Here is a 144,179-nt window from a genome sequence, read left to right on the forward strand (position 1 = left end):
AGTAGGGAGAATTTATAGTAAATATATATATATATATATATATATATATATATATATATATATATATATATTTTATATTGATCTGTTTCTCAACCACACCTATCATATTGTGTCTGAAGATATGGGTTTAACCAGTGGAGTCATATGGATTACTTTTATGAAGAGTGATTTAACCACCTGATTAGACTGGAGTACATTTATGTTGCCCTTATGTGGATTTTGGAGCTTCAAAATTTTGCCACACATTCACTTACATTGTTTGGACCAACAGAGCTGAGAAATTATTCTAAAAATCTTTAAGCTTAACTTGTATTGAACCCAGAATATTTATTCAATAAATGTAAATTGTAAATATGGCACTTTTGAAATTATTTGACATTTGAATTTGTAAGGCAACAAGAGAAAACAGAGAGATGTCATGAGTAGATTTGAATAGACAAAATAGCAATTTATTAATAACTTATCATTTCTTTACATTCGTAATTTTGGGGGAGTGGTTATGTAAAAATTCCCTCCCCTAAACAGGCCTTACCCTTTGATTGACAACAAAACCAGCTAAAAACCATTTCAGTCACTTCTCTCACAAAAAATTGTCACAGAACTTTCCTGAAGAGGAGAGACAAAAAATCTCTCACAGACCTCATTTCCTTGCACAAAAATCAGCATTACTTGCTTTTACCTTTAGATGTCCCCAGATAAAAACAAAACAAGTAGTATAAAGTTGAACGGGTCCTACATGAGAATGCATCTTGAAACCCCGCCAAGTAGCATTTGAAGAATGCCTTATACACATACACACACAAGTTTGGGCTACCCCTCTGAGCGTGCAAATTTGTATAGTCCAGTCTGGGGAATTGCTCTTGAAAGTTAATGCACAATAACAATTCATGTACAGAACTAAGGCAAGAAACAGCGATGACTTTGATTTGTGTTGGTGGTTAAATAGCTGAGAAAGGCTGAATGTATCCATAAAGCAAAATAAAGAAATATAATATACATATACACATTAATAATCTTGCAAAACCTGTTAACATATTTGGCATGTAAATCATCGATAAAGATAATATTGATCAATATTCAGTTCAGCTACATAAGGAGAACAAAAGAAGAAGAAAATCTACAGCCTTTCCTTTGCAACAGATTTTATATATATATATATATATATATATATATATATATATATATATATATATATATATATATATTTCTTACTATGGCAAGGCTTACAAACATCTTTAATATTCACATGTATCAATGTTTAAAAAATTTCTCCACGCAAATAAGTTGGAGTACAGTATACTCTGCCATCATTACCGAGGGAATATCGTCCCAAAACAGGCAAGTCTTCATTGAAGACAAGTTAGAGCACACCTTAAAAAATTTGAAGGTGCAAGTGCTAATCAAAACAAGGAGTATTTGTAATTGTTCAGTTCCAGTAAAGTCTCTTTGGCACACCAGCCCCAGTTGTAGTAAATTGAATGTCCAAATAAGTTCTTTCCATAGTTGCCAGTCTTTCCATGCTTCAATATATATATATATATATCTCAAGAACTAATTGATAGAGTCCTAGAGAAACAGAGTCCCAGATAATGTCTGTTCTCTCTCCATTAAACAGCAGCTTATAAGCTCTGGGCACACCACATGACCCATCAGTGGCTACTCTGGTCCGCAGTCATCTCAAGCCAACTCTATCAATAACACGAGGAACCCCTTGACAGGCATCAAAAAAAGAAACCCATGTTTCAAACACTTTTAGAGAGCCAAAAGGGGGTCGCCGTGGCAAAACCTCACGTGGACTCAAGTGGGTCCAACTGAAAGACATTGTGGTTGGTCGGTGTGGTGAAGTACAATGGGGATGGAGCTGCCATGCGGTTGTCACAAGGACTCTTGAGGCCCAAAGTACGCTCAAAGTCCAAGAGCTGGCCCATGAAGTTAAAGTTAGGGGAGATGTTGGATTTCTTCATCTTGACGATGTCGTAAGCATCGTTCATGGACAAGTTGAGCTTTTGCATGAGGTAGGCTACCGTCACAGTGACGGAGCGGCTGATACCTGCCAGGCAGTGAACAAGCACGCCACATTTTTGTCCACGGGCTTCATCTGGAAACAAAACACAAAAAGTTATTAGTTTTGTTGTCTTTCCCAACTCAAAATCACAGTCAACTAATATCATTTGCTAAAATGCTCAACTCAGAGGTCAGTGTATTATTCAAGTGTAACCAACTATTGTGCGTCCTCACGAATATGTAATTAAACATTAGCGCTGTTGTTGAGGACAGCATGTCAGAATTCATTACAGTCCCAGCACTGACAAAACAGAGTCTCATTCAATGGGCTTTCTAGAGCATGACTGCAGACAGAGCGAAAACAACTCGTCCATTTTCTCAGGGAATGTGACATGGAAATGGGCTATTACGCTCTAATATAAAAGTCATAGCAGCACCCTGTCAAGGCCAACAGGATGTCAAAGCTGGCCTGTAAATGGTCCTCATTGTGTGGTGAAACACTGCTCTGTCCTAGATTACTTTCAATGCGGCTTCCTTCCTGTTGAGCTCAAATTACCACCTCCCCTCATTTGTCTCCTGTTTCATCATAAGCTTTTGTGTCACAATTGCACAACCTGAAGATATGTTACTATGCAAACAATAAAATGGTGCCATCCACATCATGCTGACTCTAATTGTTTTTTAGGTTAATCACATTTTTTGTTGCACTAGTTTCAAAACAGTGTAGCCTAAATACACCTAAACCCTTAAAAATGATAATTGCACTTTTCGTTTTAGTTGCATGAAAAACCCTGAGACACAACTGCTTGATCAAAACGAGGACTGAATGAAAAACAAAATAAGGAAGCAATAAAGGCACATTTTGTGGTTCTAGTTGTGTTATTGTAATTGATTCTCACCAATGAAGCTGATGGCTTCGGGGAAAAACTGGGAGAGATTTTGGCTCCAGTGATCCGAGATGGGAATCTGCTTGTACTTAAACTCTCCTGCGTTCTCGAACATGTTGGGCAGATTAGGAGTCACGTTCAAGATGTACTTGATGCCAAACTCTTCCAGAATATCCAGGTTCGTGGAGTCCTTCGCGCAACCCAAATACAGATGCGGCAGGATTTCCACTGGGAAGCAAGGCTGAGGATTGGAAAGGGGGCTGCCGTCCGAGTCGGTGGCGCTGCTCGGGTCTCGGTCGATATCCGACTCGATGTCCGAAGAGTCAGAGCTGATCCGAAGCCCTCCGAGTCCGAGGACTTGGGAGGTCGGTGAACTGCTGCTGGATGAACCGTCGAGGTTCGTCTCGCACAGCGTGGGATATTCAGCTTGAAATGTGCTGAAACCACCTGTGAGGTTGAAGAATTCGTTTTATTAATATATATAGAGAGACAGCAAACTGCTAAAATACATTACACACTGAGGTGCTCGAACAACTTTAAATGGTTTAGAAAATCAACATACCCTCAAGATAGAAAGCTGTGTAGCCCTCGTCCTTCATTCTCCTCAGCAGTAAACCCAACACGGAGCCGCCGTCGATATTTTCATTCCACTCTCGGCTGTACTCGTCGTACAACACGATAGTATCCGTCTTGCACCTCCGCGCGAATCTCTCACGGTCTTCCCCATTAGAAAGCAGAGACTTTATGGGCAGGTTGCCCTTTTTCAGTCGCCGGAGCATGAGGCTCGGGATGGCCACATTAATGGCCGTTTCGACGTGCGACGACTCGTATAGCTCTTGCGCTCGGCAGTCCATAACCAGCAAACAGTCCTTGCGCGTCACCAGATGCTCCTTCAGAAACTCTACTGTCTTGCTTATAGCCATGACCGGATACAAATGCACGGGTTTGAACTTATCGAGCATTAGTAAAATAGCGGTTACCGTACCGTAAAGAGCTGAAACTGCGGAGTAGACGCGCTGCAAGAGGCCGTAGATATCTCAGGCCTGAAGCATTGAGATTCTCTCTTGAGAAACGCTATGAAAGTATCTTGTTATAGCGATAAACGCCAGGAATAGTTCCTATGACGCTCGAAATGGTTGAAATTATTGGGTTTCGGTTCGAGAGTCAAGCGCAGACTCGCTCAACTTCCAGTCCATTCATGCAACAGTGTTAAGGATGTCTGTGCATTTATCAATGACTCACACTAGTCAGTGAGAAAGCTACAGCCACTGACGTTTTCTTCCTGTTATATAACCTCTCTTTTTCTCTCGACTTTGATTATTTTTTATATCTTTATATATATATATATATATATATATATATATATATATATATATATATGTATGTGTGTGTGTGTGTGTGTGCGCAAATCGTTTGAGAGATCCTGGCGAATATCGATTGCAGATCGGCTTGTAGATTTATTTCCTTTCGATATTTTTCCCTTGCTCGAAGAAGGCTGCAGTGCGTCCTCCGCTCTCGTAGCCAGCTAGTGAATGGATAAAAGCGCGAGGCGTTTCAATCGATACATTAAGTCGGCCAACCAATCAGAGGGCGCCGAGCAATCGTCGCCGTGGAAACGGGGCAGGATGGAACAGACTGTTGATGAATTGGTAATAAGTTTGTCATTCACAAAAACGGAAAGGAATTTCCGAGTGCAAATAAACAGTAGAGAGGCACTGCACGGGAAGGAAGGAGTGAATGTATTTGACCTTATGCTCAGGTTACACACTTTAACGCCATATCGCGGTAAAGTTAGTTTTACGTTCGACATTCGTTGGATATTCGGGTTCTCTGACCTGCGCTCTCTTCAGTCAACAATCTTACAAAGATGTCATTAGCACACTTGGTATAAAGGGAGTATAACTATACGATATGAGCATAAAAATAGGACTCAGAACAGTCAACGCTTCGTATGGCTGCAAATATATGCCTGAAATGCTCCGATGCGCTTTGATTGCCTAGCAGATGTAAGGGACCGTCTGAAAACTCACCCACTACGTAAAACATAGGAGATGTCCACTCATTCATCAATTGACGTGCAAGTTATACAATGGAAAACAACACACACACACACACACACACACACACACACACACACAGTAAAATACATTTTCACATTTCAGAATGTTGTAGTAACTTCCTAGAGGATAGACAGACATACTACATGTTTATTATTACAGTATCATCAATTATATGTGTACATTTATTTTTATAAAAACATTCACTTAAATTTACCAAAGTGATATTTTCTCATTCTAAAGGCTGTAGTAACTTCCCAGAGGATAGACATACATAGGCTACTTCAGCGAGTCCTATTTTTATGCCCATAAACATCGTATAGTTATACTCCCTTTATACCAAGTGTGCTAATGACATCTTTGTAAGATTGTTGACTGAAGAGAGCGCGAGTCAGAGAACGGTGTCGGTGTGTGGAACCTACGGCTCAGTCACCATTCAGTGTCTTGCCAGCGAGTACTAAAAAACACATTTTCAAAAATATTTTCCTGGGTTTTAACAACGTATTTTTTTTTATTTTATTTCTGTAGGAGAAATTGCAATTGTTGAGGCAATCACAAAATCAGCTGTTTAAAATTACGCCTAACTCTGTTTTTTATTTTATTTTTTTTTAATTTATGGGAATCATATTATTGTGAATGATTTCATGCAATTTAATAAAAATAAAAATAGGTGAAAAAAACAAAGTTACCAAACCACTCCCCCAATAAAATTCGTTTTTCCGTCCGTTAAGTTTTAATCTTGTGTAAAATATGCTAGACAGTTTCTTAGTTTTTTTTTTAGACACGTGTCAAGTAAAAAAAAAAATACACGGTTAAACGTGCCTCCAGACTCTCCAAGAGTTTATTTTTTATTTTTTTTATTATTATTCAGAACAAGTAAATAATATTACAAAAAAAAAACAGGCATAAATAATACAAGCTCCAAAGATGATTAAATGAAAATAAAAAATAAAATAAAATAAAATAAAATAAAATAAAATAAAGAGACATTCATAAGACGTCAAATACAGATTCATAATATTTTACAATAGACATAGCTTTTGACTCTCCAAGAGGTCCATCCAGCTGCAGCCTGTAGCACGATGACGTAGCTGGATGGTCCGATACGTACTGGACGCTGTTACGCTTTGTTAAATTAAAACTGTTTCTATATGCGAGTCCTTCAATATATTTACATGATGTTTAGCCTTCCCCCCTGGCTGTTTTGTTTTTCTCTTTATATATGTATTATTGTAGTTTTGACTGTACCTTGACTTTGTTTGTTTGAATCTTAATAAAAATAATATGGAATTAATTCCATGCCACATATATTTGCAAAAATATTAAGTATTGCAAAAGAAATAAAATAATAAAAAACCGCTGTTACACTTTGTTGTGGGGACTTATTTAAAGACTTCCCGCCAGGCTATGTTGGAGATGGAAGGAAAGGACTCCTTCGTGCCTTTTACTCTGCCAAAGACTTTGAAGGTTACTGCTCAGCAGACTGCTTCATCAGTGACGGCAATCACTATAGCCCAAAGGACAACTATTTATAAATATAAATGGTCACTTTAGTGACAAGCGCTTGATCTGACTGCTGTGATCAGTTTGTATATTAAACTTAAAATCAGGTGTTGTTTTTTTTGTTTTGTTTTTAATGTACGTACATGTCCTGCAGACACTGAAATAAAAAATATACTTCTGGTTTAAAGTTAGGTTTAAAATCATGTGATTTAAAATGTTGTAAAATTAACTATCCAGTACGTATTGGACCATCCAGCTACGTCATCGTGCTACATGCTGCAGAGAGGGACTCCAGCGTTATTCTTGGCTCCGCGTGTGCACGGACGCATTAGGTGTGAACGGCCCCTTAAAATATATTGGCATTGCATTTTCAACGTACATGTTTCGATTAATTTACTTCCCGATCGCTCCATTGTAAAAACTATTGTTATATCTACCCATGAGATCACAGGCATGGGATGAGCTCACTGAATGATCACCTCAAAAAACACAAATAGAGCCATCAAAATAGTTTAACACCAGATGCGGATTGAGGCCCCTCCGTGTGACCTCGACAGTTTCTCCTCACTTCCTACAGTCATTGCCAACACTGTAGGCCTACGTCATGACATCTTATGTGGCAAGATACCATGTGTGCAAGCTCCTAAAAAAAACAGACTCACAAATCCTTTAAGAGCTGCAGTGAATTACTACACCTACATTTACCCAGATGTCTTTGATAATAATTTTACATATAATTACCCGTATATGTGTAATCGCTATCAGTTTTAATAAAACAAACTGAATTATAAATTGCACCGTGATGAACCAAGGGGTTATAATTCTTTTAAAAGGTTAGGTCAAGTCTCTGGTACTGAGAAATGCAGAAGTCTTTGCTCGAAAAACTAAATTGCCAAATGTTGTTCCATTTGACATGAGTAGGCGAGCTTAGAAACATATTTTTATACACATAAGAACAACATCATGATATCTTTTTGCTCAGTCATGTTCACAGATAATACTGGAACCTAATATATTAAAGTAACAATACTAATAAAATGTTTCGCCTTGGGCAAATTGAATGCTATAGCCCAAAATGGGGTAACCTAATTAACATGTGGTCAGACATCCTGTCTCCTGTGTCATTTGTCAGTGAATTGTCTTTAATTGTCCATCAAGGCTCCCTCACATCATTCACAGCAGTCACACGGGCCAAAGGTGTGTTCAGTTTCACCCCGCTTAACATATGAAACATGACACAGGGCCTTCATAATGGCCATTATGCTGTATCTTCTGAAGAGGCTGAATTGTATTCTCACTAAAATCCACTTTGGCCCCTTCTTTACTGCTTAAAGAGAGTGCATCTGGATGAGCTTTCAAGCTTTTGAAATGATGGCAATGTATTAATGACTGAAGAGATAGTCTGTCATCAGAATCTTTTTTTTTATTTATTGTACGTGTATTCCATATTGTGTGTATGGTTTACTGTACATTGTATACTATTATTGTGTTGTGTAATTATGTGTACATTAGATATGTAAATCTGTGTTGTGTAAATATATTGTTTATTGTAATAGGTAAATATCTTGTCACTGTCATGACTGCTATATTGCTCGGAATTGCACACAAGAATTTCACACACCGTTGCACTTGTGCATATGGTCGCGTGACAATAAAGTGATTTTATTTGATTTGATATAACTCTTATTGCTTTCAAGCTACATCCACCAAACTCGACACAGACCTTCAGGCTGTTCAGGAATAGTGTGCTATGTCTTTTCTAACTGATCGTACTAATTGTTTTCACACAGTGGATGATGAAAAATCGAGTAGAAAAACTCCAGTAGACTTACATTGACGGAATGTTCAAAGGGGCCAAATGTATGCTCGTTAACTCCAACTGTCAAAAATTTAAATGTAAACAAAACCAAATGTAAACAAACCCACACTATCTATCTATCTATCTATCTATCTATCTATCTATCTATCTATCTATCTATCTATCTATCTATCTATCTATCTATCTATCTATCTATCTATCTATCTGTCTGTCTCTCTGTCTGTCTGTCTCTCTGTCTGTCGGTCTATCAACGTTTTAAACAAGTTTCAACATTCAGACAAGGCTCTGTCAAGCCAACGTTTGTATCGACAAACTTTACCCATCTAGTTTATGCACTGCTATACTGATATGCTGTCAGTCAATTTTAAGCATGGCAGTTTTATTTTGAGAATTTTAGGGTTCCCACACTTTTTAGGCAATGAATTTCCATGACCTTTGCAGTTCTTTGTGATAACTGGATAAGGATAATCAGATAATAATTTATTCGAATTGGATGACAGTTCCTCATAGTGTCGCTGGCCTCGTCACTCATATTTTACAAACAAGAGATTGACACTACAGTTAAAGTTTGACTTTCCTCCAAACAAACGCATCATGTGGGTCATCCGGCTCCAGCTAGCAAACTGATAACAGCTCAGCTCTTCCTGCTATTATCACAACCCAGATGAGATCTTCTGAGTAAAACACTAACAGAGCAAAAAATAGCCATGTGGAACTAAGATACAAAAGTCTTGAACTTTGTAGGAATTTAAATTTACCCAAATTGGCTATAGCACATAACTGGTAATCAGAAGGTTGCTGGTTTGATCCCCACAGCCACCACCATTGTGTCCTTGAGCAAGGCACTTAACGCCAGGTTGCTCCGGGGGGATTGTACCTGTAATAAGTGCACTGTAAGTCGCTTTGGATAAAAGCGTCTGCCAAATGCATAAATCTAAATGTAAATGTAAATGCATATTACAGACTATTTGAAGTAATGTGTGAATTTAATAAGTTAGAACAAGGCTGTGTGTTGTATACATTCAAATGCCTGCATTGTGCTACTTTCAGGATAGCGTGTGTGTAGGCTTGCAGTTTAGTCAAAAAGTGACTTGATATCACAGTACTTTGCTTGGGAACACCCTTCTTTGGAGAAAAGACCCCCCCCCTATTTCCTGGGTGGGACTGGATGTTTTGTAAGTTTCTGTTGCTCACCAGGCACTCTAGTCAGTAAGTTTGGACAATGCTGGCTCTGCTTTTATCTGTCGGCTCCATCATGCAGAGTCTCTGTTTGCATCAGGATCTCTGTTGACCCCCTGCCTTCACCTCCCTCTATTTGGATCTCGGGATGGACAGCTTGTGGTGCTCATTTGATGAAAGGTCAATCTGGCTATGTTGTGTACCACCAGGGTTTCTCTTTTCCTAACTAACTGCTACTCTCACCTCCTCCCCTTCCCTAAACAGGGAACTTCCTTTTCACTGGATATTTACTTCCTTTCTTGCTGTTAACTTTCTATTGCATCTTTTGTGTTCTGGGATTTCAGTGTGTGCCAAAATTAAATAATGTCTGTAAACAATGATCTTATGAAGCAGTTAATACAAATAATGTTTGTGACAGTTATTCAAAGTGATCGCTCAAACATTCAATGCAAAAATGCTAAATCTGCCTGATGAATTCAAACAGCGGCTCTCATACACTATAAATACATTAGTATGTATTCAACACAGTCTAATTTATCTCTAATGGATTAGACTTCAGCTATTATATCACTGTTCCTTATAATACATTTTAGGACTGGCCAATATGCTGAAAAGCTCAAAATAATAATAACTTGATATTTATGTATTTGCTCTGAAATTTAGAAATTCAGCCATTCAAATATAGAGTCCAATAATAGGCTTGATGTAAGAGGTAAAATAAAGTTTTTCCACACTATTTTTTGATAAAGTAACACAAGTGAAATATTCAATAGTTTTCATAAATTGAAAGGGGCTTGTGGCAAAAAAACAAAAAAAGATTTAATAAATGTTGCCGTAATTAATGCCTTTGTTTTAATTGTAACAGCTGATATGCAGGAATTCTTAAGTTTCTATCTCTCTTCCTTATTGTTGCATAACATGTAAGATCCAATTACTCAGATTAAGAACGGATGTTAATAAATTGATTCAGTTTAAGAATTTGACATAAAAGAATCCTGATGTGATATAAATAAATGAAAGCCCTCTTAAAGGTAAACATGGCCCTGAAATTGAATCTAGAGGGCAAATATTGCCCCTTAAAGGATAAAGTATTTCTGACACTCATATGCACCGATACAGCAATACATAATTATATGGATAGACAACATTCACATACTCATAGCTTTTTCCAAAATAGTTAAATGCATGTAAAAGGTCAAGCAGGGTCTATGTCAACTTTTTAAAGTGCTAACGCAAATAAATCCTTTTGAGTCGATTCATTAATAAAACAAGCAGTGTAAATACATTTTAGATCAATAATACTTACCAACTCTGACACCATTTTTGCCATTGAAGTTGAAATCAAAACAATAAAAGCCATTAGAAAAAACTCTGATACCAAGTTGCAATGCAAGTAAGTGTGGCAAATTTAGTTTAATGACAGTCTTTAAGAAACAAATAAAAAGCACATTAAAATCATTGCAATAGTCATAGAATTGCTCATTTTTATATTAGCAGCAAATCACTGAGAATATATCATGAAAATATATCACCCAGCGCTACACTACATATAAGGTTTTTACCCCTTAATGCAGTTTTGTCAAATAATTTGAATGTCTATATGGAAAACACTTGTTTGCAATCTTGGCAACATGGCATTGCCTTAGGCTAAAGGGAAGAGACACATTAAAGGACACTCCTGGGAATCTATTAGAGGTTTCAAGGCTGAGCTGGTTTTAGTGGTGCACAATAATGTACTCTCTGAACAAAAACAGGAAGCAGAGCCATGAGGGTCTCGCCAGAGAACTGCAGTAAAAAAACAGCACAAGTGGCCCCTCAAACACAGGCCCTGGAAAAAGGAAGTGCTATGAGAAACTGATCAGATGAAACCAAGGCCCTACTTTTGTAATCATCAATAAACCATTAAAGCTGTCGTTCAACCAAAAATGTAAATCTGGTCATCATTTACTCACCCTCATGTTGTTCCAAGCCTATATTCTAATGTAAACACAAAAGGTCACCACTCACCTAATATCTCCTTTTGTGTTCCATGGAAGAAAGTCGAATGAGTTTGGCCTTTTTTAAGTCACAAGATAGCATATTAGTGATTGATTAGTGATTGAATTGACTTCCACTACATTATTAATGTGATCAACAAGTCAGGCTCCCATCTCCAGGCTGTAAAAATGTCCAGGACACATTATTGATCAGGATAAACATGACTATAAAACCATTATTACCCCATAGGGTGTCAATTGTCAAACCACTATGAAACACAAAGGCCCATTGTGATGACATAGTGAGGATAATTTTCAGCAGTGTTACCAATGCCGGCCTAACTCCACTTCTCAATTTCATTCTACTTTAAACCATTGAAATGGCAATGCCTGTACAGACATTCAGCATGCCATCCTCCTAAAGGGATAATTTACCCCAAAACTTACATTTCTGTAATTATTAACCCACTCTAATGTAGATGCAAACCCATAGGACTTTCTGTTTTCAGTGGAGCACAAAGTTATATATTTTTAAGAATCTTGATATGGGTACCTTCCATAAAACATCAGTTCTTATTGACCATGTCTGTTAAAAAGAAACCCCATAAAAGAAGTCCATTATATTTCAAGTTTTCTGAAGCCAGACATTAGCTTTGTGTTAGGAAAAGACAAATGTAAGTCTTTATTCACTGATAATCTTCCCTTCTAGTAACATTTTCACACAATAAATAGGCATGTTAGATTAATTAAATTGACTTGCAGTATATCACAAAAGCTGAATGGACTGCAGTTATGGTGTTTTTGTCATTTGTAGCTTAAGAGCCATGGTTAATATGAATTTGAAGGTACTAAGAAGGTACTTTTAAAATACCTTTGTGAAGATTCTTCAAAATAACAAATGTTTTTACTTATTTATTTATTCCACAAAAGACGGAAAATCATTCAGGTTTATACAAATATTGGGATGAGTAAATAATGACAGAATGGGCATTGTTGGGTGAACTTTTCTTTTAAGAAGACCCTCCTCCCATAAGCCCTTTCCTGCACTGAGATACATTTTTCTTATTTCAACACATTCTTGATTATTGAATCTGAGAGCTGTTGAGAAAGACCCTTCTGCAAGGCATCATTTCAGAACCAGCTGTTTTCCTCTGCCCCTTTAAAAGAGGTCCTGCAGATCCTGAGATATGACAGGAATTTGTAAACAGAGGCAGACAGGGGGCCCCGGGGTATCCTGGGTAATAGCGGTGAGAGGGGAGTATACTTGAAGGAGAGCAGGATGAACATTATTATATGTTTGTATGGCGACTGAGGAGCTGATGGCATGTAATTATAGTGCTGCTGAGAGGGGAACACTTTATACCCTCTTGCAAGTCCCAGCAGCCATCTATTGTTCTTTGCTGAGACATAATGGTAAGGCAGATTGCAGAGCAATAGAGCAATGTATTTATTCAGTCATATAACTTCCAGTACATCTCAACTCTTCTTTGGCACCCATGTTCAACACTTTAATAACTGTGAAGTTATTACAAATGGACACAGTGTACCCACATGTTTAAAACATTGATGATGGCATTGTTGAAATATATTAATGCCAATTTACAGTGGCCCCAAAAAGCATTTGGAATCTTAAGCCACACATTAAAATGCCTGAATGTCATTGCATTATGACCCAAGTGGCATCTGCAAACAAAATGATGCTAGACATTTTCTCAGAACAAAATGCACAAACCCACTTTAAATTAGGTGGCCTTCACTACTATGTACTTAACCATTTGATAAAATGTTCTTATTATGAGCATACATGTTGTGCATTGTTTTTACATTTAAAGTACTTGCATTTAATTGCATTTGTAGTTACACTGTTAACTTTACTGCTAACTCAACCCATACCCCAATACCTAACTCTAACCCCTAATCCTAAACCTAACCCTACCCTAACAATGTGGGAATTTTGCAGAACAGCATGTAGTTACACAGTAAATACATAGTCTTGTATGTATTTAATGTTAGTACATTGTAGTTAAGGCCACCAAATATAAAGTGTGACCATAAGCACTTTTCCCAACCATTTTTACAATGACTTTTAACTAACTGGTCCCAATGTCATTTTTAGTGGATGTTTGAAGTTCACATGTGTCCTAGTAGAGTAACCACAGGTGTAGTTAATCAAATTAACTATATGGATATGTTCTTCATGTGTCTTCATTTTGAACAGCATATGTTGTTTTAGTATGTCAGTCGTAACAAAGTTTTTGTGGAATGTTTTGTTTGAAAAGTGTGATTCTTTCTTTAAAAAAGATGCCAATTGGTTTGATATTTTGTTATCTAATGCAATGACGTTCACCACCTTTTAAGTGTGATTTAAGTGTCCAAAAACTTTTTGGGGCCACTGGATGTATTGTGTTATTATAAAGGTATTTTATGCATCCGCAGGTACGCATTCCTCAAAACAGATGTTTATCTTAAATCCAAACTCTTGCTATTCCTTCAAAGGATCCTCCATTTGTTGAAACACAGTGCTTAAATGAATCTTGGCTCTTGGCAAGCCTTCTCTCCTGTCCCCACATCTGTAATGAGAATTACACAAAAGTGGCAGGGCACATATTCAGCATTGCTACACAAAGACATAAAAGCTCTTCCGAGAGCAGCTCACAAGGCCGGACCACCCACCAAGGCTGAGTGTTCATCCAATACATGCCCATTTTTAGCCAGGTAAGACTCAAAGCGTTGCGTCACCTCGCGAAGTTTCAACAGGTACTATGACTATGGTAATAAAATTATAAAAAAGACCTATGATAGGGTTGAAACTTTAACAAACATCTAACCTACATTGTTATATATTAAATATCACATTTGGAGAATAAAGTGTGTGAGCCTCTTTTGTTATAAACTATGACATTATTTAGAAATGGCAATTTGAAAATTGAATTTTCTCGACAAATTGACAAACTCTCTGTCTCAGCTTCCTGTTGCACATATATGGGCTGTCTTGTGAATTTGCAGAATGATTGACTGATAGAAAGCCCCTTAAAGTGTTCTTAATGGCTAAACAAAGAATCTCTCCATGGTTCACCTCCATTGTTTCCCCGTTGTCAGCAGAGCCTAAAGGACAAGTATATTTTGGTTTTCCGTGGATCGGATCGCACACAGTATACGTAACACAAATTTCGCCATCGTAGTCGTAGTGCACAAAGAATCTCGGCTCTTAGCGAGCATTCTCTCCTACCCCCACATTTGCTCTTTGTCAAAAGTGCGAGGATCCGACATGCGTAAAAACAAAGTATTCCTGAGCCTTACATGGTTTTCACACTGAACTGCACTTGCACTACAAAAGCAAGATGCAGTTACGTGAATATGACAGAATGTAGGTATCTTGAGAACAGTTAAGTTCTTTTTAACTTGACACAACGTCTAAAAACTTGTGCAAGACACAAAAAAAACTGCAAGGAATGGAGCAATTGTCAATGATGTCTTTGACTAGCGCACATTTAAATAGTAAAACAATGGGGAAAAAAGAGTGCATACGGACACAAAAACATGATCGGATTGAACGGCCCTTAAAGGGATTATGACATGGGCAATCAAATTTTCCTTTATCTTTTATCATATAGCATAAGAGGTCATTGTACTATAAAACATTCTGTAAGTTTCAGAATTTAAAACTTCCTCCTCTCTGCAAAAAGAGCACTTATTGAAACCAAGCTGCCAAAGCAACTCTCTAATTCCTCCACATTGTGATGCCACACTGTGGTAGACATTTGTATCTGACCGCCTCCACAAACCATAAAAAAACACATTTAACGCCTAAATTACCTTATCATTTCTGTAGCCCCGCCCAGTAGCGCTGAGCAGGGAGATGGCAATGAGAGAGCAGGTCAGACAAGAGCAGAGAGTCAATCATAACAGTGGGCATTTACTGTCAAGTCTTAAAGGAGAAGCAGCACCAAAACAGAGGGTTTCTGACAGAGGGTCAGAATGAGGGTGGAAATGAGCATGTTTTACATATATGACTGTATTTGTTTATTAAAACACTTCACTAGTCTTATAAGTGAACATGAATGAACATATTAAAATAATAAAAATGTATGTTATGACCCCTTTAAAATGCTTAAGGTTGTATGTATTTCAGTGACGTCTGATAATAGGGATATTCTGTTTTTCAATTTATTGAAAAATAATTGCTCACAGCAACTTTAAGTGCAAGTGCAAAAGGAAAGCGTGGCACCACTTGCATTCTCAGACTGGCTTAAGCTGAGTACACACTGCCAGCGACATTGTGTGAGACAGCAACACCGTCCCATTCATTTTCAATGAGAGGTGGCAACTTCCAGCGGCACGAGCTGTCGTGACCTTGGGCGACCAGATGTGGGCGTGTCCAGCAATGCAACAAAGTTGAGACAAGTTTAACTTTATTGAAATGAAGAGCGACTTACGGGAGCAACAGCCAATACGAGAGAAGACGGTAGAGCTCACGTGATCCTTCTCTCTCTCTCAGCTCCTGCAGTAATGGAAAGATCAGGGGACCCACCCTCTGCAGCAGCCCATCAAACTGGGTCCTGTCAAGCCTGAAGTACTGCTGGAACCGGACTTCATCCAGCCACAGCTCCTGCACCAGCCGGTGGTACTCACCGTGCTGACTCCGAGATTTAATGGTTTTGTGGACCCAGACAGACCAGTGTTTGCGTTTTCGCCACAGATAAACAGCCGCTATGGAATAGAGCATGCCTTGTTTCTCGTTCATCTTTGATATGAAGCATTTTATGTACTGATTCCATTTATATTTAGTCTTTTCCCTCCAAAATGTTTGTTTTTAGCGGCAAGAAAAGTGATTCGCTGTTAACAGCCTTGGAATGGCTTCCGTGAATGTCATTTATAAACGTTACTAGGCAACTAGTAGTGGGAAAGCCCACTAGCGACCTAACCGCCAGCCACTGGCGACCTGCAGCGACAAAGTATAGTATAGTGTTCAGCTCATATTCAATATCTAGACTAAACAAATCCTCAACTCAAATACAAGAGTTCTGAGTCTTCTCAGTTGACTTTACATTTGGTTGTTTCAACCTGTGGTGCATGATTGACTTCTTGGTTAAAAATGTGTTAATTTAGCTTGAGTCACCATTAACTTTCTTTCCATAATTTTTCCATAAATAAGCAAATTGTGACTGAGGCTAATATTCTGCCTAATGTCTCTTTCTGAGTTCCACATAAAAAAGAAGTCAAACACATGTTTGAAACAGTAAATGTTGACAAAATATAATTTTTTGTAACCTATCTCTAAGTCTAGCTATACAGCATTCAATTAAGAGCTTCTGAATGCTATTAGCCAATCAGCACACTTGAGGGATAACAGAAGCTGTGATAATTACAGAGGCTGATATCAGACGAGCCCCCACCACCTGCAGATGTCCGTCCCGCTCGTCAAAATCACTGTCAGCATGTGTGTTAAAGCTGTCATGGTCTAGCGGATGTAGGTGTAACAAGAGGAGAAGACCAGATGCAACCGCATCATTTTTACAGTCTCATTTTCACAAAGAATGTGAAAGGAAAGAGGGTGAGATGTTGCAGGTTGTCTCCAAAATGTCACTTCGACCAGTCTTGCAGGAAATGTGACATTGTCCATGCACAATCTATTATAAAACCAGGGGTGTCCTGCACCAATTGTTTTTCCTGGTTCACTTGGAGTCTTTGGTGAGACAAGATTTGGCAAAAGGAAAAAAACATGTTTAAACAACTTATTAGTTGGATCAGTTAAAAAGGATCAGATGGAAAATTGATCAATGCACATAAAACCTTTGCATAAAAACATCCTTAGTGTTATTCAAGATTCATTGTTGAATCTGTAATCAAAGTGAGGGTTAACACTCATGATTCACCTTATTTATTATGTCAAAACCCGCCACAATGGTAATTTTTAACTAAATAAACAACGTGCGCAACAGCATCTTATGAGATTAGGAAATGATTCTTAACCTGCTTAACACAAAACTACCGTGGCACCAATTCTGGCTCACCTGACCAAATGTGACAGCCACTTCCAATACAGATAATGGAAGGCGAAGGGTCTCTACAATATTTCACTGAAAGCTTTAAACTGCATTTAAAGGAATATTCCAGGTTCAACACAAGCTCAACTGACAGCATCTGATGCATCATTTTGATTACCACAAAAGAAGAACATCGTAGCTCCTTTTCTAAAAACAAAGAAGCAAAATTGAGGTTACAGTGAGGCACTTATAATATAAGTGAATGGGGATCATTTCTGGAGGGTTTAAAGGCAGAAATTTGAAGCTTCTAAGTTTTTTTTTAAAGCACTTACATTACATTCATTCTACTGTTAAAACTTGTGTATTACTTGAGCAGTAAAGTTGGTAAAATTGTCGTTTACCTGCATTACAGGGTTTGTGACTTTAAATCATCATAGCAAACAAAGTTGTAAAACTGGATTTGCATAGAAAAGGTTAGAAAGCGATTTTATTACACTAAAATCATGCCATTGTTTATGTCTTGCGGCTATACTAAATAAAAACTTTTTTAACGTATAGATTGGCCCCATTCACTTCCACTGTAAGTGCCTCACTGTAATCCAATCAAATGACATTTTTGTAGTAATCGACATTATGCCACAAATGATGATCATTACAAAAAATGACCACTATGTAAACACCCGTTTGGTTTTGTGTTATCAACACAGAGATACAGTAGGACGTAGTTGCATCGAAACCAGATGCAACTACTTTAACTAGCATCTTTCACTAGTCTCATCCTCTTTTCTGCCCTCTCATCCTGTCTCCCTCTGTTCTGGGAGAGGCGAAGTGACAGATGGGTATGGGACATCCGGCCGAGGGAGTAAGACTTAGGGAAGCGGCTTATCTTCAACAAAAACAGCAGTTGGCAGGTAGAACTCCCCACAATTGAAAGAGAAGTTGAGTGATTAGAAGAGTTGAGAATGGCCGAGAGCACCTGGAGAGGATTATAGACAAGGACGGACGGACGGACGGCCGCACACACACCACTCTGTTCTCTAGGGCACTGCTTTGTTGGCACTTTTTAGGATTAGCAGGGCCTTCCCACAACACACCTGCACATCAATTTGGGATGGTGACCATTCAGTTACATAAAAGCTTACAGGCAGGATGACATGACATTAGTTGACTAAACGTGTATTAGCCCCCTTATGTTTCTTATCAAATATGAGGTAACGGGTGTGTCTGATAATACATTTAGGGAGCTTGTGTGAGAAATAATGTGGACAATTGGGAGCACAAAAACAACTAAGATAGATCTGAGCTCAGTAGGCTACATCTATCTGTGATGTATCTAGCAATTTTGGATTAAAAGTACATCCAGGTGTTGTAAAAAAGTTGTTAAAGTTTACTCAAGTGTGACTCATGTGTTGGATATATCGGTGTCTTATATTTAAAAAAAGGTAGGGATTCCGCATTGCTTTGACATGTTTTTATTTTTATTGTAGTCACTAATTCTTATATAACTGTCACCAAGCATGTATGCACTTTAATAGGACCTTATTGGACTCAACTTTGTGCACATACATGCTCTGTAAGATATTTGGACAGACAGATGAAGACTAGCTTGATTGTAACTACACATGTAATCGAGTGTAACAGCGTGTGTCTGCAACAACCTGCTAGCCGAAAGGAACTCAGATCAGCGGCACAGAAGGAAAATCAGTGACTTAAATTTCACAGCAAGCCCTAGTGAAAGATTCTGTCAAGCAGCCAATCCAATCAAGCCAGATGGAAGGCTGAGACACACAGGACAATGACACTCGCCATCACATACACTCCTTAACGATGAATTGACAAACAACACTGCCTCATTCAGACCCACTCTATCCAGCTAGAGATCCAAAACAACAAGAGAGGGCATAGGTGAGTAATATTACAGAAATGTCTCCACCTGCCAGCTCTCAGTGAGGAGGCATCAGGGGAATAGGCTGAAAGTCTTGCTTAAGGAAAAGCCATCAGTATTGAGATGTGGAGATGAAGTCTGAAGACATAAGGACAATGAAACAGACAAGAAGGCTGTGACGCAGTGACACACACAGGAACATATGTGCACATACATAATGCTGCATATGGGTGGCATATATCTGTATCCATACTTACAACAATCACATGATTAGATTGAGAACTTTTTGATAAAATGAAATATGTTGACAAAAAGAGTGTAAAATGGCACTTGATAGACTTAAATATGATAGACTTGCCATCAAAACAATTCGATTACATGATTTAATCTAAAAGATTACATTACTGGTTACAATTTTACTTGTGCAATTTGTAATAAGCACCAGATTACATTTCAGAAGCAATCTACTCAACACTACTCCACCACATACATGGAAAGTGCATCAGTCTGTCAGTTGCTGTCTAGCCCATCATCACCCCTTAAACTTTCACAAGACAGACATGTATCTGTTGAAAGAAATCCGCAAATGTGCAATTTACACCAAGGAGTAATAAAACAGTATTGGTAAATATGTTTAATATATTACTTTACTCAGATTAACAGTTTTATGATTTGTATGGCTCCAAAGGGAGTTGTGTTCCTCTTTCTACAGTACAAAGTTAACAACTTTTCACAAGGTCAGATTTCTCAAACAGGATGGATGTTCTACCTTTTCCAATGACCCCTGGCAATACCTCTTTCCAGTTAAAGCAGCAATCCCATATGGGGAAGGTGGGAATTTCCGTACCTCCTTATCAGCAGCAGGGACAGCCTGTTCCCACATTTCCTTTTGCAGAGTTAGAAAAAAGTAGACATCTATGAAAACCAAAAGCTCACAAACAAGACGTTATGGGAAAAGGCCTATTTTTTAGACTTTATCGTAGACTGAGATATGAGAGGAGATTGTAGTGAAAGAATCAATGTGTGGATGGTTTTTTAAAAACCAGTTATGTGTTTCGAAACAGATTTGTGATTTATATAAAATGACAAAAGACAAAATCTCAAATCAATAGCTGTTTAGACATTAGAACATTTTGCTCTACCCCAATACAAACCTATCTCCCTTGGATTGTTGTTTGTGATGCATGATCAGAAGTGTCGGTTAATAATTTGTGTTTATATAAAACACAAGAGAAACGTTTAATTTGTCCATTTGATGCATTGGTAATACGACATTTTTAGCTTACACAACACAGATTTCTATAATGCTTAAGGCCATGCAAATAATCAGTAACTACAGTCCAACCATAGCATGAAATTCATCATTGTTATATAAAGTGAAGTACTTGTTCTGAATGTTTGCTTTGTGGCATCATTTATAAATTAGCTTGCACATAGGGAATTCATGATACATTTTTAGCTGAGCAGTCTTATCTGTTGGCATGCTAATGTTTAATTTGAATTTTGTTTGCTTTGGTGGATGGGATTTGTTTTATATGGCTTAAAAAACAGTAATGTATGTATTTTTATTCTTTAGCGATTAAAGGTTTGCAATCAGGCACAAAATAAAATGCCCAAAACTAAATCTTTGAGACAATGAAATCACTTCAGTGTCCAAAGGGGACAGGGTTTTAACGAGGGGACTGAATATTGCAAGACGCCCAATTTTCTGACTAAACTGAACAGCAATTTTGAACGGCTCAATTCTTACCAAGACTAGTGTGATTTCTTGCACAAATGGCATTCCTAGGTGAATAAAACTTTATTATCTAGTATCACTGTTAAAAAAAATAATAAATACAGACATAACAGAATGTAAAGCAACACCACTGACTACTTAAAGCACAACTATTTGCAGAATCCACAACAAAAATAGCCCTTTTGCTGTAAAATGAAAACATGTTCCTCTAAGATAGTATTAAATGCAGCTGTTGTAATCAACACACCTCTGTGTCCTTTGAGCTTGATATTTCTCTTCAGGAAACACATCAGGTTCCTTGTATTAAACTTCAACATACTCGGGTCAAAGGATGTGCTATAGGCCATGCAAGGCGTTTAACTTCAAAAGGCGAAGAGCTTACCAAAACACAGCTAGAGATAAGGGCACAGGGGGCATTCAGTAGACAGGAATGACTTATTTTAAGTACATGCGGACATAGTGTTGGGGAAAAGTAATTAACCAGAGTGCAATATGTTGTTTTTCATCCATCATTTTGACCTAATTTCCAAACTCACAGCCTTTCAGACACAAGCAGCAACAAGAATTCCTCAGTTAAGATAAAATGTTTTATAAATCCTCAAGCGACCAGTCATTCATAACAGCATCTGTGCGGAAAGACCTGAAAAGCATTACCAAGTGTAAGACCCCCCCAACAAATAACTGATGAACTAAATGCATTTTACTGCAGGTTTGAATAGCCCAGTCTGACACCCCTCCCTTGCTCTGATTTTCACTTCACACACACACACACACACACACACACACACACACACACACACACACACACACACACACACACACACCTACCTACCTCCTGGAACCCCCCCATCCTGCTACTCTACCTGCACTTATTGTCTGTGAGGAGGATGTGTGCCGGGTCTTCCGGAAACAAAAGCCTAGGAAAGCTTCAGGCCCTGATGGTGTCTGAAAGTCTGCACTGACCAACTGGCCCTCATCTTCACACAGATCTTCAATAGATCACTGGAGAAGAGTGAAGTTCCGTGCTGCTTCAAACATCATTCTAGTCCCCCAAAACACAACATCAGAGGACCTAATAACTACAGACCTGTTGCCCTCATGTCTGTGGTCATGAAGTAATTTGAGAGACTGGTTTTGGCCTATCTGAAGGACATCACTGGACCTCTGCTAGACCCCCTTCAGTTTGCTTACAGAGCAAACCGGTCTGAGGATGATGCTGTCAACATGGGACTGCATTTCATCCTGAAACACCTCGACAGACCCGGTACTTATTCAAGGATCCTATTTGTGGACTTCTGTTCAGCCTTCAATCCCATCATGCCTAATCTTCTCTCAACCAAACTGATCTAGCTCTCCGTACAAATCACAATCAGTCGGTTGATCAACAGCTTTCTGACAGATAGGCAGCAGCTAGTGAGATTGTGGAAAATCACCATCCTGAAAAGTACTGTGGCAGCAGTGGAGTCATTCAGGTTCCTGGGCTCTAACATCTCTCAAGACCTGAAGTGGGACACCCACATAGACTCCATTGTGAAGAAGGCTCAGCAGAGGTTGTACTTCCTTTGCCAGCTGAGGAAGTTCAACCAGCCACTGGAGCTGCTGACTCAGTTCTACTCAGCCATCATTGAGTCTGTCCTGTGTACATCTATATATGTCTGGTTTGGTTCAGCCACCAAATCAGAGAGAAGGAAACTACAATGGATAGTCAAGACTGCTGAGAGGATTATTGGTACCCCCCTGCCCACCCTCCAAGACCTATATGTCTCCAGAGTGAGAAAATGTGCCGGTAGAGTCACTCTGGACCCAACACACCCAGTCCACTCCCTTTTTTATCTGTGGCTCTCTGGCTGGCGCTACAGAGCACTTGGCACCATGACAACCAGGCACAAGAACTGCTTTTATTCTCAGGCTATTTACCACATGAACAATTAAACTGCCCTCAGGACTCCTACTTTACAATAATGTATAAATTTCACATACATATGTAAATTCACTCATATTTAATTCAATAACTGTACGTACACAACCCTTACCTTGCACATGTACATACGCTATACTATGTAATATGTTCTATTTTTTGTGTCTATTTATATACTTTCCTTGTGTGCACTTGTTTGTTTCTCCTCACCAAAACAAATAAATAAAATCCTTGTGTACGTGAGCACACTTGGCATTAAAGCACATTCTGATTCTAAAGTAATTGTAACTGTCAGGTTGGTATAACATTTCAAGCAATGATAGAGTTTACTTTTGTTTGTATTTAATGTTGTTATATCTAATCCTTGAATAATTATTATTAGGCATGCAGTCTTTATGACCACATACGAAATGGTAATTAGTCAGAGCACCTATACATTCACATGCATATTTGTCAACTACCCTTTGTTTTTTTATGTCTCAACAGAAACATTGCTGAATTGGATGTCCTGTTACAGTCAAAAGATGCTTGTGACATTTGTGTTGATTTGCTTTTATGTTTGTCGTTGCTTTTAGACATTGATGAGTGTTTCAAAACTTGCTTCCCATGCAAGATTGGAACAATTTTATGCACAAGCCAAAAATAATCAACCTTATTGGGTTAAAGCACCCACTTCAGGAAGCACCCCCTCAACGAACCATCTGTGAGAATACCTGAAAACACAGATGTGAATGGGAATGAATAGTTTTAAGGTCTTGGTGCATTCCATATTCACAGATCACCAAAACTAGTATGCACAAGCACCCAATCCTGCTAAAGATAATGTTTACCTTCCTTTCAAGAACCTGTATGTCCACAAATCCATAAACAAGCACATGCTCGTGCACCCACACACAACCGCTCTTACAAAGGACACATGCGCACGTTTCTATTATTTTTTAATTGTTCATGAATTGTAAACCTGATGTCAAAGGAACAGTGGTTGCTCCAGAAAGACCCTTTCATTGGTCCTCCGGAGATAAGGGGCTTGTGTTGTGCACAGAAAGGTTACAAGCAGACCTGCTGTCTGCAGGAGCTTGCACGAGAGTGTTCGCAGCACAGGAAGTGGTTGAGAGATGTTTGGTTGTAAATTGTAAAAACAACTAGTCACATGCTGAATGTTTGCATTTATGAAAGCCTGCCGAGAGGAATACCAAATGCTTTCTTAAAAATTTATATCATTTAACTAATTATATAAACCCTTTTGATGCATGGGTTATAAAATCACAAATCAATACGTTTCAGGTTTCAACTAGTTTCAAGGATAAGCCTTTAAGATCATGAAAAGCATATTCAGTCCAGTGTGTCCAAACTTTTGATTAGTAGTGCATTACATTATTAATAAAGCACAGTTTCCTAATATTTATCTTTTTGAAAATGAACAACTGTAAATTAGTTTTTTCCACTCTGTTGGGTCAAGTGTTTTATGTAAGGCTGTTGGGAAGTGTGCAGCAGAGCTGTAGCATACAGAAGGATGCGGAACCCAAAGCAAACAAGCTCCGCTGGGCCTTTCTGTCGATCGGCTCCCTGCTTCCATCTGACCTCCACCCAGAGGAAAGCAACAAGTCTGTGGCTGATTGAGAGAGAGTAAACAAGGCTGCAAGTGTCTCTGTGGACTCTTACACAGTCTCTTTCTTTCTTTCTTTCTTTCTTTCTTTCTTTCTTTCTTACGTACACACACAAACACAAACCATTCATGCTGCCAGAGACACAGATAGACCAGAGACACAAGATGTGCTGTAATTCATTCATAATTGTCTTCACATACATTACATAATACATGTCACAGGGCAGACACAAATTAATTTGGACAGAGAAAAATATGTTCATGAACGTATATGTATGAACACTGAAAAAAAAATTAAATCAGTAATTTTGTCTTGTTTTTCAATAAAAAATATAGAAATATCCCTAAAACAAGATAAATTGAATTAGAAGCAAAATTGGTTAAGATTTTAAGACTAGTGATAGACCAATACATTTGCTAATACGACTGATCAGATGATATTTGGACATTTTGCAATTATCAACATAGACCGATTACCATGTAATCTTGGCCAAATAACTGAAGTGTTATATATCGGTGTTATATCGCACATTCTGCTGTCTAGATATCTGTATCTGTCATTGAAAAACCTCTATTGCTCTTATAATAAAACAAATATTTTCACAGAATGCATCAGAAAACATCTACAATTTACCCCATTCTTGATTTATGCTTAAAACAATGAAAAATATTTTGCCAGATATATTCTCTGAAAACAAGTCATATTATCTTACACAAGGTTGCTTCCCATGTAAATGTATGTTGTTCAGGATATTTTTACTGGAAAACAAGACAATACTGATTATTGGATGAAGTACTTACTGATTTTTTTTAAATGTATTTATTTATTTTGCAGTGAAAGAAAGGGACAAAGGAAAATCTTCTGTTAGTCTCTTTCCTGATATGTCTTCAGAGTGGCTATCCTGAGGGATGACAGTCCTTACTGCTGTCAAAACATGACTAAGATTTTGTCTTAGCTGCAGCTGTCCTAATCCAGGACTTGAATTTTTGGGTGACTGCTTGAAGATCCCTCAAATCCCCGTTGCTCTTCTCTCATCCTCTTTACTCTTTTAATCTTTTTTCCTCTTTATTTGCATTGTTAAAAGTCCAGTGTCCTCGATTGGAATGACCCAGCTGGATGTCTTAAAGCTTAAGTAAAGGGAAAGACAGAGTATAAGAGGCAAAGGCATTTGATGTGTCCCCCTTTGGCAGACAAGAGGAAGTCACCATTGAAGTGAGAACCACTGGTGCTGGTGAGCTAGGTTGAGAAAGGGGGTATACCTCATACAGAAGGTCCCCCAGCTCCCCTCTTCTCATTGAATTGGTCCTGGTCCACATGGTGCGCTTGCTGCAGAAAAAGGGCCTGGTTGTCGAGGCAGGTCCTTAGTTTGTCTTCTGTCAGCGTGAGGCGCTCTTCAAGGATGGCAACAGTCTGAGAAACAAAAAGAAATCAACAACATGTCTGTGCTGCACTAGATCTGACTCATTCAGTGGTCTTCTTAGAACTGGCACCAAGATATAAGAATAATAGGAAGGAGCTTAACAGACTAAGATGACCTAAATGCAATTTACCTGGGTCAGGATGTCCAACTGCTGAACAATGTTCTCTAGAGTGCTTGTAAGGCTTGATGGCAGGCCAGAGCGCCCCTCTAATGAGGTTGTCACATTGCAAGCAAACCCTGCTTCTTGTTCTTCAATTTCCTCTTCCCCATGTCTCATTTGAGTTCGAGCTGGACCTGAGCCAGTACTTGAGCTGGACTGATCTCTGTAACTTGCTGTGACACGGTCATGGCCGCTTAAATCCTGAGCAATGAAAAAACCATAGTAAGGGACATAATATCATCATTTATTCATCCTCATGTCGTTCCAGTCCCAAACTTACTTTCTTTAGTGCAACACAAAATAGGTTTCTCAGGTGATCTTTTCCATATAATGAAAGCAAATAGGGACAGCCAGACAAGCTCCAAAAATGAGCTAAATAGCACTAATAAAGTACCCTAAAGCTGAAAATATATTTCAATTTTGACGCGAACGCTCAGTGTCTGCATACAATCGATTGCGAGTCTGTACTCCATCTGACTGTGCGCACAAACACAGGCGTTTGGACTGTGACTGCTATGAGACACTGGACTATTTCTCTACCCATAAAGATGTTTATATTCTTTCAGAATCAAGTTATACAAATGCAGGTATCTCCTGACGTCCTAACACACGTGCTCTTGATGTGCACATCCACTGTTGATGTTTTTAACTTCATCTCCTGTTGTTTACTTTGTGACAACAATGGCTCAAATGTGAGTGTTGCCACCTTGTGGCCACACTAATTAGCGCAAATAACTCCAGGCACATGCACATTCTGCATGTTCAAAGAAGCGGGGTTAAAAAAAAATGGGTTGCAGGTGTTCAATGCTCAAGCACTCTGCTGATGATGAGATTTGTATCATGCATCCTTGTCTGACCAAAGTATACTTTGGGCTTTAAAGTAATTGAGACTAAAGAGCTATATTCCAAGTCTTCTGAAGACATACAATAGCTTACTGCAAAGAAGACTGAAATTTGTGGTTAATCAGCAAATCTCTTGCCCCAAGCAGTAGCTTTTAATTTTGGTCAGTTCCTCACACATTATATGATTTCTTGTAAGTCATATGGACACATATTTTTTGTGCTTTACTTATGCTTTTTTGTCATTTTTTGCAGCTTGACAGTGTCTGTCCCCATTCACTTTCAATGTATGGAAAAGAGTAGTTGAGACACCATATAAATGCTAAAAGTCTACCTGTATTATAGGTTAATATCATTAGCACTGCTATATGGTTGATGGTGAAAAGGTTCATTGTGGTACACAAATTCAAGTTCGTCATAACATCAACAGAGGTCAGAAAAAAAAGTAAAAACTAAGTAAACTTTTTGCTAATAAAAAGAGATGGAAGCAGTACATCCCTTTCGTACAGACTACCCAAATCCACAACACAGACACAAAGCAAGGAGGAGGGGAGGGTCATACATTCCTGCCCTAATGGAGGAAGAAAATCGATTGCAGCCCCTTGCTTCCTGTGCAACGTCCTGACTTCAAAGCTCAGGCCTGAGAAGCAGCATCACGGCCTGGGAAGGGAGGGGGTGAACAAAGTTTTCAGTGTGTGGAAGGGCCAGTTCAGGGGTCCTACAGCACCCACCGGCCACATCTGGGCAACATCTGCTAGCCTCATTTACACGCTTCATTCTCAGAACTTGCTCATGCTACACACTCCAAACCTTGTATCATCTACTATTTGTGTTTTTTTCTTCCTGTTTGTGTTCCCTTGATGCTTCCTGCAGCATCGTAAATTTAAGTGAAATCAGGCAATCAAATGGTCATCATCAGGGCCTTCTGACGGGCCTCGTTTGGGAGGTGTAGCTCATCAGCACAGCCTATGGAAAATATTGCATATGCGAGCTGTACTGTGTCAATGGTGGGAAATGGCTGGATAGGTGAGGGTCTCTATGTATTAAGTCATGGTGCAAACTAGGAAACCTTGCAAATTTTGGGATTAACTGAGCTCTCCATTTGAAAGAACATTTCAGTTTTATTGTGCCTATTAGATCATATTTTTCCACTTAAACCTCTCTAAACTTAAGTAGCAAAGTACCTCAGACAGAGATATTGGTTTTTAGATACATGTTGAAAGTAACTTGCAAGGACATATCCACCATAGCAATTGAGGTTGACAACCCTACAATAGTCAGATTGGTGGGCTGATATGTTTTTTCAATGGTTGATTATTAAATTATTACATTTGGTCCCCCCTGAATATGTGGTTAAATTCTTGTAACATGGTCACAAGGGAAATCGACATGTTGTACCCTAAAATCAACCTCATTCTGCCAAATTACTTATAAGCACCATCGCCCATCAGACATGTTTGCATCAATTTAAATGTGAGCACAATTCTGAGGTTCCATTTTTACTCTAAATTAAATTTTTACTCCTCTGCTGGTTAGTTTGGTTGGTTTGAGTTAGAGGGTAGTGTTAATCAAATATGCATTCCTGCTGACTGTACAACTCGAGTTTGGAGGCATGTGCCCATGCATCGGCCACAGGGGCCAGTGTTTAGTTTTTCAGTAAGCAATGGGACAGATCTCAGCAACAGATCTTTCAACCTACTGTTGCAGAATTCACAGTGAGAACAGTCTGATTCTTGGTAACTCTATATATCAGCATGTTAAAGAGAGTTGAGATTGTCAATGCTGATTAGGTGGTGTGTAAAGAGCTAGATCATACAAAGCTATACCACCATGAATAAGAATATGGCTGATTTCAAGTGTTTGAAATCTTTTGCTTAATAGTTTGGAGAATGCTAATAATGTGAGGATGTGCCACACAGTTGGCAACATTGTTGTCTTTGCACCCCATTAACAATGGTTGTGTAGTAAAAACGGTATATGCAGTCTGCTCACTGAGTTTAAAGTGGGCAGAGATGGGCCTTTACAGTTTGAATATATTCATTCAGCTTCGAGGCCACACCAAGTGTCTTTATTCAGGTGCAGCAATAATTTACATGAACAGGCTCGCTGGCTGCTAAGCAGGTACTTCACTGGGCTATTGGGAATATTTATGAGCTCCCTCAACAACACAGAAAAACACAGATCTACCCTTTGAAATATCACTCCATTGCTCATTGAACACCCAAGGAAATAGAACATTATGATGACACTTGAAAAGATCAGAGCAACCCTAGATGTTGTGTTGTGTCCACTCAGATACTGATTAAGAATTAGATGGAAGACACCCTCTCACAACAATATTGGCTCCTCATTAGTGCTAAAATTAGAACTGTCTGAGCAGTTGTGAGAAATGTCTAAATCTCCTTCATTTGCAGAAGCAGAAATATATATTCATCCTTAAGTTAAGGCGTTGCAATTTCCAGCAATGTTATCTTGTTATGAAGGCCCGATAACGCCAACATACTGTTATTCTACATGGTTAAGTGTTTTTTCAAAACCCCTAAACCAAGATCAAAACTTCTGACTTTAACTCCTCTGATAGTGCTTTCAAGCTCCATCCACCAAAATTGGCACAGACCTACAGACTGTTCTGATTAATGGCACTTTTCACTGCACGTAATGGTTCGACTTGCCTCAATTCTACTCGCTTTACGTTTCTGAGCCATCTCAACGTGGGTGGGATTATAGGCTGATCATCATAGTAGCGCCACCTCTACTGCCGTAACATAATTTTAAACACGACACAAACTGACCAAAACAATAACACGACCACTAGCTGTTAGCTACTAGATCATTGTGCTGCATAAAGCAGTTGTTGCATGGTGATTTTACACAAGTGTAACAGTTAAATTGGCCTGGTTGTTTTAGAAGCAAGCTTCCAGTAGCTGGTCAACTAAATAAAGTGAAGCTTTCAAGCAGAATATAGAGTTAACGTAACAAAATGTACCATCCTCCATCGTGGCTGAGTCCAGGGCACTCTCCCTCCCATTGCTCACCAGTTTAGATAGCGGCCATTTGGTCAAACCACTTCCACTTTTCCTTGATGGTTCTGCAGTCACTTTAAATCATTTTTTATTTTTTTTACTTTTCCCAACACTGTTGGTAGGTCCGGTGGTAGCAGTGTGTGGCCAACAGCTGAGACACTTCCTGAGAGATTTTTTCATTTCACTCATCGCAAACGAGTGGACCATCTGCACCTCGTTTATTGACCATGGCGTGGTTTTGCACACAGCTATTTCTTTTTTCACAATTCGAATGTCACGTGAAGAAATTATACTGTTATCGCTGTTGCCAACTTTAAAACTAGCGTGTTGATGTTGTGTGTCGGAAATCCAGTGACGATGGTAGTGACGATTTTCCCTGACCAATCAGTGATCTGCAGGATTTTGACATCACATTTAGTATTGGCTCGGCTCGCTTGGAACCTCGACCGAGGTGGTACTAAAAAAAGTATCAGGTACCAGGTACCATCCACAGTGGAAAACCCTAAAAAAGCGAACAGAGTCGAGCTGAGTAAAGTTGTACCGTGCAGTGGAAAAGCCCCATCAGTGTCCTTTATATTCGAACTGATCGGAATTACGATTTTCTCACAGAGGACGATAAAAAAAACAACAACAACAAAATCCCACAGACTTACATTGACGGAAAGTTAAAATAAGTCAAGAGTATGAAATGGAATGTTTGACAGTTTGAAATCACAAAGTTCAACTGGCACAATGTTCAAATGCTTTTAAGCTTCTGTCTGGCCAAATCAACATTGTTTCCTTTTTATTTGAAAACTTGAAGTTTTCAGTTTCCTTACGTCATAATTTTTCAAAGTACGATATAATAGAACTGTTTTCGAAATTCTCAGTTTTCAGTGGTGGAAAATCTCTTTCAACTGCGGATAAGGAGAACAAAAGTAGCTAAAATAATGTGAATAAATTAGTGTGGACGTGGCCTCTGTTTGTAACTTTGTAAAGCCAACATCAAATTGTGTGTTGACAAATTTTTTCAATCTAGTTTTATATATATTATATATATATATAAAAAAAGAATAGCACAATCCCACTATAGTAGTCCAATTAACCTGCTCAAAAACAAAAAAAAAAAAAACACAGCAAAGTTGCTAACATATACCTTTGCATGGAGAAATTCTATGGGCAAAATACATTACTGTATTCCAAATGGGAATCCGTGTACGTCCGGTGGCGAAGAATTAAGAAAAATTAAGACTAATAACAATTTGACGAATTAAAATAAGGCGATGTGAAACAGGAGATGTTAAACAGGTGAGGTAATCGTGTCATAGTATATAAGGAGCCTCCAAAAACAGCCTAGTCCTTCAAGAGGATCGTTCAAGACTTGTCAATTTGCCAAATGATGCTTCAGCAAATAATCCAGCACTTTGAGAACAATGTTTCACAAAGACAAACTGGAAGGATTTTGGCCATTTCACCCTCTACAGTGCACAATATAGTTAAAAGATTCAATGAATCTGGTCAAATCTCTGTGCGTAAAGGGTAAGACGAAAACCAATTCTGAATATGCGAATGATCTCCGATCCCTCAGACATCACTGTTTTATTACTTTAGTAAACCTTTTTAGTCAACATCAATTGGCACTGCATCCACAAATGCAAGTTAAGACTGTACTATGCAAAGCAGAAGCCATACATCAACACTGTGCAGAAGTGCTGCTGACTTCTCTGGGATCGGTCTCATCATAGATGTGAGTAGAACAGTGGTTTTTTGGTCCAACGTCCACATTTCAAATAATGTTTTCTAAAGCCAGTGCCTGTATGGGCCAGGGATGTGTCATGGCATGGGTAACTTGCATGTCTGTGAGGGCACTATTAATGCAGACAGAGATGTACAAATATTGGAGCAACATATACTGTCATCCAACACCATCTATTCCAGGGACAACCCTGCATTTTCCAGCAGGACAACTTCAAACCACATACTGGCTGGATTACAAGTGCATGGCTGTGTAAGCAGAGAGTGTGGGTGCTAGATTGTCCTGCCTGCAGTTCTGAACATCTCAAATTGAGAATGTGTGGTGTATTATGAAGCATACCATACAGCAACGAAGGCCTGCATAATGGATGAATGGGGGAAAATTCCCCTTTCTAAACTTAACAAACTTGTGTCTTCAGTGCCCAAATGCTTATTAAGAAATTGTGATGTTTCACAGTAGTAAACAGTCGACTGTCCCAACCTTTTTGGAGCGAGTTGCAATCATCTGATTTGAAATGACTGTACATTTAAAAAATATATATATATAAAATTCACAAGGTAAAACATCATAAATGTTTAGTTGTAGTGCTTTCAATATAGCAAAGGGTGAATATAATTTACAAATCAATCATTTGTCTTAATTAGCATTTTTCATACCGTCCCAACTTTTTCAGAATTGAGGTTGTACTTCCTTGTCACATGATGCCATGTAATGCCATTAAACGGAGTCTTCCAGTACAGGCAAACCTTTTTGAAATCAAATAAAGCATCAACTCTTTGACCTGCTAGCCTATTAATACCCCTATCCTTTGCTAGCATAATCATTTCAGTGATCTTTCTTTACCTCTTGTTTTTCTAGATCAGAGCCTGGTTTCCGCTGAGTGATGTACAGTATCTTCTAAAGGATGGCTAATAGGGTTTAAGCTAGTATCTGGCCCCAGTCACAGGATGGATTAAGTTTCATATTAGTGTGCACTTCCTGCACTATTCACAGGGAATCATATCGAGTTAGGAAGGAAGTGTTAGCTTAACCAATTTATTTCACTCAAATTAGTTTTATGTTCTTTAGCTTTATTACATTGACACCTGAGAAATGAATGCAGAAGTTGGTGCAGAGTTAACAATCTAAAAGTTAAATGTAATAATCTGTGAATTGAAGAATAATTACGGTTTATTTTGGAAGTCCTGGAATATAAACGAACTGAGGTACTCTAGTACTCTTTAGATTGTATTTTTCACCTAAAAGAATAATTAAGATACTTAAGCAATTAAAATTAGTTAACCGATTTTAACTGACCCAAACAAGTCACCCAAAATAAATATTTACCCAAAATGTATATTTCCAAACCCATATAATATTCTTTCTTCCTTAGAACACAACATTTTGAATAATTACTGGTTAATCTATCCTATTTAGTTACATTGGAGCTACTTTGGATCTCCAGTACCTAATTATTGTAATTGCAAGCAAAAGAGCACTTCAGTATATTCTTCAGAATGTAATGTGTTTGAAACGGCATGGTGAAAAAATTATAACAGAATTTTTATTTTCCATTTGTGGATGATCTTTTCCTTTAAAAATGACTGCACTGCTATGCCACATTATCATATTTGTTCATGTCCAATATCCTTCGCTGTCCATGTCCTTTGCAGATTATAATGATAACTATTTTTGTGAGCTAACTCATCAAATAATTTTTTATGATGTGGGTGCAGTTGACCCCATCGTGCTGGCTGGTCTAGTGGAAAAGTGAAACCAACACTTGACACTTTGAATGAAGGCCACATCCTGTCCAGTCCACAGCTGCATGGAGCTCCATAGGCTTCAGACAGGAGGTCAGGTGATAGACGAAGCCCAAAAATGGCCTACTTTTGCTTTGGTATACATTGGTGTTCAGGAAATGGGCTTTGAAATTGGTCTTTATCCTTAAATGAGCACACATTGTACTGGGACAAGAACACACATGCATGTACACGCAAACCCTGACCTTGGGCTTCAAAAGCAGAGCTGTTTGTTAGTATTTTAGATGAAAAGATAGAAACACAAAGCTGGAATTATCAGAGATGTTGCTCCCGCACACTATTGTTGGGAAAGCAAACTTCCTTTTTCCCTCTCTGTCTGTTCTCATATCAAACCTGCACTTGCTTGCCCACACGTTGACTTTAGGGAACATAAATATCTGTTTTCAGACATACCACAAAACTGCACCATTTTATAACTAGCTCTGTGACTAAGTGGTTATGTCACATTTCAATTGCGATTGAAGTGTACACCCTCATCAGGAACAGCACACAACCAAAGGCAGCAATGTAACCCACAGATTGCTGTCAGTAGCCTCTCTGTCTCTCTCATCCTCTCTGTCTCTCTGTGAGCCTTATTTGGAATGAGTGCGGATGCCTGATACTGCCAGTGACCTGAAACCTCTAAATGCCAAGGCCACAAGATATGAAATAACTCTTATGCAAACCAGGCCACACTGATAAACCTGTTTAATCAATCTCGAACAAAAGAATGGATTAAAAACAACTGAATATATTGATGCAATATTTCATTAAGGGATCCTTTATATGATTCTATTACAAATCACAACATAAATTCCCCCGAATGGAATAGCCCAAATTGGAAGCCCGTATTTCAGGATGAAGGGGGATCCCTGTCTTGCGTTCTGACCCAATTCCTCTAAGGCACAGTTTTAGATCCCATAGACTGAATGAGTCATCAGGCGCATTCGCAAACATGCTCATGCGCAGACACCTATATTTCTCCAAATAGTCAAATCTCTCAGACCCAGAATGGGTGAAAATCCAAATATTATAGCCATTAATCAAGGTTCCAAACCTTTTAGACTTTCTATCTTCAGTGGAACACCAAAGGAGATGTTAGACAGAAAGTTAGCCTCATTAAATTTTACTGTATCTCTTTTCCATACAATTAAGGTGAATGGTGACAGAGGCTGTCAGGCCCTAAACATTCTGCCTAATATATCCTTTTGTGTTCGACATAAGAAAGCTAAGAGGGTTTGGAAGTACATGAGGGTGAGTAAAAGTTGAAAATTCCTTTTCATTTTTGGGTGAACTACTCCTTTAAGGTCTTGGCATCTTGGCATCATGAAATGACTATCAGTTTTCTTTTGCAAGCAGTTCAGTGTTTAATTTCAACAGGAATGGGAATTTGGAGCACAGTGATTTTGTTGTTCAACTTCTTCCATGAGGAAACAGAAGGGGAAAAGCAAAGCAATGCCATGTTCTTGGAAGCAATGTCCATCATTTCCACATACAGCATGTTCTACAGAATACAAATGCCTCCATTCCTTTTCGCTGAAGAACTTATGACTAATGCTGCTCAGCCAAGTCGTGATGGGAAAACTTGGCAGTGAATAACCTTACTAGAGCAACCGAAGTTCGCAGCAACTGCCTGAAATACTTGTTTTGTCTGGGACGAAGCGCCTTTAGTTATTGTTTTCACCCTGATGCAAGGAATGCAGGCAAGGTTAAACATACAAGTTTTATTGTAGGCGGTGGTGGTGGTAGTGTCATCTGTGGATGTGTAGGAGGATTTTTAGCCTCTTAGAGAAGGCAAAGATGACTCACTGTGAGAAAACTCAAGGTTAAGGTGCAGTTTATGTGCTATTGTTGTAATTTGCTACAAAGACAATCAGTAATTCACTCTCTATCCTCAAGTAAAATACCAGTGTTGATATGGGAGTAGATAAAAATATAGACCCTAAAACAGGTTTAGCAAGACATATGGTTGGTCTGGAGGGTGCAACGGAAATAAATTTGAGTTTTATCAGGAGACCAAATTAAAAACAGTTCTATGGAGGCAAAATAACTAACCAAAACCACAAAGACAAAAGCAAACTAGCCAGCATACACATGAATCCGTAATCTGATTATACAGGAGAAATGGACTACCTGTATTTTTATGAATGGGGAAAAAAATGTTACGCTAAATACAGTATGGCGGATGTAGTACCGCCCTAAATTTAAAAGAGCCAATCAGCTCTTTCATAGAGGCATCGCAATTCTCAATATGGCAGCTGTAGGAATGGAAGTTACACCATACAGTTATAGGAGCCAATAGCCTGTTTATGTACTTTAACAGTGGTTCCCAAACTTTTTTAAACTGCGGCACCCCTTTATATTGGTTTTTTCCCCCACTGCACCCAAACCACTGAAAAAATAAATAAACAAATATGCGATTGAAAACATTGCCTTATAAAAAAAAAAATAATATTGATATACTATATATAGTCAAATGAATGTAAAATAATGTAGCCGTCAAGTGTTTCTCCTAAACTTTGCTTTAAAGTAATAAAAGTTTGTTAGATTTTACTCCTGATTTGAAATGTCATTTGAGCATAATCTTGACCAACTTAATCTGGCTTGCTTTACAGCAACTTTGATTAGACTCATCTAGGAGGTCAACACAGCTAAAAAGGGGTAAAAGATTAAATGTAAGGAACATAACAAAACATTTGAGAAAATGTTTTGAATAGCAAGAAAAGGAGTCTAAACTCATATAATGTGTGGCAGAGAAAATGAGTTTGGCTCAGGTTAGCTCACTGTGGTGCTGCTCATAGCAGATTTAAATTGACACTTGTTGTGGCAGCCATAATTTTTCAGAGCAGGAAACCATTAACATGGCATTACGCAGCGGAAGGAGGGAAGGAAATTAAATTTGGCTGTCTTTGAGTAACTGATGTCACAGTACTCCCTGTGGGCAATTGATTATTACTGCCTTCTGTTGGATAAGAGCATCCTGGGTGGGGGTCATGCAGAAATTGAGGAAACAGAAAGAGGTGAAGTGGGTTTGTGGGGATTCCACTATACTATAAATAGCAGTATAGATTCATAAACCTTTTGTCAGAGCTGTCTTGAAGTTAGCACATGTGCCCTGAGATGTTGAGCCTAAATGTATTGCTGAGTCTTTACAAGTTATTTTATTTTAAGTTATTTTAGTGGACTACCTGCTTTAAAAAAAATTCTGCCTTTTGTTGTTGCAAAAACCATATGACTTTCTTATGTGGAACACAAATGGAGATGTTTTAATGAATACCACAGTTTGTGTTATTTTCCCAATCGGACCATAATTTCCCTTTAAAGATGCACCTAAACCGCAAAGTTTAAAACCATTGTTTCAATGCAGCAGTTCATTAAGAGGTGAGTAAGTCACTCGCTGCTGTTCGACTACCTCTGAATGTGGCTTCAGTGATCCGATCAAAAACATTTTGGACCCCGTTTACACCAGTATTTAGCGATTAGATTGCCCAAAATGTCATTAAAAATTTTAATTTCATGTGTAAATGGGGATAATACTATACAATAAATAATACAAAACACATGTTTTGAAATGTCACACTTCCAATGAATGAGCACTTTTTTAACCCTCAAAGTAAGACATTGCACCCACTGGAATTTATGTTTTTAGACATGCTGTGATTTATATAAATATACCAGTTTGATTTAAAAATGTGTATGAAAAATAAATATGCGAGTAATAATATGAATATACCGAACATGACGTAATGTGAGTGGAGACCGTCAGGTGGTGTGTGTAGCAATAGAGATTATGCATGTTTTGGTTTCAACATTCATGCTCTCCAGGCGCTCTCAATTTCTCATCAGTCGCTCGTCCTAGTGCTATTTTGTAAGAATCCCAATTCAACTTAGAGACATTTGTTTGTCACAATACCACTAATAACAGCAATAACTGTTTAACCTTCAAAAACGGCATTGCTTTTTCACGTAGTTGCTTAATAATTAATGATTTGTGTTACAAAAAAAACACCAAAGACTGTAATCATAGATTTCTCCCTGGAGTGGATTTGGAGCTTGTAATGCATATATTTATCTTAATGTTTTTAGCTCTTTTGTGTGTGTGATGCTCTCATGATGTTTACCGGTTACCATGTCACAATAATGATTGATAGACAACAAAACTATTCATAACTGTTTTTAATTCAAATAAATTTTACTAATGTAAATGAAATGGTATTTAACAATGTGGGGCACTAAAATATAACTTGCAAATAACTTGTAAATGTGTGGAAGGGGGTACTTTAAAAATAAATATCGGTGATCGGAACCAGCCGATCACAGTGTATTTTTTTTCTCCCCTTTTCTCCCCAATCCCCAATGTGCTCCAAGTCCACATGGTAGTGTAGTGACTCGCCTCAATCCGCGCAGCGGAGGACGAATCTCAGTTGCCTCCGACTCTGAGACCGTCAATCCGCACATCTTATCAAGTGGCTTGTTGAGCGCATTACCGCGGAGACATAGCGAGTGTGGAGGCTTCATGCTATTCTCCACAGCATCCATGCACAACTCACCATGTGCTCCACCGAGAGCGAGAACAACACATCATAGCAAACACCAGGAGGTTACATCACGAGACTCCAACCTCCATAGCAACAGAGCCTATTTGGTTGCTTAGGAGACCTGGCTTGGGTCACTCAGCACACCCTGGATTCAAGCGTCAATATGGCCGATCACAGTGTTAAAATATTGGTGATAGTACCAGCCTCAAAATTCAAAAATCAGTGCACCATTATTCCTGAACCTATCATCCCTTGTTCTACTCATTGTTTTGTGTCATTTATTTATCACTATCAATAAAATTGGCTCAAAGGCCAAAAAAAAAACAAATGTTTTAGGCAGCCAGTTATGTTTTGACCACACAAGCATTGAGGTCAATGGTGGCAAGGACTTTTACACAACACTCCAAAGAATATGAGCCAGATTGAATGTAGCAAACTATGTCATGAGCAAACACATGCCAATAACCATAGCACATATCTGCTTGGCAGCATAAACAAGGTGAGAAAAAAGGAGCCAAAGTCCAAACGCATTAGAAATGCAGAAGTGCAATAAAAAAATTTAAAAAACACTGGCTATCCAATGCGCACTACATCTTGGCTTTAATGCACAACACTACTGATCTTACAGCCAATTATTAACACCAGGATCAACAGCCCACTGACTGTAAAAGCTTTGCTATCAGCAGGAGATATCATTCAGCCAACTGACACCTCATTGAGATGTGTTGAATCCAACCCCCATCCACAAACTGTTCATATCACAAGGGACAGGCAACATCCTCTTTTCAGTTGCTTGACAATCAAAGGCTCTTTTATATGTGGAAGAAAAGAGACATAAGAGCACGATGTATTACTGTGTTGTAGAAATTTTAATGTGGCACTTTGCACAATCCTAAGCATCACTTTAGGCCAAAGCATACATTACGCAAGTCAATTAATTTGAACTTTTATAGCGCTTTTCACAACACATGCAGTTTCAAAGTAGCTTTATAGAAAAGTATGTAAACGTACATAAACGCAGAACCCTCTCGCTATGCAAGCTTGATTTTGTGTGTAGTTATATTCCAAAATGTTTCAGACTGCAATTAATAACACAACGCAAGCTTTCAAAGTTTCCACAAGGGCCGCTATAACGGACATTAGTGTGAATTGTCTACTTCTACGGTGAGTGTTCTCTTTTAAGTGAAGGAACAATTTGAAGAGAATATTGCTGAGAAAGTAAGGTTAATTCAATACATTTATTGCAACTTACATAAATAATAAAACATCCAGTTTAATGGCACATATCAGATATTATGAAACTCCCTTAAATTCTATATATATTTTTTTCATTAATTGTAACATTTGTAATGAAAATATGTTTAAATTAGAAAAATGTGAAGCATTTTGACTAATGATCTAACTTTTGGACCCCACTGTATGTTCCCAATATCTTTTGTTTAGCTCTATCCAATGCATTAAAATTATTTTTATTTGCTAACCTACAAACGTTTTCATCCCACCTTCTCACCAGCACCACTACTCTTTCTGTTTCCAATCTCACCCCCAGCATTCTCTCTCTTCCTCTCTTTCCATCAATCACTTCCGTTTTAATTTTTAACATTCTCGCTCAACATAAGCCGTTCGCAGCTGTGGTTAAGAAAGAGACAGAGAACACTATGGAGAGAGGGACATTGTCAGAAATTGCCTAGTTCAAAGCCTGTTGACTCTGGACTTAACTGATCCAAATGAGTATTAGTTACAAAAGAGCACTGAGATTAGTGAGGCACGACACACTGTTCACGAATACATGATGTGGTGGGATTGAGAGGAGTCGATGACACCTCAATTGCCAACAGATGCTCTTCGCACAAAAAGTGTTTCTTCTGTGAAGCTGAATGCTAAAATGGAAACTAGGTTGAAAATAAGGTGGAAAAGGAGCAGAAGCAAAGAGGTGGTAGCCCTGGTGTTTAAGGTGTAACTTTATAATTGAATGGTGGTGTGGCAATTACACAAGACTTGCAGGTGTCAAAAGTCTTGCTATATTTCTTCAAGCTGCACAGTGGAGTTAAGGAAAGAAGAACATTTTTATTTAATTTCTCTTTAAAATGTAATTATACCGTTCATTATGATGTATCGGTAATCTTTACAATGGACAAGAAGTTTGTTCTCCACTTTATTCACCTGCTTGATTTTCTGATCCCTGCTGAGCCTAATACAGGCAGGCTGCATTCCTCTCAGAAGTTTGCCGGATGTCTTTTCGTTTCATTAACCTATTTTAAATCGGCTTTCAAAGATTTATCCACTTTTTTTTTATATGAATCCTTCTCTGCAGCACATGCCAGATGACGCACTCATTTAGCGTGGAAGTAAATAATTTCCACATTACAGTGCTTCATAGGCATCTGTCATCATTCATCAACAATTGGAGATGCTAGGCAAAATGTTAGACTCAATCACCATTCATTTACTTTGTATGGAAAGAAAATACAATGAAAGTAAAGGGTAACTGAGTCTAACATTCTGCCTACACAAAGACATACTGCTTTGGAACAACAAGAGTGTTAGTAAATTACAGATATACATTTTTTTGGGGTGAACTATCACTTTAATTCTTTTGGAAAGTAAAATGTGCAAATAAGTCTATGTATTCCTGCTTATAAGCCTGCAGCACTGCAGAAAAGTGAGCAGGCACAGTGAAAGTACAGCCGTTAGACAGACAGCTGCAGCAGTGGGTGGCGTGAGTTCCAGCTGAGACTGTACCCTTCATCGAGCTCCACCAGGGAGTCTCAGCCTCAGCATGCCGCTTCTCAACTCCCCCATTACTCCCTAAACTGGACAGACAGAACCTTCACATCACCTTCAAATCAACCTGAGAGCCACAGGGCTGGAAATTTTATTTTGAGGTAAAGTTCGGCATGTTCATTTTACCCGCCAAGGAACACTTTTGCTCTGTTCCAAAACCTAGTGAGCTGCCTATAGAGGCAGCATTTTAAGGTCAAGTCATATTTAATTGTCTAGTTCTTTTCACAACACATACATTTCAAAGTAGCTTTACAGACAATTATGCTGTAACAAAATGATGCAGTCCTACTTGTGCGGTTCAAATGAATAACAAGACAAAAAAAGCCTTAAAAATGATTGTCTTGGGCAGTTCCCCTCTAAACGACATGCATATAATACCAATATTATTTATATGTGTAGTACAAGTCTTTTTTTATGTAAGTAAAATGAGTAGATGTTGGTGGGCAATGTTTAAAACTAAAGGATTTTGTACAAACTCAAATATTAATAATTAAGTGTCAATGAAGTCCATCCTGAATTGACAGCAGAAGTGCACGTAGATGCAGTGGCTTTTTTATTTGGCTGGAGGCTTTAATTGACATTCATTAATCATGTTTGTATTCCATTTTAAGATTGTGTAGTCCGGAGGTCAGCGAGGTGTACCTTGCAGTCTGACTGGAGGCTTGGCGGTTCATTTAGGTGAAGTTAAATTAGACTTCAGCAGCAGCTAAATGGGTTAATGACCTGTATCCTACTTTATTTTCAACATAAATTATACAATTATTATATAATTATGATTATAATGTTGCTGGTCCTAAAACTGTATATACATGTGTTAAGAAACAAAAAGAAACAAACATCACAAGCTGCTTTGATGTAATGGTTAAAAGTTATTTAAATATCTAATGAATACAAATTATGGCTAAATAAATTCACATATTTTAAGACAAATGGGTTAATAAAGTGGCAGGAGTAGCTCTGCTGGGGCATCTGTCTACTGTCAGTGCAACACGATGCACCACAATGAATGTTGACCGTGAAAATGGATTAGTGTGTATGTGGTCTTAGAAGACAGCTAATAGGTAATAGGCAGCACAATAGGTTTTGGAATAGAGCATGTGTATGCCTAAATATACATATTTCCAAAGACACAGCACTTCCCTAGTTGTATGGATGTTCTTACTTCCTCTATTCCAGTAAGGAAATGAGCCAATGATGAGCATGTTGAGGGTAGATGATATCAGCAGTGGGGAGTCTCGGAATAGTGTGACTGTGTGAAAAGGCCACAGGCGCTTGAGTGCAGAATATCCATAGGTCAACCCCATAAAGCAGACTATCAAGGCTCTCCTGCTTTTCCTCTCGTTTCAGCTGGCGCCAGAGGCAGCAGATTAGTGAAAGGAGCATCCTGCTGCCCATAATACGTATGACATATGCAATTCAGACTGTAAATATAAAACTACACGAGAACTTGTCCAGTTGCTGCTCGTGTTGGTGTGTAATTTGAGCTGTTAAATGTCAAGCGCACACTAGCGTTTCCTGTTTTTTGTTGTGTTTGTGTGCATTTTACACTATGTGCATCAATTACAAGATCATTCTCCTCCCCAATTGTCAATCTTAAAATTTGTTTGCACAAAAGCATATTTGTTGCTTCCAAGCACCATGTAAGCCTTGTGATTTTTGGTCTCGCAATTTCAGAACACACACCTGATGAATGTTCAGATTTCATACAGTGGTCAGCCATGTTTGAATTTTATCATAACCTCTGAGTAGACATAATGTCTCACAATAGTGCAAACAATAGAACAGCGTCATAACAGAGACATGCTAAAAATTGCCTACAATCTGGGGTACAATCTTGTTTTCCCCACAGACAAATCGCTGGCTTTAATAATTAAAAGGTTGATGAGTGTCAAACTTGCAGTGTCCACTTGGCTAAGGTCAAATAATAATTTTTAAAGCCTTCACAAAAATTCACAAAGGATAATTCTTATGCATGTGAGCACAATTGAAAGGAAGGGTGTGAACGTGAGAGCAAGGGTGGAAAAACGCAAGCATGTGTGAATGGAAAATCTAGGTTATCCAATATGGACATCCGGAGGACCGACCCTCTCATTGGATACTCAAGCGATGGCCCGTAGCCTACAGTGAGATCTCACGTGTTGCCGTCTCAGTTTAACTCAGGCTTACAAAGAGGCTATCAGTCTGACTGTAAGCTGATGCAAGGTGTTGCTCAAGCAGCATGGGTAAGAACAACAGACAGTGAAAGCTTTTCATTCTAGTGCAAGCTGATTAGGCCAAATGCAGAAAACTTACGCTTGTATTGGCCCCTTTCTTTGCAAGTTCCCACAATTTGATTTCTAAGAAAACCTATTAGTTCAAACCCAAAGATTTACAGAACCATGCTAAAACTTTTGGCCTCAAAAGGCCTGTGCATACCATTAACATTAGCAGAGATAAAAAAGGAAATTACATTTATTCATAATAAAAACATTGCAGATTATGTTTGGATGCCATTAAAACTTTGAAAACAAGAGTATGGTCTTTATCGTTCAAAGCATGACAAAAATCTGAAAATAGGCTGGAATATCATGTTTACAGTGCCTCAGAGGATGTCAAACATGACACGTAATGTCAGACTACAGTATGCATTTTCAAGAGCAGGGCTAAATAGACAGTCAAACATTCCAGACAGGAGCAGATACTAGCACTGAAACAGGAATTGAGTTTTGGACATCTCTGGGGTATCATATACACCTACATCTTGAAAGGTGTTAAACTACTAAATGCCAAAAAAAAAAAGATGGGGATCTGCTTCCCATGGCTGAGGCATCCTCAAGAGTGACGGCTCTGGATCAGTGAGAAGACGAAAGAGAGAATAAAAACGCATGTCCAGAATACACTGGAAGTTAAACTTTGGGCCTGACCAACCCCCCCACCCCCCATTGCGGTCTTTAGGGGTCAATGTGGGTCAAGAGAATGATGGGAAAAAGGATCGACAGGATGAATTGCGGATGTTTTCCTATGTTAGCTCGGGAAAAATGTAGAAGCACTTGGGTAAGTAAACATGAGAGTCACCTACGCCATTCTCCTAAAAGGTTGGGCCAACATAGAGCAGATATTTCCTCCACAACTTAAAGGAACAGTTTTTTTTAAGAAAATCTTCACCAGTGAATTAGGACTGGGGCCGTCAAGCTCTAAAATAAATAGCATCATAAAAGTGCTCCTACGCAAGCCTTCTGAAGCCATACGATATCAACTGTCATTGATTGGAACTCAAAGAGTCTGATTCATGACCGACTCATTCAGATTGCTCTTGAGAACTATTAAAAGAACTGGATGAATATTTCCGTTATATTTCCGTTCCCCATAAAAAGCTGTTGTATGGCTTCAGAAGACTTACAACCATGTCCACACCTGGATGGCTTGAGGCTGTCTACACTGGACCGAAACGTTCAACCGTTTATTTGTGATGTTGGCAATGGTAGCTCCAGCCTGTGTCATTGGTCCTACTCGACCCACCCCGAGCGGGATTCAGTGATCTCCAGCATGGAAGTCGGACATGCAAGTAGGCTAGAAAAGCCATGGCCAGGAGAGTGAGGCTAACCCTCTGCATTGCTATCACGTATCAGCTTACTACCGTTACACATGCAGCGCAAAATGGAACAGGACACTCTTTTACTGTTGATGCGACGCAACGCGACGCAACGGACAAATCATTTTCATTGATTAGAATGTGTTCTATTACTTTTGACGTGACACAACATGTCCAGTGCGAACAGGGTGTTAGAATACAGCACATGAGTCATATGGACCCCTTTTATAATATACAGTATTTTTTATGAGCTATTCACGCATTCAATTTTATATATGGAAAAGAGTGGACAGGATATTCTTCAAAAAATCTCCTTTTTTGTTCCATGGAATAAAGTCATACAGGTTTGGAATAACGAGTAAATGAAAGTAAAATAGAGTTGAGGGTGGTAAGGCAGTATAGAACCATTATTGTGGTTTACCAGAAACACAATGCTTCTTACATCATGAGCCAATAAAAAGAGTAATGTGTTAAAAAGGGGACGCAGCAGACCACAGTGGGCGTAAAACAACTTTTATTATTTTAATCTTTCACTTAAGACAATAACCTTCCTTTTTAAGGAGCTCAAAGCAGAACAATGCATACAACAGAGGAATTCCCCAACCCAAAGTGGGCCCATCAATACAGCAATTTCGAATTCAAAGGAGTATTCTGTTCTTCCTGTGGTTTTTCATTCAACAAGGGCTCCCACTGAGTGAGGGACTTCCATAACAACTTACTTGGGATCATCTCTTGGTCTTCATCCTAACAGTAATTTAGCCATGCCTCAAACACCTGTTTCCTCGAAAATGTGGTGGTGAACTAAATCAAACATAGTCAGTTCCTATACCAGTTACATTTTACAGTTTTCGATACCACAGGAAACATATGCACTCAAAAAAATATTTTAGCCTATTTTCAAGATGTATCCATTTCAATTGAATAACAAATTTCCATCTAACTGAATTGCCTAATCTTTAACAAAATACAATTTAAAAATCTTACTTTTAAATTTTTTTTAAAAGTTTTATTAATTACATTTTCTTCAAGACTATTCAATTCAATTAGATGGAAATTTGTTATTTAATTGAAATGATACATCTTAAAATAGGCAAAAATATTTTTTGGAGTTTGCTAATATGGTAATGTGCATTTGAAAACACTCCTTTAGCCTATTTAGTTCAATTTCAATGTAAATGTTTCCTTCAAGTGTTCCTCAATTAAGTATGCATGTGTTTAAGTAGGGCCCTACTAAAATCTGTTAAATTTTTTCCTTTTATTATTATTGATTTTTTTTCAAGAATTCTATGTTTAAAAGTTTAATATCATCATCAACAAAATGGTGTATAATCAAATTAATACTTAAACTATTAAAAAGTGAAAAACTTTTAAAAAGTGAAAAATAGAACAATTTCTTTTCAACATACCATTGCATTTTTTAACAATTGTATTCAGTACAACAGCACTCTTGCTTGTGATATAATGATTAATAATTATTATTTTTTTGTTACTATTAATAATAATAATAATTATTATTATTATTATTATATATTTTTGATATTACAACAGTGAATATTACATGTGACTAAACAGTTGTAATATGTATTTTTATCACAATTTTTTTTCAATTTCAGGAGTCAATCTTTTATTTTGACAAGAGCTTTTATTTTGATGCATGTTTTTGTTGGAAGTTTCACTTCTCCATAAAATAAAATAGAAGTTTCATGGTGGTTTATTGCTCTGCTTTGTCATCTCTCATACAATGCAAATGATTCCCAATGTCTGTTTTCAGTGTCTAAGCGGTCAGCTTCACACATTAGTTTAAAGAACGACGCACATACAGACTAAGATCGCAGCCTTTTGTTGTTTAGTAATCATACTAGGACATACCATGATTTTAATTTGACTCACTGTGCATTTCAGTGTAAAAAATAAATGCTCAAATAAATGTGTCAGCATATGAAAGCATTCGCAAGTCAGTCAGACAACATGCTGGGACCCAATTGATTCAGTGATCGGTACTACCGGTACTGCAGAAACTTTCGTGACATCTTTTATTTTTAAGTATCGACTTCGTACCAAAGTACTGGTACTTTTTACATTAATAGTCAGTACGTTTACATGCACTTTAAAATGTTGATAGCAGTCAGACTAAAGCAATTATTTGTCTTTCTAAAACATAATTTTCAAATTGTACCAATCCGATGTTTGCAAAGTTGGAATAAATAGACCTAGATTACATGATTGCAGCTTGGCCGCATTAAGCATGTATACACATTTATCGAACCACAATTGGATGTTGTGTGCTTTCCCAAAAATCTAAAACGTATTTAATTTAAAGGTGTACAGGTGAAACTCGAAAAATTAGAATATTGTGCAAAACTTCATTAATTTCAGTAATTCAACTTAAAAGGTGAAACTAATATATTATATAGACTCATTACAAGCAAAGTAAGATATTTCAAGCCTTTATTTGATATAATTTTGATGATTATGGCTTACAGCTTATGAAAACCCCAAATTCAGAATCTCAGAAAATTAGAATATTGTGAAAAGGTTCAGTATTGTAGTCTCAAAGTGTCACACTCTAATCAGCTAAACACCTGCAAAGGGTTCCTGAGCCTTTAAATGGTCTCTCAGTCTGGTTCAGTTGAATTCACAATCATGGGGAAGACTGCTGACCTGACAGTTGTGCAGAAAACCATCATTGACACCCTCCACAAGGAGGGAAAGCCTCAAAAGGTAATTGCAAAAGAAGTTGGATGTTCTCAAAGTGCTGTATCAAAGCACATTAATAGAAAGTTAAGTGGAAGGGAAAAGTGTGGAAGAAAAAGGTGCACAAGCAGCAGGGATGACCGTAGCCTGGAGAGGATTGTCAGGAAAAGGCCATTCAAATGTGTGGGGAGCTTCACAAGGAGTGGACTGAGGCTGGAGTTACTGCATCAAGAGCCACCACACACAGACGGGTCCTGGACATGGGCTTCAAATGTCAAACGTCTTACCTGGGCTAAAGAAAAAAAGAACTGGTCTGTTGCTCAGTGGTCCAAAGTCCTCTTTTCTGATGAGAGCAAATTTTGCATCTCATTTGGAAACCAAGGTCCCAGAGTCTGGAGGAAGAATGGAGAGGCACACAATCCAAGATGCTTGAAGTCCAGTGTGAAGTTTCCACAGTCTGTGTTGGTTTGGGGAGCCATGTCATCGGCTGGTGTTGGTCCACTGTGCTTTATTAAGTCCAGAGTCAACGCAGTCGCCGGACATTTTAGAGCACTTCATGCTTCCTTCAGCAGACAAGCTTTATGGAGATGCTGACTTCATTTTCCAGCAGGACTTGGCACCTGCCCACACTGCCAAAAGTACCAAAACCTGGTTCAATGACCATGGTATTACTGTGTTTGATTGGCCAGCAAACTCGCTTGACCTGAACCCCATAGAGAATCTATGGGGCATTGCTAAGAGAAAGATGACAGACATGAGACCAAACAATGCAGAAGAGCTGAAGGCCGCTATTGAAGCATCTTGGTCTTCCATAACACCTCAGCAGTGCCACAGGCTGATAGCATCCATGCCACGCCGCATTGAGGCAGTAATTAATGCAAAAGGGGCCCAAACCAAGTACTGAGTACATATGCATGATTATACTTTTCAGAGGGCCGACATTTCTGTATTTAAAATCCTTTTTTTTATTGATTTCATGTAATATTGTAATTTTCTGAGATTCTGAATTTGGGGTTTTCATAAGCTGTAAGCCATAATCATTAAAATTATATCAAATAAAGGCTTGAAATATCTTACTTGTAATGAGTCTACATAATATATTAGTTTCACCTTTTAAGTTGAATTACTGAAATTAATGAACTTTTGCTCGATATTCTAATTTTCGAGTTTCACCTGTATGTGACGTCATTTCATCAAATATTCAATTATGCATTTTGTCATACAGATGAAGATTGTAGCTTAATTATGCAAAAAAAAATTGTAGAACAATTATAACTGTGCATTAGGGCTGGGCGATACGTCTTAAATTATATCTCAATATTTTTCAGTCTATTGACGATATCCAAACTATATTTCAATAATTATGTATTTGCTCAAAATTGGCTCAAAAGTGTTGTCGTTTTTTATCAAAGGAACCATCATTTCATCCAAATAGCCATTGTAGCCAAGTAGATCAAATATTTTCAAGACATTAAATAAAAATCGAATAATTCATTTTTCATTAAATAAACACAAGGGAGAATGAAATTCAATAATTTCAAAGATATGCACTATATATTAATTTTTCATACACAATGATGCATAGTAGCGTAATAAAAAGCATTATTTACCTTAAAATGTTTTTATTGTGCAATGCTACTTTACTGACTTTTTTCTAAAACCCCAGTTTTAACATTGCATTATACTAAATTATTACCGTGGGTTATACAGAAGTCATATATTTCTGTCCTTTTTACTTCATCTTCACTTGGGAGCTTTTATTTTGACACCAAAATTGCTGTCGTATTTACTTCAACTCCATAAGAAGCTTTTATTGTGTGTGACACAGAAAAGGCAATGTGTATTTGACAGTTTACAATGTTCTGCATTTCATGAAATGCTGTAATCACCTTTTCTGTTATTCTGTGCCACATTTGTAGATATGTATAATAACTTTTAACTGTTTCTAATGTTTGGAATTGCACGAATGCTTGAACCAGCATTACTTTGATTTCACAATGCACATGAACTGATCTGAGAGCGCTGCCATGCGCGTGCACACAGATCATAGCCTTTTGTGGATTAATAATCCCATATGTCCAATTTGCCATTTTGATTTTTGACAGTAGCCTAAAATTTTATAAACAAATAAGCGTTGTAGTTAAATTTTGTTTTTATCATCTTCATTTACTGACGAAAGTTAAGTAATTCCTGTCCATGAGCAATTTCAAATTATTGTAACTCGCTTTAATTTGGAATCTCCCATTATTCTCATTGCCGTCTTCAATTAGTCCAATACGCGGCTGCCAGACTCTTAAATGGGAATCGTAAATTTGACCACATTACACCAGTCCTGATTTCATTGCATTGGCTCCCCATCAAATATAGGATTGATTCAAACATGTTATTATGTGTGTTCAAATCCCTGAACAATCTGGCCCCACAATATCTTTGAGTTGCTGCACCCTCACAGACCATCTAGATCTCTTAGATCTAGTGGTCTTGACTGTTCCATGCATATTTGCAAATGCTGGTCCCAAGCTCTGGAACTGTCTCCCTAATTATATTAGAACTGCCCCTTCTATTTCAGTTAATAAAACTAGACTTACAACTCAATTATTTTATTTGGCTTTTAACATTCCTTGAATCTTCTCTGTTCCCTGTGAGAGCATTTAAATGTTTGCTTGTTTGGTTTGTAAAATTTGGTCAATTTTACATCCTCAGCAAAATTATCTTGATTATATCGTTAATATTCTATATTTCGCCCAGCCCTACTGTGCATGTGAACACATACTGAGTGATATAGCACATAGTGGGGTTCCTCAGTTTGTAGGTCCAGTGGAAACTCTGGGCATGTGTTTAAATGCTGAAGTACGAGTCATTGGCAGGGTTGTAATTTGAAAGTATACTGCTTGTCTAGCCAGGTTTAAGTAATAGTAATTACCTGCGTCTTTATACAATTTCCACGCATGTTTTAAACCCTTACATTACTTGTATTATACACCAGTTATGTATAAACTAATCTCATACTCCCATAAGAAAACCAGTCATGTCCACTGTAGAGATATTTCTCAATTATCACAACGATTAGGCCATTCAAACACATATTTCAGCATTATTTCTGAATTAATGCTTCTATCAATAAAGCCTGAATACATCCGGATACATTAAAATTATGACTACAAGTTATGGCTGAAAATTAGCACAGTGTTAACTCTCCAAAACACAGAGAGACTAGAGAAAAACGGCAAAACGTATGACTTCTGCCATCCTGGTTATTACCAGTGATTCACATCCTGTAATTTGATTCACTAATCGGATTGATCCATGCAAAAATCACGGACATCAGTGGAGAGCTTGTTAAACATGTTTCCTTACTGATTGGCCTCACATGAGTCTGTAAATAGCACAGAGAGAGAGAAACAGAGAGAGGCAGAACAATTGAGATGAATGCAGTCTTCGAGTAAGATGCGGGGGAAGTGGAGGTGAAGCAAGCGACCAATTTTCCCCCCAGCAGTGGCAAAGGTTTCTAAAAATACAATCAAGCAATGGGCAACGAAGATAATAAGGGATAATGGGATAATGGGAAGAGATAATGAGATTTAGTGAGCTGTAGTTTCTAAATATGCTAACCAGCTCTAGGAGTCATGGGTCACACAGATCACAAAGATAGGTATTAGGAAATGCCATCTTTGGTAGTTATGTTTGTCCATTAATTTTCAATTTTCTTTGTAAATCTGTGAATAGTTATATAGTTGCTGACACTGACAGGCTCTTGTCTTTGTTCTGATGTGGAAGGACTGTTCTCAGTAATTGTGCCCCAGTTGAACAATGTGTTTATTTTATGCTGTGTAGGCTACCTGAAGAAAAGTCAACAGGCACTTTACACTAGGGATATCAATTTGCATAATTGATTGTCCTTAAATATTAATCATTAATGTTATTAGCACAAAATGCTTGTGGAGGACTGCAAATACCATGAGCATGTTTATAAGTTAACAGCACTGTAAATTGATTATTAAATATTTTTTATCAAATTAATTACATGATATTCTGATTAACTCATATTAAATCTTGTGCTGCTGGTAGCTAGTGTCAAACAAGCCTGAGTGTTGTTTGTTCTCTGTACAGATGCATGCTGCCTATAAAGCTGGAGTTTCGCTAACTGCCCCTTGCTGAATAAAGGTGAAACTCAATTCCTGAATTGTTCTGATGGTATGAATATTCCTAATTATGGCCCAGGGATATGATTGCTTACATTTTTTAAATTTTGTTTTTACTATAATTAATTACAATGAATTAACATTTTAAATTATTATATAGGCAGTGGTTTCACCTTCTGTTTGCATGATTACTAAGTACATTTGTGCTGAGATTGATTTATCAACAATGCATAAGCTTAAAGGTTTGGTTCATCCAAAAATGAACATTCTGTCATAATTTACTCACATTCAAACCCATTCAACTTTCTTATGTGGAACACAAAAGGAGATGCTTTTAATGAATATCCCAGGCTGTCATTTCAATGCAATGACAGCAAACAGTGTCTCGCTTTAAAGCTTAAAAAAAAAAGCACCCAAAATTATCAAAAGTATTCCACGCAGTCAAATCTTGAAGTTTCACGTTCACAAGCTTTATGATTTGTTTAATTCTATCTGTCTCATGACGCTCATGAACTTTCAATGGGCATAAAGATATTTCTGGGTATTTCTCACCAAAACCTAACTTATGACTTTGGAAGACCTGGAATATGATGAACGATCTGCATGACCTACTTTTATATGTTTAGGTGCTTTTTTAGCATTTCAAATAGCACAGGCTGTGGTTTTCATTAAAACATCTGTTGTGTTCCAGTAAAGATAGAAAGTCATACATGAGGTTTAATAAATTATGACAGAATTTCAATTATTTTTGAACTTTTCCAATGACAATTAATCAATTATTCAGAAAAGCTGAAAAATTATTGGACTCACACTCCCATCCATAACAGATATTTACCAAAACCACTGTCTGCACAAGGCCCACAGCATAATAGTGGACCTCTCCCACCCCTCCCATAGACCCTTTTGGCACATTTCCACTGCACGTAACGGTTCGACTCACCTCAACTCTACTCGCTTTACATTTCTGAACTTGCATTTAGACTGCAGTTTAGTGCCATCTCAACCTGGGTGGGATTATAGGCTGATCGTCATAGTTTAATGATGCCTCTACTGCCGTGGCATCATCTTAAACACGACACAAACTGACCAAAACAATAACACGACCACTAGCTGTTAGCTACTAGCTCATTGTGCTGCATAAAGCAGTTGTTGCATGGTGATTTTACACAACTGTAACAGTTGAATTGGCCTGGTTGTTTTAGAAGCAAGGTTCCAGTAGCTGGTCAACTAAATAAAGTGAAGCTTTCAAGCAGAATATAGAGTTAACGTAACAAAATGTACCATCCTCCATCGTGGCTGAGTCCAGGGCACTCTCCCTCCCATTGCTCACCGGTTTAGATAGCGTCCATTTTGTTGAACCACTTCCACTTTTCCTTGATGGTTCTGTAGTCACTTTTTTAACTTTTCCCTACACTGTTGGTAGGTCCGGTGGTAACAGTGTGCGGCTGAGAAACTTCCTGAGAGACTTTTTCGTTTTGCTCATCCCTAACGAGTGGACCGTCTGCACCTCGTTTATTGACCACAGCGTGGTTTTGCGCACAGCCACTTCTTTTTTCACAATTTTAAAGTTGTGTAAACAAATGATACTGCTATCGCTGTTACTAACTTCAAAACTAGCAGGTTGATGTTGTGTGTCGGAAATCCAGTGACGCTGGTAGTGACGATTCTCCCTGACCAATCAGTGATCTGCAGGATTTTGACATCCCATTTAGTATTGGCTCGGCTTGCTAAGAATCTCAACCGAGGTGGTACTAAAAAAAGTATCAGGTACCAGGTACTATCCACAGTGGAAAAGCCCAAAAAAGCGAGCTGAGTTGAGTCGAGTTGTACCGTGCAGTGCAAGAGCCCCTACCTGCTGCCATCTCAAAAGAGATACTGTAGCATAGGGGCCAAAACACAAAGACTCTGCAACAGCTTTTTCCCTCAGGCTGTCAGGCTCCTCAACACCCTGACACCTCCTACTACCTCCAAGACAAGAACTTAAACCTGACTGAAAAAAAAGTCAAGAAAAGTTTGCACTACTTTCAGCCTGCACAACATTTTACACTTTATTGTATATCATATACTGGTATATTTACCATATGCTGCTGCCGCCACAAGTATTTGAGTGGTCACTGTGTTCCCCCTAATTTCATTGTATTTATTATTGTTCAGTGTATATTGTCTAGAGAGTATGGATATTGTTTACAGTACAGTTTGTCTACATTGAATGTATATATAGTATGTATATGTATATACAGTGCCTTGCAAAAGTATTCAGACCCCTGAACAATTATCTCATATTACTGAATTACAAATGGTGCATTGAAATTTAATTCTGTTTGATATTTTATTTTCAAACACTGGAACTTAAAATCAATTATTTTAGGAGATATTGGTTTTCTATTGGGAAATATAAAAAAACAAAAACAAAACTTGCATAAGTATCATTAAACATTAAAGTTGCAATCACATTTTCTGGATAAAAACCCACTGTTGAAGGATCATTGGGTCAGGCTGTGAATCTGAAGGAAAATGAAGACCAAAGAGCATTCCACAGAAGTTAAATATAAAGTAATAATAATGCTTAGATTAGGGAAAGGGTTTGGATATCCCAGTGAGCACAGTTGGATCAATAATCAGGAAGTGGAAGCTGCACCACACCACCCAGGCACTGCCAAGAAAAGGCAGTCCCTCAAATCTCAGTGCTCTAACAAAAAGGAGACTTGTGAGAGAAGCCACAGAGAGGCAAACAATCACTTTGAAGGAGCAACAGATTTCAGTGGCTGGGAGTGGAGTAACGGTGCACCAGTCAATCATATCAAGTGCACTGCATAACACTAGCAAGTATGGGAGGGTGGCAAGAAAAAAGCCATTACTCAAAAAGTACCATCTGAAAGCACATCTGGAGTTTGCCAGAAAGCATGTGAGTGACCCATCTGCGATGTCTGAGAAGGTTTTGTGGTCAGATGAAACCAAAACTCAAAGCGCTATGTGTGGTGCAAACCTAAAACTTCCTATGCCTCAAAACACACCATCCCTACAGTGAAGTATGGTGGTGGCAGCATCATGCTATGGGGATGCTTCTCATCAGCAGGGACTGGGCATCTTGTTAGAACTGAAGGATGCATTGATGGTGCAAAATATAGGGAAATACTGCAAGAGAACCTGATTCAGTCCACTAAAAAACTGCGGCTTGGGAGGAAATTCAACTTTTAGCAGGAAAATAAATCACAAGCACAAGGCCAAAGAAACAATGGAGTGGCTCAAGAACAAAAAGATAAATGTCATACAGTGGCCCAGTCCTGATCTCAATACTATTGAGAATCTGTGGAACTATTTGAAAATTGCAGTCCACGAGCATCACCCAACCAACCTGAACAACCTGGAGCAAATCTTCCAAGAAGAATCACTTCGTCACTGTGTGCAAAGCTGGTACATATATACCCCAAAAGACTTAAAGCAGTTATTGCAGCAAAAGGTGGCTCGACCAAATATTAATGTATGGGGGTTGAATATTTATGCAAGCAAGATATAGCAGTTGTTATTTTTCATAAAGTATTTCCCAACAAAAAAAAAAAAATGTCACCTTACAACAATTGATTTTGAGTCTCAGTGCTATAAAATAAAATATAAATCAGAATGAAATTTCAGTGTACCATTTGTAATTCGGTAATATGAGATAATTGGTCAGGGGTCTGAATACTTTTGCAAGGCACTGTAAATTCATATTGCTCATTGTGTTTGTTTCTTAAGCTCTTGTTTATTATGTTTGTGAAGTGTGACTTGTTTTGTCTGTAATTAGCCTTGTGTCTATCCACTTTTCACACTATTTTGTTATTGACAGTGAAAATGCGTAATCAAAAGTTTGGGAAATTTGCCATCTTCTGCCTGTTTCCATTCAAATGAAAACTTTTATCGATAAAAATGGTGTGCGTGATGACGTCATGCCTAAATAAACATTTCGTCGCATAGGTTTTGGTTTATCGCAAAAGAAATCTGCCCTCAAGCTGTTTCCATACAGAAATGTGCGTTTATCGCTAATTGTGTACCTTTCACCTCCCAAATGTCCCTATTTTTTTCCTCTGATGTTTTGGTAAAATGGGCAGAGTATTGAGACAATTAATTGAAATTAGACAGCTTACTGTCATTATAATTTCACAAATAAATGCAATCAGAAGACGGAATTGCAATCAAAATGAACAGTTGCTCTTCTGATAGGACTGTAATATAGGTACTGATGTTGCATCTATCACGGGTTGCCACCGGTTCCGACCCGAAAGCGAATCGTCGTGGTCCTGTCCAAGCTGGCACTTGCACAAAGTATCAGGGAAACTTTCAGTCTTAGTATAAGGACCATCCATTGATGTGTAAATGCTGTGTGCACAGCTATTAAAGAAAAATGTATGTGGTGTAATATCAGGTTTTACATCGAAACTAATCATAAACATAGCTAGATTCCCAACTTCACACCACAGACAAAAGGCAGAAGTCAAACAAATTTCTTATAAAAAAATAGAAATCACAGATGCAAGCGAGGAAATAAACGTGTGGTAGGAATGAATAAAAGGGAAAACTCTGTTAATCCGAATAGGTAATCTTCATGAGGACAGCCAGAGCATTCAGGGATCTGCTAACTTGCTAACCCTGTAAACTACGTGCAATCACCATGTTCCAAAATTCATTCCGAGACAAAAGACACCCCAACAACAACACAAATTTGCTGGTTGGTACAGTTCAAGTGTTGTCAAAGGAAGTGACTTGGGCAACAAAATGCAAGAGAGCAGAAAGATGGGAAGGTTCTGACCTTGGGTCATTTTTCGTGTGGAGGAAGTTTCTCTCAGCTCTGTGCTAATGGTGATCATGCTTCCGGACTGATGGTAGAGAGGCTATTAAATGGCCTGCATTTCATGTTATTAACAAAATGTCTTTCTAATGATACCAGAGAGAGGCATTTACAAAACAAAAAAAAATATTTAGTATATTTTACATTTAAAAAAGACTTAGAAGATCCATAAAATAAGAGATATAGTGGGAAATACAGTAAATACTGGTACACATTACTGATACATTATTACAAGATTCATCAAATGCTTTGTTGCCTAGTATGAATGAGATTAGTCTTTTCAACTGGAGAAATTCCTTTAGAATTACAGTCTGCTGTCAGGTATAAAAAAGCAAAACAAGTCTTTCACAAATATCAGAAACCAATGTTGGTAAATTCACAAATATATGGAACAAGAGGGTCACTGTGTGGGATTTAATGTAAGCTAAACCTCTTTGCTGCTCAAATGCTGGATAATCTGCTTTCAAACTTGGTAATACTGAATGGACTGCAAAGTAGCTGTGGGAACCTGCAACGCACAATGAGCTTGTCGTTAACTGTGACCCAGCAAGACAACAGGAATGTTATCATAAAACCTCAATCAAGGTCTTTCTAGAAACCCTGCAGAATTTCATCCAGTTTTCATGGTTTCATCCTTAAAACTAGTTCACTTCCTTTGTGAATCTTGGCCCACACCATAACAGTGGGTGGAATTAAAGGAGTCATGACATGATAAATCAAAATACTCGTTCTCTTCTTACTCCACATTTACTTGACCTCATCACCTCTGTAGGCCTGTCCAGTAGTGGTGAGCAGTAAGGTGGCAAGGGGAGAACAGGTCACTAAAGAGCAGAAAGCCAATCATACCAGTGGCTGTTTCCTGTCAAGTCTTAAAGAAGCAACACCAAAACCAACCTTTTTTCTGCAGGTTCCTGGTGAAATTGAAACAACTACGTTTTATTCACTTTCACACAAAGCACGGGTACTATGGCTGTTTATGAATTTATAAATTGTTAGACTTTCACTCTTTTACTTATTACATATTTGACATATGTTATTATATCAAATAACATTTAATGTAACGCATCATTTGAAAAATTATTAATTTTAATGCTTGTATTACAGACCCACCTACAATTACACACTTATCCCAATTCACCTAATGAGTGTTGGATTTTGCACTTGGAGACTGAGCCCTGAGCCCAGCCAAGAAAGCTCAAAACAAAAGTGAAAGTGAAGCAAATGAGCCACAGAAGCCACATAAAATGATGTGGTTGCTTCAGTAAATGTACTTTTTATGTCGAATTTGCTTTTAAAACACTATTGGTTAGGTTCAGTTGTTGATTTAGGTTAAGGATGTCTGTTCACGTCTCATTTATCTTTTTGAACACAATTGGTTTGGTTGAGGTTAAAGTTTTAGGTAAGGGAGGTATGTTTAACTCATCAAAACAGCCATATAATATTTAAAAATCCCCTTAAAAACATTGTCTGATTGCAACATAATTTCACTCTATTTTGGTGGCCCCCGCTGGACATTTCACTAGGAATCTGAAGCCAACCGTGTAATGAAGCACATCATTTTGGTTTGCAAAAATGTTGCCATGGTCCGTCAATTTCATGAGATCAGGCTGATCAATACAGAGCATTTCTGACAGAGGATCAAAATGAGGGTGAGAAATGATCATGTTTTCCAAATAAATGACTGTTGTTGGTTTTTTTTGGCAAAAAACTTTATATTATAAGTGAACCTCAAGGAACATATACAAATAATAAAGGCATGTCATGACCCCTTTTAAAAAAAACTATTAGAAAAATTAGTTTTTGTATAAAGTTACTTTAAAATGATTAGTTAAAGGAATAGTTCACCCAGAAATGAAGTCTCTCATTATTTACTCACCAACCTAAATTTCAGCCTATCGAATGGCTTCAGAAAACTTGCAACATAGCGAACATGTTGTCTGTACCACCTTTTTGAAGAACATCTTATTGCTTTGGAATAACATTAGAGTGACTAAATAATGACTTTTGAGAATTTTGGTGAACTATTCTTTTAAACCTGACTTAAAACTGGAGATCAGAAAAAAACTCCACCATAAATGTATTTAAAGCCGTGTAAGAATGGTTAACAGGGAATGTATACACATAAATTTACGCATTTTAAGATAAGGACTGCATTGACCTCAATCTCCTTACACCACATATTTGGAGAGTGATTGAGTTAGATGTGAATTCTGTGCTTGGCGCAGTCACGGCTCTCGCTCACACGAGGAGGCCCTGTGAGGAATGTGGAGGTTTATGGATAAGTGCACTTTGGCTGGGCCTATTCCTCCTTTCAGAGTTCCAGTCAAAGCCCCCTACCCCAGTTTAACCAAAACACATCCCCTCATCTTCAAGATGTGAGGGGTTGAAGGAGAGAGAGAATGAGTAATGCTCGTACATTTCCCACAGGCAAGGAAGAATGCTGTGATTTGTGCAAAGTTAAGCCTATAAGTCCCGCACTTTTCGGCAGAGAAGCGGATGGAGGTGGATGTTGGGGCTTGAGGGAGAGGACGAGGGGGCCACAGGCAGAGTGGGACGCAGTGGTATGGAAGTTAAAATGGCCCCAGACATACCCCACGTTTCATTGTGAGCTGCTGGGGCCAGCTGACGACAAACAGACAACAGTGGTGTCGATGGCATGCGTGTCATGTTTGTGTTATAGAGAAAGGAAAACAGAGTTGGAAAGGGGCGGGTGTGAAACAGAGAGTGAGGACCAAGTTTAAAAGGATAGTTCACCCAAAAATGAAAATTATTTCATTGTTTACTTACCCTCATGTTGCTCCAACCCCTTTTTTGGAACTTTCTTTTTTTTGTGGAGCACAAGTTGAGATGCTAAGTAGAATTTCAACCTCAGTCTCAATTCACTTTCATAGTATGGAAAAAGACTGAGACTGACATTCTGACTAAAGCCCAAAATATACTTCAGTTGTCTTTATTGTCGATCGCTCTGCGCACAGTATGCGTGATACAGTTTAGTTAGCTTAGTCCACAATAGGTGTTTAAATCGTAAGTTTCATCACGATACAATCTTATATAAATTCTCTTTGCCTGTGATCTGATGTTTGCCGATAACTCATAGTCTGCCGCGATGACATTAGATTTGATTCAGGGGACTGTGAGACACTATGACATCGTGCCTTTTTTACAAAGCCAATTACATTTATCATATCTCAAATGCTACCAGCAAATACATGAGCATCAGTAAATGATGACAAAGTTTTTTTTTAATTAACTTTGCCATTAAGACTTCAGGAAAAGGAACTAGGAGAAGAGCAAGGTGAAAAATAAGAAAAGGGGAAAACAAAACTGTATGAAAGACTATTTAAATCTTTAAAAGAAATTCAGGAGAGAAATATTGAAGAGTTTATCCCTTTTTTTTTTCTTTGTTTTTCATGAACCATAAATTGCTACTTGCTAGTCAGTTCCCGGTGGTTTTAGGGGGAGGGACATTATCATTCCAGAAGGCATTTGATTGGCTTACAAAAATCTGTTTTAAGCAACGTATCATCAATATTTTGCATCTGGAAGAAAAAGACTCTACATTTTAAATGTGTAAATGTGCTAAAATAATTATTTTGTACACGTTTAGAGAGTGCATTAGTATATTGATGGCATATAAGCTAAGTCTTAAAGCCACAAAACTCCAATTCCATGGGGTCTTTAAGAAGTGGGGACTGTTCCAACTAATTTATTACAACAAACAAACAAAAAATAGACAAGCTACACGAGAAGATGGGAAGCAGCATTTGAAACAGGAAGAGATGGAGTGAGATGAGATAGGAGGGAGGGAGTGCGGGTGCAGGAAGGGAAATGAATGACTTCCTAACAGGTGGGCCGGGGGATGCAATATACCCTCTAACCCCAACCAGCATTGAGTTTCAGCTGTACCTCCGGAACCCATGACCCTCCTGTACTTGAGCCTCAGAGGAAGATTTGTTGTCTTACCCTTGTTTATTTTAAAGGGATAGTTAACTCAAAAATGTAACTTCTGTCATCATTTTCACCCCTATGTTATTCCAAACCAGTACGACTTTCTTCCATGGAACACAAAATAAGAAAATTTTAGCCTAAGTCATCATTCCCTTTCATTGCATGTTTTTCTCATACAATTAAAGTGAATAGTGACTGAGCTGAAGCTAACATCCTGCAAACATCTCCTTTTCCCCCCTGGTCCAACAGGTTTGGAATACATGAGGGTGAGTAAATGATGCCATAATTATAATTTTTGGGTGAAGTTTTCTTTTTAATGCTTATGTCAAGAGGATATATATATATATATATATACACACACATACACAGGTCCTTCTCAAAAAATTAGCATATTGTGATAAAGTTCATTATTTTCCATAATGCAATGATAAAAATTAAACTTTCATATATTTTAGATTCATTGCTCACCAACTGAAATATTTCAGGTCTTTTATTGTTTTAATACTGATGATTTTGGCATACAGCTCATGAAAACCCAAAATTCCTATCTCAAAAAATTAGCATATCATGAAAAGGGTCTCTAAACGAGCTATTAACCTAATCATCTGAATCAACTAATTAACTCTAAACACCTGCAAAAGATTCCTGAGGCTTTTAAAATCTCCCAGCCTGTTTCATTACTCAAAACCGCAATCATGGGTAAGACTGCCGACCTGACTGCTGTCCAGAAGGCCATCACTGACACCCTCAAGCAAGAGGGTAAGACAAAGAAAGAAATTTCTGAACAAATAGGCTGTTCCCAGAGTGCTGTATCAAGGCACCTCAGTGGGAAGTCTGTGGGAAGGAAAAAGTGTGGCAAAAAACGCTGCACAACGAGAAGAGGTGACCGGACCCTGAGGAACATTGTGAAGAAGGACCGATTCCAGACCTTGGGGGACCTGCGGAAGCAGTGGACTGAGTCTGGAGTAGAAACATCCAGAGCCACCGTGCACAGGCGTGTGCAGGAAATGGGCTACAGGTGCCGCATTCCCCAGGTCAAGCCACTATTGAACCAGAAACAGCGGCAGAAGCGCCTGACCTGGGCTACAGAGAAGCAGCACTGGACTGTTGCTCAGTGGTCCAAAGTACTTTTTTCGGATGAAAGCAAATTTTGCATGTCATTCGGAAATCAAGGTGCCAGAGTCTGGAGGAAGACTGGGGAGAAGGAAATGCCAAAATGCCTGAAGTCCAGTGTCAAGTACCCACAGTCAGTGATGGTCTGGGGTGCCATGTCAGCTGCTGGTGTTGGTCCACTGTGTTTTATCAAGGGCAGGGTCAATGCAGCTAGCTATCAGGAGATTTTGGAGCACTTCATGCTTCCATCTGCTGAAAAGCTTTATGGAGATTTCATTTTTCAGCATGACCTGGCACCTGCTCACAGTGCCAAAACCACTGGTAAATGGTTTACTGACCATGGTATTACTGTGCTCAATTGGCCTGCCAACTCTCCTGACCTGAACCCCATAGAGAATCTGTGGGATATTGTGAAGAGAAAGTTGAGAGACGCAAGACCCAACACTCTGGATGAGCTTAAGGCCGCTATCGAAGCATCCTGGGCCTCCATAACACCTCAGCAGTGCCACAGGCTGATTGCCTCCATGCCACGCCGCATTGAAGCAGTCATTTCTGCAAAAGGATTCCCGACCAAGTATTGAGTGCATAACTGAACATAATTATTTGAAGGTTGACTTTTTTGTATTAAAAACACTTCTTTTATTGGTCGGATGAAATATGCTAATTTTTTGAGATAGGAATTTTGGGTTTTCATGAGCTGTATGCCAAAATCTTCAGTATTAAAACAATAAAAGACCTGAAATATTTCAGTTGGTGTGCAATGAATCTAAAATATATGAAAGTTTAATTTTTATCATTACATTATGGAAAATAATGAACTTTATCACAATATGCTAATTTTTTGAGAAGGACCTGTATATATATATTTCTAAACCTTTTTCCAGAGACTCCTTTTTCTAATAAACCTAACCATAACTCACGTCTTCACCACCAAAAACTAAAACTTCTGCAAAATCAATTTACAAAGTGTGTGTGGGAGCTGAATTGTAAAATGTTTTTCATAGTTGTTTTTGAGTTAAAAAAATTAGCTCAGTTTTTTCCATCAGTGAAAAGCAATGTTTTGATCTCTCATCCTACGCAGTTCACCGAGGCAAAGACCCTCCATTCATGCAACATTAAAAATAATTTGTACAGGTGAAGAGGAAAGCAACAGAAAAATGAAACATCAAAAGCGAGAGAAATAAATAACGAACGGATGCATGCCGGCCCACTCTATGAAAATAAAGGGACATGGAGGGATGACCCGGTGTTATTAATTGCCATGTTTTTAACAGATTCCACTACTCTAGAGCAATAGCTCTGATGTTAAAAAGCAAGAACACAAACAGAAACACTTTACTGCATTGCAATGCTTATAACCCATTTGAGAGGGGAGCATATATTTAGCATCAAATAAATGACTGAGTGGTAATTCTAATTTTCTATTGCAGTGGTCCAATGCTGGCATGGAAATCTGTCTTAATGAGCTTTGCAAGGCTCGGTAAAATTGATGAAATAGAATACATAGTATTTTTAGTATCCTTTCCAATGTCTTGAACGCTAAAGGCTATAAAGGCTATAATTTCAGCACAAATAAATGTACCAAAATAGATATTCTGCAGAAAATATGAGGTATTTGCCTGTGCAAAACTAGTCACCATGATGTGTAGGAGTTGTGGGGGGTTTCCAGGGTGTTGCTAGGTGGTTGTTTATTGGCCCAAGTCAAAAAAGCTAACACCCAAATCTCTATTATATTCAAGTCCCTATATGGCCCCGGTCTCTCCCTCAATGTAAGTGATTTTTTTTTTTTCTTCCACCAGGCAGAAAATGTCCTTAAACAAATAGGTTACCCAGAAATCATTTACTTACCCTCAATCCATCCCAGATTCTTTTTCTCCTGAATGCAAGATTTTTAGAACAATATCTCTGTATGTCCTCACATTGAAAGTGAATGGTGGCAAAAACTCTGATGCTCAAAAAGCACATAAATGCAGCATAAAAGTAACCATACGACTCCAGTGGCTAAATCAATGTCTTCAGAAGTGATATGATAGGTGTGAGTGAGAAACAGATATTATAGTAATATCTATATAGTAGTAATAATATGTAAGTAATAAGTATTAAAGAAATTTAAATATACTTTCACATCCATATTCTTCTTCTTTTGTTTATGGCGCCTCGCATTTTTCGTGCATATCACCAGCTAGTGGGCAGGGAGGAAAATTTATAGTCAAAAGTACTTAAATATTTATCTGTTTCTCACCCATACCTATCATATCTCTTCTGAAGACATGGAATTAACCAATGGAGTTGTATGAATTACTTCTATGCTGCCTTTATGTCCTTTTTGGATCTTAAAAATATTTGGCCACCATTCAATTGCATTGAATGGACAAACAGAGCTGAAATATTCTTGTAAAAAAAAAAATAATAATAATGTTTTCCCCATTTGTTCTGCAGAACAAAGAAATTCTCACACATCTAGGATGGTATGAGGGTGAGTAAATGATGAGTGTATTTAATGTTTGGGTTAATTTTTCCTTTAAATCTCAAGTCAGATTGCTTAAAAATTATAGCACAACTTTCCTCAAGAAACTGCACAATTTGAAGTATCAATCAAGTCTATAGAACAAACAGTGCATGACGAGTAAGCACCAAAGTTTAAAGCTTAAGGTGAAGAGTGTGTTCAAATCCAAAATTCAAAGCAGTTGTAATGGCGATAGTGATTTTCTTTTTTATACCTCTAAAGCACCAGTAATGATTGTTTCCAGGCATATAGAAACTGTCGTTACCTTCAGAAAACGAGACACTGTTAATGTTGAGAGTGGTTCATACAGTTCAGATAAAATAAAAAAAGGAATGTATAAATAGAATTTTTCTGTTCTGCCATACAATAGCATCTCTGGAGTAGAATAAGAGAGGAGGAGGACAGCACAGTGAGTGCAGTGCAGGACAGCAGCTCACTGTTTGCCTTTGAGGGGTCCCTGTTACCTGCAACGGTCCAGGAACACTATATTTAGAATCAATTTTGATGAACTGTCAGTGTATTTTAAGCTATGCCCCTCCGGGCCACCATATACCCCTGAGAGAGCTCATAGAGAAAGGAAGATGAGAGAAAATGTCAGGTGAGAGAGGAAAAACAGACCCTAAGCCAGATTCTGATAAGGTTCGTTCAACTCTAAGCTCAACGATGTTTGGTTTTGACAGGCACTTAAGATGAGGTCTGGACTGTTTAGGGACCGTCAGCTTTAATGGAGGAAGTGAGATCAGCCATTAAGTTAAAGTGGCAGTGTGACTGAGTGGATGGACCAGCTCTATAAAAAGAGGGCTACAGAGAGAAAGATGGAAAAAGAGATGAAAGGAAGGAAGACAAGAGAGAATAGAATAGTCCAGCATCAGACAGGCAGAAAAACAGAGCGATTAAAGGAATGGTTCATCCAAAAATGAAAATGTATTATTTACTCACTCTCATGTTGTTCCAAACCTGTATGACATTAATTTCTTTAGTGGAACACAAAAGGAGATATTTTCAAGAATGTCACCATCACTGATTTCTAGGGCTGAGTATTGCTACATATTTCCCAATTTGATTCAATTAAATTTGCGCGATTCAGAACGTTAATGCAGAAACATAGCACGTGTGGAGGCTTCATACTATTCTCTGCTGCATCCACATACATGTGACCCATGTGACTCTACCCTCCCTAGCAACCAGGCCAATTTGGTTGCTTAGGAGTCCTGGCTGGAGTCACTCAGCACGCCCTGGATTTGAACTCGTGGCTCCAGGGGTGGTAGTCAGCGTCATTACTCACTGAACTACCCAGGTCCCCTGATTTGATTCAATATTGATAAAAATTGGTATATTTCGGTTTCATTGTCCATTTTTCTTACAGTATATATGAATGAACTTCTCTCTCATCTAATTCTGTTAATTATAAAGGGACCTTCTATCCTTGAGGTAACCCTTCAATGTATAATTAGAAAATATACATAAAAAAACATGCATTTTTCATCATACTGTTCACATTGTCCTTGTTGAAAAATGCATGCGATAAATAAAAATGCATAACATGTACATTTTTTCTTAATCGTGATTAAGGCATGTACCGATTTTACATTATATTCTGACATTTTATTCAACTCCATGTGAGTTCTGAACACTGATTAGAGGCCAGAACCCTTGCGATGTGTCCAGCGGGGACATTACACTCATATACACACTACAAACAAACACACACACACAACAGCGAGTCCGTGCCAGTCTGTTGATGCTCAGCTCACATTTAACAATTTCAACTGCACCCATTGCCGCCGAATTTCTGAAGCGTCAGCTAATGATTACCTGACAATTAGGATTAATTATATTTCCATCTGCAGGGTCAGCGCTAAAAGCAGAATAAGATGCACTTTTCAAATGGATTATTCTTATATATTGTTTTGTTCTTCCCAAAGCAGGAAATAAATGCATTTTGATATTTGAAATAAGTATATATATATATATACACATATATATATATATATATATATATATATATACACACACACACACACACACACACACACACACACACACACACACACACACAGTACTGTGCAGAAATCTTTGGCACATAAGATGTTTCACAAAAACATTTGGTTATTTATATTTTCAGCTTTAGTGTGTCAATAGGAATTATACATTTTTGACTCACAAACATTTATTTTGCAAATAGAATAGAATAACAGGGAGCCCTGCAATAGATGGCATGGTCCCCACTGTACCACAGTTTCTTTAGTGTATCTTTGCTATGTGTAATTTAATTAAATGTTTCTTTTCTTTCTAATCAACAACTGATTGTAAAAAACAGAAAGGATGTTAAAAGAGACCTTATTCAATGACATATGGATTACATGGATCTTGTCTTTGGACACACAGAATGAGTCAAACCAAACTTTTACTCTTAACAGACAGTGAAAGTCATAATATGGTGACCCGTGCCATCAAACCTCATTGGTTCTTGCATGTCTCGTGGCCAAACGGCATCACATCAAGAAACTATAGGTTACTGATGTGTCACCATATTTGATTTAGGCTCTGTATACATGATATGATTTGAGAATGAATAATGATGTGAATTTCAGTTTGTTTGTCATATAAAGTATGCCTTCACAAGACTTGTGAATATGATGCATGACTCACATTGCCTACTTTTATGACACTTTTGGGTGCTTTTTTAAGGTTTATATGAGTCATCAACTGCTATTGTATGGAAATCAGTGATTGCACCATTTTTAAAAATAAATCCTTTTTGCATTTCATATGGGTTTAAAACAACATGAGTCAGTAAACGATGATAGAATTTTCATTTGGGTGAACTATCCCTTTAATACAGACAAAAAAATAAGGAAGAGAGGCAGACAGACACAATGGGACAGCTACGCAGACACTCAGATCTAGAGATAAAATATTAAGGCTCAGCTGAGTCCTGGGTGTGCCCCACACTGAATAAAAGATAACCAGACTGGGTTCCTGTGTCTTTGATGTGTGGACGCCTTTTTGTCCGGCTTACTGTAAAGCAGCATGGAGACGTGGAGCTTGGTGATGTGATAATGGTGCCTGACCTCATCTGAGTTCTCTCAGACAGTACAGTGAATTATAGAATGTGCATGAGGCCACACAGACGGACCTTTTCTATTATCTGCCTTAGTTTGCACTTTCAGGAGAGACCTCAAAAGGTGCATCATAACACTAGTGTCGATGCCTGCTCAGTTATCACAAAAGGATGGTTGAGATAACACTAGAAACACTGTGTGAATTATGGCTGCATAAACAAAAACACATTTTCCACACTTTACCACCCTTGATTATCCTACAATGACAAGGTGCAATGGATGTTTCAGTTTAAATGTAGAGCTAAACAACTTGTACATAATTATGAAAAAACGACAAGTGATCCAGTGATCAAACAATATCAAGGAAACTTTATACAAGTCTAACGTTGCTCAGGAAATCATCTCCACATATGAGGGTGAGTAACTGATGGCAGAATTTTTGGGTGAACTATCCCTTTAATGTAAACAAAGCATTGTTTTTCTCACAACGCAACTTAAATCAATAACTACTTCCTGCTGACACCTCTTGTTTTTTGGCCCTTGTCTGCCTTTGATCAGTTCACTCTCTCTCCCTGTAAGGCTATCTTTCTCAAAGCTCTCTCAGTGGAAAGTGAACCTTCCCCTGGGCCATTCTATCTTTAGCGATTTACTTCCGTCATGTCATGTCTTGTAACGGGAGCCGATGGAAGGCCTTCAAGCTGGTATCAACACCTCGCGGCCACCCAATCTATTGCTCTTTAGTACACAGGAAAAGGCTCTTTGCCTGCTTCCTGTTAGTTACCCATGCATGCAAGCTACAGTAACATAACACCAGGTTGCACACATTAACAGATACAGAAATTACCCCTCAAACAAGCATGCACACACTCAGTTGCACAATCCTTCAAATTCTTTTTTCATGATTTTTATTGGTAGCAATAAAAACGGTTTCCCAAGATGAGGTTGAATATTAACCTAAATACCAAACTGAACACTCTTGCAATCCGATACAGTGTTGTTTTTTGCATAATCAGTTTAGAATATCTTTACATTATTGTGTGGAACTAATTGAGAGTACGCTTTAAGAAACCGGTTTTATTTTTGCCTTTTTTTTTTTTTCTTCCCCCCCCCGCATCTGGACTTCAGATCTCTTTTTTGTTCAATTTAGTTGTAAGACACTTTTCATTCACACAGTTTTTTTTTGGAACACATTCAACTTAAATATTGTTATAAATTGTAAAAAAAAAATAATAATAACAATAATAATAATAATACATTGTTATTAATATTATTATAATTGACTTTTAATTTAAATACAACAGAAATATATTTAAGTCGTGCACTCACACTTTTATTTTGACATTCTAAACTCTCCAGGAATCCTGTATGTGTCTGTTTGTAGGCAAGTTCACAGTATTTTAATTTGCTTCTTATTCAAATTCAGGTAAAATGCACCTCCGGTGCCTTTCTAAATTCATATTATAAGTGAACTGAACTATTGAGCATCTACACCTGGGATGCTGTTCTTGAGTAGCGCTCAAATATTGCCCACCACTGTGAAGGCTAAAAATACCTGCGAGTGCATCAGCCAGTCTATGCGTGAGTTTGTGTACACAGAGCAGCACAATTCACTAATGTGCTGTGCATACTATATATTTAATTATTAAACACAGCCTTTTGTGATTCACAGAGCTATCGCACATCTTCAAGTGGCTTTGAATAAAATGCACGAGTCATATGAACTACTTTAATGGTGTTTTATTGGTTCTTTTATGTCATTTTTGGAGCTTGACAGTAACGAACATGACTAACACAGTATCTGATTTAGATCGGGCTCGTCGGACCAACACCCAATCCGTCTAAAATATTCAGGATCGAATCGGAGCCAATACCAATCCAGGTATAGAATCAGTGCATCCCTAGATTATTAGCACAAAAAGTTATTTCAACTCATCCCTCGTTTATTTAAAAACAGCAAAATGCTTGCTATATATTGTATTATATACAGATTAAAGTTTTAATATTGAATATAACAACACAAATGATGTTAGTAAGTGATTTTATCACACAAATCATATTGGCACCTGCATTGTTTAAATCTTGTGGCTATACTTTTGAAACAGTGTGTTTCATTGGCCCAATTTACTTCCATTACAATTGCTTTACAGTAACCACAATATTTGGTTTTGTTATATAAACAAAAAGAATGCAGGTGTCAGACAAAGGGCCCTTAAGTTACTCAGTTACATTTTTATGTGCTTTTATGTGAGCCAAAATGGCATTTGGTGTAAACAGCCCCAAAAAAGTTTAATCTTCTCTTTTTGGGGGGGGGAATTAGCATTTTCAATGTTTCGTTGGTTAAACAAAACACTAAGTTAGGTGCAAAGAATAGTCTCTGTCACATTGAACAGACTATACTTTCATTCCTCACAACCTCGTTTCATTTGCATTTCATTTGAAGCACGAGTGATCTGCTCTGACTACGTGAGAGAAAATGAATATTTACAGAGGGTTAATGATAGTGCCATATAAATCTACTATATATTATGAATATTTAGTATAATAATGCTATGGGGAAAAATAATGCTAATGTCAAATGTCATGTCTGATTTGATCAATAAATTATTATTACTTAATTTGATGCACTTTGAAGAATGCACTTGCATTAAATATGTATTTTTGAAAAGAATATTTAGATTTAGTCAGAGACAATATTATTAAAATATTTTAAATGTATGTAATCAGTGACTGTGTAAGCAGCATATGTATCTAACATAATTCTGTATTTCAGAAAGCAAAATTATTAGCTAAAATTTCTATTTGGTGTCACCATTGCCCTATTCTGGGCTGATTTTAGTCCCAGTACATCTCTGATGGATTATTTAACACTTTAAATATTAGTACTTTCAGCTTAATTTTAGAGGAAATTACTTTTTTTTTTTGCATATGTCTTTAAAGTAATAATAATAAAGTAATAATGATAAAAAAAACTTTCAATCTTAACTTTTCTTAAATCAGTCTTAGTTCAAAGAATCGTTAACCAAACCGAAATTTGAGTTCAGTATCGTGAGATGAGTTAATTGTTACATGCCTAATACATACACTAAATATTCAAAATTATTTTAAGAGGGGGCCTGGGTAGCTCAGCGAGCACTGAAGCTAACTACCACCCCTGGAGTCACGTGTTTGAATCCAAGGCGTGCTGAGTGACTCCAATCAGGCTTCCTAAACTACCAAAATAGCCCGATTGCTAGGGAGGGTAGAGTCACATGGGGTAACCTCCTCGTGGTCAACATAATGTGGTTCTCGCTTTCGGTGGGGCGTGGGGTGAGTTGTGCGTGGATGCCGCATTGTTGAGCACATTACCGGAGACGTAGCACACATGGAGGCTTCATGCTATTCTCCGCAGTAATGTGCTCAACAAGCCACGTGTTAAGATGCTCGGGTTGACGTCTCAGATGCGAAGGCAACTGAGATTCTTCCTTCGCCACACGGATTGAGGCGAGTCACTACGCCACCACGAGGACTTAGAGCACACTGGGAATTGAACATTCCAAAATGGGGAGAAAATGGGAGATTTTTATTTTATTTTATTTCACTTATGCTTGGCAAGTCGTTTTTGAGGGATTCACACACACTTAACATCTGCCCACACCTTCTTCGTCCGTGGAATTTCGCTGTGCAATGGTAAATGTGACGAGCATTTACGTAAGTGAAGACAGAATATGATGAGGAGAAAATAGTGAATGTGATCATGAGGTTGTACTCGAACTTGCATCACCCGCACGTTCACCACAGCACAATGTGTTGGAGCACATGTGCTAACCCACAAGCCCAGGATTTCTCTGACACAAGCTAAAACTCTTCCACGCGTTGAGTGCTCTTGGTTCATTGGGGTCATGGTTCTTTTGCCATTATTCAGATGCCTCTAGCCTTGTTGCCATGAATGGGTGCATTCAGATCTCATCCATCAAGGACAGAAAATCACCAATTAAAGACTGCATCACTGCACACACACTTGAACTGAATCCAAAAGAGAGTCAGTCAAGAGGAAGTGATGGCAGGAAGTGTCATACAAAAAGGCGCCACAGGTCATACTTGTCTCTGCTGTCCACTTCCTCCTGTCTCTGCTCCCACGCACGAAAGGCAGGGAAGCAGAATGAGGAAACTCTGCCCTGAGGGATGGTGGGATGCTCTGGGACAGATATCTGAGGGTTTCCCCACAAATAAACCTTGACAGGTCGGATCCAGGAGGGCATCCTGGACCTAACTGAACTCACTTTTTTTAAAGTGATAGTTCCCCAAAAAATGAAAATTATGTTATCATTTACTCACACCTACATTACTTGTTCTTTGGCACTTTCTTGAGACAAAAAAAAGGAAGAGTTTACCCAAAAATTATAATTATGTGTTTTTTGGGCTTGAAAGTCTTGATCCCCATTGATTTGCATTGTATAAAGAAAAAACACATCATACTTTCTTCAGAATATCTTCCTTTGTGTTCCGCAGAAGAAATTAATATGGGTTTGGAAAGGAATAAGGGTGAGCAAATGATGAAAGAGTTATCATCTTTGGGTGAACTATTTCTAAAAGAAAAACACCATAGTCTGATTTGTGAATTAATAATTATTTTGAGTTGGATCTTTTCAATTAATCAATTGATCCAGTACACAAAAGTGGCTTGAATGATTCATCCACCCATGTCTCAATGTTCACAAATCGTTAATTTTTCTCTTGAATTCTCATTAAATTGCTAAGGAGATCTTGAGACTTTTCAGTAAATAACGACTAAACAAACATATCAATTCTCATCCAAATTTATCATTTGGCCTTAGAAGACTTATAATATACAGTATATATTGCATACAAGTGGTATGAACCGCTTGAAGCTTAACATTTTTGAGGCTTAAAAGCTCAAGTTCCATCTGAATAGTGGTCAGTGCAAGTGGTGCTCATGGGAGACCTATATTTTGAGTCCTGCCTGGTCATGTTCCCGTACTGCCTCTCTCCCTCTCAATTTCCTGTCTCTCTCTACTACTGTGTCTGTCAATACGTTTTAAAACAACATAATGGTCAAGTGTCCATCCATTGTAATTATTTGGAAAAGAGAAACATTTCTCAAAAGCAGAACATTCACATTCAACTAAAATGTCTGCTTTTGTATTCCATGATAGAAAGAAAGTAATATGAGTTTTGAAATGACATGAGGATGAACCATTTAAGGAAGTACATAGCAAGTGCGAATTAGTATGAATGATAACTTGGGTTGAGGGCCGTTCTCAATGCAGCACAGTGGGGGGTGGGGGAGCGAAAGTCAAAGTGCAGAGGAGTCTATTAATAGTCTGTGGCTCCAGCGGCAAAGTGAGGTCACATCAGAGCCTAGCTTTAGGCACGTGCACGTGTGTTCAGTTTGTTTTTGCTTTCATGCTCGGGCTGCTCCACACAGCCAGAACACAAGCTTTCAAAAAAATGAAAAATAACATAAAGAGAGGGAGAGAAAGAGACTTCCTGTAAACACGTGAGGCACCCACAGTCTGTTGTGTGCCGTCTCACAGCATTTCCTCAATCTGCTTGTGAAGCAGAAAGCGCAGCAGTTTGCACGGAAGCATGAGGACATTCAAATAATTCAGCTCAGAACAAGGCACGCACGCAGTTACCACACATTTAACGCAGGGCTGGATTTATTAAATACTGAATGAGGGAAAAGATGCTTTATCGGTGTTCTGCTTTGCAACCATCTTGGCTGAAAACCAAGACCTGCCACATTAATGATAATCATGTGCCCCATCCACAATGACTACATTCAACACAATGAACAACATTGCAATTGATCAGAAGTGGATTGAGAAGACAAAACCTGAGTAATTGGTAAAATATTAAATAAAAGGTGATGAGATGAGCAGTGATTATTTGAAAGAACAACATGTGACAACAAAAGTGAGAGCTAACTGCAGGGACAGCATACACTCTACAAGGACTCTGATGTAATTTTTAAACATTAGCTGGCATTTATTGCCCCCTAGTGGTTGGGCTGAAAAATTCTGACTTCATAAATTTAGTTCAGTCCTTAGTAGCTTCTATGTTTATTTCTTGCACATGTGTAGGATTTACTTACTAAAGTCACCCTCTTAACTTGCTTTGTAAGGCACCAAAGTTACCAAAGTCACTTAGGTTTTCCCAAAATCACCTTAACCTTGGTTTGTAAGTCACTACTCTATTTTTTTAACACTGCTTTGGGAAAATATGTAATATGGAAAGCGCTATACAAAAACTGGTAAATTTGAATTGAACTGACAACAGTTTTTACAATTTGGTTGTAAAGTAATAACCAGAAGGTAAGCAAATATTGAATGCCTAGACATCTAGCAGAGAAGAGTTTTGACTCTCAATGTTTTAAGTGTTAAGCTGATTGATCAGATGTTAAACTGAGTAATCAGATCTTACCCCTGTGGAGAAGAAAACCCGCCCCACTTCTACCACTTGAGGATCTCCAGACAGAGTATCAGCAACAATTGGGTTAATCTAAGGAAGCAAATGCACTGAATCACTAAAAAGGTAAAGAACAAACTTTTGTTATGCTCAGTGAATAAATCAACGTATCAGAAAACATTACTAAAACTATTGTGCGTTTTCACAGAGCATACCTATTGACTAAAATGTATAAACAATGTTGATGTCGCACTAAAAAGCCTGAATTGTAACTCAGGCTGCATTCACACTGCAGCTAAATGTGGCCCAAATCTGATTTTCTGCTCAAGTCTGATATTTTCGTATTTTCGTTCTTATGACAATTAAAATGTAGCCGATATCAGACACAAGTTTGAACAGTTGATGCTCGTTAACTAACCCGCATGCGTATAACACTCCCTGGGCATGTGTATAATACACCCATGCTCATTATTTTAATATGTATAATGAATTAAGCTATTAAAATCATTAGCAGTTTTTTCCCGAATAGAACCCTTAATGATAATCTAATGAAATATCAGCAAGTAATGGAAGACTAGATGGCTAAAGTCATTTTAAATAAAGTAATTTGCAGTAGTATGATGGAATGTAAGTACCATTGAATTTCAAGAAAGTAATATTATGAGCGAGACCTCATAAAATGGAACAGCAGGAACAATGGCAATATGTAATCTGAGTCATTATCTGTAATTATTTCAGATTAGCCTAACATTGACATGCTTGCATTCGCGTTTAGATACAGTTTGAGGAATATAGAACCAGTTTTCGGCACAGGCGACATGACCATAGAGCCATTAATAGGCTAAATCCACCTCTGCATGATTTCATTCACATTTTTTTCTACATGAAATTCTATAGACTATAATTTTCTTTTGTTTTATTTTCTTAGATTTTCTCCCCTTTTTCTCACCAATTTGGAATGCCCAATTTGCACTAATGTGGCATAGTACCTCGCCTCAATCCAGGTGGCGAAGGACGAATCTCAGTTGCCTTCAAGCCTGAGACAGTCAATCCATGCATCTAATCACGTGGCTTGTTGAGCGTGTTACCGCGGAGACATAGCGCGTGTGGAGGATTCACACTATTCTCCACGGCATCCACACACAATTCACCACGCGCCCCACAAAGACACTCCAGGGATGGTAGTCAGCGCCTTTACGCACTGAGCTACCCAGGTCCTCTATAATTTTCTTTCTTTCTTAAGAGGAACTGAATGCATTAACTAGTAAAGACATGATTTGAAATGAAAGGTTTTAAACCATAACATGCATATCACGTGGTAAATTAAGCATGCAAGCGAGGAATGTACAGTTGGATTGATGTAAATAAAATCACATTAAATCTGACCTGGCTGTTCAGAAGAAGGCACATCAGAAAAAATCAGATATGTGTTCAATCTATTTCCACATATGAAAGAGTGGATTTGAAAATGTCAGATTCAAAGAGAATTGGCTGTTCACGCGGTCATTCAATTAACAGGTCTGTGTCACATGTGAGTGAAAAAATCAGATTTGGGCCACTTTCAGCTGCGGTGTGAACATAGCCATAGAGCAGGAACGGGGAACCTTTTGTCAGACCCATTAAGGGACAGTCGAGTATTTTAAGAAATTATTCACAGGCCATAAAATTGCTTGCAATTTATGATTGTGGGTTAAAATTAGTGTACTTATTCCGTTATGTGCTCAAGCACCAAGAAAAATCACTGAAAGGTTTGTCTATTCTACAATATTTTGCATTGTTATCAACTAAAATGATTTTTAATCATTATTTAATTTGCATTTTTTTACAGTTATTTGAATGGCCATTTCTTTGCTTTTCAGATTATTTCAGAAATGGCTATGTGGGCTGGGTAGTATGGTCTCGCAAGCCTTATACAGCCCTGAGGCCTGACGTTCCCCACACCCGCCATTGAGTACTGATTATTTGGGGGTGCCAATGCAGTTGTGAGCTCTGACCTCTATTGTTCCATTCTGGGCAGAGTGTTGGTGAGGTGATCGAGGGTAAATGTCCATCAAATGTGGAGGGGGATCTGGAGTGACCCGCTTGCTGTGCCTGCTTAACAAATCTCTGTAGTTCAGCGAATCAAAGTTGGTCTTCCACATCAGGACCTGAAAACCAAATGATCAGCATTCAAATGAGTGACATAAACCTGAGTCCCTTTAGGGCAAGTCAGTTCACTCTGTGGCTGTCTTGGAAATGTCCCTGGGTTGTTATTGTCTATGCAGGCAATAGGTATACAAATATAGCTCCTATCTATTTGAATAGGGAAAGACCAAAATCTGTACATTACGTACATTTTCTTCTTTAGCTTAGCCTTCTTTAGCTATTTTCAAGGTCACACTAATGCATATGTGCCTTCTAGAGAGTAAGTAAACAGGTGATACCTCTATAACAAAGATGAAATAATTTGGTTTGTCTCCTCATTCAAAATAAGCATAAGTAAAATACACAATTGCTTCTGGCAAGCATAATCTCTGATTACCTGAGAATCAGCACCACCTGATGCAAACAGATCTCCCTCTCGTGAAAACGCCACGGCCAACACTGGACCCTAAAAGCAGGAAAAAAACATTTATGGCTCTTTCCCTAAGAGTCAGTTGCTTACTACAGGTCAATGGCACAAAATACCCATATAATTCAGTGTTCAAGCTTTTGAATTCAATATTCAAATTCTACATAGCCTAATGGTTAACAAGAGGGTGACACCTTGTGGCCATGGAGAGTGTAGATGAGCCTTCCCTCCAGAAGATCCAAGATCTTCAATGTACTGTCACTTGAGCCGGTGATCATATAGTTTCCCGATGGATGGAAGGTAAAGCAGTTCACATCAGCGATATGAACTGCAAGTCAGAAGTGAGAAAAGATTATATTTAACTAGTCCTCTACAGCAGGACTTCTGGTCACTCAAAAAAAATATTCTTGGCTAAACTTTATTCAATCAGGGACAGTGGTTCCACATGTTTGAAATTCATTTTCTCAATTAAAATGACCATGTTATTTCAACTTAAATACTTTAAGTTGAAGGAACCCAACTGAATCAAGTAAACCCAACATGTTAAAGTAAACCCAAATTTAACATGATAAAATAACGGAAATTCTTTTAGAGATATGCTAGCTTGTGACAGGGAGTGTTAGCATGCTAAACATACCGATGGGAACTAATAATCCTCTGCCCATTTTCAGTTAACCAAACAAAAACTATACATGTTGTCCGAAAGCAAATGGATTAAGTAAAGCTAACAAGACACTTTTTTAGCTGAATCAACATACTGAATTTTTTGAGCAATATGAACATGGGAGAACTGAGTAAAATTGACAATGTTGAAAGTAAATTTTATTTAATGTATTAAAGAGCCCATATTATGCTCATATACAGGTTCATCATTTTATTTTGGGGGTCTACTAGAATAGGTTTACATGCTTTAATGTAAAAAAAAAAAACACACATTATTTTTCTCATACTGTACATTGCTGCAGCACCTCTTTTCCCCCTTTGTCTGAAATGCTCCGTGTTAGCTCCGTCTCTTTAAAGCCCCCCCTTTCCGAAAAGCCCAGTCTGCACTGACTGGTCAGCTGGCCCAGTCTGTTGTGATTTGTCTACCGCTTGGAGTATGTCGGAAATGTAATGGCCCTTACCATAACCGAGTTTCAGCTTAAAGTAGCCCTTAGGCGGGAATTATGCAAATGTGTTACATAGTGACATAGCTAAGTCATGGAAGTAATGGCTGGACTGCAAACCAGGCATTTCAGGCAGTTCAGGAGCAGTTTTATTTTTGGGGGGAAGAGTGTAACTCCCTTTGGCGTGGACTTTGTACTTTGTAACTTTGCAGACCTTTTACATGCACAAATGGTTCTATTACACACTAAAGGAAAGGTAAAATCCTAAAAAGCATAATAAGGCCTCTTTAAATAACCTTATATGGTGCAAAATACAATATACTGTATATTATATTACCTCTGTAATGCTGTATTAGTTTGTTTGTACGAATATCCCAGATTTTTAATGTGTTGTCCGCTCCTGATGATGCAATGCATGTGCCACTTGAATTGAAGTCCACAAACGTAGCTGACCTAAAAAAAAAAAAAAAGTAAAAAATGCTGGGAAACTTGGTGAGGCCCAAAAAATGAAAACCCATTTATCAAACTAAAGAAACTCTCACCCGCCATAGTCTGTGAAAATGTTGATACATTGACGTGTGGATGTATCCCAGAGGCGAACTGTCCTGTCATCACCACAGGAAGCAATTAAACGACCATCTGGTGAAAACCTGTCAGTCACAGACAAACACAGTGAGAAAAATACCACTTTATATCAAACACATTTCCTTCATCACAAAAATGATCTGCTTCTAAAGTAGCCACAATCAAAATGTATATGTTTAACAGTATTATCAAAAATGTGATGACATTTTTGTACCTCGCACAGCGCACCCAGTTGGTATGCCGGTTGAGAGAATAGAGGAATTTCTTTCGTTCAACGCCCCACACTTTTACAGATTTGTCATCTGAGGCCGTGACCAGCCTTCGGCCATCACTGGAGAAATTAACACTTCGAACGCTTGCCGTGTGAGCTTTGAACACCGTTGACTCTCCCTTTCTGTAAAGCACATCAAGATAACGGAATAGAGCACAACAGTCTGATTCCGAAAGTAAAACAAATCCCATTTATTTATCCCATAGACTAATTGTTTTCAGTAATAACTTGTAAACTTTTAATGACAGACCTAAAGTGACTGTACAGAGGTTGTTCATCGATGAAGCCACCGAAACCTGCAAAATGTGCCTCAAGAGCGATTGCCCACTCCCATGACACACTGTGTATGGTGTAACGAGTCGGTGTCTCTTCACCTTTAAACTACTTATCTATTTGTACATATTGGAATATTTTGCAATAAATGTAAAATAGAATGTTTCTATAACTAAAATCAACAACCTAAAATCAATAGTTTTATATATTCCCATTTTTTTTAATTCAATTACATCATTCTTAATACTTCATGGGATTGTAGTTAATGCCCTCATGAAAGACGGTAATTACACAAAATTGTCTTTTTGTACAATTTTCAATACTTTTTGCCTCAAAACGCATTTTGTGATGTTGCGATTCATTTCGAAGATGGCTAGTTTGGTTCATGGCTTAGAACACTTTTATGGGGTATTTTATGAAGTCTATGGAAGAAATGAATGGGGAAAATACTTCCATAAAACAGACAGCTGAATTAGTGAGCGGGCACTGTTGTGCTCTCTAGTGCACCCAAAAATGACATTTCCCTCATCATTTGCTCACCCTCATACCATCCCAGATGTATATAACTTTCTTTCTTCTGCAGAACACAAGTTAAGATTTAGAAGAATATCTCAACTCTGTAGGTCCATACAATTTAAGAAAATTTTGATTTTGGATGACAACAGACCAAAATATAACTCCTTTTTCACTATAAATCTTGGTATCAGCAGTCTCCTTGGTGATCATGATTTCAAGCTTGATTACACTTCCTAGCAATGTCTAGTGCTTGGTGCATAAGTCAAGCAACAAGAAGTGTAATCAAGCTTGAAATAATGATCAACAAGGAGACTGTTGATGTCACGATTTATAGTGAAAAGGTTTCTCACCCACTGGATTGCTTCCAAAGACATGGATTAAAACACTGGATTCTAATAGATTACTTTAATGTTGCCTTTGTGTGCTTTCTGGATCTTCAAAGTTCTAGCCATCATTCACTTGTATTGTGAGCTTCGATATTCTTCTAAAATCGTATTTTGTGTTATGCAGAAGATATAAAGGGGATGGCATTTGGGTGAGTAAATGATGAGAGAATTTACCTCTTTGGTTGAATTATTCCTTAAACACACAATAAACACATAACAGCACAAACAATGGGCAGCTTGAAAGGGGACATCTGTTCTCACTTACATGTTGGGTGTCCACACTCGAACCGTCTGATCTCTGGATGAAGATGCCACCAAGGAACCACTTGGAGAAAAATGAACCCCTGTAATGATATCTGTGTGACCCACAAACCTGAATGCCCTGGCTTTGGGAGAAAGGTTCCATATCATCAGGGTCTTGTCAAAGGACCCAGTAGCTGCAAAAGAAGACATCATCACATAATGGAAGAGAGGAGAAGAGAACAGAAGAGAAAATATATATGACATACCCAGCTGTTTATTATTGGGGCTGAAGTCTGTGCAGGTAACAACATCTTTATGTCCTTTAAAATGTCTCTGAAGGGTTGGATCCTCCTGAAAAGTATGGATTCATAAAGAATTCAGAAATGCATTATACTAATATCAATACTTTTTCAAGTTTCCAACTAATGTAAAGCTTTTATGTGAAACAATCCTATCCCATAGCACAGTGATGGCATCAGATGGCAGAACCATATTGCCATATATATGTACCATGGTATCTATATGGCATTCCATGGAACTTAAAACAAACAATATATTCTGTCACCATTGTACATATATAAACAATAATGTTTTTACCATGGTACCAGTCCAAAACATCATGGTATTACCACTGTACCATGTCTAAAAATCAATGGCACTTTTTTTAAGTGAAAATTTATAAATTTAAGATTTGATTCGATTAGATTAATCACTTGGTTTTCAAAAAACCATATGTAAACGTTTGCATTATTTCTATTTTCTTCACACATCATATCACGAAACATTTCACCACGTTAGCACAGTCGCAAAAACATTTTGCTAAATCTAATAAATGATGCTCAAGTTTGCTCTAAAATATTTCTACTATATCCTCTTACCATTACAGAAGCCATTCTTACGGTAAAAGTCTTAATTGTTCTTGCATGTGTGCAATTTGTTCTTCTTTTTAAAAGTAAACAAGTGAAACTCCATCATGTTGAGCCACTTCCCATCTGTCAAACAAGCCGCGTTTGAGCCAGACCAGACTAATCACACCCCAAATCATCGAGCAGAGAATGAGAAAACGTTTCCTGAATATCCCTTTAATTTAGAATTATTACTCAAATGCATTCACATCTTTTAAAGTGGTTTCCTAAAATAGAAAGTACTAACATACACAAAAAATAAATAAATAAATAAATAAAAATCCTTAGTCAATGGAAACCGCTAAACGGTAAAATAGCAAAAGGTATGTAGGGAATTTAAGCTGACATTTTGCACGCTTAACTTGAAAACGATTATACTATCTGTGCACTTAATTATGTAACTCGTCTAAATGTTAAAATGGAATATATTCGAAATCACAATTATTCTCAAAAATTACTAGAAAAAATACACCTAGGATATCATTAAACATGTCATAAATGCGTCGAAGCCGGCTCCCTATATCGCTGCAGAGTTGCAACAGGTGGATTAACAGCGTTGAAATAACGCCGTTGCTTAGCAACTCTCTCAAACGGTAAAATCGTAGGACACAACATCGACGTCGTAAGAACAGCGTCACAGATTGGATAAACAAACGAACAGTCCAATCAGCAAAGGCGTTGTTTTAAGAAGTGACGCTTTGAGTTTCTGTAGCTAACGTTAGCCGCCGTGCAGCTGAAAGATGTCGGTCAAGCGGGCTATCGGCGATTCAGAGGTCAGTGTTTACATTTTCCTGCGAAATTGAATGTGTGTTTGAATGTAGTTTGTTGTTTACAAATTGTGAAAGCTAGGTCAGGGAAGTGTTTGTCTGGTCTCCTGGGGGAATCTGACCCACGGCGCTGTTACTACGTTGCCATCACCAATCTGAGTATCAGCAGCAATTTAATTCTAATTCTATCTCAACTAATGGGTTTGATACACCATAGCAAATTTGTTTCTACGGTGACAATAACAGACATCTTCATCCTGGACGAGTGAGATGAGCCACTGTGTGTGCTATGCTTAAATAACCAGCAATGTTAACCCTGAACAGAATCAAACGGAAGACTAGCCATGTAATTTAGCACACATCTGTATGATGACCATTATAGTCATTCAGTGTATATATATATATATATATATATATATATATATATATATATATATATATATATATATATATATATATATATATATATATATTATTATTATTATTATTATTATTATTATTATTTTCTTTATATGTAAGTGTTAATCAGTTCAGTGGCTTGCTTGTCTGTATTTACTCTCAGTACTTGAAGAAGAGGATTCCACAGAACTCCAAATATCAACATGTAAAAACACGGCTTGATACAGGTATCCTTTGCTTTTATTTTGCATTTAGATATTCATTGTCTATATGATCTAATGTGTCAAGACTAATCCATCTTATTTGCTAGGTTGCAGCCTGACAAAGTACATGGAGAGACTAGAGGAGGCAAGAAAAAGTAAGTCTGCCTGCACAATAAAGAATCAGATATTTTTTACATCAAAATGTCTTGGGGCAGCGCCTTCAGAAATACAGGATCACTTCAATATGTGTATACAGCACTTGTACCGTAACCTGTTCTGAATGACGGGATACCCTTAATTTGATTTGATGAACATTAAATTAAAATCACATCTCTTTTGCTTCAGAGTATAGACATTCACTGCTAAGATCACATAATGACTAAATGTTTCAGCTATTGTGCCTTTAAATAAACTTTTTGTGATAACAGGAGATGCCTTGTCCTACTGTTATTTACTCACCTGATATGGAAAGAAAGGCTACTTTGTCCACTTTTGGTCATCTTGTTACAGGATGATTTCTCTGATTTCTCAGGGATAAGTAATCCTCATTCCTTCTTTTGGCTGCATGAGCAGAGGATGGTGATTTTTGCTGTAGATTACAATACTTCCTCAGTCAGGCTGTTGTATATAGTGGAACTGAGATGCATAACCTCATCCAGCAGTGTCATTTGGCAACCTACAGTAGGTTTTAGTGGTGAGGCTGGACTCTGGAGTTCTTGCCAAAGATATAAAGAGATGTTGACCGATGTTCGACTCTGTTTGGAGTTGTCCTGTGAAGGAGAAGTTAAGAGTCCCTACTGTAGCTTTTATAAGAATGGAGTTAGATATTTTGGTAGTGAATTTAAACGCTGTGTCTTTAAATGATGATGAGGTGAGAAATGGTAACTCTCAGGATCCAGGTGAGAGTTTATACAAGTAATGTGCTTCAAAAAGAGGTTCTCTGCTCCATTTGAAATACTCTTGTCTTTTCCCCCAGATTACAGATATAGGAAGGATGAGCTATTTAAAAGGCTAAAAGTGACAACTTTTGCACAGCTGGTGAGTGAAGAAGGAAGTTCATAGAGCTTTGTTTTTTTTTTCTTGTGGTGGATATACAGTAGGTGTTAGAAGTTGATAAGTGATAAACTTTGGTTATTTGAATTCATTCAAAAATATTGATTACTGTGTCTTTTTCCTCAGGTAATCCAAGTTGCTTCAGTGTCGGATCAGAATGACAACATTTCAGATGAAATGACCAGATTAGATGGTATGGTTTCATTTCTCTTATATGTTGCTCAATATTTCTTCTCAGTACTGGTGCTTGTATATACTTTGGGTTTGAAATGTAAACAAACCTCTAATCCTATGTGTTAAACGTATTAAACTTGATCTGATTTAGGATTTTTCATCTGCCGAATGACAAAACGTTCAACTGCTTTTACAATTACAAGAGCAAACTTTATCTTGGCGCTCCATCTAGTGTCCAAAATCAGTAGTACATCCTTCATCTTTCATTCACAGTGGAAATAAAAGCATTTAGCAATTTAGCACGTCCTCAGACTATGCTGATGTGTATATTTTAAGTTTTGTTATGGACATTGTGCACACAAATAAATGCATTTGACATAGAGGGCTCTTGACCTATTGGCAAGAGAGATAGAGGGCTCTGTAGACATGGGCCAGTGAGCAAGCAACCAAAACACCCTAGTAACTGCATTGCATGCACTAAGACCACTTGGAACATCTTGGCAACCGCATAGCAAAGCCTTGGCAACAACCCATAGTACCCTACCAATATGGCTGCGACATTTGCACTGGAACACACAATCCGTTCACCACTCTGAATCTAGTTTTAGTTCTATCTCTGATACCTGCTTCACAATATGGTTACTTCTCTTTTTCATGTGGTTTCAGATGATGTTTCAATTTTCTCTGAGTCACCGGGACTGGACCATCTCTCAGATCCCACTAATGGCACTCCCCAGCCAACTCTTCTTCCCCCACAGAATATCAACAATGATGAATCGGGTGATGCTGGGTTTTCACCTAGATCCACGCTCCAAAGGTACTGTAGTCTCATTGCCTTTCTATGTGTAACACACACACACACATTCTACTTCTTTGGCTATGGAAGTACCCACCCCTCTAACGTTTCCTCTATTGTACGCCCACAAGAGTTCTCACTGGCCAGGCTGCTTTCTCATGGCCCCAAGCTCCATTGAGCCTGTTTTGGGGGCAGAGAAGTGCAATCAGACTCCGTCCTCAGAGACCCTGTGGGGGAATAACAATGAGATGCAACTTGCATTCACCTATAATACTGAACACTCCTGTCCTGACTGTCCTGATTCAGTGTAACTGAGAATGTCTCCACTCGTAGTGTCATCAGTGGCGTGGGAGAGCTGGATCTGGATAAGAATGGGAAGAAGACCATCCAGCTCTCTCCAATGTCTACCTCCAACACCACAGAGTGCCCCTATCTTGACTGCCCATATCTGTTGCTGGATGTAAGGGACAGAGACCAGTATGACCAGTGTCATATTATCAGTGGTAGGTAACTTACCTGAAAGGGAAAACAGTATTTTGTTTAAAAAAAAACCACACCATTTAAAGAGATTGTTCAATCATAATCATTTCACGCTTATGTTGTTCCAAACTTTTATGACTTTCTTCCATGAAACACAAGGAGATGTTCGGAAGAATCACAACCTCAGTCACCTTTCACTTTCATAGTAGGCAAAAATATGAAAGTGAATGGTGACTGAGGCTAACATTTTGCTCAAAATCTCTCCTCTTGTGTTCCACAGAAGAAAGTAAGTCATGTGGACTTGGAACAACAAAAGGGTGGGTAAATCCCTTTAAAAATGCTTTTTAAGAAATAATGTTGTCTGTTTCCTTCTTTGCCCAAAGCATATAGTTACCCTATTGCGACCTTATCTAGGACAATGAACCCATATACTAAAGAAGTTCTGGATTATGTATCCTTTTATTGCTGATCTGTGAACTGTGAAAATATCTGTTATGTATCACATAATAAATCTGTTAATGTTAGTTGACATGTCCTGCAGTGTTACATGCTGTACTCCAACTATTTAAACAGTATTTTGCTAATTATTTTATAATTATGCATGCCATTTTTATTACATCATTAATTGAGACAGTACATGGAATAGTTGTACTTTTAATTTGGAAAATGCATTTCTGACACCACAGGACCATTTAAGAAGGAAAACCAGTCACAGTACCTAAAATATACACTTCTTTGCACATTCATACAAATCTTAACCAAAAATGTTGATGTTGATTTAAAAAAATAAATAAATCATGGACATGTTGTGGCAACTACCCTAATTCAAATGTAAATTTGGACTGTATGAAAGTCTTAAGCAACTGTTTAGAAAAACACTTCTGGAAAAATCATAATCTTGTATGATGAGGACGAGAGGATAGCGAGTCAAGCAGCCACCACCATGTGTGAGAGGGGATTTGACAATCTCTTCATGTTATCTGGGGGTGAGTCTTTGGATCTACTACTACTGGGATCAAGATGTGATTTTACTTTGATTAAAATATAGTTAGGGTGTCTATTCAAGTGCAGGCATGCTCCAGCAACAAAGTTCCTTCTCATCGTTTGCTTTTTACAGTGTCATTTGTAAAAAAAAAAGTTGTGTCCTTTCTGAACCAATGAAGTAGTGGTGTAGTCAACTTGAGCCAAAGCTTGATCTGGTCAAAAGCAAAAGCGTGTATCAGAATGGTATGCATGAATGGCCACCTCTCTTTCTTTCTTAACAAGGTTTAAAAGTGATTGCTCAGAAATTCCCTGAGGGAATGACGACCGGCTCCATTCCCATCTCTTGTCTGCCATCACCTCCAGGACCTGCAGGCCGTAAACGATCTGTGCCACAGCAGACGTCACAGCTTGCAGAAAAAAAGTGGCGGTTTACCTCGGAGGACCTCAGCAGAATCCAGCACTTCCTGGAAGAGGTGTTCATACCCAGCGAGCCCAGCAGTGAGTCAAACTGAACTATATATTCTTATGTTATTTGTGGCTAGCTGAACATTCCATGTTTTTTTTTTTTATTTCCTATTCTAGGTCGTCTCAGTAGCAGAATGTCAACTAGCAGCGCTCGTTCAGTCCAAAGCATCTAGTGTTCGGAGCAGTCGACAGGGCTCGTCTATAGCAGGGTCAGACGGTGCCCGTTCACAGAGTAGTAGACCTTGGAAATGACCCCATTGTTACCTTCATCGTCATCATCATTTTAATGCAAATGAAATCCTAATGTTTTACTTTAGCAGGATTCCTGTAAACATCTGTGATGGACACTCTTAAGTTCTGTTGATTTTTATTTTCTCTGTCACATGATTTCATTATCAGTAGTTTACACAACTGGCACTTTTTTTATTTCTTTGGTTTATGTACATGTTATATTACGTACTTGCACTGCAGGCACCAGATCCAAACTAGATCAAAAATGTTAGATCTGTTTGTGATTTGCCGGTCAAAAATTATTCTTTAATTTTAGAGCACAAAGACCCATTTATTCTAATGGCTTTGTCCGGTACTCATTGATTTTAATGCATGTGTGTAGGGTTCTTGTGTATTTCACATAGATGTAGTCAGCAGGTTTTAGTGAAAGAGATCCACTAGTGGTCATTTTACTTTGCTTTAGATGTGCTGTGCTATGCTATGCAATGATCTGTACATTGAGCATGCTGGTTTAGCTAGAGTATACTTAGCAGGTACATGCGCTGTGCTGCTTAAGAAGTATTTTAGATGTGCTATTTTTATGCCTTAAATCGAAATGTGGGGTTGAGGCAATGGCCTTGTCTATTTGTTCAGTGCTTTTGTTTGTTTTAATGTTTTTCAAACCAGTGCAAACAGATTTCCCCCTAACACAAAATCAACATCATCTCAACTGCGATATGTATGTTATGAAATGAAGATGTACTTAAGGTGAATAATGTTACTATATAGCTTTGCTATTGCAAAGCCTTATGAAGGAACGTCACGTGCATTTAATGGAGCTGCTATTAGCTTTGTTTTTTTTAAAATGTTTTGCCTTTTGTGTTTTCCATGTTTCTGTGACAAGTCAGTTAATTATCCCTGTTCTTTCAAAGACTTTGACCAATGACAAATTTAGTTTACTACGTGGTTTGTTGTTTTGTATTATAAGTCTGAATAAAGAGCCATTTTATATTGTAGACCCAGCTGATATTAAAGTGATTATCTTGAAAATTTATAATACGAACTGTTGGCACATTATCTAAAAACTATAGATCTCAAGTGTGGCAATGATGCAAACTATTCATCAGGTGACAAAATATACAATTGGCAAATTTTTCAAAAGGAGGGTGACATTAATTTTACCGCAATGCCTTAATTTACTTTAAGGAGTTACTTGTGCTGACAAGGGGTGTAACTAGAGGGAGGACAGGGTGGGAAGCCACCCTAGGGGTGAGAGGGGGCCCGCAATGGTCGACCAAAAGAAATCATAAAAATGACCGAGGGGTAATGAAAAACTGCCAAGGAGGGGGCCCGCAAGATTCAAGTTACGCCACAGGTGCTGACTGTGTGATTTTTGCAGATTCAAAGTTCTGGTCACCACTCACTTGCATTGTATGGTCCTACAGTGTTGAGATATTCATCTAAAAAATTTGTGTTCTGCATAAGAAAGTCATACACATCTGGGATGGCATGAGGGTGAGTAAAATATGAGATTCCTACATGGAAGTTGCAGAACTTGAAAAAATGCTAGTAATGTTACTCCTTCCTCCCTCTCCTTCTTTGACATAAAAGCACACTGAAAATTGTGATTGTAACCAATTAACTGTTGGATATATTTATGCCTAGTACTATTTTTTTGCATGTTATGTGAAACAGAAGCACATGTTCATTATAATGTTATTTTTGTTGCTAGTTTGTCAGATATGTTAAGACCACTGATCTCTCTCTCTCTCTCTCTCTCGCTCTCTCTCTCTATTTTATATATATATATATATATATATATATATATATATATATATATATATATATATCTCAGTGGTTAAGACCTTTTTCAAAGCAGCGCCATCTTTGATTTTTGACGTGAATGACAACGAGGCTGTGAAGGATGAACTCAAGCTGTTTCCTAAAGGACACACCATACACTTACAAAATGCACTCAGCCATTTAGTGTATGAATATTCAAAGTGTAGCCTAGTATCGTCCCAAATGGAACGCTTGGAGTGATGGTAAAGCATTCAACACATTAGTAAGGTGCTGCATCCATTGAAGTTTTGCTAGCTGCTACATTCTTCATTATTTACAACTGTTTTATTAGACCAGGGTAGAGATGCACCAGCTGTGCGTAAGATCTCACATAAATTGGGATGTAAATTTCACACTAAGGGCTTAGTAACTACTAGTTAGTTTGTAACTAAGTCAGTGCTTAATTAGGTACACCACCTGTTCTTAAGGCAAGACATAACTAGAAGGATGTATGCTCTGCGTAATGTAGTCAAATAATATGATGTTTATCTGTATTGATCCAATAAACAGCCTTTAAATTTTGTGCACAGAAGTGGGTTTTTTATCTCGTTACGGTTTATGGTCAAACCCTTGTTTGCTTATTTCAGCTGTAATAAATGTAATACCCATTAAAATACAATACGTAGGCCTAATAAAAGTAGTTTGATAAATAGTACATTTGTCCTGTGTAAATAACAATATATAGGAACTGTATCTAAAAAAAAAAATAAAAATAAGGGATGATAAATAAATACTAACACAATAGGCTGGGAAAATAGACATTGATTAATTGTAATATCCTATTTTGAATGAAACTACACCGGGCGACGCACCCTGAAAACTGCAACGTTAGATCGGTTCCATGCTGAAGAGCTGCTAAAAAGTTATTTTCTCTCATAAATGTAAACGAGTGTAAATGTCAACATCATACTGTATGTCGAAATGACTGATGCAAAACATGAGCTCGTTGATGTCACAAAATATCAGTCTGCTTTTTATATTCCATCCATTATTACTGGTAGGAGGCTTCCGTAAATATTTTGGACAACTCCCCTTCGCTCTTTTCCATTGGTGAGAACTGAAGCCGCCAGTGTCCCGATATGGCGCTGACATCTTGGGACTTGAGTCGGCGCAGTTGTGATTTTGGGACCAGACCTGCGCAGTAGTGAGCAGGAAGTAAAGCTGCGAAATCAAGGCCCCGCCCTCACTCTCGCTGAATCAATCGCAAGCACACGCCCCTGCACTTTTGACTTATGACGGTGTGAAATAATTAATTATAGAAATTTAGATATTAAATTTAAAGCTCCTCTGTCCTCCGAAGATCCCGAAAAAACTACTTCGCTCAGACAACCGGTCAATCACAGCTGTCAATCATGATGTCACGGCACCGTTTTTATAGCATCAAATAACTAATTAAAAACAAACTTATTTTGAAAACAAACACTTAAAATTACATCAACGTGATAGAAACTACAGTAAATGACAGAAACTATCTTTGGAAAAAAGATATGTGAAGTGTAATTTAATTGTTTAGTTGGTCTCACGTCCCGTTGAATAACATGGGGAGGCGGGGTTTATGACCTATACGAGGACCAGTCACCGGGGGCGATCGAGACGTTTTGGCTTCACTTTTGAGGTCTTGTGCGGCACACTTGCCCGGGGGGAAATTTCATCAAAATGCTGGGGGGGACAATAAATATAACAATTCTCGAGCAATTTTTGAAGGGGACACCAAGGGTTTTTTTGTTGTTGCCCCGTTTGCATTTGTATTATTTTATTTCTTAAACAATTATTTTAAGAATATATCATTATATTATTTACAATAAACATATTTTAATGATATTTTAGGGGGGGGGGGGACAACCCCTGTCCAACAAATAAACAACTTTTAGTCTGAGTCAAAAATATACCTGTTGTATTCTAGTCATTCATTAATGTTAGTGACTGTCTATCTGTGGATATTTCTGGAAGGTGGAACCCTCTTTGCAATGTATCCGATTCACTGACTGTTTTTACTCCATGTGAGTTACGTTTGACAGCAGTCAAGAGGTTGTTAAACAATAATGTTATGATGGACAAAATATTTAAACCGGATTTATAAAGTGCTTTGTAAAGGCAAAATATTCTGAATTGGCAAATGTAAAAATCAAAGATGGTGGTGCGGTGAATATTGTAAAAAAATAAAAAAAATAAATAAAAAAAAAATACTTGAAATGCACACATACATACAGTATATGCCTATATCCCTATGAAAGCAGCTCTAACCCTTTTTATCCTGTTGCCAGTGCAGACAATCTTTCTTAGGCAGAACCTTGTTTACTTCATTTATTTGAATATGGTTATTTCCATTGTTTTCAATCAGATTTGGTGCTTTGATTCATTACAGAAATTCTATTTTATGTTTAATATGGATTGTTCTTGGTGTGCTCCATGATGGCCATCAAGGCCAGCCAGGTCTCCTCAGCAGTGGGGATGATCTGATTGGCAGGCAGCAGGAAACCATAGCGTCCAGTGTCTCTCAGTTCAAAGGTGTAAGAGTACTTGATGCCCTGTTCGTATGTCCAGTCAACAGTGACTCCATCGGCTTGGTCTGAGAAAAGAGAGATTGTTAGTGTTGAGGCCATTGAGCCGTCAATGAGCCATAAAAGTCCAATGTAGAAGACTCAATCACTTGATGAAATAACACAATCAGAAAGGCAGTAAATAAAGGTTAAATTAATTTGTTAGTCCAGAAATTATTGAGAAGTCAGGGAACTTTTGAGCAATTACTTTTAAACCTTGCCTAGAAGCAAAGTGAAGAGGCAATCAATGATTGTAATTTTGAAACAGTACAAAATTAAAGGATAAATCAACTTACAGATGGTGGTAATGATGCTGCCAAATGTGTATCCAGTGTTATACAAAGACTGCAGTTCAGTTATTGCCTTTCTGGCAAGATCATGCTGCAGAGACAATGCCGAATTCATTTTACAATTCTGAACAGAGCTGTTGAAGTACCTAGTATCCTAACAGTACTTTTGACATGCATACCAGTTCTGCCTGGTCTTTGGCAGGAGTGTGTGTGGATCCGTATGGATAGAGGAGCATCTGGGAATAGCTGTGAATGGACAAAAAGGCCTTGAGGTTGCCATGAGATTTCACAAAGTCTACTATGGCCTTGACCTCTGGCTCAGAGTGTGCACTGGGCCCATGGTAGGTCTGAGAGCAGGGATTGCTACTGGCACCAGGCCCTATTCGTGAAAGAGAGCAGTTAGTATATCATCCAAGATCCCAAACCTTACAAGTGCCATAGCAACGAACACAACTGTATTGGCATCTCACCTCCAAAGCTTGAGTCCCAGTTCCTGTTGGGGTCAACTCCTACACAGCTGGAGCCAGGGTTTGGCTTTCTGGTTTTACGCCACATGCGGTCCTACACCAAACAAATTACCATATTCAGAGAAATATTTTATATTTTATGCCTTATTGTTGTTACAAATAGTAGTTTTTTTGTTTGTTTTGTTTTTAAGTGAACATTCATGTAGAGTTTTCCAGGTATCAGACTCAGAAACTCACAGAGGTGTGGGTGTAGTCAAAGCCGTCAGGGTTGGTGACAATTTCCAAGAAGATATCATAATTGTTAATGATGTCGGTAAGGACGGGGTCACGTCCATAGTCATTAACAATCTATGCAACAAAGAACACAGGCTAATTCTACATAGCAATACCAACAAATGTGTTTTCTTCAGTCTTAAAATGCATGTAGAGTAGATCGTTTTTGTTGACAGAGAATATAGATCTCAACCTTCTTTGCAAACCAGATTCCACTGGCCTGGGTGACCCATTCTCTTGAGTGGATTCCAGTGTCAATCCAGACGCCTGGACGGTTCGCTCCAGTGCTGAACTGAGTGAGAGAACATAAGGTCATATGACCTTTAATTCTTATGAGATGCAGTTATAATATATTGGTTACATCCCAGTTTGCATACCTTTACTAGAGTCAAAATATATGTACTGCACTGAAAATTGTAGCATAAGAGGTAATGAGCAAGATTTGTAAAAAGAAAAAAAAAGGAAGAATGCTTTGCAAATCTACCAGAAACAGGTTTCCTCCCTAGAATTTTTTGGATTTAAAGCATTATTATTTAGGACATGTAATCTTAATCAAATTGGGATTCACTCATTCACATCATTAAGTCACACTGAAAAAAAAAAAAGTACAATAAAATTTGAATTTGTTCCCTGTATTTGACATGAAATGACAGGACATTTTTATTAAGATGACAAGAATAAACTGTTTATCGAAATGTGTCACGTGATTTAACAAAAAAATACTGTATAAATGGAATACATTTACCAGCTTTTAAATGACAATTTTAACATTTACAAACATTTTAACATTGAGGAATTTTTGCCTGTCCATCTTTAGATTAAATTAATTGTACCTTTTGTGTTGTCTTTGTGATTTTTGGAGCTTAGGTTTTGGTCCCCATACACTTGCATTGAATTAACCTACAGAGCTGAGATATTCTTCTAAAAATGTTCATTTGTGTTCAGCAGAAGAAAGTAAGTCATACACGTCTGGGATGGATTAAGAGTGAGTAAATTATGAGAGAATTTTCATTTTTGGGGAACTATCCCAAAGAAAAAAATGTATTTAAAAAATAACAAAAACAAAGCTTTTGTCTTCCATGGAAGAAATAAAGTCATACAAGTCTGGGACAAGTGATTAAATATTGACATACATTTTGTGTGAACTATTCTTTTATGTAGGTGCAGATTTTGAAAAAATGTTCTTTAATTTTGCCACTTTTTTATATTTCTGCATTTCAGGGCTGAAGATTCAGAAGAGCAAAAATGTTGGATATTCAAAAGTTGCCGTGTTAACAGCGGTCAGAGAACTCACAGATGCTGCAGTTCACTACAATCTGGCTAGAAATGTCATTGTTCTTGAAAGTGAAGTCATCACCCACCTTCCCAGGCTTTTCAGATTTCTTTTTACATTTGGACTGATTTATGCATTGGATCTGAGTTACCCAAAAGACAGGTGGCATTATAAGGTTTTAACGTTTTTAACGTGCCTTATGTTTTGTCAATAATTGTACCTTGTCTTTATATTAAATAAGTTGCAATATTTTCACATTTAAATTAAGGAAACTTTACAGTTACAAAACATTTTAAGTAATACTACTAGCACATTTCAAGTCACCTAAAATTATATAGTTGAATTATTAAGTTAACGTGGCTTTAAAAAATAAGGTAATACAAAGCATATTCATGATTTCAAAAACATGTATAAGTTATATAAATATAATAAGTTTGCAGAACTTAACATTTTTAGTTGTGGTTAATTAAAATAAACATTAGAAATTGCATAAATGCTGCAAAAAATGTCATTATTTCAGTTATTTTAAAGTATTATGCCACATCTTGCTGCTTCAATAAGATAATTCGTTTTTTGCAGTTTACATTTTTTAAATGAAGAATGACACAATGCAAAATTACAGTTAACCTACATTTAGAGAAAGAAAGTGTATTTATTTTGACAGTTTATTAATGTATTTGAATGCAAAACATTTTGACAGGTTTTGCCAGTTAATTTATACCTGGGCTTTTGCAAAGTAAAATTACATTTGTGTGTGTGTGTGTGTGTGTGTGTGTGTGTGTGTGTGTGTGTGTGTGTGTGTGTGTGTGTGTGTGTGTGTGTGTTATATATAAATGGTCTTAGATTTACAGTACTTTTTTTAATAGTAATTATCTGTACTTAAGCTTTTCTTTATCATTCTTTTATAGATGATTATTATTATTAAATACAGTGTTTTAGAGGTGTATGACTCTATTCTAACTATTAATACATCTTAAAAGTAAAATATTTTATGGAATTATAGGGAGATTTCTTGTAGAATTACAGTAATAGATTTAATTGTGATAACGCTAATTACTGTTTTTTTTTTTTTTTTTTTTTTCAGTTTATCTATGTTTTTAATCAGACTTTCTGGCACCCCAGAAAATGTAAAAATTACACTTTTTTTCTTCAGTGCATGGCATATACTGTATAATAAATACATTTAAAGTTTAATTATTTAATAGCATACAGTATATCATGGTCTGTGGTTGCCTAATTCTAAAATGTGTGGCCTGGTAAGTAAAACAAGCAAGTTTAAAAAATATCATAATACTAATATTTACGTTTGTGACCTACCTTCAGGACATTCAAGGCACGACCCTCATAGCTCTGACCGATCACAATTTTGCTAACCAGATCACTGTTCTCCGCCACAAGCATATCCATGAATGAGTAAATCTGAAAACAGTGTGGTGATAACCAATTGATTAAGCATAGTTTTTGTAAAAAAAAAGAAAAACAGTTGTGTTAGCACACAAAGTGTTGAGCTTCATAAAAAACATGACTACTAAACACTTAAACTGTAATTCATTTAGTAGCCTACTGTAAAATCCAAGAGGTTACAATGTGGATCACTCACAGTGTTTAGGTCATGGTAGTTGGCGTAGTCAAACTCATCTGTAGTTCTTGGAATGGGATGAGATTTCAACATCTGATGTTGCTCATCATCCAACAAAGCCTTATAGTACAATAAAAGATATAGTTAACAGTTTGGCAGGCCTGGATGAACAAGCTCCTCCCAAATTTACGTTTGAAACTTCGAGGTATTTTATTACGTTTGTGTGATTCTGGTTTGACTTTTGTCTAAACTCTATGGTGATTGCATGATTGTGACAATCAAAGGTTAAGTTATTCATATCCATATAATTCATAGTACATTTTCTTGCAAAGTTTTGAAATAGTCCTACCTGTACATCCTCAATCATGACAAAATACTCAATATGATTGTATGCCAGGAAAGCTCTGACTGCCTGGAGACTGTTGAAGGGAACATGAACATCCACAGGCAGGGACTCACGAATGGGCTCCCTCCAGAAGTCCATCTGAACATAGGGGCAGGATTGGGAGGGTTACTTTTGAAATGTATTCCACTACAGATTACAGAATACATGCTGCAAAATGTAATTTGTAACATATTCCATTAGATTACTCAAGGTCAGTAACATATTCTAAATACGTTGGATTACTTCATCAGCACTGGTAGATTCTTGTTTTGACTATAAAATCTCTGTTAAACATGATAAATTACATTCTCTGAAAAACCTAAATATCTTATGCTGTGTTGTTTCTAAAACAAGATTAATCAAATTTATCTTGTTTTAAGGATTTTTTGATATTTTTATGATAACACTTTATATTACTGAATGATTAAATTTTTCAAATAAATAATAGTAATGTTCAAGTAACTTTATTCCAGTAGATTTTAAACAATCATGTCTGGACTTGACATGGGACTTACCCTGAGATGTACTTGTTGAGAGAGCTCCTTCAGGAGAGTGATTTGTGCCTCATCTTTTGCTGTAATCCGAAGAACCTGGTGTCTGCAGCGATATTAACACTATCTTTAATAAAATTACCCAGAAATCACACAGTGCTTTCCACAGGATTGTGCAGGTGTTGTGGTTTGTGCAGCACTGTACACATTGCTTGCATTGAGCGGCCGAAATTGCAAATGAGGAGGGACAACTAAAAGATCATTTGACAAGATTTTTTTAAATATAAGACTGAATAAAATAAATACAATATTGCTCTCCTTTAGTTTTATTATGCCTATGATTACCCTTCCACCACTGAAACACGGACGAGTGCTTTAATCTATTAAGTGTGTTTTCACTGCTGTTTCTGTTCGCTTTCAGTCCATTATCTTGTACAACAAAAGTAACAGTAACTGAGAAAGCGATTACTCTATTTGGACATTGCAATGAAAATCATGATTTGTGATCTCACCCCTCAAAAGTCTCTTTTCCAAACACGGCCACAAACAGAGCAGTTAGAACCAGTAGCCCCTTCATTTTGCTTCTTGGACTAGTTTATGACAGTAAGAGACACCCTTTATACACTATTATGGTGATTATGCATTTGTAGGGGTGGCGAAAAAAGGGTCAGGCAAACCTGCTGTTTTGGTTCCCACAACCTTTTTAAATCCTGATTTAGAGCTACAGGGATGAGAAAATCACACCTGTTTTCTTGCCTGTTACTTAATGTAGCAACTTATATTGACAAGAAAAGTTGTTGCTGTATTTATTATTTGAAGTCCTTGTACTTTGGTTTGCTGTCGATTATCTGGTCCACACTTTGCCTCAAGTTCAACCCATAACTACCATCTTTCTTTGTGACTGAAATGTTTTAAAATGTAGATCACATGTACCCCCTCCTCTCCATATTCATAATTATTTTAAACCTACATTATACGAAGCTGTAACATGCATTTATTGGTATTGGTGTTGTAATTTTTTTTCCCCACAATATGTTAAAGAATTATTTACATTTTATTTTAGTCATATATCCCCCTTGAATATATATATATATATATATATATATATATATATATATATATACATTAGGATCCTTCAGAAGCATAGAATGCAGAGCAACAGGTGCCACACACACAACACAAAGAAACAACAAAAAGTTTGACGAACTTTCCACAATTTACACTTAACACAATGGAATATGAATAATGGGAACTATCCTGCTTTCTCCTTTTTTCGGAACACACAACAGCCATTATAGATGTGTAATTTTGGTATCCGTGTTAGGTAAGGTGATCAGATCGTGAAATTTTTACTTTTAGTTTTTAGTTTCAAATAAATCCACATTTTTTTAACTGTTGAGGAAGTTTTGAGAGTTACAGTATGTATCTTCCCCTTTTCTTCCCAATCTTGAATGCCCAATTCCAAAAGCACTCTACGTCCTCATGGTGGCGTAGAGGGCGGTAATCAGTTACTGTATGTTTTCATAGTAGCCTATATCAAGCTACTTCATCTTAAAAGACTAATAATAAAGACTTCAGCTCATCATTCAACACCATAGTGCCCTGCAAGCTTTATGTGAAACTCCGGTCTCTGGCTGTGCAGCTGAATCCTGGACTTCCTGTCAAGCAGACGCCAGGTGTTTAGAATGGGCAGCAACATCCCCTCATCACTGAACTTCAATATTTGTAGCCCTGTTTTCAGCCCACTCCTGTATTCCCTGTGCACATATGACTGTGTGGCAACACATAGCTCCAATGCCATCATGGTAGTTGTTCTGATCACTGACAATGATGAAACAGCCTAGATGAGGTACACACTCTGACATGCTGGTGTCAGGAGAACAATTTCTCCCTCAACGTAAGACCAAGGAGCTTGTGGTGGACTTCAGGAGAAAAGACAGAGAACACAGCCCCATCACCATCAATGGAGCACCGGTGGAGAGAGTCAGCAGCTTCAAGTTCCTTGGTGTCCACATCACTGAGGAACTCATATGGTCAGTCCACACTGAAGCCATTGTGAAGAAGGTTCACCAGTGCCTCTTCTTCCTGAGACGGCTAATGAAGTTTTGAATGAACCACCACATCCTCACATGGTTCTACACCAGCACTGTAGAGAGCATCTTGACTGGCTGCATCACTGCCTGGTACATTAATAGCACCGCCCTCAACCGCAAAGCCCAGCAAAGGGTGGTGTGAACTGCCAGACAAATCATTGGAGATGAGCTTCCCTCCCTCCAGAACATGTATACCAGGGGGTGTGTGAAAAAAGCTCGGAGGATCATCAGAGACTCAAGCCACCCGAGCCATGGGCTGCTCTCACTGCTACCTTCAGGCAGGTGGTATCGCAGCATCAGGACACGCATCAGCCGACTTCATGACAGCTTCTTCCCCAAGCAATCAGACTTTTGAACTCTTGATCACTCATGATACATATATCTGCACCGCACTTTATTAGCCTCGGATTGGACTCACATTTTATACTTCTCTTTATAACACACTGGCAACTGACTATCAACTGAATGTCAACACAACACAACTGCACAACAGTTAGTTCCGGTCCTCAAATCTGATTGGATGAGAGACGTTCCATGAGTACTGATGGTCTCACACCATCAGCACTCTGACACTTCTCTGTGTGTATCACTCCACTTGTGATCGTGCCATTCTAAACTAAAGTGATGAGCAGTGCAGATGTGTTAAGAGCTACGGTTTACTCTTTTTTTTTTTTTTTTTTTACATGTTTTTTTGTGTTACATTATATGTGTTAGCCAGCATGTTGTGGCAAAAGATAACTTTTATGTGTAAAATGAGCCAGTTAGGTGACGTGAAGTGAATCCGCGTAAGCCAGTGTTTACATACAGCACTCAATGATCGCTTGTATAACTACTACACTACTAAAGCTAGGAAATAGCTTTAAATGGCATTAAAAAAAAAACAACTTCAGCATTTGGCTCATCACAGCTGAGAGACACATCACAATTATTAATTACACAAACTGAAGGCGTTTACCACTTATCAGACTTTCCATATTGGAGTGGGCACACTGTTTAAAATGGTGGAAGACATTGCGGTTTCTATAGTTAAAGACTCTTGTGCACCAGCTACCTTGAAATAGGGAGAAATACCCCTGCTTGGACAGCTACTTTTCCACTGAGAAAGTTGATCTTCAGAAAGCTGACAGCATCTCTGCTTTGGTATGGCAACAGATGATCGCACACGCTCCGTCGCTCTCTCTCTCTCTCTCTCTCTCTTTCTCTCTCTCTCTCACTCTCTCTCTCACACACACACACACACATCCATCCATCCTTGTTTATCCAATAACTTATTAGAAACAGAATAAGCCATGATACTATTTCTGAAGTGACATTTTCGAATTGCTAACGAATGCTTGGACGCATCATTTGGTTTGAACCAGCAACGGCAGATTCTGATCCGCCACGTAATAAAGTAGTTCCATGCACAAATGCGTTTTTGTGACCGTACACAGTTTATCCTAATTTTTTTAAATTGACTTGTTCTTTGAACTGTTGTTTATAAGCAATATGGCCCTAAATCAGCACTGCTGTGATTACCTATGGCACTCGGCCTGCGGCCAAATCAAAGCAGTGCTGATGTAGGGCCATATCGCACACTTGCTCTTGTGATATTGCTTAAGTATAAAGTCTTCTTATTTTGTGTATACTGTATATTGTAAATTATTAGGTGTATATTGTATATTGTGTTGTGTAACAAGATGTGTAAACTGTGTTATGTGTAAATTATTTTTATAGTAATGTCATACTGCTGTGTTGCATGGAACTGCACCTAAGATTTTCACCCACTGTTGCACTTGTGATATGGTTGAGTGACAATAAAGGGATTTGATTTGATTGTGAATATAATGTAATCTATATAGTATTTTCAAGCAAATTCATTAGTATGCATGTTTACAACTATTGTCACATATCTCAAACATATTGTATATTTCAATTTTTACTTAATTTATTTTAATACAACATTCATCAGACTGTGGTTCTTTTTTTTATTTTGTATTCATATTCTTTCATACACTTTGACTCACTGGTGAAATTCAATTTTATGTTTAATATGGATTGTTCTTGGTGTGCTCCATGATGGCCATCAAGGCCAGCCAGGTCTCCTCAGCAGTGGGGACGATCTGATTGGCAGGCAGGATAAAACCATAGCGGCCAGTGTCTCTCAGCTCAAAGGTGTAGGAATATTTGATGCCCTGTTCGTATGTCCAGTCGATAGTGCCTCCACTGGCTTGGTCTGATAACAGAGAGATGGTTAGCGCTGAGAATAATTCATATTTGAGCCATAGTAGATCAGGTGCAAGTAATTTTTTTAGCCCAGAAATTTGTTAATAGAGCCAATACATTGGTTTTGTATGAATCTTGTTGAACTTACAGATTGTGGTAATGATGCTGCCATATGTGTAGCGAGTATTATACAAAGACTGCAGTTCAGTGATAGCCTTCCTGGCAAGTTCATGCTGAAGAGACGATATTGAATTAATTGTAAAGATTCTCCAATCCAAATCCAAGTAAAAATGATCTAGAATAGTGTCTTTATGACATGCATACCAGTTCTGCCTGGTCTTTGGCAGGAGTGTGAGTGTATCCGTATGGATAGAGGAGCATCTGGGAATAGCTGTGAATGGACACGAAGGACTTGAGGTTGCCATGAGATTTCACAAAGTCTACAATGGCCTTGACCTCTGGCTCAGAGTGAGCACTAGGTCCACGGTAGGTCTCGGTGCAAGGACTGCTGCTGGAACCTGCCCCTGTAAATTAAAGACACAGCAAAGAAAGTATTACATTCCATTTGAATCACCAAAACACAGTGCAACCTCTCATCTTCTAAGTGCCTTAGAAATTCATCTGCTTTTGCAAAAGTACCTCACCTCCAAAGCCAGCATCCCAGTTCCTGTTGGGGTCAACTCCAACACAGCTGGAGCCAGGGTTTGGCTTTCTGGTTTTACGCCACATACGGTCCTAAACCAAACGAACAACCACATGCCACAATTAAAGTGTAGCCAGGGACATATTCTCATAATAATGAATTGTTCTATTAAACTGAATGTGCATGCAAGGTCTCTAAAACTCACTTTAGTCTGGGTGTGTTGGTAGCCGTCAGGGTTGGTTACAATCTCCAAGTAAATATCGTAATTGTTAAGAATGTCGGTAAGGGCAGGGTCACGTCCATAGTCGGTCACAATCTGCACAACAAAAACATGTTTTTTGGTCAATTGCTTTTTCTTTGAAGCAACAACAAATCTGTTCACTTCAATTATAAAAAGTATATTGAGTAGTTTGTATTTGCTGACAGAAGCATGAATTAACTAACCTTCTTGGCAAACCAGACTCCACTGGCCTGGGTGACCCATTCTCTGGAGTGGATGCCAGTGTCAAGCCACATACCAGGATGGTTCGCTCCAGTGCTGAACTAAATGGGACAACATGAGCTCATTATGAACAAATGGAAATATTGACCTTTCCTGAAGTATAATTAATTATATGCACTTCCAAATCATTTGCATTTTAAATATTGTTATCATTGAGTATCTGGCCTTGTAAAAGTATAGAAGTTTAATGAATATCTGACGTGACTAATATTTAAGTTTGTAACCTACCCTCAGGACGTTCAAGGGGCGACCCTCATAGCTCTGACCGATCACAATTTTGCTAACCAGATCACTGTTCTCTGCCACAAGCATATCCATGAATGAGTAAATCTGAAAACAATGTGGTGATGACCAAATTATTGATTATGTTTTGTGTAAAAAGTGTTAAAAGATACAAAAAGACATTCTTTTTCTTCTTTCGGCTGCTCCCGTTAGGGGTTGCCACAGCGGACCATCCGTGATCCACATATTTGGCTTGGTACAGGTTTTACTCCGGATGCCCTTCCTGACGCAACCCCCAGTGGCTGGGGGACTCTCACTCACACCTAGGGGGCAATTCAGAGTCTCCATTTCACTTAACCTGCATGTTTTTGGACTTGTGTGGGGGAAACCTGAACACCCGAATTAAACCCACATGAACATGGGGAGAACATGGAAACTCCACATAGGCCCAGTTGAGCTGGGACCTTCATGCTGTGAGGCGAAAGTGCTAACCACTGAGCCACTGTGCCGCTTACATACAAAAAGACATTTAAATTCATACAAATTAACACATACATACTGTACATCATATAGTGCTTTTTGAGTTCAATGTCTAGCAATGCTATTGTGTAAATTAAAGTGGTACACCACTCACAGTGTTCAGGTCATGGTAGTTGGTGTAGTCAAAATCATCTGTGGTTCTTGGAAGAACATGAGATTTCATCATCTGTCGTTGCTCCTCATCCAACAAATTCTAAAGGTACAAGAAGGAGAACAATGCCATCAAAAAAATGGAGACGAGTTCAAGTTAAGTTTATAAATTCTGATTGTTTTTCAGGTACATCTTTAAAATATTCCCACCTGAACATCCTCAATCATGACACGATACTCTATGTGATTGTATGCCAGGAAAGCTCTGACAGCCTGGAGACTGTTGAAGGGGACACGAACATCAATGGGCAGAGACTCACGAATGGGCTCCAACCAGAAATCCATCTGAAGGAAAAAACATGCAGAGTTTTTACAATTATTATTATTATTTGATCAATTTTAATGGGTTAATAAAAAAGTGTTTGTGACTTGTCTTTTTGGACTATGGTTTATTTTTAGAATGTCTGCCAAATATGAAGTTCACAGTTTCAAATGTGTATACCTAATGCATAGGAGAAAGATGGAAAGTGGATTTGTGTGGCTTAATGTCTGTAAAGAATGTTCATGTAAGTTGAAGCTTTAGGTTAGACATCATGATCAAAATGTAGTTTGAGTAGCTCTCAACTTGTATACATTCAATACATTAGCATTAATTCCTAAGATACCTAGTACTATTTATTCCTTCAACTAACCCCAAGATGTCCTTGTTCAGAGAGCTCCTTCAGGAGAGTGATCTGAGCCTCATTATTTGCAGTGATACGAAGAACCTGGTGTCTGGAAAGACATCAACACAATCTTTTAGAATGTCATCCCAGGATTACTCACCAGGTTGTTATGATGACATGATCTTTGGCTTTAGAAATAGTATGCTGCATTAGTTTCCAGTAAGTTGCATGTTAAAGAGGAGTCAATAATCAATTGGAAAGTTGCAGTTTGCTTCTTCGGTTTGACTCCAGTGTATTCCAGCAGTCACTATATAATATTTCTTACGTAAACATGTTAAGACAGATTCCTATATTAACCAAAAATTGGAATTGATTCAGCTAATGTAAAATATAACAGAGTTTCTGTGAAATATGTGGCCTTGTCAATAATTATATCAACTTCTGGTGCATTTGAGAGGTTGGAGGTCAACTGAAGACAAAATCAATTAATTTGCCTCTCAAAAGCCTTTTTTTGCCAATCACAGCCACAAATAAAAAAGTTTGCAAATAAAACATTTCAATCATTATCCCTTAATCTTGCAACATGAACAATAAACATTATGTGCAACCCTTTATGTTCTATGAATGTGGATGGGACCGAGATGAAACTTTCCTCCCTTTTGCCTAAACACAGTAAAAAACTGACAGCTTCCAACCTGATACACAAATGTCCTGTAAATATCATGTTTTTGCCCTCTTTTGGTGCATAAGTATGCAGAATTGTTTGTCCTACCCTGACCAGAGCATTTCTTTTATTCCAGTCCAGTTTTTATTTTATTATCATAATTTTGTTTTTTTTAAAGAAACCCATTTCACTTGTCTCAGACAGTTTGGTGTATACGGTTACACTGCAAAAATTATTAAAATATCTGAACATACTGAAATGAAGATAAATTGACTTGAGACGCAAAATTGCATAATATACAACAATTAATTGGAAAATTAAATACTTGGAAAATGAATTGCCGATTTGGCCATTTTTTTCTTGTTTTAAGCATCAATATAATATTATTTAGTGAAGTTTGTGCTTAACAATAAAAAAAAAAGTTTTATTATAAAGAATATCTAAAAATGTAATTAAATAAATAAACACTATACGTATATTCTCTGTAATATTACATTATTATTATTATTATTATTACTTAAATTGGCTTCTTTAGTTAATCTGTCTTGTTTTACTTATTTATAAGACAAAACTATTCATTAAGAAAATATTTTTTTGCAATGCTGAAAACATGATTTAATGACTCACCCCTCAAAGGTTTCTTTGCCAAAAACGGCAACAAACAGAGCAGTTAGAACCAGTAGCCCCCTCATCTTGCTGCATGGAGTAGAACTTTTCACAGTTAGCACCACCCTTTATATACTACAGTCACGCGTGGTTATGACCTTGTTGTTAGCACTAACAGAGACAGGCAAGCCTGCTGCTTCTGTTCCCACAACCTTATACAATTCTAATGTTGGATTAAATGCACTGAGAGCAATGCAGCTGTTTTCCTCTTACTTACAAAAGCAACTCAAGAACAGAAATGTATTTACTGTTTTAGGTCATTGCTTCTGTGTCTATTGAGGAAATAGTCTGCAAATTCTATATTAACATTAATGCAAGCTGTTTACCATATGTCACTTTCACAGTCCTAATGATGCAGTCCTGATGATAAAACAGAGCTAAAAATAGAAATGATTGCTTTTTATCAACTAAGTGAGCTAAGGGATAATTCCACCCAAATTATGTGACAAAATAGACTTATTGTCATGTACTTATTTATTTTTTATTATTATTAAATTTCTTGTGATTCACTGACTGTTGTGTTGACTAAACTGCACATTCAAGTGTCTAGTACAGTTCTCCTCATGTGCAACCCAAAGTTTGTTATGTTTTATTATAAGTCTGAATAAAGATGCATTTTATCTAAGACCAATTCTCTGGAGTGGATGTGAGTGCAGTGCTGAACTGAGTGGGAAAATTGGAATCAGAAACCATACCAAACACATTTCATCTGAACCATGTTATTGCACAATAAAACCTCATCAAGGTTCTTTGAAAGGGCTTTGACACTGAAAAGACAGAGGCTGAGTTTTATGTAGAAAATGCAAACTAATTCAAATTCTCAGGTTATGGTACTGTATGCCATATACATTGGTAGTTCTCACAATGGCACAAGATTTCAACCTTTGACATTGTTCTTAATCCACTGACATTTTTTTGAAAAATAAGAAAACATCAGCAAAAAGATGTCAACAAAATGATTTTAACTCCACATTGTTTAATTATCCTCACTAGAATTTTATAGATGTACATATGACAGAGAAGATTCAATCGACACGTAATTATTACTCTGAAATCATATGACTCTTGTATGATTTTGGAAAGACTGTTGTTGTTGTTGTTGTTGTTGTTGTTAGAATTGTTGGAGACATTTGATATATTCTATGATGGTTATGACCTTGAGGTTCAATCTCACAACCTCTACAACATGCTGCTGGAGTTTGATGGATGAGAATAATGCAGCTGTTCTTCCTATATGTAACTTTAGTAATGAAAGGTATATTGTCAAAACAATGTCTTGCTGTACTTTTTTTTATTATTTTCTTGTACTATGTCTACAGTGTGAATCTATTGAGAGCTAAACTGTAAATTCAAGGGTCTGGTAAACAGTTTGACAGGGGGTGTTAATAATATCTTGACTCCAAATGAAAACTTTCTTTCCGTTATGCATTCATTGGTAATATTAAACACATTTTTGGGAATGCAATTTAGTCAATACACAGATTTTTAATGAAAAGTGTAATTTGTCATCAATCATAAATTCACTCTAAATTCACTTTACAGACTTGTTTGAAGAAATAGTTTGAAAATCAAGTTATAGTTATAATAGGCATAATATTTCACCAATACTGAATGTAGGTTCAAACATACAGTGCACATCATCACCATTTAGCCCTTAAAGGAATAGTTAACCCCAAAATGAACATTCTCTCATCATTTACTTAACCTTATGCCATCCCAGATGTGTATGACATTCTTTCTTCTGCAGAAGACAAATGAAGATTTTTAGAAGAATATCTCAGTTCTGTATGTTAATAAAATGCAAATCAACAAGGTCCAAATCCTTGAAGCTCAAAAAACATATAAAGACAACATAAAAGTAATCCATGCGACTCCAGTGGTTAAATCCATGTCTTCGGGATTTATATAAAAGGTGTAATTGAGAGAGAGAAAAAAATTTGTTTTAATCCCCTTTTCTCCCAATATGGAATGCCCAATTCCCACCACTTAGTAGGTCCTCATGGTGGCGTAGTGACTTGCCTCAATCAGGGTGGCGGAGGACAAGTCTCAGTTGCCTCCGCTTCTGAGACAGTCAATCCGCGCATCTTATCATGAGACTCTTGTGCATGACACCACAGAGACTCACAACATGTGGAGGCTCATGCTACTCTCCGCGATCCACGCACAATTTACCACACACACCACTGAGAGCAAGAACCCCTAATTGCGACCACGAGGAGGCCAATTTTATATACTGCTCTCACAGTTTAAGTGATTACGCTACAGACATTGATTTGGATTATTTTCTTACATATCAATACATCTGCTTGGATTAGTCTTTTAATAAACCTTTGCAAATGGATTCTCAACCTGCTCACGTCTCACATATGTTACATTAAATGTTTTAGTTTTTCTTCATTTCTTTCTTTTTGCATATCACCATATGCATATAGCTTCTGAAGATATGGAATTAACCAAGTTAGTCATATGGATTTTATTTATGCTGCTTTCATGCTCTTTTTTTTTTAATGTTTTGTTTTGAGCTTCAAAGTTTTGGACCCTGTTGAATTGCATTGGACCCACAGAGCTGAGATATTCTTTTTAAAATCTCAGTTTGTGTTCAGCAGAATAAAGAAAGTCATACACATGTGGGATCACATGAAAGTGAGTAAATAATGAGAGAATTCTTATTTTGGGTGAACTATCCCTTCAAGAAAGGCACGTAACCACAGGCTGCTTTAGGGAGATTGTCCTTGTACAGTAAAAACTTTTGCAACCATGTTGAAATAACAGATCTAAATAAAGAAATGTCCTGCTTTTTATTGATTGAGCAATACCTCCATCTAAGATAAGACAGGAAAAACACACCCAGTGTGTGATAATACTCACAGACATTGTGCTTGTCATGACTCATGACTGTATAGCAACCAACAATTCTGGCTTTAGTTTTTATTTAAAATTTCAAGTACTGCCCTCACTGAAATTCTGCTTATCTCTACATTTGATCAATAGTAAAGTAGTGAATTCAATTAGTTTTTGTTAATGAATGGCAGCACAAATCTTTGATAAAACCCTAAAAGTGAGAGAGAGAAGCAGGATGTATGATGTCTGTTAAAAATCTTCTGCATACACCATCACACCCTTTCCACAACCAACACCAACACTGAATAAACCATAGCTTCCTCTATGAAACAAGCACATACATTTCTTTAAAGGGATAGTTCACCCAAAAATGAAAATTCTCTCATCATTTACTCACTCTCATGACATCCCAGATGTGTATGACTTTCTTTCTTCTGCTGAACACAAATGAAGATTTTTTTAAATAATATTTCAGCTCTGTTGGTCCTCACAATGCAAGTGAATGGGAACAGAACTGTGAAGGTCTGAAAGAGACATAAAGGCAGCATAAACATAATCCATACGACTCTTCTGAAGCGATATGATATGTGTGGGTGAGAAACAGATCAGATCCTTAAGTCCTTTTTTTAATGAAAATCTACACTTTCACTTTCACATTCAGCTGGTTGTGGCTGGTCAATCCCTGCAACCCCCCCTTCAGAGGGCATTTTGAAGGGAGAACAATCATGATAGTCATGCTGTAAGATCGATTCAAACAGAATTTCCAATAACATTTTTAATAAAATTTCCACTTTAAAAATGAGTTGTTGCTTTTTAGCCCCACACCTTTCAACCCTCCAAAGCTCTCAAAGTGGATGGAAGTCTTTGAAGGGAATAGGGCGGATGATCACTTCTAAATGAAACGCATCCTAAAAATGGAAATTTATAGTAAAACGGGGCTTAAATATTTATCTGTTTATCTTACCCACAAACTTCTGGTGTCCATGCCAGCTTGAATGCATGCTGTCATTAATGCAAAATGGAGATACACCAAATACTAAGAAAATCATGCAATTCATGGAATGAAAAAAAACGAAATATGTAGCTTACAAACTAGAGGCATTTTTACTAGTGGTCACAGTCTTTGCACCCCACTGATTGTATAAAAAAATCTAAAAGAATTGTATTAATTAATGTTACAAAAACTTTACAGTCTTTGAGGTAAAATATGCCACTATTCTACAGGTCACGACTGTCTGAGCTGTAATAAGTCATTGGTATTGCTATAGTGGCGGGTTCCTATCCATAACATCACTTAATCCATAAAGATTATTCCAGCAAAAGAAGATTATATGCTTCTCTACCCGCGATTGTTTCACTTTGGAACTATATCATCTCATGCTTGGCTCTGATTGGTAGTTTAAATTCTCTGTTCCTGTTGGCTGAGAAACGCACATTGGAAATGAGCGGAAGTAATGCAGCATGAGTGAGGTCTGAACTGGAGGGACAGAGGTTTTGGAAACTGTCCCGTGCGAGAAGAGTGACCGGACAGTGAAAGTTTCTGGTGGGAATAGTCTCGGTGCTGTTTTGACAAACTCAAGAAAAATGGAGATCGAGAGAGAAATAAAGAAGGTACGCTTATTATATCCTGTGACTGGTCACGGTCTGAAACGTTATTTGAAAGAGAGAAAGATACGGCAACGCCCTAAGTCTAAACCCACTGCCATTGTTATACAAGGCGAAATGTTTTGGCTATACAACTGTGCCACAGTCCACGGCAAAGTACTGAAAAGTACAAAGTACTTGTTTACTTTTATTAAGGAATAGGAAGTGGCTAATTTACAGGAAGTAAAGCATAGAAGATTTAGATACTTTTTTCTTTTGGTATTATATTTATTCATGTATGTATATATTTTATTTGGCTTTGTGTTATATATTGATTTTCTTCCCAATTTGACAAACAAGCTATTATAGATTATTATGTTTTCTTATGCAAAGTCATTCATTTCTCTTACATGAGGAGCAGCGTTTGATAAGTTTCTCCAAAAAAGTAATGAATTTTCTTACCACTAATTACATTTTCTACAGTTTAATTTGATTACTGTACTAATTACTCTGCCTGAAAAGTAATTGTATTACTTATTATTAATTAGCCTACTTTCTAAAACCCATATCAACCTCTACCGGATGAAAACTACAACGATAGACATGAAATATAGTCTTTACATTATTTAACACAAATACCCTGGCAGCCACATTTTGGAATAATGTCCACATTTTGCAGTTTCGGAAGGAAATTGGTACATTAATTCACCAAAGTGGCATTCAACTGATCACAAGTATAGTCAGGACATTACTGAAGTAAAAAAAAAAAAACAGCACCATCACTATTTGAAAAAAGTCATTTTGGATCAAATCTAGACAGGCCCCATTTCCAGCAGCCATCACTCCAACACCTTACCCTTGAGTAATCATGCTAAATTGCCAATTTGGTGCTATAAAATCACTTGCTGTTATATCAAACACAGTTGAAAGCCATTTGGTTCATTAAATGAAGCTTAACATTGTATTTGTGTTTGTTTTTGAGTTGCCACAGTATGCAATAGACTGACATGTCTTAAGGTCAATATTAGGTAAAAAATGGCAAAAAAGAAACCGCTTTCTCAAGAAACTCATCAGTCAATCATTGTTTTGAAGAATGAAGGCTATACAGTGCTTGTCTCACCATGGAAATAGCCATAGAACCTGGCATGGCATTAAAAACAAACAAACAACTATACACTGCTTGAAATTGCCCCCTAAAAACCTGAAGATTTCATACATAGGTATTTCAGACAACAGTCTTCAAAGACAAAGGACAACTGGCTCTACAAGGACAGAAAGAGATGTAGAAGGCCAGATGTACAATTAAACAAGAGGATAAATACATCAGATTCTCTAGTTTGAGAAATAGATGCCTCACATGTCCTCAGCTGACAACTTCATTGAACTCAACCCACTCAAAACCAATTTCATGTACAACAGTAAAGAGAAGACTCAGTGTGAAGGCCTTATGGGAAGAATGGCAAAGAAAAAGTCACTTTTGAAACAGAAAAACAAAAAGAAAAGGTTAGAGTGGGCAAAGAAACACAGACATTGGACAACAGATACTTGGAAAAGAGTGTTATGGATATGAACCCCATTGAGGTTTTGTGAGATTAGCTAGACTGTAAGGTGCGTGAGAAGTGCCCGACAAGACAGCTACATCTATGGCAAGTGCTACAGGAAGTGTGGGGTGAAATGTCACCTGAGTATCTGGACAAACTGACAGCTAGAATGACAAGGATCTGCAAAGCTCTCATTGCTGCATGTGGAGGATTTTTGGATGAGAACTCTTTGAAGTAGTTGAAGAAGTTCTGAAAATTGTTTTCAAATTGTTCACGTTATGAATGTCCTGAGTTTGCATTGTGATCAGTTGAATGCCACTTTGGTGAATAAAAGTACCAATTTCTTTCCATAATAGCAAAATCAGTACATTATTTCAAACTTTTGGCCGCCAGTGTACATCAGAAGTAACTGTAATTAAATGCGTTACACCCAACACTGATGAGGAGTGTCTTTGCAGCAAGTTATATGTGGCCTTTCTTTGCAACAAGGCGGAGCGACAGTGTGAGAGAGAGGAGAGAGAAAAAAAAACTTGCTTGCCAGTTCCCAGACACACCGTCGCCTGGTCCTCGATCACCTCCACACTCTGGTGGACAACAGACAGACCGTAGCAAATCCTCCGACCCCTGTTGGATGGAACGCTCCCTCCGTGTTCTGGAGACCAGTAGGGAGGCCCTCCACCCCTGGCAGAGGCTCCACCACTCTAGGCGGCCGGCAGCGAGCCCCTACTCCCCTCGCAGATGGCGGCCGGCAGCAACTCCTACGTCCTTTGGGCGAACGGCAGTGGCAAGGACTCCGCGACAGCGCATCCCTCCTCCCTCCTGGGCTTCAGCACCAATGTAACAAGGTTAAAATGGGCAAGGAGGATGCGGGAACCAGCTGAACGGTCAAAATAATATTTAATGAAACAAAAAGACGCACACTCGGCAGCTGTGTGTGGCTCTTTCTCTCCCGAACTGCCGCATCCCACTGCACTTATCGTCGTCACAAAGATATTTTTAATGTTATTTATAATATTCCAATCAACTTTTTAAAAGTGATACATTTAGACATGCTCTCAGTTCTCAGGAGCATAAATCTAAGGTGAAAGATTCCTAAAACATTTGGTATAAATATGAATTAAATGTTTATGAAAAGCTGAGATGGGCCTTGCAATCTTTCAGTGCAGAAATCTGCCAGATCTTCTCAAGAGGTGTTGCTCTGTATTTTAGATCTATCTAGGCTGAAATTATGTTTTTTTACTTCTTTAAACAGTAGATGTGCAGAAGTCCTCCAGGCATTCGCCATACTGATAAATACTTGCCCTTATAAGGCTGTCTTCAAGCACAGGAGGCAAACTGTTGAGATTTGAATGAATTTTATAAAGTAAATACTGAAAATCTTGTGAAGTAATTGATGTCAGCTGCATATTGCACATGTTTCTGCACATTGTGTTGGATATTGAAATAGAATTATAGAATATTTTTCTTTCTTTATCTCAACATGATGTAAACTATGTCCTTCTTAATTTTAAGTTTTAGTTTTTTTTTCTTTTATCCAAGTCTGCTGTATATTAGTTCTATGACATTTTAAGAGACATGCAATTGATCAGGTATCTGGGGAGTTTATTAAATTTCCTCTTTATGACATCAGCCTCTTTATGATCATGTATGATGAAAAACAGACCACAGAGAAATGCATTTTATGAATATTGGCTTTGAAAGTAAATTCAGACAGGTTATTTATTTTTTTTATGCATTCAAAATCCAATGGAAAATGATGGTATCATTGATATATTTGCATACTGAATTTAGATTGGTCGACTTGTCTTTCTTGCAACTATTAAACCACCAAAGCTTAAACGAATATTTCCCCCAAAAATGAAAACTCTCTCGTCATTTACTTACCCTCATGCTATCCCAGATGTGCATGACTTTCTTTGTTCTGCAGAACACAAACAGACATTTTTAGAAGAATATTTCAGCTCTGCAGGTCCATACAATGCAAGTGGATGGTGATCAGAACTTTGAAGCTCTAAAAGCACCTAAAGGCAGCATAAAAGTTAATGATGAGAGAGTTTTCATTTTTGGGTGAACTATTCCTTTAAATCCTTAGCTTACCTGAAACTTTTACAATTTTCATTGACTTTTTTTTCACAAGCACTGGTATTTCTTTCAAGAACTGCAAGTGTAGTATGCAAATTATGTCTTAAGTTTGTGCTGTTTTGACAGATAACCCTGGGACATGAGATTGGAGCTGGAGCATCCTGTCTGAAATGCAAGGACAAGTGTGAAGGCTTTGATCTTCACTTCTGGAGGTTCGTTTGTAAAAAAACGAATTAGTGACTTTTATATAAATTCTACGAAAGTGATAGTTCACGCAAAACACGAAAATTGTGTTATTATTACCTCACCCTAACAATGTTCCAAACATGTATGACACAAAATGAGATGTTAGCTTCTGTCACCATTCACTTTCATTGTATGGAGATGCAAGGAAATGAAATTGAGGGTCTAACATTCTATCTAACATATTTTATGTTTGACAGAAGAAAGAAAGACATATGGGTTTGTAGCAACATGAGGGTGAATGACAGAATACTAATTTTTTGGGGAACTAGCCCTTTAAGACTCACTCATTTATGTGACTTCCAAGTTTTCTCTACTTTTGTAATGGCAAATTGAACAGCATCCAGTTACAGTACAGTAGCTTTCAGACAAATATGACCGGGAAAGGTTGTGTCCTGTGAGAGAACTATGGCCATTAGCTCCACTTGGCCAGTTTTCCTGAAGAGAGAGCCACAGGTGCCAGGATGCTTTTCCCAGAGCTTCATCACTAAAGCAGTGTTGCATGTGCTCTCTTGTGGTTTGAGGAATTCTTTGAATTAAAAGAGGTTAAGGGTGGATTCAGGCCATTCGATGCAGATCCTGTGATCCAGAGAGGCACCCACAAGATCTTCAATCTTTAAGTTTTTTTCAAAGTGTTTCTCTTGTATATTGGTTTGGATAGGTCTGAATAACCAGATTTTGTGGCTTAGTTTTCATAAATAGTCTGGGTGGATTCAGAAGGTAGCTGTTAATCAAACTCTTTCATTTCAAAAGAGCAGGGAAAATCCTCTTTTCCATGATATGTCCCCTTTAAACTTTGCAGTAAGCTTGCACTCTTAACAGATAAACAGGATAAGCTTTATGTTGTGCTAAAAGAACAGAATCTTACAGAATCCTCTAAAAGTCACTTCTTGTGTTTCAGTATGTAGCCCACTCTGTAATTAACCTAATCATTGAATATCTGTGCATGTCGTAACCTGCCGTGTGCACAGCAATCCAAATTTTTGATATAAGACAAAAAAAAAACCAGACATAATTCAGCTCTTTCTACAGGCATAATATGTTACTTTTATTCTATATCAATCACATGGCATTTAAAATGCAGTAAATAAGTGAACACTGTTTTTCCCAGTATGCTGTTTTTTTGGTTCTTTCCATAATTGTTGACTGTTTTGGAATAGGGATCGGAACCAGTGGGACCTGGCTGTACAATATTATATTATATATCTGGCTCACAATACAATAATATTGCAGTTCTTTATAATAAGGGTATAGTGATTCACAGTTGTGATATATTGTGATCTTTTACTCACATGTTTTGCGTTTTGTTCATATAGAAATAGTAGTGTTCTTGACCTAATGTCATAGTATGTTTTGTCTTCTCAAACACTTTCACTCAGTGGTTCTCAATTAATGTTGAAAATGTTTAAAAAAAAAAAAAAATGAATTGAACAAGCCTATAGTTGACAGAAATCTGTTTTGCATTGAGTTTGTCAATGTGTCCAGTTCTCACAGTACGGTAATCGTTATTGCATTTCGTCTGCACTATTTTTAATTGTCGCTCTATGTACATGTGCATGGATGCGTTTGGACCGTCTTGCATCCTGTGGCTGCGCTGCTTGTGAGGCTTGTTGAGCCGCACTCATAAAAACAGATGTATTTCAAGCTTGAATTGCTCTCCTCGTATGGAAGGAAAATCAGTACTTTTATTATGGAATTTACCTATGTGTTATTTTTTCTAATATCTATGCACTAAATTAACGCGTTAAATCGACAGCCCTATTTAAAACACTTTTACCTTTAACGTTTTACAGAAAGATTTGCCGAAACTGCAAGTGTGGTGTTGAAGATCACGATGTGCAACTAGAGACAGAGGAAAATAAGAAGGTGGGGAAGCTTTTCGAAGACACCAAGTACACAGGACTCATAGCCAAGTTGAAGAGAGATGGCATTCCCTCATACAGAGGCAACCAAGTCACCATCTGCATCCCATCCCCCACCACCAGCACTGCTGTTCCTTTTCATGCTACCACTTATATGCCCGGCTCCAGCCAGACCTCCATCCCGACTGCACAGCCTCCCCATGCCCCACCTGCTGCCACCCCAGGAGCTGCAGCCCACACCCATGCTGGTCCAGGAACAGGCCCCAGTGATATTCCCGGAACTGGCCATACTGCTGCCACAGCAAGAGGCCCTACTACTGCCCCAGGAACTGGTCCCAATGCTGCATCAGGATCAGGCCGTACTGTGGTCTCTTCCACTGCTGTTCCAGCTAAAGGGCCTGGTGCTGCCAGAGTTGTGGTTGCAACCCCCACCGCAGTGCCTGCCAAGACGAATGTGGTCAAGTCTGTCACCTATGAATGGGCTCCACCTGGGATCAACCAAAGCCTGGTGAGTCTCTCTGTCTTGTCTAAAATATGCTGATCTCCATTCTATTCACAAAGCTCCACATTTTAATTTAATTGGCTTGTGAATTATATAATAGTTTAGCTCTGTTTTTTCCGAGCCTGAGAATAGGTGAGGCCAACCTTTCCATCTCTGGACAGGTCATTGTCTAAATGCCCTGATTCCAGTCATAATTTAATTTTGACAAAATGTGTAGTTACTGTTTTGCGTTTGAAATATAGCATAGTGTAAAGGTGGATATTGATAGATAGATAGATAGATAAGATTATCTTATTATCTTAAGATATTTTCTTGTCTATATTTGTTTATTTCCTTTTTTTTTTTTTTTTTTTTTTTTAAAGTGTGCTAAGGTGTCTTCATCCACTAGAGGTCACTGTTAACCACTTCTTTTTTTTATGAGACACTACAATGTTTAGGCTAGTCATAAATGTTGTCAGAAGTTTTGCACATAAAGATTATTTCACATAACTGGTCTTATTTTACCCTGTTCATCCGTCCACTTTATTCCCAAAAAGTTTATTAATGGTTACTCAAAATGTAATAACTTGCCTTCACCCATTGTTTTCAGCTATTGTAGTAATTCAGTCTAATACAGCCTTTTTAAAATCTTAAGTTAAAGATTAAAGCATCAAATTAATGATGGTTAATGTAATTAAAAAAACAAAAAAGAAGCTTCTTGAAAAGAAGCATTTCTATTGGTATAAATCAAAGCCCTGCTAATTGTCGTAGCTCATTCTTGACCTGGGACAGGTAAAGAATAGATTAAATAAAAGGCTTCGTTTTTGGTACTTGAATCAAATGTTGTGAATTTGTCAAGCCCATCAAATCAAACAAAATTAAAATACAATAATATTTTGTTCATGACTGTTTAAGAGAAATAATAATTTAAAACAAATTGCTCCTTCCATTGTCTTAACAGGTCAGTGTTAACCCTTATGGGAAGAACCAATACAGAATACATGAATATCGAGATGTGATTTTCAACATTTCAACTACTTTTAACCTTCAGACTTTGTATGTTTTACAGCTTTAAATAGTTTTTTGAACATCTATGAATTAAATATGACCTAAAAATATTCAAATTATCTCAAATTTAGCCCCTGGACCCATACTGTTCTCTAGCTCCCCATCTGCTTTACTAGGTACTGCAGCTTTCCAAAAAATTGCACAAGTTCCTTCAACTTCAAAAATAATCAAAAATAGTTTGATATTAGTGGGAGGAAGGAATGGATTTGTTGCAATGGATGTGAAAAATGGGACCATTTTGACTCCTAGAAAAGGCGAAAGAGTTTCATTTGTGAAACAGGGACATACTAAAACTATTAAATGTACACTGTTGATTTTCTACAAACAGAATAAATCAGAAATTGTTTTAATATAGTTGAGATATTATAAAAGGCTAAAACAGATGTAAATAAACATAAATTGAGACGTCCTTGTAATGTTTTTAAACCCTATCATTATACACTTTGGGAGCACAATAAAACAGTTTTCTGTTAAGGGGGTCTTTAGTGTTGTTTTCAGTATGGGTCAAAAGTGACCCGAAGGACAAAAGAAGGGTGCAGTTTCATAAGACAATAAAAGGGTTAATACTTGACCTTCATCCTCCACATCTGGGACAAAAATCCTCCTCAATTAGTGGGCACCGCTGCTGTTTCAGGAGAGGAGTAGTTCTCTATAATCAGCTGCAAAGGTCTGGCTCCTTTGTGGGATGAAATGCCACTTTCTACAATCCAATAATTTTCCGATGGATAATAACAAGTTCCGGCCATACAGTTTTCTCCTTTCCAATATGTGAAACACTTCACATATTAGAAATAAAATGGGTTGTGAATGGCATTTCATGTTGACTTAAACCAAAATGTGTCATTGCTCTCCTCTCAGGCTCTGCACTACATGGAGCTTCTTCCTCCGGAGCGGCGACCCATCTCTGGTACGGCAGGAGCAGATTACCGTAAGAAGCAGATGGCCAAACAACTTCCAGAGCATGACCAAGACCCTGAGTTCTGCCATGAACTTTCTCCTGGTGAGGTCAAGCAAATGCAGCAGTATGTCCGCAAGTACAAGGACGAGGCATTGGGCATAGGCGACATCACGCTGCCCGAAGATATAGGAAGACAGGTGGGTCAAGCCGGGGAAAAAGGTCCTCAAGGTCTGGTGGCTGGAGGCAAGCCTGCTGCTGGAACAACAGGAAGAACAGCAAGTGGAATTGATTCAACACCAGGAGACAAAGGTGATGCTGTTGCTACCATGGGAAAGGTCGGCGCCCCAGGGGCTATTGGGACTTCGCAAGTTGGACCTGTTGGTAATTATGTAAGTATGCCCTGGTGACTTTTAGAAGCTAAATGCACATGCAAAAGGTGGCTTGCAAAAACATAATTCCCTTTACCAAACTTTAGTTTTTAGCAAGATTTCTGCTCATAAACGAACAAAAACTAGCATATGCGGTAATAGAAAAAAATTCAGTTTTTTAATTTGAGTGAGCACGTTTTCCCTTTAAGTCGCTATTGATAAACTGTCTGCTAAATATACACTAACCGAAAACTTTACTAGGAACACCTGTACATTTACTTATTCATGCGGTTATCTAATCAGCCAATCGTGTGGTAGCAGTCATTGCATAAAATCATTCAGATATGGGTCAGGAGCTTCAGTTTATATTCACATCAACCATCAGAATGGGGGGAAAAAAAATTATCACAGTGATTTAGACCGTGGCATGATTGTTGGTGCCAGATGGGCTGGTTTGAGTATTTCTGTAACTGCTGATCTGGGATTTTCATGCACAACAGTCTCTAAAGTTTACTCCGAATAGTGCCAAAAACTATAAACTGGACCAAGCTAATTAAGGTTTGGTAACACAGATAACCACTTTGTAGTGAGAAGAATAGCATCTCAGAATTCACAAAATGTTAAAACTTGAGGCAGATGGGCTACAACAGCAGAAGACCACCTTGGGTACATTATTAGGACCATAGCATACTAATAAAGTGCTCTGTGAGTGTACTTACAGATAGAGACTGATTGGTGAATGTTGGGTGCCATGGGTATAGTTTTCATTATTAAATAGCTTGAGTAACCTTATTAAATGAGTATCCCTTTATATCTAATTGACTCTCTGTATAATTTATTGTACTTTAAATGTCACCATCCATTAAATAAAAATCCCATTTAGAACAATCATACAGCAGTATTTGTTTCCACAACATGTGCACAGCGGGATACTTCTCTTTCTCCCTTTCTTATCTCCTGATTAACATGGAGGAGTTCAGAGTCAGCCAAGCCTCTGTTAGTCAGGCAGTTGGAATGAACGTTTCGTTGTTCCAGAGAAGAACATCATAAATTAGCACAGTTAGACCCTGTGGTTATGTTTGAGCTCTGGTGTTTATTATTTTTTTTTATCTAGTAGAAGCGGTTGAATTCTCAGGATGAAAACATAGATGTCATCAGCCTGATGCTATTGAGTATATTTTTTCTATTTGCAATTTTAATTCTGAAGTTCGGCAAACTTCTTGTACTCTCTTAAGGTTTGATCAAATCTCAAACCGAGTTTTAAACGTTGGTGTATATCAGGCTTAAAACCACTCAGAATACTTTAGCAAATGCATGACATGCTGAAAACACTCGGAACACCTCAGCAACCATTTAGCTGCACACATAAAAAATAAATAAATAAATCCCCTAAGTAGAATACCATAGCAATTGAATAGCAACACACTAAAAAACACTTAGAATACTCTAACAACCACATAGCAATGTGCTAAAAACAGTCAGAACATCTATGCAACCGCATAGCGACATGCTAAAAAACACTCACAACAGGGGGGGCAATAGCTTAGCAACATACTAAAAACCACTCCGAAAACCTTAGCAACCACATAGCAATGCTGTAGCAACCACACACAGCAAATTTTGCATGGGAAAGCACCAGTCACAATTTCTTCAATGTTAAAGTCAAGTTTTCCATTGATGTTTCTGCCAAGCTTATCCCGTCACTGGATCTCTGCCCACAGTCATGCCACCAGTGCCAGTTGCCCATGAAGAAGGGTGAGCCAGCGGTTTTCGCTGAACGAGCAGGCTACGATAAACTCTGGCACCCAGCCTGCTTCGTGTGCTGTACCTGCACTGAGCTGCTGGTTGACATGATCTATTTTTGGAAGAAGGGCAAGCTGTATTGTGGCCGGCATTACGGAGACAGTGAAAAGCCAAGATGTGCAGGTTGTGATGAGGTAAGAGGGGGCGGGATTTTTAAAGGTTGAAACAATAGCGAATGTAGATTTATAAACCGCTGTTAAATTGTATTTAAACACAAGTGGCTCAAAGCATGTGGCAATGGAAATAATGGTGTGTGTGTGTGGTCTTCCAGCTCATCTTCAGTAATGAGTACACCCAGGCCGAGGGCCATAATTGGCACCTGAAGCACTTCTGCTGTTTTGACTGTGACTGTGTGTTGGCTGGAGAGACCTATGTCATGGAGAATGAGAAGCCTGTCTGCAAACCCTGCTACATGAAGAACCACACTGTGGTAAAGACAACAAATTGCTCACCCCTTTCTGTCTGCTTTTCTACTGTATGTGTATATTTATAATATACACATGAAGTAGGTATTTTATTTAGGCTAATATGCAAATAAATTATGTAGGTTATAATAACATTTAGCTACTCGTCTTAATTTACCTACATACTGTATATATTTTACAAAAATGTTTAAATGCCCTGAATCAGAGTTTTTAAATTAATCAATTCAAAAACATCTGTTTTAATGTTTTTATGCTTTCCAAGGTGGATGGATTGAAAGTTCAAATAAAATGTGCATTAAAAGAATGTTACGGATTAAATACAAGTTAAGCTCAGTTAACAGCATTTGCGGCATAATGTTTATTTACACAGAAATAATTTTGATTTTTCCCTCTTTATGAAAAAAAAAGAAAAAAAGCTGAAATTCAGTTGCAGTAAGGCACTTACAATGGAAGTCAATGAATTGCAGACTGTTTCAAAAGTATAGCCACAAGAAGTAAACATTATGCATGTTTAACATGATTTTAGTGCGATAATCTATTAAAAGTTATATGTAAATACAGTATTATATCAAGTCTAATATTACAAACCTGTAATCCTGGTATTGCATAAAACTGTCCCACTTTGTTGTAAAGCCCCTTCAAACAAACAAACAATTTCACAGCTAGTTTTACAACCTCTCGCTTTGTGAGAGTGTCATTCACGTCATGCCAAAAATGGAAAATAATTACAGCAAAGGCTTAGCTATTAAAACCAACAGGCTCTGCATGTGTTTGTCAGCCATATTAGTTCAGGAGCAGGTGAAGGAGATAAAGGAAGTGTCAGTGACAGGATAATCAGAGTAAAGGGAGGGCAAAGGCACTCTTAATGGAGCCATGTGATATCAGACACCACCCTTCCCCTCTCAGCATCTGCCAGTCCTCTGACACACAGCTATTATGACTCATCTGTTTGATATTGGCTTAGAAGGGACGTTTCCCTCCAAGTAGATCAGATTTCTGGCAGTATTTTACACTACAGTGACCATGTTACAGATTACATGTAAATCTAATTCATTATAATAGCAATAAAAATGTATTAGTGGTGGTGTTGCATAGTTGCTGAAAGTTTAGGGCTCGTTACCTGAAGGTTGCTGGTTTGAGTCCACTAGGAACACACCAAAAGCCAATACCATGTAAAGTCCAAGTGTTTTGTTTATGGTCACAATCATTTGCATTAGTTTTATTACCCTGATCGCATATGTATTGTTACAAATGAATATGTTTAATTTACTACTCCCTGTGAACACACAGTTGACGTTATGTGAACGTGTCCATGTCCCTCTGCTTTCATAGTGTTGTGTGGCCTGTCAGAACCCCATCGAACCTGAAGCCCAGCGTGTGTCCTACGGAGAGCACCACTGGCACGCCGAGCCCCAGTGCTTCCAGTGCTCCTGCTGCTCCAAGTGCCTTGTGGGCCAGCGATTCATGGCCATGCAGGGAATGCTGCTCTGCTCTGTCGAGTGCAAGAAGAAGATCATGGCTTCCTGAAGGAGCACCCTGGAATTTCACTTATGTGAAAAAATAGTTTGACCACTTGAGCACTGCAAGCCAGTATTCCTTTAATAGCAAAAGTTAATCCAAAATGAATATTCTTTCATTATTTACTCACAATCATGTCCTTCCTAGCCCACATGTCTCATTTCTTCTGTGGAATGCAGAAGTAGGTATTTTAAAACCTCTTCGCACTGGTCATTTTCTTTTCATTTTGCAATGACTGTTCATAGTGACCATGTCTGTCAAGCTCCATAAATGACAAAACACACACAAAATAAGCATTATAAAAGTAGTCCATAATACTCTGGGTGAGAAAAGACTGAAAATTAAGTCTGAAATTCAGTGATGATCTTCACCTCCAGTGTGTTGTTAACATTTACCCTTTTCTAATAATCATATACATACATATATATTCACACACACATACATATATACAGTACACAGTTTTAAATGACATGATGGGGAGTAAATAATGATAGAATTTCTTTTTTTGGTGAATTATTCCTTTAAATGAGACAAGCTACAGCTGTTCACATCAGTATGTGTCAGTTCAGTCAGTCAGTATCAGTTCACTGCCTAAATCTTCTTTAATTGCAAAAATTCATGTATTTGTATGACACATACATTTTCATGTTCTTCCAAGCCCTCATTTTATATGATTGTTGGGAAATTATAAGCAATACAGTGGAGCAACTAATTGTGATCTAACAATTTTTTTACTCGCCCTTATGCCATCCCAGATGTGTATGACTTTCCTTATTCTGCAGAACACAAACAAAGATTTTTAGAAGAATATTTCAGCTCTGTAGGCCATTCAATGCAAGTAAATGGTGACCAGAACTTTGCAGCTCCAAAAAGAACATAAAGGTAACATAAAAGTAACTAATATGACTCCAGTGGTTAAATCTATGTTTTCAAAAGTTAAATGACAGGTGTGGGTGAGAAACAGATTAATATTAAGCATTTCTTCTTTTTTTCTTTACATTTAATAACTTTTTTTTTTTACTACTAATCTCATTTTCAAACAGCCCTCCTAAGTGCTCTTCTCTTCCAAGAGTTATTTTTGTTTTTGGCAATCATAAGAAACTTGTCACCCACACCATCATATATCTTCTGAAGATGTGATTTGAACTACTGGAGTCTTATGGATTACTTTTATACTGCCTTAATATGCTTTTTTAGCTTCAAAGTTTTGTACCCTGTTGACTTGCATTGTATGGACCTACAGAGCTGAAATATTCTTCTAAAAATCTTTACTTGTGTTCTGCAGAATAGGGATAGTCATACACATCTGGGATGGCATGAGATTGAGAAAATAATAAGAATTAGTTCACCCAAATATGAAACCCTCATGCCATCCCAGATGTGATGTCAAGTTAATGGGTGCCAAACTTTTTACTCTAAAAAAATCACATTAAGGCATCATAAAAATAATCTATATTACTCCAGTGTTTAAATCCATATCAGAAGTGATATGAGAGTTGTGGGTGAGAAACGGATAAATATTTAAGTACATTTTTGCTTGAAATACTTCCTCTTGCCCAGTAGGGGGCGGTATCCATGAAGAATGATAAGTGAAGGCTGACTGAGCAGGGAGAAGGATTATGATCCGTTTCTCACCCACACATATCAAATCGCTTCTGGAGACATTGATGTAACCACTGTCATATGGATAACTTTTAATCTGACTTGTGTGAGTATTGGAGCTTGACATTTTTGGCATGCATTGTATGGACCAAAAGAGCTGAGAAATGTTTCTAAAAATCTGAATTTGCATTCTGCTTAAGAAAAGTATGTCATGCATATCTGGGATGTCATGAGGGCGAGTAAATGATGAGAGAATTTTCATTTTTGGGTGAACTATCCCTTTAACAAATCAGCTCGACATAGCAGTTGATTAATAATTTAGTATCAATAAACAGAATCAATGGTAGCATTTTTCACCTTATTTTGGCTACTGAAAAAAAGTATTCCTCATTCTTTCTAATGTGCTTTTTTCTTTTTCTTTAAATTGCACTTTATTTCCCCTTTCACTCTGTAATCCAATAAATGTTTTGTAGTAACTAGTGAAATTGTCCATGTTTATTAATGCTCCACGTGTGGTTTATCTATGAATTCAAATATCCATCATTACTGTGATGGAGATGTTTGCAATCACAAGTGGGCGTTTTTTAAACTTATGTTGATTCCTATTTCACACCATGCGTGTTGTTTTACACTTAGCTGTGGAATCTGGGCACAATTCAAGGAAGCTTGGATCGATTGGTTTCCATTGTCTTTAATGGTAGCAAACTTAAGGCTATGACGTAATTTCCTCCCATCTTAACTGGCCCAGGGGGCTCGGCTATTTCACCTCACGCCACACAAGGGTGGAGTTTTGTAAGAGGGAATTCTTTCCTTCAATGTCACCCTCAAGCAGGAATTTGAATGGTGTTTTCCCTTGCAAACACAGAGTGCGCACTAACACACATGCTCAAAAGCTGCCTGCTTAGCGCTTGTTTCCCCCGCGAGCGAGAGACGATCTGTGTTGTTGATTTGTAGCTCCCCCGGGGTGATGAAAACCAGATGCAAAGCAGTTCTGCTGCTTAGTGAAATAATAGCAGAAGCACATGAAGATTCAAAACACTTCCCAAAACCCTGCCGGATTTAACTGGTGGAATGTGATAGCCAAGGTCCTGGAATCACACCCATTATTTATGAAATTGTTGAGCTAGTTTGTTACAGACACTTGACAAATGGCAGTATTGCAAAACCCCATATCAGTCAAACACTAATCTAAAAAAAAACCTTAGGAGACGTTTTCCCTCAATGTCTATGGTGGTTACTGCTTGCCTATGGCTGTTTTTGTATTATTAATAAGGGGATTCACGTCTCTCCAGCTTGCTTGTGTTTTGTTGATGGAGTTGTAGACACTAAAATAGACATTTGTTTTCACAGAAGTTAACGTGAACACCTGTTTCCTCCGCGTCCATCTAGCTTTACTAGTCACCTGCCAAGGTTGTCCTGCAGGGGCGCTCTTTGAACTGCAATTTACAATCTATTGAATGTTGTAAATGATTACCCTCACTAGTACATTAAATGCCATTCCAGATGTGTGTGGCTTTATTTCACCTGCTGAACACAAAGATATTTGAAGAATATTTTAGCAAAGCAAATGAAAGGTGGCCAGAACTTTGAATCCCCAAAAATCAGGAAGTCAGCATAAAAGTAATCCGTAAAACTCCAGTGGTTATTAAATCCACATCTTCAGAAGCTTTTTGACAAGTGTGGGTGAGAAACCGATCAATATTCAAGTGTCCACTTTCACTTCCACATTTTTCTTCTTTTGTTTTTTGGTGATTTGTATTCTTCATGCATATCGCCACCTACTGGTGGGGGCTGGTCAAACGTGGAGATTAAAAAACAAAGGACTTGAAGGAGACCTATTATGCCCCTTTGTACAAGATGTAATATAAGTATCTGGAGTCCTCAGAATATGTCTGTGAAGTTTCAACTCAAAATACCCCAAGGGTAATTTATTATACCATGTTGTAAATGCCTGTGTCTCTTTAAATGCAAATGAGCTGCTGCTCCCTGCCCTGACATAGCTCTGTTCTCTGTGAATACAATCAGAGACAATGGTAACTTTAGCCGTGGAATCAGCTAAAAAGCACATTCGGACAGGCAATTTGCAAACATTCACAAAATATAAAGTGTGATACTTACATTTTCAGGATATAAAGCTGGAACACGAACAGTTGGTTCTGATCCATGCTTGAGAATCACATTGCTTTATATTGACACTCATTCACAAAGCAGTCCAGTGAAAAATGATTTGCACAAACATACAAAATATTTTGTATGTTTTGGGGTACATTTTCTTCAAAAACAAAACTTGTTCTTTGCATCTTCAGTGGCTCTGATGCCGGGAGTTCATGAAGACTCTTATGTTCACTTTTCTAGCCAACAACAGAACACTTATGAAGCTTACAAAGATGAGACATTATTCTTCTCACTGTATCTGCTCCAGTGTGGAAAAAAAATGTCAGACTGTGTAGATCACTCAGGGGAGGATCTATGATAATAGGGTGGAGTCTGTCACCAGTCGTGGGCGAGGCCTGCTCTAATGTGACATCACATTAGAGCACAAATGAAAACCATTCATTTTGACACACTGTTTTTATTAATAGAAATATAAGAAAGAGGAGTGGGTGGACTTTTAACATTGTAGGGTGGTTGTGTACACACACTGCCGACACTCATTTCTATACAAACACCATGTAAAAGTGAATTTTGTATACTAGGCCCCCTTTAAATATGTATCCTTTTCTCACCCACACTTATCACATTGCTTCTGAAGATATGGATTTAGCCACTGGAGTCATGTGGATTACTTTTCTGATGGTTTTATGTGATTATTGGATATTCAAACTTCTGGTCACCATTCACTTGCATTGTAAGGACCTACAGAGCTGTGATATTTGTCTAAAAATCTTCATTTGTGTTCTGCAGAAGAAAGAAAATCATACACATCTGGTTTTAGCATGAGGGTGAGTAAATGAGGGTGAGAACTATTCCTTTAATACAAAAATATGGTATTTAACTTTCCTCTGATTTTGGCAGTAATTTATGGTTAAGGTAATATGAGGTTGGCATTAGGAACTATGCCTCTTTAACAGGAATGTAGTTCCTGATGAAATCTCTCTTGGTGAAATAATTTTTATAGAATCAGAATCAGCTTTATTGCCAAGTATGCTTACACATACAAGGAATTTGTCTTGGTGACAGGAGCTTCCAGTGCACAAAAATACAAATACAATACAAAAACAGCAGCAAGACATAGATAATAATAATAAAAAATTATACACATACATACACACATACAGATATGTAGTGACCATACTGCCCAACTATATCTAAATGCAGTAACTACACTAAAACTGAGAAAAATGGTTTCAAAGCTTTTTGATTATCCACCCAACTGTGAATTATCAAATTGTCTCACCAATTTCTCTGAATATGAGCTTAGTTGTGCCAATCCTATCTATCAGAGGACAGATCTTAGTCTAAGAGACCTCTTCTCTAAAGAGAATGTTAGAGAATACGTTTTTGTTCATTAGTTGATAATCTTTAGGTAAATGTCAAATTTTACAAAAAGTTACACTGAGTAGCTCAGCGAGTAAAGACGCTGACTACCACCCCTGGAGTCGTAAGTTAGAATCCAGGGTGTGCTGAGTGACACCAGCCAGGTCTCCAAAGCAACCAAATTGGCCCGGTTTCTGGGGAGGGTAGAGTCACATGGGGTAACCTCCTTGTGGTCACGATTAGTGGTTCTCGCTCTCAATGAGGCGCATGGTAAATTGTGCGTGGATTGCTGAGAGAAGCATGAGCCTCCACATGTTGGGAGTCTCCGCGGCATCATGCACAATGTGTCATATGATAAAATGTATGGAATGACTGTCTCAGAAGCGGAGGCAACTGAGACTTATCCTCCGCCAACTGGATTGAGGTGAGTAACCGCGCCACCATGAGGACCTACTAAGTAGTGGGAATTGGGCATTCCAAATTGGGAAAAAAGCATAAATGTTTTTTTTTTTTTTTTTAATATGTGTTCACAAGAGTGTTACAATTGAGTGTCTGTTGCATGTGGATTGCATGTGTGGAGTTTGACCATGTTTGGTGCACACGTGCAGAACTGGGAATGTACATTTCAAATTAATCATATATATTATTTAATGATTTATAGCCCAGAGTGTTTTCCAGTTTAGTGAATAATTGTAATATGTGTTATATGTGAAAACATGTGGAATGAGAAGTCTATTGTTTTAAACTGTTATTCATGTCTTTAAAGCCTGATTAGAAATGCATAAAATGCTTTGAGTGTTTAAGCATGTGTTAAATGCGTAGAATGTTTTGAGTGTTCAAGCATGTGTTAAATACATGAATGTTTTGAGTGTTGCATGTGTTAAATACATGAATGTTTTGAGTGTTCAAGCATGTGTTAAATACATGAATGTTTTGAGTGTTCAAGCATGTGTTAAATACATGAATGTTTTGAGTGTTGCATGTGTTAAATGCATGAATGTTTTGAGTGTTGCATGTGTTAAATGCATGAATGTTTTGAGTGTTGCATGTGTTAAATGCATGAATGTTTTGAGTGTTGCATGTGTTAAATGCATGAATGTTTTGAGTGTTCAAGCATGTGTTAAATGCATGAATGATTTGAGTGTTCAAGCATGTGTTAAATGCATGAATGTTTTGAGTGTTGCATTTGTTAAATTCATGAATGTTTTGAGTGTTGCATGTATTAAATGCTTAGAATGTTTTATGTGCTGCATGTGTTAAATGCAGAAGAGTGTTCATAGAATGCTTTGAGTGTTCTGGCATGTGTTAAATACATGAATGTTTTGAGTGTTGCATGTGTTAAATGCATGAATGTTTTGAGTGTTGCATGCGTTAAATGCATGAATGTTTTGAGTGTTGCATGTGTTAAATGCATGAATGTTTTGAGTGTTGCATGCGTTAAATGCTTAGAATGAGTGTTTAAGCAAGTACTTGAATGTATAAAATGCTTTGAATGATATAATCATGTATTAAGATAATGTATGCTGAAGCATATGGGTAGGCTAATGCTCTTTTTCTGTTTTCTTTTTACATTAGCCTCTTCTGTATTTCATTGTACCATATATATTTATAATTATTTAATTTCTGTTTTCCATTGTACTTTTTTTTTATGCAGCCCCATCAACTGCTGTTTTTTCCCTTTTTAATAAACCACTGACAGTTAACAACCCCCCAAAAAAAATAATAAATGTGTATGCTGTGGTGTTTATTGGCTCCCCAGTCTGAGTCGGGTGGTGGTCAAGTGCCCATCCGGAGAGAGAGAAAGCGGTAAGGGCACTTACACCTGAGCTAAATTATGACTAACACCTGTCTAATTCCAGTGAGCACAGGGAGACTGGATAAAACCACCCACGCCACCAGCAGAAGGCAGAGTGAGTCTGGGTGCTGAACAGATGTGATTGTGAAGCTGAAGAGTTGTTATGAGACATTATTGTGAAGCTGTGAGCGCTGCAGTGTGTTTAGTAAAAAGTGTGTGCAACCCGCCTTCCGTGTCCTCCTTCCCTTCCAACCTTTAAAAATGTATAATTATGTTTTTGTTTAGGAGCCATCCAACAGTGTATGACTTGCCCAGATGCTCCAGGTAAGTGTGTAGTGTGAAAGGAATGTGCAGAGGCTACAGCTGAGAGTGGAGGCAGGAGGTGCTATGTCAAAATGCAAGATAAATGTCAGCTGTCTCATTGACTGATAAGGTTCACCAACAACATTCCTCCTAAAAAAGAGAAAAACAGAGAGAGAGAGAGTTTGACACATAACAGTGGAAGACAAGAAGAATTTTATTTGCTACCAAAAAGGGCCAGTCTGTTTCACAATGATTCATCCTGGAACACTCATCTAGTCACATCAGCAATATTTACTTAGTCATAAAATCTTGAGACAACCCACTTTCTTCACCAAGGGGTCAAATTGTGGCTTGTTAGCATGGTCCAGTTAGCCTCTACTTGTAGAACCTACCCACCCCTTCATCATCCGGGCATGCCCATACCAACTCTAGGCAAAAAAATAAAGCAAAACCCTGGCACAACCCAAATGGACAATAAATAATATGTGCAGTTGGCTTTGGGTTCAATCGTCAGTCTTTTGTGCTTTTGTCTTGCTCATACACTCTCCTTTTTCTGTCTTTTTCATTGTGTGTCAAGTCTGATATTAAGGTGAGCTCTCCACACCCACCTATGGTTTATTGGTCTATTATTTGATGTCCTTACACTGTCTGTTTCTCCCTTGGTCTGTTTATCTCTCTTCTCTCTCTTACTCTATAGTTGCAATGTGGAGAAGCCCCACCCAGCCGTTAAGGGATACCTCTCCAAAAACAAGTTGAGTAGGCATATGGTATCCAGATCATTTAAGATTTGCTTTATTAGAGAGCAGCGGACACTTAAGTGCAATTCAGTATTTCCAGTATGATTATATTTTGGGTGAGACACATTTTTTTAAGCACAATGGATTGAAATGGCATCACTCACTTTTGTATATTTTTTAATTTGTTCTTTAACAGAAAAAATAAAATTAATTTCAAATAGCACTTTCATTAGTGGTGCTTGCTAATGCATCCATTTCTATTAATATTGCTGATATCAAGGGTTGGGATCTCTTAAATCCATCTAGAGACATGGATATTGGCAGGTATTACAAAACAGTTGTAGAAGTGTGCAAGCATCGAACGTGTCTGCATGGGTTCATGCTCAAAAGAGTATATTTTGAAAGGCTGAGTGCTCGACGGAAATATATATACCATAGCCTTTTGCATTAAACTGAAATCATACTGCACCGTTGGTGCTCTGGATTTGAAGGATACCTCAAATTGTAAAACTTGTTGAGGAGAGGTGTGCAATTACTTTTCAAAAGCATGGATTTTTACATGGCAAAAGATAAAATGGGTGTAAAAGTCCTATAGACTTACATTGAAGGAGGGACCCGAGCCATATCTAGGGACCAGAATTTCATAAAGACTTTGGGTGGGCTCTTTTGACCTGGGGCTAGTATGCAACCTCCCAGAATACCACCTTAGCAATCATTAGCAACAGCATAGCAACATGATTAAAAAAGCACTCAGAAAGCCTTAGTAAACCACATAGCTATGCCCTAAAAAAATTCTCTCAATACCTTACATGGTGGCGAAATTTTGCACAGGCAAGCACAAGAACATGTAAAAATTAAGAAAATGTAAAAATGTGGTTACATTAACACTGTGGTGCTGCAAATTTGTCAAACACAGTATTTGTGAAGTACAGATCATAGTTATATTTACAAAAGAACCTTGGCTAGAGCTGGTAGTACAGAGGTCACTCTTAATTTGACTTGCTTTTTGTCCACAAGAGTTCCTTTGAAGGAGTTTTGCTCCTGGAAAATATTTAAACCATTTCAGCCAACATAGATGGAGCACAGACCATATAAGAGTCTGAGTATACTGCTCATGTCAAGAATGCAGGGAATCTAAAGAACAATGCAAGATGATAGTGATTAATCCTGTACATTGTAAGTGTATTGAGTGACTATTGGACCCACTGTTTACTCAACAGTGTTCTGTGTTTGACTGGCCACATTAGTCATGGGCTCTCCTACCTCTGTCTTTCTGCACAGTTTGCACAGCCTAGCAACGGCTTAAATTTCCTGCCTTTGTGCACTGTCTCGTTTCCCCCTCTACGCCCTGGAAAGATATGCATAGAGACACAAACAAAAACCTTCCAGCATTTAGCTTAAACACCTACTGTAATTTGTCTAAGAAAACAAACTGCTTTGTATAAGATAATTTTAATGTAATTACTACTGAAATGTTTTTGTGCTGTGCCTTTCACTGCTGTATATTAATGTAACTGTATATTAAATAAACATTATATTAATGTGTCATTAAGATAATGCTTGCTAATGTCTTGCACTTGAGCATTGCATTGTGCAAAGATACGGATGTGCACAAATGTAGTTCCATCTTCGGACACTGGGGGCAGTTCGGAGATTCGGAAAGCAAAGACCAATTTTAGCTGACAGAAAATTCGACCTCCTGTGGCCGATTTTCAGGTGAGATTAGTGAGATCACACTCTGGGGTGTGTCACCATTGCTGGGTAAGTTACTCAAAAAAGTAATCGACTACAAATAACTAAGTACCAGATTACTTTAACCAAATTGATTTATTGATTTCCTCATTGGAAAAGTAATCAAATTCCTAATTATTTTACTATTAAGTTACTTTCTAAAACTTTACTGAAACGTTTTTGCTTTTACACTCAACGTATTTGAATTAATGTCTATATTTCCTTCTTGTTCGTAGTCTCACACTTCAGCTGTCACAATGCAAACAGACATACATATGAATATATGAATTCATATTTGAAATGCATTATACATAAATAATATTAGTTTATAAATGTGTAACGGTAACCCATGTAATGTACGTTAAATTAAACACTGTAATTGAAACTATTCTTGAACATTTGAAAGGTAATGTGTCACTACTTTTGACTAAAAAAGTAATTATATTACAATAACTAATCACTTTGTAATCAGATTACACCTAACAATGGTTGTCACAATGGGAACCTGCCATTATTTACTTTTCAGCTAAACTTTTCATGAAAACATTTATTTGTAATCTTATATTTACTAAGATACAGCCCTTGTGGCAACTTCCACATTTGACAGTTACTACAGACCAGGTCTCGCCTATATGTATTTACAGTAGTATGTACCGTACAGTCCAATAGCATGGTCTATGAATGACGTATACTTTGCACCACTCCCCCTCAAGTTTGACACTTCTTACAAAAACTGGACCACTTAACATTTACATAAATGTGTGTAAACCCCCACTCTTAATGTGTGGTTACTGTACAGAGATCAGAATTCTTAAAAGCTGCACTCTATATTGAGCTTGCTATTGGAGATTTTTTTTTAGAGCCAATAAATGTCTACAGCAGGAATGTGTGACTGCCTTTTTATGGGCATGAAATCAAGAGCGTCTTTCCACAGTGAAGAGGGTCGTCCTTTGTAATGTGGTAAAAATACATTTTTACACCAAACTGGATTAAAATGAATTTAATGTATTGGGTTGAAAAAGAATTAAGCATGCAATGGAATGAGATCATGCAATAACAATGTTACTTATTACTTTTGGGATATACTGTAAATGTTACATATACTAAATACTGTTTATCATTCTGTTCTCACTAGTCCTCTCTGCCTTGGCTTAATGTGAGCCCTTCGCCAGGGTAGATTGAAGATTATTGCTATTGACGTAGAGGTGTGCAAGCTGCTGGTTTCTAAGGAATGAAATGAGCAGGGATTCCTCTTCATGAATGGTACCGATGTCACTGCTGTATCACTGCTCTGTGAAGAGAAAAGTAGTGATATGTGAAAATGAGGGGTCAAAATCTGGCTCTTGGTGCTTCCATCCGAGTTTCAGATCTTTATTTTTACATCTCCCTAAGTTTTTCCACCCATCCATCTTTTGAATGAAAGAGAAAAGTGGATGTTTGGCAATGCAGATCAAAAGAGAATGTAAGACAGCTTGAAAGTGAAGAACTGCCGAATTCTTTAAACTCACCATTCCTTCAATGCATGATACATTCCACTGCAGTGGAGTAGAGAAATGCCAAAACTAGCTCAATGCTTGGCCTTTAAATTTTGACCTCTGTCACACCCACATCTATTTGTCATAAAATTAACTAACGTGTTTCTTTCTAATTACAAAAATCTTAAATTTATTTTTAAACATGAAATCAATGTTAGAGTTTTGTTGTTGTTGTTGTTGTTTTGATTTTTGTAGTCCATCGGTGTTAGCTTTGAGAACATTTGAATGCTAGTGTATTCCTAAACGTTGATCATATTCACTTTTAGCAGATATACTGTATGCATTTAAAATATACAGACTTTCTTTTCTGGGAAAATTTACTAAAAGTATGATGACTGATGTTGCAGTACACAGATATTTGTTCACTCAAATGTTCTCTACAATGAGCTTATCCCTCCCCTAATACCATCTGCAAGTGACTAGCAAGTGGAAAACCTTTGGCTGTTTCTTACATTCTCGTGGACTCATTCAACGTCATCCTCCACTGCCGAAGTTCAATTCCAATACTCAGGAATGCATAAGGAGTGTTCTTGATTAGGCCAAATATTGAGGCATCAGATAATGACTTGTGCCCAAGAACCCATTTGAAGTCCCAGAAGTCATGGCGGCACTACGGTGGCAGATGAATGACATTTATAGCTGGGTCTGTGTTTTCCCTCAAGAGTTTCCCTCTGTAAGCTCTCAAAAGTCTGACGGCTCGTGAGAGTCGTCATACTCTGTCAACATTTGTTATTTTGCTGGGCATCATTTTAATAAAGTAATGAACACATGGAAGAAGCTTGTGGTAACGTTTTTTTTTTACATGTCACTATCTCTGCAAAACCTTGCTGGTGTATGATAATGCCAGTAGTTCTCTCACTGGCTACATATGTGCTAGGAGAGGTCAATTGCACAACAGGAAGATCGCAGCACATCTCAAAGTTCGCAATAGACGCGTTTTATATCCTCCTGTCCTTCCGAGTACGTCCTTTCAAGGTAGCTTGGCAAGACTGGTCTTCATAAGAATGCAAGTCTGATCTCTGCATTCTTAGCATGTAAAAACACTCATTCTTCAAATCTGCGACGTTACGAAAGCCAATTGGATATTTTTCAAAAAATGGAGGCCTTCTGTAAATCACACCCAAACTTCCTGTTTCAATTGGAAAAATGTTGACACGGGAAATGTTGGTAAAATTATTTAATTGGGTCTTTATGTATAAATCAGTGCCATTTTTTAACATGTAGGTTGTTAAACTGTCCAGGTAAACACAACCTTTGACTTCTCAACACAAAATATTTGACTGGAATTGGTCTGCCAAACAGCGTATTGTTAAATAACGAGGCATTAAGTCTGTAAATGTTTGCATAATTTCATTGTAATGCTTGGCTGGTCCATGCTTGCTGAAAGGATGTACCTCATGGAATGCTGGTCTTTGTATCACTGCAACTTTTGAGCCAAGTATCATGAACAATAAGAACTGTCACAGAATTGTTTGGATGTTACCAGTGTTGCCAGATCTTGGAACAGGCAATTTGGTCTGACAAACAAGCCCAAAATAAGTGACATGCCAAATTAAGATAAAAGAAGTGATCCCACGTTTATCCATACGGGTGGAATCAATGAATTATGGAAATCAAAATATAAGAAAACTAATCAAAATAGAAGACATTAAAAAATACATTAAACCAGGCAAAATTGCAACCCGCTACTGTTCCATATTTAAAAGCGACTATATGAAACACGTTATAATAAACAGACTTGGCAACACTGGATGTTACCTGGGTCCACCGGCTTTAAACACTAATCCATGAGGCGTTTCCCTGTACTGCATTACAAGAATTAGACCTTACAACAATTGTTATACTAAAAGTAGCTATAACATAAGCAATTCTGACTTTCTGTTTCTATTCTACATATATACAAACCTGATGCCAGATGCACTCATGTAACATACACAAGAGTCTGTGAGCATAAACCATTTCTACTAGATGCGCTGTATGCTCATCTGACTGCCTTGGTTTGACACGGCCCAATGATGAGAATTGTAGGTTTGTTATATCAGTTAAAAGCTATACATATCATAATGCAATCTTGTATGTTTTCCTCACATGACTTAAGTCTTTGAAACAGAAAGACATTTAATCCATGTGAATTGGTAACAGCATGTCTAAGTGTTGTCAATGAGTGTTTGTACTGATAAGTCAGAGGCTCTGGAATTCTTCCTCTATGAGGTAATGGAAATAATGAAGAAATGTATGGAGCAATTATTGTTTACTCCCTCGCTGGAACTCACCGTGTTAGGTTATCAGGCAGGTTATTTTAATAATTTATATACCTATGAATTACAGTGAAACTAAATAGGCCAATGCTATATTGATGGAATATTTGCTATTCTGATTTGGCTGGTCCAAAAAAAAAAAACTCCTTTGTTCATATATGATCATGTGAACTAGCCAATTAACTATTTAATGATAGCATGAGTTGTCTCAGCATATTAGGCTGGGATAGGAGATTGTGTTTTCACTTTTACTTTTTTGACTTACTAATAACTTCAGCTTTTAGTATCCTAGGGAATTGCAAGATTGTTTTGTTTTAAAGTATGACATCAACGCTTACCACTAATGTTGACTAATTTGTGACAATAAAGCTTACCATCTAACAATTTCCACTTAGTGTAAAAACAGAGAAAAAAATCTCATTGACTTGAATTGAAGGAGGGACCAGAGCCATATCAAGAAAAGAGAATATCACAGAGACTTAGGGGTGGACACTTGAGACTCGGAACAGCAAGCAACCAACCCAGAAACCATTTAGCAATGCCCTAGCAACCAGCCAGAACAACTTAGCAAAGGAATAGCAAAGTTTTAAAAACTATTTACCCTAACAATCACATAACAACATCCTGGCTCTAAGATCTATATGTATGGTTCGATCACGTTAGGCAGCGAGGTCGAAGAGGGTGATGATATATTGTTGGAGGCCTCTGATGCTGAGACCTGAGAGTGTCTGTATTTCCCCTCCAGCGGTGGAAAACAGTGCTGTCTGCTTCTGAGTTGATCAAGGTTCTCTGTCAGGCATTTGGGAGATTTCAGCTTGAATGGCTCATGCCTGATGTGCCCGAGCGCTCCTGGCTGGACAAATGTTTTTTTGCTGAGCTGCTGGGGACTGTTCTTTGCAGAGCTGCTCAACCAGTTGGTCAAGACATGGCGTACTCTGTGAGAATGTTGGATAAAGCCTACTCTTCAGCAGGTTAGGCTGGCATGGCTCCATGTTGGTTAAAGGCCTATCAGGCTGATTTGTTAAAGAACTTGAATGTCCAGACCCAGAGGCTATTCAACAGTTGCGTTGCGCCACAGATCTGGCACTTAGGTATACCAAGACTACTGCCCAAGCCATCGGCAGGTCTATAGATAGCCTGGTGTCTTCTGAACGGCACATCTGGCTGAATTTGTCAGATCTGAACGACAGGAAAAAAGCCTGCTTGATGCCCCAGTGTGTCAGCAAGGCCAATTTGGTAACACTAATGATTTTTTCACCCAGAGGTTTCAGTCAGCAAAGAAGCAATAGCTTGCTTACAGACATATCCTGCCAAGGTAGTTTGCTTGTGCTCTACTTCGAAACAGCATACAGCCAAACAGAGTGTTGCCATCAATAAACAAGCTGTGTATTTTCACAGAGTGGAGTTAGAGTTACTGATTAAGAAAAAGACCCAGTGTCCTGCACCCAAGAGGAAGATGGCACTTGATGGTTTGGAAATGACAAAGTGGGGTAATATACACACAAACCAATCTAACCCGTCTCAGAAGAAGATCTGAAACACTTCCCCATGTCCCCCGCAGCAATTCACTGTCTTTGCCATTCATGCCGGAATCGGGGAAAAATGCTTTTATTGGCTACATGTCAAATGTTTGTCATGACCAAATAAGGTTTTCAAACCTCACTGGAATTGGCCGAGGCACAAACAACCTCACAAAACAAATTTTAGCTCTAACCAAACCGGTAATGTTGAGCGACCGCCTCACAGACTCAATCCATAGAGTTCAAACACTGTGTCCCTTGACCTACTACTCGGATGCATGGAAGGGTCTTCCAGCTGGATACTTAACACAATCTAATCAGGATATGTGCTTCAGTCCAAGAAAAGGCTGCCATGCTTTAACTGTGTTAAACTTTGTTTAACTTTGTTCCTAGGTGTGGGGTGCGTCAATTCTACACTCAGATGTATAGATTCTCCTCACCAAGGATGTGATAGAGATCGTGCTGACAGGCAAGGAACAGAAATGCTTCTACAGCCCTTTTTCTGATAGCCAAAAAGAGCGGTGGACTATGGCCCATACTGGACTTGAGGCCCTTGAATGAGACACTTATGGATTCTCCATTCAAGATGGGAACCTCAGAGACAGATATCTTTTTTTTGTGCACCATCTGGACTGGTTTGTAAAAATTGATCTAAGAGAAGCATATTTTCAAGTTCAGATTGTCCCTTGTCACAGGCCATTCTTGACATTTGTCTTTGAGGAGCATGCATACCAGTTCAAGGTCCTATCCTTTTGCTTTTGCCTTGCTCCTTGCACATTTACAAAATGTGTTGATGTGGCACTTGCCCTGCTGAAGCTGAGCAGCGTCCACATGTTGAATTACCTCGACGATTGGCTGCTACTTGCACAATCAGAAGCAAGCAAGCATAAAAGCACAGGGATCTGTTGCTCATGCATTTGGAGCAGTTGGGACTCAGGGTTGAAGAGCAAATTGTTGCCCAGTCGGTAAGTTTCCTTTCTGGGAATGAAACTAGACTCGGTAGCCATTTTGGCACGTATGACCGAAGAGCGCTTTCAGTCCATTCTCCTCGACCTCACGAGGTTCAGGTTTGATGGCCTCTCCCACCCTTCAGTTGGAAAATCCTGATGGTGTGAAGCTGAACCGCACTTTTATGCTAACAATGATGTCAGCATAGCAGGGGCGCCAGGTTTCAACAGCAAATTAGTATTGCCGTTATGGTATAGGGTTTGAAGGTCACCAGTTCTTGCGGGGTACTCCCACAGTGTCAGTGTCTGACGCAGCTTCACATTCACTCCTTTCAAGAAATCAGGGTTAAGTAGTAACAATAATGTTATATAACTAGCCCTCGGATTAGTGTCATAAGAATGGGAATACCTGCTTGGCTTCTTCTGTCAACAGGCTATAACTTCAATGCATTTCGTTAAACATATTTGTCACACTGGCACATGGATTCAACACTGTCACAACACAACAGCTGGTGGCTATTTTGTTTAGTGGATCAAAGCTTTTAATGTTTCATTTAAACTGCTAGGCTCATATACACATATAAGAGTGACTTTGTCTTGTTTTTTTATGGAGCATAAAATGTTTGCCCCAAACTCATCTGTTGGTTTCAGATCATAAATCTGATAGCACTAAAATAAAGAGGATACTGTTTATACAAAACGCCTCCTCAAGCAACTGCAACCAGTTTATTCCTGTTACCTTGCCAACGGTTTGGTAAACAGCAACAGTGTGGAAAGATAAACCGTTGTGTGAAGTTAGTTTTACTGGCCTGGACACTGGATGAAATGTTTGCGTTCATAATATCTACCAGCAGTTCTTTTCTTTCTTTCTTTTCTTCAATAAGCAGCTCAATAAGATAATTAATCTTCAAAGCTAAAATAAATTATGCCAAAATCTGAGGAGACTTACATTAAATTATTTATGGAAAATTGCAACATTGCATTATTATAGTAGCAAAACCTGAGAGTGAAATTGTGCTTGGTCAGTTTTGGGAGTGTTGAACTGCTAAAAAGCTATTTGTTGAATACATTTCTCATTAGCAAAGCGTAAGAAAAATTTAACAATAGCGTCACTTTTCAGTAGCTATTTTATTAATTAATAGTGGTGTATCTTTGAAGTACTACACATTACGTTTTCTGTGACAATATTTGCGATCGATCGTGTAATTAGTATTTACTGCTTTTGATGAAGTATGAACCTCTCGTCCAGTAAAACAGTATGTTCTTTAGGCATGCATGTAGTATGAATAGATTCTGGACAAACAACTTCTGGGAAAATGGGCTTTGTCCCATAACCCCAATAGTAAGGTCGCTCCAAACAGAATTTCCAATAAAAATTGACTTAAAAAGTGAGTTCCAAATTACCATTATTTTTGAGCCCCTTTTAATGTGTTAATGCACCAAAAAAATTTGCCGTTCCTTGCTTGAAGTTGTTGTACTTCTTTGGGGGATATTTCTGTTTTCTATTACATGCAAATTAGTTCAAATTACAGCTGAATTTTTTCTATTTTCTATTTTAAAAAGCAAGGTTTATTTTCTATGTACAGTAGTTTTAACAAATGACATTTCTAGGTTATGTTGTGGGAGACTCCTCTATCATGTGGAAGGAGTTTCCTAACCTCACCTCTCTCCCAGACTGAAGGGGTGGGATCACAGTTCAGTTGCTCTCTAATCAAAATAAGTTGCAGCACATTCAAGATTATTGAGCAAGCTGTGCCTTACCAATATCATCAGCTAACCTTTTCCCTCCCTTTTTCAGTCTCTCTCTCATTGCTGCAATCTAAACTAGAAGCACACATGGGCCTTTCACAACACTTCTGGAAAATTCCTTTGCCTACCATATTCGTTTTGGGCGGATATACTCATTTAGCCACTGCCCACACTCACGTAGGTTATACGCCCTAGGGTCATAAGTGGATTAAGGGGTGTGTCAGGGCAGTGCTTTTTCAATGAAATTTATACCCTATGGTTACTACTCTATCCAATGTAGATTTGAGAATGACATTCAAAATAATTTCACATTTGAGTAGATGTTACTTGCATACATACCCTGCTAAAAAGACCATCTTAACCAGCATGCAATTCCTATATTTGTTCTGGCTGGTTTATGCTGGCTTGTGCTGGTGTTGATCTAGCTGGTGGATCAGCAAAGCCATGCTTTTTACCAGCAAACCCTAGCTGGTTATGCTAGTTTATAAGTCTGGTGCAGACACCAGCACACCAGCAAATCATGCTGGGGGACCAGCATCCAAAACACAACATAAGCTGGTGACGATCACTGCTGGTCTTTTCAGCAGGGACTTTTTGGTCAGCCCCAAATAATATCTGGAAATGTGATATTTTGTTATCTAATGTATACTGTGTAATATACTGTAGTATAAAGTATCATTTATAATACTATTCAATGCTTATGTGTCCAAATACTTTTTGGGGCCACTGTACACTTGCATTTGTACACTTGCAACTATCAAAATAGTTGGGTGTCATGCAAACAAGAGTTGCATGGTGCATAATTTAAGTCATGCACACAGAGTCAGTGACAAACCTGAAGACTTTAAAGGCATTTCCCACATATTTCAAGATGCCTCCATCTTTTGGTCTCCAGAGTTCAGTTTAATCTTTCAAACAGACGTATCAATGGGGCCCCTCTTTCTGCTTGAGCAAGTGTTGCCTTTCCATGCAATAAATTTTGCAAGTCACAATGAACTCCAAGGAGGCAGGAGAGGAATCACATATTTGCAAATTCCCAAGAGTCACCCTCAGCAGTATTTCAGAGTCCCTCCACTGTATACTAGTAGTTTGCATTCCTCGGACACACCTCTATGTTCTCAGATCATCTGTTTACAATGAATTTAAATGAGTGCGTGTGTGTGTGTGTGTGTGTGTGTGTGTGTGTGTTTTGTATAAGAACAGAAACAGAGGGGAAAAGAAGGCTGAAAGATAGGGACACACCCTAATAAAACACTTTTTTAATATTTTCCAGATGAAATCACTTTGCTGATGCTTAGTCTGAAAACAAGTTCTGATTCATGTCAGTGCATCCCGCTGGTGCCTGCCCTGGTGGTTTCAGGTCATTTGTCTAAATTTTACAAATTCCACCAAACCAGGCATTAGAAATAAACTCTTAGAAATAAACATCAGTTATATTTTTTAAAAGATGATCAAAAAGTATTAAATCATTTTATAGAATTATATAGAATTTTTTAAATCTTACAAATACTTCTGATTTCAAGAAGTCATGTTAATATAACCAGTAACACTTTACAGTAACGTTGATGTTGATGCACGAAACTTGATTCGTAAGCATTCGATTATATACACTTGCATTGTGATTGACAGGATAAAATGATGATGTGCTTTTAGAACTCAATAATGATGATAAAAAAAAAGATTTAGAAAAACTGTCCTTAAAAAAATAACACAGGTGAAAGTATCATATGTTAAATGATCCTTCAGGCTGTATAAAGACCTCTTTATCTCTTGAAAATGGGAGTATCCTGGTTTACTTTTCCCAAACAATGTACAATGCTGGGGCAACAGCTTTAGATATAATGCACCACCAGTGACTCACTCTCATCCTTTGAACAGCCTATTCCTCTCAAGTGCAGCCTTATCCTGCGGTTCGTTATTAACATTTAATGCAAATACATTTGCCATGCAGAGGATACAAATCTGTTTTTATATTTGTTTTAAATTAAACCTTGACTACCGTAAGTATTTCAATTATATTGATGCAGTGATGTTTGTGTGAGATATATTGATGTAGAAAGTAGCTATACTGTATGCTGTGTAATGTCATAAAACTGAAAAAGCAAGTGAAATTGGATTATTTGAGGAAGCCATAGAATTACCAACATTTAAATATCTGCTTTAATAGCATTTGCTCGGAATCTTGCCTTTGTTTTCTGCTCTTGAAATCCTCCTTTGTTTTTAGAACAACGTTTACAATTTAACCTTGGTTGTACCACCATAGGGTGCACTGCATTGGCGGCATTTTCTAAATAAATTAAGAGTAAGAGTGAGGCACTTTATTTAAATTGTATTCAATACAACGATATTTGATGTGGTATCCCTCAGAAAAAGCAACAGCTGACACACTAAAACCTCAAAGTGAAACAGGTAATTAGAATAAATAAATAAATAAAAAAGTAATAATTTACACATTTTAAAATCTACACAATGAGATATATAAAAGGCAAAGTATCTGACTTTTCAGGGTCTTAAATCGTAAACCGCTCAAAGCTATGTTATTGGTCCTATTTCATGCCACATGTAGGTAAACATCTAAAAGGGATAGTTCACCCAAAAATAAAAATTCTCCCATTATTTAATCACCCTCAGAGGTGCAAAAACCATATATGCAATGCATAGGGGTATCATGTAAAAGGGGGCGCCAGTGGCTCACTAAAGGTGGATTAATCACCACCCAAAAAAACGCTTGTTGCAAAGTTTTAGTTTTTTTTTTATGTTTCTTTGACCTTTCCCCCTTCCTCTCATTAAAATATTTCACTTCATACTATGTTTCTTTTGCCACTTGTGTGTGTTGGGCACTCACTCATCTTCCCTCCCATCAGTCTACTATACCTAACTGCAAAAGATTAATGATGCCTCTTATGTCTGCTACGCTTCAATGGAACATCCCTCAACCATCTTGCCATCTGCCTTCTCCATCTTGTCTTCTGCACTTGATAAACATGTTGTAAGAAGCAAGAATGAGCCACGGCAATAGTCAGAAACTGTTGGCTGAGGAAACGATGTAAATAGACATCTCTCCAGGGAACCGTTTTCACATCTCCCGTAATTTCCTGAAGCTACCGCAAACTGAATGGGAGGACAATGCGAGCCAGAGGATGAGGGTGTGTCTTAGGCCTTGGGGGGAAAGATTTATGTGTCTGTCCCATTTGTAGATGGGCTTCCACTGACAGGGGGAGTTCCTCATGCCAGAAGAAAACCCCATCATGCAACTCTCCCACACACGTGGCGAGCAGGGATGTCCTCTGATAATTTTAGCCAGCTGACGTTGACATTGTTCATACCTTACATCTGGTTCTCTTTTGTTCCTGATGTCTGCCATTAACCATATCACAGAGAACCTTTTGTTTCGGTAATTTAATGTCAAGCATGTGTGCTTCTGCAAAGAACAAAGGTCTTTGATGGAAATTTTTGCTGGAGGTCATGTTAGTAACCCTGCTGGGCTTAGAGAAAAGCAAAATCACAAATGAGGTCTCTTTAATATCGTTTACTAAAGTGTCCTGCTTCTCATATTTGTCCTCTTCTAGTAATCTCACATGTTTCAGAAGGTGCAAAATTCATATTTGCATTGTGGAGCATAAGGGAGAATCTCATTGGGAACAGACTTTCATCACAACTTTAACACATCCCATCGCAGGAAAGAGTGGGTCACCACAGCATTATGTAATGGGCTCTTTGCCGTCATGGTAATACTGTGGGAACTGGAACTGTGTATTTGTGAAGCAGGAGGCTGCGGTGTGTGTTGACAGAATATTCCTCACATTGGGTTCCTGGATGGGCCTGACTATAAACACTCAGCAAGGGAGTTCCCTCCGTGCTACAGTAGTTTAAGTTCCATGCAGGTTTGTTTTGGTCAACTCCACAAATTTTTTATTTTTCCAGAGGACCTAGAATAAGTCTTTGTAAGGCACCTTGCCTGAATTATGTAAGCAGGACTTTGGTTTCAGGTCAGATCTAATCAACAAAATGTTTAAATATTGCAACATCAAAGCCAAGTGACCCCTGCTATCAGGGTCACAACCTTATACACCTTAGCCATAGTTGACAAATTTAATTATGTTGAAGTATGTTTAATGTTGTACTGTTGTGCAGTGTGGTGATGTAGGTGTGGCAGAGTGATATCTGTTGAGAGTGAGGCCGGGAGAAGGAGAACGGTAAGTATTGACACCTGTGGGAAATTATCTTGGTGTTTCAGTGAGAGCTGGAGGGGGATAAAAGGGTAGAGATGCATGCAGCCGAGATTGTGTTGTGGGTGCATGTTGTACTGAAAAGCCAATACTTTGTGTTACACTGAAAAGTGCTGTCAATAAAAGGCTGTGTGGATTGTTTACCCGGCTCCCGCTTCCTCCTTATTAAAGAGATCAAGATACCTGTCACATGCAGTACAAGATATTAAAGGAATAGTTCACCCAATAATGATAATTCTATCCTTTACTTACCCGTCTCAAATAGTATTTAGAAAGTCTTCTTTCTTCTGCGGAACACAAACAAAGATATTTTCATAGATGTATGATTTGTCTATTTCCATACAATACAAGTCAATGGGGTTCAATGCTTTGAAGCTCCAAAAAGGAAATTAGCAGCCGACCTGCTCTACCACCTGAGCCACAGCCGCCCCAAACAATGACAGCATAAATGTAAAAAAAAAAAAAGACACTGTACATCTATGAAAATATCTTATTTTCAAATATATTCCATATATTGGGTTGTGAAAATTAGATTTGACCTAGGGCCTTAAAGGGTTAGTTCACCTGTCATTGTTTGGGGCGGCTGTGGCTCAGGTGGTAGAGCAGGTTGGCTGCTAATCGCAGGGTTGGTGGTTTGATTCCTGGATTGTTCCTGGCCCACATAACTCCACATGCTGAAGTGTCCTTGGGAGAGACACTGAACCCCAAGTTGCTCCCAATTGTAGGCTAGCACCTTGCATGGCAGCTCTGCTGCTATTGGTGTATGAGTGTGAATGTGTGTGTGAATGGGTGAATGGGACACAGTGTACAGTGCTTTGTAACCTCTAAGGTTAAAAAAGGTGCTATATAAGTGCAGACCATTTACAATCATTTATTCACCCTAATGTTGGCCCAAACCAAGTTGTTCACTTTCTTTCCTCAGTGTAACACAAAAGGAGATGTTAAGCAGACTGTTAGCCTCAGTCGGTATATATATATATATATATATATATATATATATATATATATATATATATATATATATATATATATATACCCTTTTGTTCTTTGCTCTGGGTTTGGTCCTTGATTGTGTGTAGTGTGTCATGTACCAGCATATTGCTGTTTAGTTTGTGTTATCTTCATCATTGTTTCCTCTTCTGTCATTGTTTTATTAAAGTTCAGTGTTTGGATACTCACTCTCTTGTCTCTTCCCTGCACAAACCGTGAAAACTACAAATTGAACAGAGTGTACTTTTTCTCACAGCCTTATTTCCATTTACATTTACATCAAATTAAATGTTATTTTTTTAAGTGACTAAGGTCTATTGTGTCATCTAAGGCAATACTGTAACTCATTGACTTGCCACTGTCCAGAACAGATTCAGTCTCCAGATCTTCTGAACTCACTATTCCTCTTACACCGCAAAGCTAACTGACTCATCTATCCTTTTGCTGTATAATTTGGTTTTATAGAACACTATGCAATGCAGTGCAGAATTGAATACACTCATCCAGGCACTTGTTTATGGTTCAGTTTTGGCCTGGGCAAGTATCTTTTGATCCTTTCTGTTCATAAGTAAACTCATAGTGAAATGGCTCAAAGGCATCTGTTTGAACAGATCTCTGTATCCTTTTAGAGGGAATTAGTTTGAGGCAAGAATGACGCACTGAACATAAATGAGGGAATACAAAAATAAAACATTTCCATTGTGGTTTTTTAATGTGTTGGCAAGGAGGGGTTTAAAGATTGAACAGAAGAATCGTCATCACTGTTTGTAATCGCAAGACCTAAAATTTAAGGGGATGGTTCACGCAAAAATCAAACATTCTTTCTTTTTTGGAACACAAAAGGAGATATTAGGCAGATTGTTAGCCTCAGTCACCTTTCACTTTTAATGTATGGCAAAAAGATGCAATAAAAGTGAATTCTTCAGCTTCCCTTAATTTCATGTGGCTGAAGCGAACATTCAACAAATATTTCCTTTTGCATTCTGTGGAATAAAGAATGTCAAATGGGTTTGAAACAACATGAGTACCATGATGACACACTTTTGATTTTTGGGTGAACTATCCCTTTAAGTCTGTATATTTATAATGGCCTGTGTCTGGTGTTAAAGGTACTTAACAGAGATTTGATAAGGTAGGTATCCAGAGGGTGAGCCCCCTTCTGAAAATTCACTCTGAATCACCCAGCCTTGTGTTTGTTTTTTATTGTATCCAGGCAAAGGTAGTCTGAAGTTTCCATCTTTCAGCTCAGAGCAGCACTTTCCTGAACGCTGGCCAGGAAAATGTGTGTTGGCTTGGCAGCTCGACTGTGGGAAGACTACGGGCAAAGAACTGGCGGAGTTTTGATGCAAAGGGCTTTATATAGCATTACAGCTCCTCGGGACTCCCTCTTTGGTCTATGGCAAGCTCAAGAACAGATTGATAGGATAAATGAGGGATAGTGAACAGCAAGAGCTGCAATTAGAGGATAGAGAAGAGTGAAAATGGGAAACATTGGAATATACAGTGCATGGAGAAACCAGAGTATAGATCAAAATTGTTCTACCAAGTTGCCATGTATAGAATGTACCAGCGTGCTTGTATAGAGTATAGAGAGGTAATTTGAAGGACCAGGCTAGGCTGGGTTGATATGGAAGTATGGGTCTGTGGATTTTGGGCATGGAGCCAGGTTTACTTACATGAGT

General features: G+C 37.9%; 6 protein-coding genes across 6 annotated transcripts; 2 read left to right on the top strand and 4 right to left on the bottom strand.

Annotated features, from left to right (window-relative positions):
- Nucleotides 1-429: 429 nt before the first annotated feature.
- On the bottom strand, nucleotides 430-4,410 carry LOC127640403 (dual specificity protein phosphatase 6-like). Its single transcript, XM_052122933.1, has 3 exons — nucleotides 3,454-4,410; nucleotides 2,904-3,338; nucleotides 430-2,098 (listed from the first exon to the last, which is right to left on the bottom strand). The coding sequence occupies exons 1-3, from the start codon at nucleotides 3,851-3,853 to the stop codon at nucleotides 1,788-1,790; spliced, it is 1,146 nt and encodes a 381-aa protein (XP_051978893.1). The 5' UTR covers nucleotides 3,854-4,410; the 3' UTR covers nucleotides 430-1,787.
- A 20,322-nt stretch (nucleotides 4,411-24,732) lies between these two features.
- Nucleotides 24,733-80,045, bottom strand: LOC127640553 (POC1 centriolar protein homolog B-like). The gene is made up of 13 exons (XM_052123175.1): nucleotides 79,923-80,045; nucleotides 79,311-79,395; nucleotides 79,067-79,238; nucleotides 77,570-77,749; nucleotides 77,313-77,420; nucleotides 77,108-77,223; nucleotides 75,859-75,992; nucleotides 75,635-75,703; nucleotides 75,108-75,260; nucleotides 73,129-73,206; nucleotides 26,111-26,341; nucleotides 25,820-25,970; nucleotides 24,733-25,687 (listed from the first exon to the last, which is right to left on the bottom strand). Exons 1-12 carry the CDS (start codon nucleotides 79,935-79,937, stop codon nucleotides 25,821-25,823), a joined length of 1,491 nt encoding a protein of 496 aa, XP_051979135.1. The 5' UTR covers nucleotides 79,938-80,045; the 3' UTR covers nucleotides 24,733-25,687; nucleotide 25,820.
- Nucleotides 80,046-80,626: 581 nt separating this feature from the next.
- Nucleotides 80,627-87,015, top strand: cep41 (centrosomal protein 41). Its single transcript, XM_052123141.1, is given in 12 exon segments — nucleotides 80,627-80,722; nucleotides 81,279-81,342; nucleotides 81,426-81,473; nucleotides 82,295-82,356; nucleotides 82,498-82,564; nucleotides 83,212-83,362; nucleotides 83,675-83,844; nucleotides 84,205-84,272; nucleotides 84,693-84,807; nucleotides 85,088-85,303; nucleotides 85,388-85,422; nucleotides 85,424-87,015. Coding segments are annotated over 12 exon segments (1,128 nt in total). The 5' UTR covers nucleotides 80,627-80,689; the 3' UTR covers nucleotides 85,523-87,015.
- A 2,597-nt stretch (nucleotides 87,016-89,612) lies between these two features.
- Nucleotides 89,613-95,264, bottom strand: cpa1 (carboxypeptidase A1 (pancreatic)). The gene is made up of 11 exons (XM_052123168.1): nucleotides 95,133-95,264; nucleotides 94,645-94,726; nucleotides 94,094-94,228; nucleotides 93,766-93,864; nucleotides 93,483-93,584; nucleotides 91,086-91,184; nucleotides 90,857-90,967; nucleotides 90,623-90,713; nucleotides 90,332-90,531; nucleotides 90,159-90,243; nucleotides 89,613-89,891 (listed from the first exon to the last, which is right to left on the bottom strand). Exons 1-11 carry the CDS (start codon nucleotides 95,195-95,197, stop codon nucleotides 89,704-89,706), a joined length of 1,257 nt encoding a protein of 418 aa, XP_051979128.1. The 5' UTR covers nucleotides 95,198-95,264; the 3' UTR covers nucleotides 89,613-89,703.
- Nucleotides 95,265-98,660: 3,396 nt separating this feature from the next.
- Nucleotides 98,661-103,004, bottom strand: cpa5 (carboxypeptidase A5). The gene is made up of 11 exons (XM_052123167.1): nucleotides 102,872-103,004; nucleotides 101,608-101,689; nucleotides 101,126-101,260; nucleotides 100,920-101,018; nucleotides 100,292-100,393; nucleotides 100,006-100,104; nucleotides 99,767-99,877; nucleotides 99,563-99,653; nucleotides 99,243-99,442; nucleotides 99,067-99,151; nucleotides 98,661-98,928 (listed from the first exon to the last, which is right to left on the bottom strand). Exons 1-11 carry the CDS (start codon nucleotides 102,934-102,936, stop codon nucleotides 98,741-98,743), a joined length of 1,257 nt encoding a protein of 418 aa, XP_051979127.1. The 5' UTR covers nucleotides 102,937-103,004; the 3' UTR covers nucleotides 98,661-98,740.
- A 4,197-nt stretch (nucleotides 103,005-107,201) lies between these two features.
- tes (testis derived transcript (3 LIM domains)) lies at nucleotides 107,202-120,644 on the top strand. The gene is made up of 7 exons (XM_052123240.1): nucleotides 107,202-107,362; nucleotides 111,085-111,170; nucleotides 112,995-113,571; nucleotides 115,471-115,899; nucleotides 117,600-117,815; nucleotides 117,953-118,111; nucleotides 119,439-120,644. The coding sequence occupies exons 1-7, from the start codon at nucleotides 107,336-107,338 to the stop codon at nucleotides 119,631-119,633; spliced, it is 1,689 nt and encodes a 562-aa protein (XP_051979200.1). The 5' UTR covers nucleotides 107,202-107,335; the 3' UTR covers nucleotides 119,634-120,644.
- The last annotated feature ends 23,535 nt before the right edge of the window (nucleotides 120,645-144,179 follow it).

Source organism: Xyrauchen texanus, chromosome 49, assembly GCF_025860055.1.
Source record: "Xyrauchen texanus isolate HMW12.3.18 chromosome 49, RBS_HiC_50CHRs, whole genome shotgun sequence".
In the NCBI taxonomy this organism is placed as follows: Eukaryota; Metazoa; Chordata; class Actinopteri; order Cypriniformes; family Catostomidae; genus Xyrauchen; species Xyrauchen texanus.

Bases quoted from the DNA above. Each gene is read 5' to 3' on its own strand.
- LOC127640403 (XM_052122933.1), bottom strand. From the start codon at position 3,853: ATGCTCGATAAGTTCAAACCCGTGCATTTGTATCCGGTCATGGCTATA. The intron at 3,339-3,453 runs GTATGTTGATTT...TCAACCTCACAG, and splicing joins CACAGCTTTCTATCTTGAGG to GTGGTTTCAGCACATTTCAA. The intron at 2,099-2,903 runs GTGAGAATCAAT...TTTTGTTTCCAG, and splicing joins CGAAGCCATCAGCTTCATTG to ATGAAGCCCGTGGACAAAAA.
- LOC127640553 (XM_052123175.1), bottom strand. The intron at 26,342-73,128 runs GTAAGATCTGAT...TTCATTGCTCAG, and splicing joins GGGTTTTCTTCTCCACAGGG to GATTTAAGCGGCCATGACCG. The intron at 25,971-26,110 runs GTAAATTGCATT...TTTGTTTCTCAG, and splicing joins AGTTGGACATCCTGACCCAG to ACTGTTGCCATCCTTGAAGA.
- cpa1 (XM_052123168.1), bottom strand. From the start codon at position 95,197: ATGAAGGGGCTACTGGTTCTAACTGCTCTGTTTGTGGCCGTGTTTGGA. The intron at 90,532-90,622 runs GTGAGATGCCAA...TTTCACGAATAG, and splicing joins CTGGGACTCAAGCTTTGGAG to GGCCTGGTGCCAGTAGCAAT. The intron at 89,892-90,158 runs GTAAGTTGATTT...CTCTTTTCTCAG, and splicing joins CAGCATCATTACCACCATCT to ACCAAGCCGATGGAGTCACT.
- cpa5 (XM_052123167.1), bottom strand. From the start codon at position 102,936: ATGAGGGGGCTACTGGTTCTAACTGCTCTGTTTGTTGCCGTTTTTGGC. The intron at 101,019-101,125 runs GTGGGAATATTT...TTGTACCTTTAG, and splicing joins TCATGATTGAGGATGTTCAG to AATTTGTTGGATGAGGAGCA. The intron at 100,394-100,919 runs GTGAGTGGTGTA...CATTGTTTTCAG, and splicing joins ACTACCATGACCTGAACACT to ATTTACTCATTCATGGATAT.
- tes (XM_052123240.1), top strand. From the start codon at position 107,336: ATGGAGATCGAGAGAGAAATAAAGAAG. The intron at 111,171-112,994 runs GTTCGTTTGTAA...AACGTTTTACAG, and splicing joins TTTGATCTTCACTTCTGGAG to AAAGATTTGCCGAAACTGCA. The intron at 118,112-119,438 runs GTAAAGACAACA...CTGCTTTCATAG, and splicing joins ACATGAAGAACCACACTGTG to TGTTGTGTGGCCTGTCAGAA.